The sequence below is a fragment of the Semicossyphus pulcher genome, unplaced genomic scaffold, assembly GCF_022749685.1.
Source record: "Semicossyphus pulcher isolate SPU_LCO1_2020_fin unplaced genomic scaffold, fSemPul1.0.p SCAF_4, whole genome shotgun sequence".
In the NCBI taxonomy this organism is placed as follows: domain Eukaryota; kingdom Metazoa; phylum Chordata; class Actinopteri; order Labriformes; family Labridae; genus Semicossyphus; species Semicossyphus pulcher.
In genome coordinates, this window is record NW_027211715.1 from 29,657,229 (window position 1) to 29,762,610 (window position 105,382).

The 105,382-nt window shown below is 42.7% G+C and overlaps 2 protein-coding genes across 5 annotated transcripts; one reads left to right on the top strand and one right to left on the bottom strand.

The window, feature by feature from the left end:
- Nucleotides 1-674: 674 nt before the first annotated feature.
- kank4 (KN motif and ankyrin repeat domains 4) lies at nt 675-91,833 on the bottom strand. The gene is made up of 11 exons (XM_069680322.1): nt 91,778-91,833; nt 26,570-26,643; nt 22,835-25,996; nt 22,295-22,660; nt 16,658-16,751; nt 13,659-13,931; nt 11,356-11,440; nt 10,253-10,472; nt 9,951-10,093; nt 8,167-8,367; nt 675-4,509 (listed from the first exon to the last, which is right to left on the bottom strand). The coding sequence occupies exons 2-11, from the start codon at nt 26,586-26,588 to the stop codon at nt 4,387-4,389; spliced, it is 4,686 nt and encodes a 1,561-aa protein (XP_069536423.1). The 5' UTR covers nt 26,589-26,643; nt 91,778-91,833; the 3' UTR covers nt 675-4,386.
- A 5,047-nt stretch (nt 91,834-96,880) lies between these two features.
- usp1 (ubiquitin specific peptidase 1) lies at nt 96,881-103,564 on the top strand. 4 transcript variants are annotated; one of them, XM_069680056.1, is made up of 9 exons: nt 96,881-96,975; nt 97,455-97,675; nt 98,623-98,767; nt 99,368-99,469; nt 99,644-99,813; nt 99,967-100,694; nt 100,963-101,121; nt 102,107-102,308; nt 102,490-103,564. In XM_069680056.1, the coding sequence occupies exons 2-9, from the start codon at nt 97,506-97,508 to the stop codon at nt 103,283-103,285; spliced, it is 2,472 nt and encodes an 823-aa protein (XP_069536157.1). In that variant the 5' UTR covers nt 96,881-96,975; nt 97,455-97,505; the 3' UTR covers nt 103,286-103,564. The 4 variants fall into 4 exon arrangements, with proteins under 4 accessions (XP_069536157.1, XP_069536159.1, XP_069536160.1 ...); XM_069680058.1 differs by having other exon boundaries at nt 99,647-99,813; XM_069680059.1 differs by having other exon boundaries at nt 98,626-98,767.
- Nucleotides 103,565-105,382: the final 1,818 nt, after the last annotated feature.

Sequence of the window (105,382 nt, forward strand, 5' to 3'; positions counted from 1 at the left end):
TTGTAACAGCTAGGTTAGCTCATTTTGATCTGAGTAATAACAGCTAGGTTAGCTCATTTTAATGTGAGTCGTAACAGCTAGGTTAGCTCATTTTGATCTGAGTAATAACAGCTAGGTTAGCTCATTTTGATGTGAGTGGTAACAGCTAGGTTAGCTCATTTTGATCTGAGTAATAACGACTAGGTTAGCTCATTTTAATGAGAGTTAAAACAGCTAGGTTAGCTCATTTTGATCTGAGTAATAACAGCTAGGTTAGCTCATTTTGATGTGAGTGGTAACAGCTAGGTTAGCTCATTTTGATCTGAGTAATAACAGCTAGGTTAGCTCATTTTAATGTGAGTGGTAACAGCTAGGTTAGCTCATTTTGATCTGAGTAATAACAGCTAGGTTAGCTCATTTTGATGTGAGTGGTAACAGCTAGGTTAGCTCATTTAGCTCATTTTAATGTGAGTTGTAACAGCTAGGTTAGCTCGTTTTAAGAAGGCTACAGAGTTTAAACGGAGATATATTTAAATGAATAAAATCATTTCCAAATCAATATTTAACTAAATGATAAAGACTAGTCTACAAACAATGCTGACGTAAATGAACATAATCTTATTTTTTGCAGAAGCCATTGTTTTCTATTTGAAATGAAACAGAATCAAAAGAGAATTTTAAATCTTCATATTTATTTATTTAGAAGTATTTCTCTGATTTGTTACATAGAAGCCCATTGTACAAGGATTATTTTAGAGGTACAGGTTTTTACATTTGACTCTGTCATGTACATACTCTTTCATTTTCAGATTAGTATTCAAACAATGGAGACATCACCCATATAGCTTTAGTCAGTGTTAAATCTGCTTCATATTTCCCCCACAAACATTAAAGGTCACATGACACATTCCACAACCTGTCAAATCACACATGTACTACACCGACCGACCAATCAAAGATGAGCCGAATGATCACATCATCAGGGAACTCTCAGCATAGTTTCCAATCATCCAATATATGTTGTCCATGCATACATAAGTATACTATATATGGTAAAAAATATAGCATTTGGAATAAATACTTAATATCATTTTTAGAGCAAACTGTCAGACAATACTTGTTATATATTCTTCACAATACTGTATTTACATTTAAATTGGATTTACAGGAACAAATAAAACTTAATTAACCCCGTGTGAATCAGATTTCAGTTCTTTGGTGTTGAGCCAGTTATGAAACCTTATTACATCTGGGTCACACTGGATTAAATATATGGATGTGAGTCACTTTAAAGACTTGATACACAGGCACGGAAGACCAGATAGACCAGAAATTACACGCAGCACCGACCATCATCCTTCAGCCGTCTGAAACGTGGCAAGCTACACAGGCCTCAATTTTTATGGACCTGTAGAATACAGCCTCATTGTTGAGAAAATCTGTGCTACTTTGTGACTGTGAACTGTGATAAGAATATTAAGCCACTGTTGAAAACATCCCATCTTTGTTGTGTAAATGCTGCCAATATATAACAAATATACTATATATAATATCATTATTTCATTACCCCCCGTATCAATAAAGTGTCTGGGAATAAAGGAGTACTGGCGCAGGATCAGTGGTAAGATCACGATGCATCTCAGAAAAGAAGCCGTTAAATTTAACTACGTAATATAGGCTTGGCAATATAAATGTAACACAAGTTAAGCCAACCAATGAATTGTGTGTTCAGCTTTGTAAAATCAACAACGGAAGCTGATTTGTCTGCAAGAATCAGAGTAAGTAAGAGTAAAATCTTGCCCCTGTAGAAAGCAGTTCATGGCTGTAAATGCACACTGGATCGTCACAGATTTGGCAGTTGTTTAAATGAGTGGTATTCCCCTTTAAGTTCCACCTTCAGTAACCACAGCAATCCCCATTCAGCATTTAAAGAGGCACTACATGTACTTTTACACCTTAAGGTTTGTTTGTTCACCATGATGATGTCATCAGGGTCAACTCGACTTGTCTTGAAACCTAAACATTTATATGGGAAAGCCTATGTTTCAAACTAGACTTTAAAAGATGTTTATATTTAAGGCTGCATTATGGGTAATTGAGTACCCAGAGTTTTTGGAATTTAACCATAGACTGTATTAAAGAAGTGGACGTAGGCTCTGTATGGTCACTGGTTTCGGCATCTGGCCATCACTAGACAGAGTGGATACTCATTAACACATCTCTATCCTGATTGACAGGTAAACTTGGTAATGACCTGTCAATCAGGTCACCTTTACTGCTGATTTTTTCTAACTTGGCCCATTATTTATCATGCTGTATTTATTAGGAACATGTTAACTGAGGTATAAATCAACTGAGAAGTAGGGAAGTATCTCCTGATCTGGTTTCATACAAGCAGATTTCTTTTATGCAACAAGTGGAGTCTCCCCCTGCTGGCCATTAGAAAGAATGCAGGTTTGAGGCATTGCTGCATTAGCTCCACTTAAAAAAAAATGGCTACAACCACTTGTAATACACAGTCTATGAGTCACACTAAGGGCTTTAAGTTAGGATATCTTTGCCTGTGCTTCTTGCATTTGGACTATTCTTGTTTATTTAAGTCTCTTTTGGGTTTCCTAATCTTTAAAAAATCTAAATATGATCCTTTCATGTCCAGTTGTCATGATAATTCTTCAGAGGAATGAAAACACTCCTCCATTTGTCTCCTGTAAAATGGTAACTTTCCCAACCTGCTGTGGATTTCTGCTGTGGCCACTGAAGATGAGTTAAGTTGTAAACGATTTTATCACACCAGTACTCCTGTTTTAAGAAACTTTAGGTATATGGGTGTGGGTTTGTGGAAAAGAAAGAAGAAAAAGACCACACTCAAAATGTAGGACGGTTACTTGATGAAGGCTCAACCAAAGCCACTCGTCCTAGCTAGCTTCTTATAGAAAAGGTCGTATTTTATTTATATTGCTTTTTTTAGAACCACAAGCCATAAATAACCAATTTCTCTCGGTTTTCATGTCTTGTGTGTTTACTATTTTAGAGTAAGAACGCCCTGAGGCGGGAACAAAATGTTAATATCAAGACAGGCAGAACAGATCTTTGTGATCAAGATTCTTTCAGTGATTAAATGTCATTAGTCGCACATTGTTAGAATATTCAAACTCATTCCTATGCCTGTCACATCCACTGACAGCCTCTGTCTCTGTTAGTCCCTTAATCCATGCCGGTATAGTGAGATTTGCTACATTATATTCTTGGAATGTATCACAGCCAGCCTGACATTCATTGTGCATTTTGTAGCAGTTGCATACATGATTGGAAACGAGCAGGCAAACAAGACGTACATTATAGTTGATCTGAGGGACAAAGAAACAGAGAGATTTTAGTCATGAGAACAGACAGTATTAGAACATACTGTTGTTTAGTACTGTAGGTCAGCCAGTAGGGGGAGTAACTGTGTATTGGCATGCAACACCTTTCATCACTTTTGTCTTTCTTCAATCTGGTTATGTTAAAGTTATAAAACAATCTTTTCTTGTCCATTTTATCTCCAACTAAAGCATTTGTTTTCTGATTATTCGAACATGATGATCAGCCATCTCCTGTTTGTGAATAACGTTGTCACTATGGCAAAAATAATGGATTAAATCAGGTCAAATATCCACTAACAGACGGGAGAGTTGACAATAAGTTTTATACAATTTTCTAATTTGCACTTTTGGAGATATACTTGTGGACACCGATATATTATTGAGGATTATAATTCACTGTACACAATCACAATAAAAAAAGTGCAGTAGAAAATACAGTTTCTGTGTTTGTATATGATTATAATAATATCTGTTAGAATAACATTCTATATATAATATGTTCTCAGTAATGGCTTATGTCCAAATATGAAAAGAATGATGGCAATGTCTTTAAAGAAAAAATAGAAATAATGTCATATTTAGTATTATATATATATTTGAAAGGTAGATCATGTGCTTAGTATTTTGCTTGAAGAGCTCGTTGATGATCGGAAGCAGCAGTATCTCTTCACTTATTCCATCCCTGGATTCTTCTTTATATCATCACCCTGTCCCCATTTCCTGTCAATCACACTTTTTAATATGGCAATTCCATATTATTCATCCAATCGGCTCCTTCGTTGTCTGTCCACTGAGTGGTTGATGCAGCATATCCATAAACACCCACAGGGCAGAGATGTGGAAGAAAGATGTGGGTGTTCATGCTGGACACTCCAGTCCCAGGAGGTTTTTATGTAGTCCCACGGTAAACAGAGAAAATCCACTTTTTCCACTCGTCATACAGAGACTTTTCCCCCTTTCTTGCTGGGAAAAAGGTCTTGGAAATCTAATGGTTGGGGCTCAGAAAGCTGGACTAGCTTGTAGGAGTAAACAGGGTCAACCCGGCTCAGAGGAGGCCCGTGGTAGACGAGGGCTCGGAGGAGGTTGGGGGCTCCGCGTAGGCCTTCAGAAGGTCGATTATGTCTTGGTGGGAGGCGGCCTCTGCCACCGACATCGCTGTCTGTCCATTCTGGGGAGAAAAATTCATAGTTTTAAATGACAGGCACTGCAGTGACTGCTTTTATCCTGATGGTGGCAGTGTTGTGTTGCTCTTTCTCTACTAATAGGACCTTGCAGCACTACCATACTTCTATACTGCACCTGCCCTGATACAGAAAATACTCCTCTGATTTTAACCATCATTAGAGGAGCAGTGAAATAAGTTGTAAAATTTTGTTGAGGTTATTATTTGTCACGTCTCTGTTAATCTTATCAACTAATTTGCTTCCTAAATTACACATCAAAATGTGTTAAAATGATCATGATGATATCCACTGATAAGCCTCCTCGCATCAAGCTGAAATCGCCTGTGTAATAAGCCGGGGCTAAATAACAAGCCTGCGGAGGTTAAAGGAAAAAAGGGGAATGTGGGGAAATGTTTCAAGGATACACGACATATCAGAAAGAGAAGTTTTGACACTTTCGTATAAAAGCTGTCTAAATCCTCTTCTCCTGCAGCAATAAAAAATACTGCAACACCACAAACAGAGATACCTGCACCTGTTGTTGGTTGTTTCTTTCATTATATGATGTATAAGATGAAAAAACAACTCTAATATAATGCACAAAACTGTCTATTGCTCATGTTAACTAACATGGATGATTTTTCCCCCCCTGTAGACTCACAAATATTCATTATGTCCGTCTTATTTCAATGACTTTGTTAATGTACAGCTCAGATATTTGTAGCTGTCTCTCATAAAACAGGGATTCTCATTACTTAAGGAAGAAGACTTAACTGGCAATGCTCTATATTGATGCTTTTAACTCTTTGCATGATTATCATAAAGTGTATTGCTGTTTCCCTTTGATTATAATAATGAAAGGGTACACATGAGATGTGAAGGCAAACTGTAGCAGACACGCCTGTGTTCTTACAGAGACCTCCTGTCTCGTGGGAGTGTCTCAGAAAAGTAAGAGTGCTCTGTATTAGACCTACGTTTTTGACTTTAATGTATACAGTTTAAAATCCAGAGCTGCTTATCTCTCAGATTCTAGATTATGTTTGTCTCCACATACCACTAAATATAGTTTCTGCGCATGTGTTGACATGTTGCACAGAAAATGACTCACACATGTTTGAGTTATAGGATGATTACAGGATTCGTCTGTGTAGATTCATCTTGGTAATCCATGTGGCACAGTCACATCCAGGTTAAACTAGAGTGAAAACTTAAACTGAGAATACACGTGTACCAGGGTCATGTGTACCTTTATCTCTGCCTGTCTTGTTACATAAAATATATCTGGTTATAGATTATGTTTGACTTGGAGGACTTCCAAACTCCCAAATGTACAAGTGTTGAAGTTCAGAGCCCTCCTCCTTCATTTCTTCTTCTGTGGTACCGTCTAATATTTGGGAGTGATTTCTTTTTGCTTATTCATTATCCTAATCCATTCCTAAAATGCAAAGTTCTCCATGAAATAGTTGCCAGGATACAGACTAAAAATCCGGAGGCACCTTTAATAACTTCAATCATGTGAAGAAGGAGGTTGAGGCCATTCTTAACAACACGGATCAACCACTTCATAACACCTTGATGGACCAAAGAGACAACGGTGGTGGACGGCTCCTCTCTCTTCGCTGCAGGACGGAGAGATATACAAGATCTTTTCCCACAGCCATCAGACTTTTTAATTCTTCAGTAAATGGTAGATGAGATGCCAGACAAGTGAATTTCCCTTTGGGGATCAATAAAGCTATTGTTATTGTTATTGTTATATCCATCCCAACATGTCAATATATTGATTTCAGTGAACTAGCCAAGTTGTGTTAAGAGTTATTGCTGCCAGCTTAAAGTAGCAGCTAAATTATGTTTTGTATATTTACTGTATTCAAGCCCGATCTGAGCTGCAGCGGGCTGCAGAACTAAAGTTGAGCTTCTGTTTCACTGTGTATATCTGCTACGCTATACTGTATATTTAATTTCATTTTATGGTACGTATTTGACAGCAGTCCCGATTCCCCTGTGGGCGAGAGGCAGGAGCAGTTTTTCAACAGTGTTTGCAGCATTGTTTGAGAGCAGGAAAGTGGACCAGCAAGGCGAGGCACAAGTCTTGATATGGCCATTCTTTGACGGTCACCTCAGACTGCAGAGGGGAATGAACAATCTAGAGAAATCAATAATGCACTAGGTTGAAAAATCAATCTTCTGTGTGTGTGGGCAAGGCACCAGTTACTGTTTGGTTTTACCCTTGCTGGGCATGTAATGCTGACCTCTGGGGCAGCATAACATTTGGTGACATATTCTACCGCAGGAGTGCATTAGGAGCTGTGTTACCATTCATGTGTCATAAGCAGCATTTAAATACCGGTAGGTGTTGATCCCAGCAACTCATTAAAGAATTAACTAGTCAAAATCAAGCCAAAGACAGGAAGTTTCAGGCTTCTGCATTGAGCTCTACCTCAGTGGTAGTTTCTTTCCACAGACTCTGTTTGTTTAAAGTGGCTTTTAGATTATCGTATGCCTTTGATCTCTGTATGTTTGAGTGGGTATATGAGTGCCGTTTCTGTATGTATTGGATCACTTTTTGGAATACATCTCCCTTCTTTGATATATTCGATTTCCTGTTGGGTTTTTTTTATTATTACAACTATTCTTGTTTTTTATTTGTGTTGTTTTTATCCATCTACACTGTTTCTAACTTGTTGTTGTTGTAAAGCAACTTGGGTTTAGAAAGGAGCTATATAAAGTGTTATTATTGCTACTATTTCTTGCCACTTGCTCTAAATATAAATAGGCTACTAGGGGGAAGAGGTGTCTGTGTTTCATTGTGTAGTGTTTAAGCAGTCTGCATAAATGAAGTGGAAGTAGCCACCATGCTGTAACCCGTTGGTTTGTGAACCCCACTTTTTAGGCCATCTTGGGTTTTGAGAACCAGAAGTGACCATATTTGGACAAGAAGGAGGATACACGTTGTTACATCTCCTGATTGACAGGCAGCCCTTCTCTAAATACTGTAACCCGCTTTATTAACATTTTTCCTCTACATTTGACGCCATTATACAAAATGAACATCATGCTGCAATAAAGACAACTTGAAACTAGTTATTGAGACCATTATATCATTAGGATAGTGTTGTCTGAAGTAATAATTTAACTGGGAAGGAGGCTCATTTTCTCATCTGGTTTCATACAATCTGACTCTATGCAACCAGTGGAGTCTCCCCCTGCTGGCCATTAGAAAGAATGCAGGTTTAACTTCAAACTAAGAGGCCACACAGACTTTCTAATATTCAGTCTGCGGTTTAAATACAGGCATGTCAGTGTGGATATTTGGTCTGGATTGAGATGCATTCTGTTGTTTAAAGCCAACAGTGTGATATGTTTTAATAAGAGCAGCACACTAAAGTAATATTTAATACTTTAGGTCCACACTGTTTATGCAGAAAACAAGGGACAGATTTGTGCAGTGGGGAAACCAAGAAATGCCTCCTAAAATGACAGTGACAAAAATGTACTAAACTTAGAGGGATGGATAATTAAATCTTAAATTAAAGATACCTGACTGGATTAGACACATTCTTAAGGCATCTCACCTTTGATACCTTCAACACCATATAAGATGAGACAGGAAACGTCTCCAGTAGACAGTGTAATTGTAACTTTGCAGTACAAAAGTTTACCTTATCAATGAGGCTGATGTCACAGCGACCCGTCTCCAGCAGCAGACGAACGATGTGTGTGTGTCCATGTTCGCTGGCACACATCAGGGCCGTGGAGCCCTCGCGGTCCTGAGCATTTACATCCGCGCTGCAGCTCAGGAGCAGCTTCACCATGGCAACGCGGCCGTGGCTCACCGCGAGCATGAGCGCCGTCTGGCCCGCCTGGGGAAAGAGTGAGAAATAGAGAGAATTAGAATTAAACAGTGAGAGGGCAGGTGTGAGGGTGGGGATTAAGGAATAATTGAAGAGAGACGCAGGGTCAGGATGAGGGAAAGAAAGAGGGATGGAAGAAAAAGAAGAGAAGTAAAGGTTTTAAGGTTAAAACTGCAACAAAGTCTCTGAGCAGATCATTTTTACAAAGTTCTGCATGAAGAATTATTTCTTAGACTGTGTTACTGTACTCAAGAATAAGTACAATTAGGGTTCACATGACTTCAGAATACTTTCCTTGCCAATACTTAACATGCTTCTCGTCCCATCAACTGTATAACAGAAGAGGATGTAGCCACACTGACGTCACACATTGTTTGTGAAACCCTCGTTTGTTCAAATCTAGCCCTCTTGTTTTTGTGGAGCCAGAAGTGACCATATTTGGACAACAGGGTGGATACATGTTACATGTCTTTCCTGGTTGGCCACTGTAGATAGAAGCGACCCCAATCACAAGTAGCAACACCCTTAAAGTAGTAATCTCGAAGCTCTCAGTTTTGTTCTCTTTGGCAGCATCTGTGGTGATAAACGGTAATAACGGGAGCACACTTCACAGATATCCAGACAGTGTTTCATGCGTGACGTCCACGATTGGCTCCGGTTGTAACTCTTGATTTTCCTCGCTGACGGTCGCTTTCTTTTCAGACTGTTTGCTTCATCTGAGTGACGAATTTGTTTCTTTTTCTTTGGATTTTCACTTATTTTTGAAGTTGTATCTGTAGTCATCCATCTTTGTTTGTTCAGCCATAGTAGATTACTGTTTACCCCCAACACTTGCAGAGAGCGGACAAGCAGCCGCTTAGCTCCGCCTACCCTCTCTGGCAGACCAACCGCTGCTGGCTGACGGATAACGCGTCACTAACTGGGCGCCACTTGTGATTTTTTCCGCGAAAGTCGCACCAGACAGCCAATCTGTAATACTGCAAATGCAAAGGCTTTCATCAGTGGGCCATAGGCTCAATCACCATTGTGTGACCTCATTCGGCGATAAATAATGACTTAACCTACATTAATTTAAAGAAAATCATTTATCACTTTTCACTCTTCGATTTAACTCCATTATTTAGAAAAATGAACATCATGCTGTATTGAAGAAGACTTGAAACTAACACTGAGACCATAAACTCATGAAGAAAGGGTTCACTAAGGTAAAAATTCACTCCTAAATTCAGTTCAAGTTTATTTTTGGCAACCGATTTCCATCAGAAAGAATGCAGCTTTAACACTGCAGCATTGGCTGGGAGCAGACTCTATGTCTCCCTCTTTTATACAGTCTGTGCTGCTTCCCATTCATAAATTCAGTTTGGTTTGCACTTTAGACGACCTTGCTGTCAAGACAAAAATAGATAAAGTCCTGTTGTAAATTGTACACTTGCCCTGATTTCCCCAGAGAGATGATTCAAATCTCAGACTTCCTCTGCCTGATACACAACCTGCTTTACAACAATAGCACCTCATACAAGCAAATCTATTAATATTCAGTAAATTCAAGAGGATTTACTGTGAATAAAATGTAAGCATATATTGTACATTACCTGTCTGGAGCATGCATTGACGTCTCCCAGTTTCAACAGTTGCTGTGCCACCTCCAGATCATCAGGGGTCTCAGCAGCCGTCAGAGCAGCGAGCATCACCGGAGTGTAGCCGGCCTTGTTCACATTGTCTGTCTCGCATAGACCTGAGCAAACAAACACAACAGTCTACTCAGTCAAAGAGATCATTTTGTGCAGTCTTGTGTTTTATCTCTTATTTAGCCACTTTCCTAAGTTCAAATTGTTTCTGTGTTTGTGCTCTTCAGTTCTGCGTTCAGCTGTGTGTGCTTGTGTTTGCATCTCACCCGTGTCCAGCAGCAGTTTGACCACGGGGAAGTTTGAGTGCGACACGCTGTAGTGGAGGGCCATATTCCCGTTGCCGTCAGTCAAGTTAACTACATATGGCAGGAGAGTGGGTGTGGTCAAGCCCACTTGACGCAGGTATAATCTGACAGTATCCGCCTGCGAGTCTTTCTGGCTGGAGACCTTGAACCACTCCTGGTAGAGCACCACTAAAACCTGACGCTACATGAAGAGAGGAAGGAGACAAAAGATATGAATGAAAAAGCACCCAGGGGAAGGATTTTTATTCTTCCCTGAACATAATCTTTATTGTTTGGGCTGTTGAGCAGCCTGCATTTTCAACCCGTAAAATTGCACTTTAAACCATATTATAAGACTTAAAGAGCTCGAACAGAAAATCAACAAGCAATCTAAAACATTTTCCTTTAACAGAATTCATTTGTATTATTGTTTACAAACTGAATTTGGGAAGTGAAGAGGTGCTTCATTTTGTCCACTAGAAGATACACACATGCATGCTACAGTTTTTTTGGAGGCAGAAGTGACCATATTTGGACGACGGGGTGGATATGCATGGTTACATCTCTTTCCTGGTTCGCCACTGTAGATAGAAGCGACCCCAGTCACTGGTAGCTACCCCCTTAATAATCGTCGTTTAACTCTTAATGGGACCATCATTTACAAAACAAACATTACGCTGAATTGAAGAAGACTTGAAACTTACATTGAGCCCATAAACTCATGAAGAAAATGTTTACTAAGTAATAATTCACTCCTTAATTCTGTTTAAATCTTTCTTTTTTGTCAACCTATTTCTATCAGAAAAAATGCAAGTGTAGGAATACAGTTGTCGTACGGTAAAAGGGCTTCCTGATGGTAAGGTGAAGCCTTCACTAAAACTTTTTTAAATGGGCTTAAGTGGCTAAAATGGCTTTTGATACATGTTACAAACAGGGGGCATGTAGACAGCCTCTACTGTAGGTGATACTATGACCCCACTTAAAAAAAATCTATACTTTGCAGCCAAATCAGATATTATATGGCACATAAAATCATTTTTTACAGCTTTGCAGATTTAAAAACAACAGCCAAAAGAAAGTCTTACCATTTCTTTATCTGGGGATGAAACCTCCTCCATGCGGTCTTTCACATAGATGCAGGCGTCAAGAAAACCTTTGTCAACTTTCTCCCTGGAAACAAAGACCACACGTCAAAATAAGGAGCAGTCTCTTTTGACTCATTCATTTTTTTGTATGAATAATTTCTGAGCAGACCAGGAGTACCTGTCAGTGAAAAAAACATTAAAATTTAACCCAGCACGCTCCACATCTGTGCTTTCCATTGTTTTCTTTCCTGCTTTTCCAGGTTTAATGGAAATACCATCAAGTCTGCCTAACATATGGCTGTGAGACGTCTACTTTGTTTTTGTCTAAATTCTGTCTGGGCTGAAAACAAAAGATAAAAGACGCCTGGCGGGCCTCTGCACAGCACACACACATCAGTCAGCAGTCTGACACACTGGTAGCACATGCAAACCTCGATGGTAACACTTTACACTGATTCACTGCCCAATAATATGCAGCAAGTACTCATTCTGATTGTGTATCATGCACAGTCATACTGCAGCCCTCCAGCAGCACGAAGCCTGAGTGGATCACTCTGTACTTCAGCCATAACACACAAACAGGTACAAGCACACACACACACACACACACACACACGCAGGGATGATCAGACAGGTGCTGACTGATGAGTTAATATACGTCCTGCCTTCTCAGGGCCCCATCCACTGTGTGGCCCCTGGGCCCCAAAGACCTGTCCACATACCTGACACACATAAGTCATCAGTCAGTGACAGTGACGACAGCACTGTCGGATATTTGCTCTTCGTCCCAGACCTCTGGGCCTCAGGGAATAATGCATCTGAGTGTGTGTCTGAAAACTCTATAAGATTTAGAGCAGCTTAAACTGAAGTGTGGAGGGGCAGACGTGTGCGTGAAGCTAACTGTACATTAAAGCAAAAGGAAAAAAGAGTGCATTTAGTGTGCGTGTGTAAGAACAGAGGCTTATAGTGTTTGACTGCAGGAGTGACTCTGTGCAAGGTATTAGAGTAAGCAGGGTTGTACGAAAGCGTAAGAAGGTATGAGGGTGTTTTAATTGGATTTCTATGTGTGTGTGTGTGTGTGTGTCTGAGGCTGACTGTATATTAAAGTGTCATTCAGCACCTGTGTCAGACAAAGTATGCCGGCTGAAGCTGGGCACAAAACAATGCACTCACTTGTGCTCACCGGTCATCACAAGACGCACATTATTTTTTTCACTTTATAATATGAGCGACAGTTAAACGTCCATCTTGTTTTGTTTCTGATTATGAAACATTTTTTTGCATTTTCCTTTTAAATGGATATCCTCATATTTTCATGGGCTTCACATTTTTGGGTGTTTATTGTTCACAGTGAAAAAGTGAAAACTGCATAACTGGGTCGTTCAGAACAGCTGCAAGTTTCTACGTAGAACCTTGCTTTCGCTGAAATCGACCAATCGTCAGTCACCTCAGGCTGCCTTCTTGCACTAGCTTGTAGTCAAGTCGTTGTCAAGATTTCAACTAATCATTCCGATACCTCCAGGCGACTCTGGCTCACACATATAAGTTTTGAGTAACTGTGCAGTGCGGCTGTTCCCCACGTGGGATCGCACACGTGGGGGCTACGCGGTCACTCCAAATACTGTCAGCCAGTCGTCTGAAGGTCTGACCTTTGAATGGCAAAGCGGCTTGTTCAGTTCAGGAGGAAGGAGAGGCTCAGAAAATTAATTAAATTAAAATATTTATACAATTTTTAAAACAAAATTAACGTTACCAACGTGATTCAAAAACACATAGAATAATAGAGAATTGTATGCACAGCTAAAATATGTCCCCTTTAAATTAAAAACAGAATATTTGATAACCCATTAGCTACTTTCAGACAACAGCTGATGTTAGCATACATTCACTTCAGCGCTAGTATTACCATAAGCTAGGCAATGGCTGAATGCTAATTGTACTGAAAACTTTTAATTCCTATGTTAGCTGGAAAGTGGTTGAATGCTAGCATTAGCTTTCTTCTGCCAGCAGCTAATGTGTTTTTGTTGTTCTAACTTGAAATATGGCCTGATTTATTGGAGTTTCACGTTCCATTTTCTTTTCAGACACTGATCAATCAGAAAGAAATTAAATGATAATGATTGAATGATTTCCTGATATACAATTGTACACACCAGTACAACACTGTAAGACTATTTGAGCCTCTTACACTGACCATAATGTTACGGGAAAATGGCTGCTGTGGGAATATGGTGTATATGCACATGCGCCAGAGCTATGGTGTAATCCCTAAAACATGAATGAAGCTTTACTTTCTGTCTCACCTCTCAGCTTGGTCTTCCAGTAGCTCATGGCTGACATCTGGATCCAGCAGGCCTCTTTCAGCCTCCTTCTCTGCAGCCACAGCACCTCCTCCCTCAGCTGAGGCCTCTGCCCCCGTCTGCTGGCTCTCTGCTCCCTCCTCAGGCTTCTCTGCCGGCTCAGGCTCTGTCTCCGTCTCCTTCTCTACCTCCGGTTCTGAGCTGTCTTCCTCCTCCACCTCAACCCCCTTGGACTTCTCATCTCCGCTGGACTCTTCGCTGGACGTCGTCTCATAACTGGAGGAGGACACGAACGAGTGGACATGTGCACAGTTTTCAAACCACAGACACAATCATCCACATTACACCGTCTTTATATAAAGCGCCAGCATGCTCTAGTCTGTGCTGAATAGGGCTGGGGGAAAATATGAAAACAGGATGGTGTAACAATATTTTGCATGGCAATATTGAGACAAGGCTGCAACAGTGGTGCAGTGGTTAGCGCCGTCGCCTCACAGCTAGAGAGTTCCTGGTTTGAATCCCGACTCGGACAAAGTGGGCCTTTCTTTGTGGACTTTGCATGTTCTCCCCCGGGCCCAATTTGCGACAGCGCTAACCACTGCACCACCGTGCAGCCCTAGGCGGCAGAATCTACCTTAAAATTGCTCAACTACACCCTAGCTCAAAATAAATCCTTCAGATCATGCAGGACAGACACCACATTGTCTGTCAGGGGCTTTAAAACATTTAACTCATGTTTCTTCTCTAAAAGTAAGAAATTAGACATATAAAGAAGAAGCCACATCAGTGAAACACCAAGGCAGGTTCAAATGTATATGTAAGCAGTAAAGTCAACATAGGCCAAGGCTGCATAAACACCAACAGGTCATTCCCCTCATGTGTGACAACAAAAAGATGCTTGTCTATTACAACCTTGGCCCATATATCCAAAACATCCTTCACACAGTTAAACATACACATAAAAATCTATAGGTATGTTTGCACACTCCCATATGGACAAACCCCAACCTTGTTCAGTGAGGAAAGGCTGATGATCTATTCAGAGCTGTGCAGGTTTCTGGTGTAGTGTCGGTGTGTGTGTGATCATTGGGTCGTATAATGAAGGAACCTCTGTGAGGCCGATGATCAGATAAGGCTTATATTGAATGCCTCTGATTCATGCTTATTTGTAGACACACACACACTGAGACACCACACCACAAGAGGCGTTCAGGGGCCACAGCATTCCCCGGATTCCAGAGGAGCTCAAGGGAGAGCAAAGATATGTTAGAGCATCCACAAAGAAGAAGAACAAACAGCAGCCCACTTCCTAGTGTGGGCAGAAGACTAAAGATAGCAAGAGAAAATATTGTTGTCTGACATGTTTGTCTCGTTATAAATAGAATCTGCTCAGTTGTGTTTTGGGTCGAGAGATTTATCGTGCTGGGGGCTAAAACTCAATAGTACTAAGAGGTATGGACCATTTCTTAAAGCACATTAATGGTTTTCCTCTGTTATAAAAAGGGATGTTTATAGTACAGCTGATAATTTATGATTTGTTTCGGGGAGTGGCTGTTTTTGTGGACCATTCTGAAATAGGGAGGAAGGAGTAGACAGCACCACAGCTCTGACAAAACATAGGAGAGCCAAGGGGGTCGAAAAACAGTGAAGCTGAGGAATGTAAGAAACAGGATCATATCTCCCAATTGCAGCCGTTTTTCTTCTTATATGCAGGAGGTAATACCACAGAGGTATTGTTAATGGAAGTATTGCATGGAGAAAACATAAAACACATGCACCAGTAGATGTGTGCATGGACCAATATATCATACCCTATTAATATGCATTTGATCATCTTTAGGATTTCACACATAATAAGACTGAGCACACATTAGAAGATTAAAGATCGCTTTGATAGGGGATTACTGTCAAGTCTCATGTGCACGTCTGGGGCAATTACTATGTTTAAGTTAATGTGCGTGTAGCAACAAAACAGTTTAATTTGAATGCAGACACATTCTGAGGACAGAAGTTTGTTTACATCCACTTCCTGTCTAAGGGCAAAATCTGGTCACGAAAAGGTTAACCAATATCTATTTTAGGATTACGCTTGGTTTTGATATTGCTCGTATGTTTGAGAGATGGTTTAGCATTTCATAAGTAGTACTTATGGTTCGGGTTAGGGGAAGAAAACAGGGCTCATCTCAGTCAAATTACCATAACGTGCATGTGCGAGAGTGTGTAAGTGCACAGATGTTTCATCTTATAACTGTAGCATCGGACAGCTAACACTCTGAAAAAGATTTTACCATAAGAAACACTTTTGTTCTTCCAGCCACTACCATCTGCTTACTTAAAATTCATTAGCTCTTACAGGCACCCTTAGACACACAAACACCAAACTCACACACACTTTCACACACTGCTCCCAGCATCAGCGAATGCTGGCATAAGCGCACTTGCACAAGGCACTGAGGTATCATCAATACTGCAGAAAATTTGCACACACATCACATACTGTGCAGTACATATTCATACGCACACACTTTCACACCCTCAGCAGCAGCACTGAGGTCACATTCAGGGCAGTGTGTCTGCCAGGGAGCCTTGATGACTAACAGCTTGAGGCAGATGTGTGAGACACAGCTGGACCTAGTTCACAGTCACTGTGGTCAAACTCCGAAGAACAATGAGAGAGCTGTCTCACTCACCGAACTGTGAAATGAGTAATAATGCACGCTGCATCAGTAACAAACAGACAGTTAAGATGATTAGACAATAACACAGGTGGAACCTTTAAACTGTGACCTTCTGGAGACACTTGCTAGGATTGATTAGAAGAAGAGTTTTGCTGATTTATTAGCAATTATGCAATAAAGTCTTCGAAGGATTCATAATTATACCGGTAGAAATAAAGCACTGACACAGCATGGACAAAGACACAAGTAAAAACACGCTGCAGCCTAGAACATAAAGACATGAATCACACAGAAGTGGGACACTGATTAAAAAGAAGATTTTACCCTCCATTCACCCCGACAAACTTCAAGTTTTTCTTGGCTCCCTTGTTCCCCTGCTTGTCAGCAACACCATTTTTCTTCATAATAGATTTGAGACCTGGAGAAGAAAAGGTGAGAGGGAGGCGGAGAAAGAGAGATGCAAAAGAAAAGGGAGAGTGGGAAACATTTGTTAGGCCTCTGTGGAATTTGAGCATGAGTGTACAATGCCAGATATTCTATAGTCTGTATCATTTTGTAGTCTGTAGCATTTCTCACATGTTTTCACATCAAAACATTTTCCTATTGTGACAGTTTTGCCATGTTTACACTTACTTTACTTATGGAGATATCATTTCATGGTTACTGACAAGTGTTAATCCTTGAGCCACTGCAAGATGCATGATTTGACACTCACTTCAGCCACACTTGCACTTGCTGTAGATAAGTTAATGACTACAACAAGTGACTTTGAGAAGGGGCCCAAAGCTTTTGATATGTACTGTATTCAAATTGTATAAAACCCATAAGGTCTTTGCATTTACTAAATCGATTGCAAACCAAAATGAACACCATATGGAGATGTTGGATCACATGTTCAACCTCAAGAGGAGACTAGAGATAGACTGATATGTTTTTTTCAGGGCCGATACCGATACCGATTATTAGTAGTCAAGGAGGCTGATAACCGATATTTGGAGCCGATATTCATTTGCAGTAAAAGTGAAAATATTGGCATCAAAATTTTCAATAATACAAACTCCAACACTTAACTTTGTTTAAATGCCTTTAAGCATATGTTTATTAAACAAACAAACAAAAAGCGCAGGGAGTTCCCAGGGTCAGCAGCATCTCTTATAAAGTTAACTGAAAATGTAAATAAATAAATAAATAAATAACTTCCTGAAGTTTTATAAAGTAAATAAAACAAAGTTAAATAAAATTTGCAAAGAAATGAACTTTTTCTCCTCTCCGCCGTGTGTGTGAGCATGCACAGCTTTCACTGCTGATTGGCTGTTATCCGTGCCATGGCTCTGCGTGTAACCAATCAGTGCTGTGGGTGGGACAATGCTGGAGACAGAGTAGTGACTGCAGACAGAGAGGCGCGGCTGCATCAGAGCCAAAATAACCCCGTTTTAAATTGATATCTTATCGGCTGCGGATTTTAAAAAAAGGCCGATAATCGGCCCGGCCAAATCGGTCTATCCCTAGAGGAGACCCAAAGACTTCTTTGTTAAATAGCTGAATAGCCTTTAGAAAAGCATGTCTCCCCATCATAGACTATATATAAGCAGGAGATGTAATCACTGTGAAGTCACCCATTGGTTTGTTACCGCCTGTTTGAAGCCATGAGTTGGTATTTAGCCGTCACTATGTTGGTCTTTTGGAACCAGAAGTGACTGCTTTTGGACAACAACGTGGCCAAGCATTGTTACACCGCTATCCTGTAACCACGCCCCAAAGCATACCCTGGTTTACTCTAAATGGGACAATTTTTTATAAAAAACTAACATCTTGATGTCTCGAAAAAGACTTGAAAAGAGCAATTAAGAGCATAAACACATGTTTACTGAAAATGTTTACAGAGGCAACAAATCAAGTGAGAAATTGGGTTTCATTTTTTCATCTGGTTTCATACAGTTGAACTCGTTATTGCAACATAGGGAGTCTTCACCGGCTGGCCATAAGAAAGAATGCAAATTAAAGGCACTTGCGCAAAGTGCACCTATATATTCCTCCAAATTTCCTTACATCAAATACAATTTAATTGCTCAATCACAGAAATATTAATGATTCCAAAAGATCCCGTTTACACATCAACATGTGTGAGCAAAGACAATCAGAACAACCTTTTCTACTCTTGTATAAGTTGTTTCGAAGTCAAAAGGCTGAGTAACAACAATGCATCAACCTGACACTGGGAGCTCATGGAACCACAGAAAATAAATGTTTGCACATGTTGGCTGTATTCCCTCATGCAAGTGTAAAGAGTCTGTCTGTTTGCATGTTCACGTGCGTCAGTGTTTGAATGTATGTAGATATTTTTAGCACTGAAGAGCCTCTGGATGCAATTACAAGCAAGTATAGCTCATCAAATAGAGTGGAATCCATGTGTTAGCAGAGAGCGGGGAGGCTTAGGGCCCCATCTGTATGTATACAAAGACAAGTATAAGACAAATGTGTGCAATCAAAACAACACTGTCAAGAAAAGTGATGTGTCTGAGGACTGCCTCACATACAGTATCAGTGTCTAAAGACTACAGTCAGATTCACGGGACAGTGAAGAACAAAAAGGGATCAAACTGAACTCAACTACTTATATTGCTTATTTTGTCCTGGCACAAGGACCACCAAGGTTTTTCCTGGGTGGTACACAAAGGTCAAGATGAAAGGCCTTAATGACAATATACAACCCTGACATTGTCAGGCCTTCTTATGTATGTTACTGCCCTATAATTGATTCTGCATGGGCTCCTTTGCTGACTCTCCTTGGCTCTGAGCCCGGTATTGCTGCCTTAGTTGTGCCTGACAGCAGACACAGTGCAGAGGCTCTGTAATGTTTTATGCAGGGACATAAGGATGTGGCTTTGAGCCAGGAAAAGATCCCAGCGACCACCATCTAAGAAGAAGAAAGCTTTAAGATCTAGTATCTCTCAGGAGACAGGAGGATGGAAAGGAGAAGTTTAGAACATATTTGGCATTTTAATACAACCTCAGGCCGTCTTCTAATAAATAAAACAGTGGTGTAATTTAACCTCTCCTCACCATGACAGGGAAACTCAAGTCGAGTCTCTGATGACTGAGATGATTGAGTGTTCTTGACGTAACACAGTTAAAAACTGGAGTAATTTGAGGTTAAAGAAGTCAGGCAGAGAATCTCAGAGGTCACAGACGTAGAAAGTAGAACCTAAACTTACAATCTTGCGAGAACACATTTATATCTTGGCACACACGCCGTCATAAATCACTTTTGTATATACTGTACTCCCAACACTGAACTCAGAATGAACTCTGAACATGAAATATGTGTGTGATAGTGAAGCGATCCTGTACTTCAGCTCCTGGGCCAAAAACAGAACAGCGTGACATCAAGGGAGGGAAGCGAGGAATCGTCTGTCTGATGTGTGTGTGTGTGTGTGTGTGTGTGTGTGTGTGTGTGTGTGTATTACTGTCTGTGCTCGAGTGTCCATTTGATTGTGCACTGTAACTAAGTGCTTGCACTTAGAGGGCTTCCCTGTATAAGTGTGTTTGTCTATACTGTGTGAATTAAAAAATACCTCCTTGATAAGCTCACCAGTGTTTCGTAATGTTAGTTTGTGCACCCTTTTATACGACAGGCAATACTTACTGTATCTTTGAAACATGGTTTTGCATGTAGACAATTCAATTTGCAACCACCATAGAGGTTTACAGTTTTTCATAGATTACTACTATTTTTTTGCCTTGCCTCTTTAACACTCATACTGTATTTCAGCAGCTGAAACATGATAATCTCATTATACAAAAATATTTCATCAAATAGAGCTATAAACTAGGGATGCATGACTTTATCTGCACGTTATCTGCAGATAATGGCTTGAAAATGACATATCGGCATCGGTAGATATTGGGCGACGCCTGCGAGCTAGTTCAGGCAGACAACTTGAGCTGCGCTGATTTAATAATTGCTATGCGTCACTTCCACAGTCACCTGACAACACTTCCTCCCAAGTGGCGGTCTATTTCAGCTGCATGATTTCTGGGCTCTCCCTCTGCTCTCTTACTGCCATCGCTGCCCTGAACCAGTACTGCGCTCTTACTTTCAGCCCCACTACCACCCCAGCAGCCACCTGCAGGCTCCGAATAGGAGGTTTAAGATATTATCTCATCGGCTCCTCGACGCCAAACACAAGCTGTGTTCTGCTGCTGCGATAAACATTTCAAACTGTAACAACGTGAGTTGTCTGACTGAAATGTCATTTATATGATATTTTCCGCCGATAAAACAACGCTTCAATTCTGCCTAAATGCTCGATGGTTCCCTAAAAAAGCTTGACGTAATGCTATGACATTAACTCGACGCGAGTGAGCGCGCGCACCACGCCTATTCCATCAAGTGTGAAGAAGGGTGCAAGATTTCTGCGGTATGGCAGTTTTTCAAAGTTTCCGAAAGGGACTGGTTGATTTCATTTCATGTAATTGTTCTGTGCAATAGGTAAAATTTGCACTAGTTGCGACTATTGTCAGGATTGTTTCAGGGAGAGCATCATCCAAGCCTGTCTGAGTTGTATGAACATTACAGTTTTATTTGAAAGAAAATGTTACATACAAATAAATATGGCATTCTGTACATAACCTTTAAGTTTAAGTAGTTTTCTTATATTGCCCAGTGAATGTGCACATTTTAAAAAGCACTGTTATTTCTGCATCTGCCAGTGGGCCGCTACAATAAGAGTAGGCATGATATCAATTTCACTACAGGGGAGACTTGATGTTCTCTGCAATTATGTGGAAAAAAACATGTGCCTGATATATCTGTATCGAAATCGGCAAAAAGGGTTGGGAAATATTGGCATATCGGATATCGTGCATCCCTACTATAAACTCTGCAATGAGAAGCTTTAGAGGAAGATGCTCCTGCGGGGTGGATTGCCAAAGATCAAAAAATGAAAATAGACCAGGCAGGGATATCATAACTATGAACTTCAAGGCAAGGTGGCTTTTTCCTTTTCAGATAGACCACTGAAAATGTGTATTAGTGTGAGAATGGGCACTAGATTATGAAGTTCATATCATTCAGAGTCATTAGACTACTGGCAAAGTATCAGATAATTAAGTACCTAGAGGAGTGAGAGAGGGAAATGAAGTCCTTTTCCCAGATGATTTTGTTAAACTGCAGAGTCAAACTGATAACTAGGCATAGGGACAGTCCAAAGTGTTTTTTTTGTGCTTCGCTGCATTATGTCGCAAGAAATTATCAATCAGGAAACACTTGTTAGCCTGGGATGCAAATGATTAAACATTTAGCTATGCAGTTACATTAAGCATTGGTGCCTGTGGTGTCCAGAGAGAAACACAAGGTAGGCTCCAAAAAGAAGTCCAGCCATACCCTTCATTCATACCCAAACCCAGGCCTGCACATCAAATACGTCAGGTAAGCAATAACGCTTTATTTGTCTGCACTTCTTTCTAAATAATAGATTCAGACTGGTGTGGTTTCAGTTTCCAGTGAAAAGAAAGTGAGGTCGCTATAAATACACCATCTTGTTGTCAGATAGATAGTTATAGTGTGTGTCTGACATTAGCTGAGAAGTGTGCCTTTTTGCGTTCTCTTCTTTGAGCTCTCTACAGGTGACACCACAGAAATCTGACAAACCACTCCGGCAATGTTCGGCTTGCTTCCTCAGTTTCTCTTGCTCAAGATAGAGAAGTAAGAAAGGGGAAGTTATATTCAAGGCTACTGGGTTGTAAATGTTCACATTCATTTTAAGATGTCTTGGCTGAGATAAGAAAGACATGCTGTGATAAAGTAGCACTAACAATTGGGTTCATTTCAATGAATAAGAGTAGAATTGATTCAGCCCATTGAGTCTTTAATAAACAGTTAAGCAGGTATGTGAATGCCAGATCAACAAATATGTTAACAGTGTAAACCATGGAGTCCTAACTGAACTACAGGCCTACCTTGTTCTTGCTGTTTGCTGGCAGCAGCAGCTTTCTGGGCCGGTGAGTAGAAGGCAGAGAGGACACTGAGGGAGCTGACCAGCTGACTTTGAATAGAGCTCATTTTGGAAGGACCAGGCTTCCCTGCTGGTTTCCCTGTTGTTGCTGCAGGGACTGCTTTCCCTGCAGGCTTGGCTGTTGCTCCTTTCCCAGCCTCTGCTCTTTTCCCTGCCGTCTGTTTCTGTGTGCTGGGAGTCTCCTGCTGGCTGGCCGTCTGTTGGGCTGCAGAGCTGCTCCCCAGCTGTGCCCACTGCTCCCCCAGAAGGCCTGTTAACCGGGTTACGACTTGGCCCAAAGCCGCAGGCGATGTTGGTGACTCACTGGAACCTCTGCGAGTAGGCTGGGCCTCAACGCTGTCTTTACGTGCGGCTTGAGCTTCACTTGAACCACGACATTGGGCCGCTTCTCCGGAGCCTCTACGGGATGCCTGGGCCTCAACAGAATCCCGACGCAAAGCTTGAGCCTCACTTGAACCTCGTCGCAGGGCTGCTTCACTAGAACCTCTGCGGGGTGGCTGGGACTCGCCAGAATCTCGACGCGAAGCTTGAGATTCGCTTGAACGACGCCGGGCTGTTTCACTGGAGCCCCGGCGAAGGGATTGTGTCTCGCTGGCTTCTTTGTGAGGGGGTGGAGTCTCACTTGAACTTTTACGAGAACCCTGAGGCTGAGGCTGGGTGTCACTTGAGCCCTGGCGAATTGTGCGGGTCTGGGTTTCTCCTGGTCCACGACTAGGAGGTTGTGATACATTGGATCCCTTTTGAGTGGCTTTAAGCTCTTTGGAGTCCCGTCGGGTTGCATTGGTTTGAGACTGAGACTGCGGCTGGATTGATTTGGGACGGGTTCGGACTTCACTGGGGCCTGGTGATGGGCCCTGAGTCTGAGTCTCAGGTTGTGATTGAGGCTGCTTCTCCCCAGACGGCTTCTTTGCAACGGTGTCCTGCTCAACCTGAGATGGCGCTGGGGCTGGTTGTTTAACCTGTGGTTCACAGACTTGTGTTGGGGTTTTGTCCTCGAGCTGAGGTTGACCCTGTACCTGCACCTGGGGCTGGGTTTTTGTTTGCGATTGGGGCTTCTGGGCTTGAGTTTCACTGGAACCCCTGCGAGGTCGCACGGGTGCAGCCTGAGGTTGAGGAGGTGGCGGCTGTACCTGCTCTGCTGAGGACTTTCGGCCTCTCTGGGGTCGTACAGGAGCTGCTGCCTTTTCTGCTTCTACTACAGCCCTGTCAGTGACCACGGTTTCTTTGACTATTGCACTCACAATCTCACCATCTGCTGTTTCTTTCTTCTCTACAGTCTCCTGTGGAATCGGCGGTGTTTCAACAATATCTGTTACTTCACTTTTTGGGGCCATCATTTCTTTTTTGTCTGAGTCATTCTTTGCCGTAACCTCTTCAATCTTAGATTCAGTACTTTCTGCTACCGCAACAGATGGACTAGCAAGGCCTTTATCCTGGCTTACAATATCTGAACTTACACTTTGTTCAACTTTGTTTCCTATTACTGAACTCTCAGGGACGACTTTTACAACCGCGCTTTCCCTGTCTCCAGTATCTCTTTGTACTCTTTCATTTGCCTCAGTCTCTTCCACTCTCTCATTGATCACATCTTCTAGCCTTTCACTTCCTGTATTTTCCCTCACTTCATTCTCTGCCTCTGCATGTCTGGCTGGATTGTTCATCGGCCGCCTGTCCATCTCCGTCCCAACCTGCTGGTCTATCCTTTGTGCTACCTCGGTCTCTGTTACCCTATCCACAGTGTCCACTCTTTCTGTCTCTGTACCCCGGTCTACACTGCTGGCCCTTGGTCTGTGGGGATGGTTTGTTGCTGTCTCTCCTTCTGTTTCTGTGACTTGGTTTACTCTTTCCGCTACGGGTGTCTCAGTCATCTGATCCTGAGTGGGGATCCTCTCAGTGACTGTGCCTCGTTCCATGCTGTTCGCTCTGGGTCTTGGTGGGCTCACAGTAGCAACTTCTGCCTCCATCTCTGTTACCTGCTCCTGAGTCTGAATTGTAATAGTCTCTGTTCCTTGATCTACACTTCCACTCCTGGGTTTTGGTACACACACTTCAATACAGATTCTATCTGTATCTGTTCCTTGATCTACTGTACCAGGCGATTCTGTCTCTGTCTCTTGGTGTGAAACATCCACTCTCTCTGTCTCTGTCCCTGTGTCAATGCTCTCTCTTCTTGATCTGCTGTCTGGCTCTGGAGTACACACCTCCACCCTCATTCCCTCACTCAGTTGTAGTATTTTCTCCTCTTTTACCTTGTTTTCCTCTAATTGTTCTTTCAAAAGAGAGTTAGTTCTCTCCAGTTCTTGGCTAGCTTGAGTAAGATTAGCCTCCAGTGCCATTAGCCTCTCCCGTAGCTTTTTCGTACTGTCTGACTCCTCAAGTTTTCCGTCTTCTGCTGCACTGCTGTCTTGAATGCTGCTAGTCTCTGAGTCTTTTAAAGCCACCACAAGGGATTTTAATTCCTGTCCTACAATGTCCTGTGATAGCTTTTGCACTGCATGCTCCAGTGGACTCTCTAATGTCTCTTTTTGTTTATCGACTTTTTCTGATGGCTGCGTTTGTTTCTCTGATTCCTTCTCTGATGACACACCCATTTCTCCTTCTGTTAGGGAACTCTTCACAGATTCCTGATTTGTTTCCTTCTCTTTTGGTAACACTCTACTTTTCATAGTCACAACTTGTTTCTCTGTCCCTGTTACTGGCTTTGCTAGCACACGGTCTGATGCTTCTACACTTCCAGTGGGTTGAGTCGTCAGAGCTAACTTGAGTCCTTCTGAAGGCCTATGTCCGTGTGGTCGAGCGTGTGTCCCAGAATCAGAACTTGGTACTGTTGTAGAAGATGATGTGGAAAGCTGGGCCTTGGTCTGTGCTTGGAGCTGAAGCAGTAACTTCTCCCTCTCCTCCCTCAGTGAGCTGATTTGAGCCTTTAGTTCTGGGATGGTTTTGACCTGCTCTTCAAGCTCTCTGACACGCTTCAGTGCCACTGTGATCTGCTGGTGAAGCCCGGTCCGATCCTGGGGAACACACCGTCTCTCTGTTACGTCAGGTGATGCACGGAACATGTTCTCAGTTGAACCACTTTCTGGTGTTCCAACAATACGGTCAGGACTGCTTGAATCGGACCCTTTCCGCTGCTGAAGGGTGATCGGCATGCTTGATGCTCGGAGCAGGTTCGGCCGACCTTGAATCCCTCCACTTTTCTCTTCAACATCCCGAGCCCCAGCTCCTGCTTCATCTCTGGGCTTAGGCAAAACATAGCCACTTCCCTGACTGGCTGTCACTCTGCTGCTCTGGCTGGAAGTTCCCCCTTCACTTGCCCTAAAGTCAAATATCTGTTGGACCTCTGTCACACGTGATTTAGGCTTGGGCCCCAGGGTGGAAGTCCCAGACCAGGCGATGTCTTTTTCCTTGAGGACAGGCCGGGCCCCATGCCCAGGAAGGCTAAAATTTCTGGGAAGAGTGCTGAATTTGGGTGGGCCCTTGATCCTGCGCTGAATGTGGACCCTTTTGATGGTATTGCCTTTTTCAATATCGTCAACATACTTTAGGAAGTCTAGGTCCAAGTGGAAGCCATAGGGAGTTTCCACTGAGTAGGGCAGCTGCTTCCTCTGAACACCGCCCTCAGTGGCCTTGGTCTGAAAGCCGTTGGCTGAAAGGATTAAACATTAAAAAATCAGTCAATCAATGAAAACCTCTTCTCTCACTTCTATGTATAATAACAATTACCATAATTATAGTAAAATTAAACAACTAAAATCTATTGATCTGCATAGTTTCTTGATAAAGTGAGCATGAACCAGATCGCAGATTTTCATCAGCATTATCTCAGCCTGTTGTACAGACAGGCTGTACTGTGCTGCACACATGGTGCTTCATTATGTAAAACCATATCACTTACTGGGAAGTAATTATCATGCAGTGATTGCGCCAAAACAAACTAATCAACATGCAAAATGCTGCTCATGCTGTGTCAACTTATGAGACAGAGGGCGGTTATCACCTGAAGGAAATGAATTATTTGGTGCTTTTGCCATATACACAAAGAAGGAGTTAAATGTTTAAACCTTAACAACAAATAACATGATTACAAAAAAAAAACTGACAGTGCAGAACATGACTAATAAATGTTCTTTAACAGTTGCGAAAATTCAGAAAAACACTTTTTTCTGACACAACAAGCCAGAAACAAAAGGGGACTGTTTAAATGCTTATTGACACTCACCACTTTTCTTGTCCATCATGGGAGGCAGAGTTCTCAGTCATCGACTTGTGTTTGCTACAGTGGGAGCTGGCAGCCTGGATAAAACAGAAATGAAAGAGCTTAGTGAGAAACTGAAATATTAACTATCACCTCCGCTGAACGGGACTGTTCTCGACATTCTGCCGTGTCTAATTCTCTTTCATGAGAATGACAGATCTGTGAAATCAAATGAAAGACGAAAAACACAAAATGCTTCTTCTCTGAGATGACAGGAGAAAAAACATTTGCCTTTCTGAGATAAGACATTCAATAAGTTATATAAGAACATACTCTAGGCTTGGCTAGGTTAAATGGCAGTATGGTGATGTATGTCCAACAGTGTTTAGGCGAGGTAAACAGTATATAGAAGGACAGCAGTTCTGAGGGTTACAGCGAGGTGAGGAAATACTTTTCAATTATCATGCTCATATTCAGCTTTAAATGTAAAGTAATAAGGTCACTATGCAGTTAATTAATGTGCAGTCTACTATACCAAGCAACAGCCAAAATGAAAGCACACTGAGAGGAAAGGCAGTGCCATTTCGCCCATTAACTTAATTTCATTTGCCTTGCTGAGCCAAACCTTTAGAAGCCACTTAAAGTCAACACAACCCTGGACAACACATTCCTTTTGGTACCACTTTGCATCATTTGTTCCAGCTGGAGAGGCCAAGAAACCAGCGCCTCATTTCTTTACAATGAGCTTACTTAGGAGTGGAGGTAAGTGAGATGGAAAACAATTCAGCAAGGGGGAGTCAAAACTTTTAAGGGCTTATATAAAGCTTCCTAATAAAATATCCTATAATGAAACCCAGGCAGGTCGCCGGGGCTTGAGTGGGCCGCACAGTTCAAATCCATATTAAATGAACATTCATGCCCTCGCAGCCAAATATCAACTTTAAGGCATTTTAACAAATAGGCGCGCATTATTCATGCAATTTCCATGCAAATCTGTGTCACTGGAGAACATATCTGCAATGTAGAAGACACAGCACGCAAGTGCCTGCAGCTCCGGTTCGATTGGAATTGTAGTTCAACTTCCCACATGTGAGGCAGTTCAGAGGTCTTATTTAGCATTTGTGTTATTTTTAGTAGCAGGATATGCAGAAGATTTATTGGAACAGATATTAAAGATGGAGGGGTGTCTTTTTTTTAACACTATACACTTATATAATGTATTTTATTATGCCCCTGGGTTAACAGTGAGTGTTGCGACTGACGCTATATTTTAATGCAAATAGCCTTAATAATGTGACAGTGCTGCCTATTTCATGGAGTTTTCCTCCGTCATTTTCTTTCCTATTTGATGCCATTTTCACTCTCAAAGGAGATAAAAGGTCTTGAGGGATTAAGGAAACACGGTCTCTAAAGAGGCAGTTTTCCATTTGAAATGGCTGCTTTGATGTGACAAAGAATGGGAACACGCACCTCCAAATCGTATCTTCCTTTCAGAAGTTTGTCTGAAAAAAAGTCATTTAAAATCTCAACAAATCACTTTTTTCTGCAGCAATTCAAACTAATCAAATGTTCAACTGACTGGTACCTGCTAAGTCTCTTACAGTCTGTTTGATGTGACGGAGCAACTACAATGATTGATTACAGTAAAATTGTTGTAGCAAAATTGAGGTTTGTGTGCCTGTACAAACAGTAGCTTATAGTTTGAGTGAGTGCATGCAGTAGTCCACAGGGTGAGCTGTGTTGTGCAGTGCTGAGTGGGGACATATTGCAAGGCAAGCATTACATGAGCTGGCAATGTAATCAATCAAAATGACAGCCAGTCCACCCAGGGACCTAAACAGGAAGTGTGACAAGCTGTGTTTGTCCCCTCTACTGTCTTCACAGATTGAGCCTCAGTAATGACAGAACTGGTGACCGGGAGCAGAATTGTTGTCTCTGTTACAGATGAACGGATATAAACACACACACAAATGGAGAGACAGACACACACACACACATCAGCTGACTGACAGCCTCTGAACAGGATCTGACACCGTGTGAGCGCTACCATGGCAACCATTCTTCAATCCACTACTTCTGCATGTCCCAGGAGTGATGAGAGCACAGGCACTCCTGACTCCTCCTGACGCTTGGTGCGGCTACGATAGGCTCGCTGTCCTTAAGGCCTAATTAGACGATTTGGGGAGCAGAAGAATGCTGCTCGTAATTGGGAAGTACAGGCAGACCCCCCCTGGCAATTATGCACAGTGGGCAGGCAACAAAACCCTCCCTAATTAGATCATTACTGGAACGGAGAAAAGTTGGAGAAAATGGAGAAGGGGACAGAAACATGGGAGGTCAAAAAAAGGGGTAAAAATAGACATAGGGTGGAGAGTAAGAGGGGAAAGATATGGAAAAAAGAACTACTATGGACTGTGAAAGAAAGAAATGAGAGGGGCAGAGGCGACAGAGAACACGATGCAGTGAAAATAATTTCCACTGTAGCAATGAGCGACTTCACAGAACTGTGAGGAATTTCCCTAATGAGACACCGTCTACCTGACCTTCGCTGCAGTTGTGATAATTTTTCTTTTTAAATTTTCCTCTTTTAATTAAAGTCCCTCTTAATCCTTGAGCGGCTAATGAAGGCCTCAGAGTCACAGAAGAATCGTGTTGAATTTGGTGAACTTCAGCAGAGTAATTTAGATGATTACCATGAATAATAACAGTGTGTAAACATCCATTTGCATGGGATTGCATAAATGTGTGTTATTGCTGCAGATTATCCAGTTATCCCGTTTAGGTTAGTGATTAAATATTTGAAGCCCTGGATGACACTGATGATGCACAATCCACACCGGATTACAGGCATATTGACTGTGCTAGGCTAATCCAAATTGATAGCGTTTGCTACAGGCTACACGAGGCTAAAAGAAGCCACGGGTCTGTGTCCAAAGCTCTGTTTACGTATGTCAACTCTAATTTAGTCACTCTCTTTGTCAGTGTTTGTTGTGTGTGCAGCTTAAATTGCTTACACTGTGGAGCTTTATATGTTGTCTGCTTTGAGTCACTGTGTTTGAACAGGAAACGCACTGCAAGTCTCACACATGCACACAACCCCTTAAAGGACACGCAGCTGTCTGTCGACACCAATGCAATAAGCATGACAGCTGGCCAAGAGGCGACGACATCGGTAATGTGGAGCCCGGAAGATAGGAATAATGGGAGTACATTAAATAAGCTCATGCTGACAGCCAGGCATTTAGATTTGTCATCAGCGCCGAAACCTTAACCTAAGTTACACATTCGTTTTGTGAGGCTAGTTTTGGATCAGAGACCCAGTGAAGCAGCCATGCTCAACGATGTATAGTAAAATTTCACAAAACACAGGGAGAAAACTGCTGTTTTAAACCTCTAAGAGTATCTGCAAGACCAGACTGACACTCCCAAGATGTCAAATATGGGAGCTTGGCCAGTGGCCCAGTGCCAAAAGATGAAAAGTCATTTCTGGATGAGATCAGGGTTGGATTCGCGCGTGAAACAAACAGTCTTTTAAGAATTTGACTTCTTTAGTTATAGAATATAAAAGAGTAACAAATACTTAAACAGAATCAGACTCAGAATCAAGTTTTGTACTGTTTCAGTGCAGAACAATTAACATATATGTAGAATAAAATAAGTAAAACGTTATTGCATCCTTTTTGCATGCAAAATGCAGAAATGTGTCTTTGGTAAGGTAACACAGTTACACAAGGTATTAATGGTGAATATTGAAGCGGCGGTTCAATTATAATATAAGGTGCTATGCGCAGAATTTTTTTAATGAATATTCCTCCACACAGGGACCTTTTTCTTCAAGGTAGATGCTGAAAGGGGCGGTTTAATGGATGGCTGTTGGCCTCTAAAATTTCCCACTTAGGCGTTGGGCTGCCTTTCCATGATGATGGGACAGATGAGTGTGTTTACAGCCGGTGATTATGTTGCAATATGCGATACATGTCATTTGGGTAACAAGCGCAAACCATTATCTTTTTTCCTAAACATTCACAAATAGTTTTGTTACCAAAGCCTAATCAAGTAGTTTTTATAAAAACCTGCGATCAGTGCGTCAACAACTGTAGCCTCTGTACATGGGGCGCTTGCTCGACCAACTGAGCCAAACCAGCAGCCCACCTGATCAAGTAGAATCTCCACCGTGCTAACAGGCTAACTGTAGTGTCGTACAAATGATGATACCTTCTTCTTCTCTGAGTTTTAATGGCGGTAGGCAAACCAGCTTAAAGGTGCATTACCGCCACCTACTGGACTGGCGGTATAGTGCAGTTACATCTCCATACATCATTGGCCTGATTTGCATAATCTTCCGCTGTGGAAACGCAGACAACAAAGGGCCACAGGAACCATTTAGTTCCTTGAAGAGAAGTTCCTGGAACGAAAGCACCTTATGACCAATATTCAATGTTAACCACATGTTTATGTTTACAAGCTTTATTGTGAAAACCAAACCGGGTCGATGCTTATTCATTATTGATAGCTTGACTTCTTTAACTTGAAAGTCTAACTGGACTTGACTGCAGACCCCTGTATTACCCCTGTACTTAGATCTTCATATTTTGAAGCTAAGGGCCACAGAGCTGCTGTGGTGCATTTTTCTGTCACTAAGATAAAGTAACGCAGATATTTCTTTCTGTGAGTTCTATTAAGCATTTGCAAACAGGCTCAAAGCATACAGAGATCAGAGGTCTCCATCCACTCAGAGTGTCACACGTACACACCACGCAAACAGAGATGTACAGAAAACGACTGCTGAGCAGACCTACCGAGGAGGAGGAAAAGCATTAATTGAATGTCATGGGTCATTACATTGGAGTGCCTGTATACTGGAGATTGAATTAGTCTCATAATATGACACAGAGCAGGCTTAGATAGGAGACAGGCCAGCAGGAAATAAGATTGGAGCGTGCGAGCAGGGGACAGGAGGTGGGCGAGAGAAAGTGGGTGAGAAAGTGGAAGAGAGGCAGAGATGGGAGTGGCAGCTGTACACACTCATATCTCAGACATGCAGGGCTGCTTTGCCGTTATGTTTCCCTCATTTTCAGCCCTCCTTCTGTCACTTTCTGTCTTGTACTCTATCTCAAAAAATTCCGCTTGAATACATTAGGGCTTCTTGTACACACTTTAAAGTACTGTACTGTGCAGCTGCGGCTGCAGCTCTGAACGTGAGTGCTCATCAGTTATACGAAAGCAGGAGTTAAGAGAGAAACACGCAAGACAGCAACAATAACAGGTCCCAAGTCCTTATCACAGCCCAGACATGGGACCTGCTATCTCTGTTTACCTTTACCCTGAGAATGGAGGCAGGACCATCCGGCTTCATAAGCCGACTCTCAGCCTAAGATAGACGCAAACAAATTCCAGCTAGAGCACAGGTGCAGACAAACACAGGGGCACAGATAAATCAACATGCAAAGTACCGAATGCTTCAGTTAAATGCCGACTGCAGCACAATCTTGAAGAAGTGCAATTTCAACAACCTAATTTAGGTGTTTCAAGGTAACATTTGTAGCCGTTCGAAGACATTTTTAAAGATAAAGTTATCGGATTAAAAAAAATCCAGCAGTTTAGAAGAACAGCAGTTTGTAACTTCAAGCGTTGCATCACCTACACTTGGTTTTGTTTGGCTTGCCTCACCAGGGAAATTAATTCAATCAGACACGTTTGCAGGATTTAAAAGCTTTCACTAAGCTGGTTTACCTCATTCGAATTAGAAGTTGTAAGCCAAGCAGGACCACAAACAGTAAATGTTCTGTGTGTGGAAAAAGCCTTTACACAGTGAACTGAATTATTTTGGTACTTTGGTATTGTTTTGTTTGTTTTGTTTTTGCCTTTTTGTTTTTTGGGTCACTTGCTATAAATGTGACTGCATTGAAATAGCAGAAGTGCAGCCTGTCCTGAGCTATTTTCAGACTATATTTCTTTGGAAAGAGGGAATAACAATATTTCTTCTGCACATAAGAGTTGGATTCATAAGAAATAAAATGCCCCGTTGCTGAATTCCATACACTCAGGACATTTGCTGCTATACAGACATACTTGGTCTAGTGTCACCAGTTGCTTATGGTAGCTAATGTTAGCAAACTTTAGTAGCATAACTTCCCAACTAATGCCTGGCCCACACTCAAAGATTTTTCAAATCTTAACAGATGTTGAAAATGTGAGAGAGCCCACACGATTACGCCAAAACAGCACACCACACACTAACAGATTCCATTCACCAACAACCAGAGCCCGACTCTCAAAACTGGAAATCTCGCAAAATCTCTCGCGTTCAAATGACACTTTAGACTAAACAAACATGGCGGACGACAGGCAGGAAGAATTGGTGATGATAGTTTTTGGACTTTTTACTGAAAGTTCAGCAAAAAAAAAAGAACAAACTGTGGATGAAGTGGTGCAGACGGTGCCAACATGGGCTGTACGTGTTACTTTATGCTCCCCGTTTGCTTTTGTCGCCATATTGTGCTTCCTTCTTCAGTCAGCTTGCGTCCTCATTGGCTATTGTTTCGTTCCAAATGACGATTCACAGACTGCGTGCTCGGGGTTCCCTCCCACACAACAGGATAACAGATCATTAATATTGAACATGTTTAGTATTTACGATTTAAAATCAGTGCAGCCACGACAGCCTTCCGAGCAGATCGGGGGAAGTAAGACCACTCTGAACAGACCTCACACCACATGAACATCATCTTTAGAACCATCAAAAAATCAGGACTTTGCTTACAATTGTCGGAAGGGCGGAGTCAGGCCCAAGATCTCCCCGATTATCTTGTAGTGTGTACCCCGCTTTAGTTTACGACTTTTATCACTTCTCTCTGTATTTTGTACCATTAGCAACTCCACTAATCCATGATCTATACTGCTTATCCTGCTCAGGGTTCAGGGCTGACACACAGAAACAGACAACCTTTCATGCTCACATTCACACCTACGGGCAATTCAGAGTCACCAATTAATCTAACTAACGAGCATGTCTTCTGGACTGTGGGAGGAGTGAACCCACGCATGCAAGGGGTGAATATGCAACCTCCACATCATAAAAAGACCCACTTCGTCCAAATTGGGATTCACACTAGGCACCTTCTAGCTGTGAGGCGACATCGCTAACCACTGCAGCCCACAATTAGCAGCCAAAATCTCACTCTAAGTATAACCTATGACATAATGTTACTATATTTACAAGGTTACATTAACTCTGTTGTAAGTTATCCATTTAATTCCCTCCCATTACAGCGACATTCCCTGTGATACAAGTGTTCAGTGTGCAGGACGCAGCTGACGGTGCAAATAGTTCAGTGCAGTGTGTTGCAGGTGTGGATGACAGTTTTGCATAATGACCCACTACAGCAGCACAGAGATGCTCCGACGCAGCGAGCTGGGAAAATTGAGGAAATTCACTGACAAGACAACTGGGAGCTGAAGAGTTTGTGATTGCTGATCCAGATTGAATAAAGGGCGCTTTAAGCATCCCGTTCATGAAGACAGAAAGCAGGAGACATTTATCTGAGATTTCAGAGCTCGGTGTGTGTGTGTGTCTGCTCTGCAGGAACAGATCAATCCCTCTGCTCCAAGAGCTATTTGAGAACAGTCTGGTCCAACTCCAGTCTAAGACTATCCCCGTCTATGAATAGTACATTACAAGAATACTGTACCATAGGATACATCTTCTGGGCCAATTTCCCTTTAATCTTCACTCCACTTCTGTCTGGAAGATTAGAGATCGTCCTGTCTCTAATCCAGCAGGATCTAGTCTAGTCCAGTTTGACAATGTCTGTATTCACAAGGGGGCAGATTGGTCCCTCTGTGCTAAACAACATCTGGCTTTCAACCCCAGAGAGAAAAGGAGAGGGGGAGCTTCTGTCTTTGGGCTTCATTAAACAGAGGCAAAGTCACTGTAAAGAGCTGCAGCGAGCAGGCTCTGTTATAGGAGAGGACACGCAGCCTGTTCTGTCAGAAACTGCAAATTAAGATTATGGGCTGTACTGGATACTCTTATAGAGAACCAATCTTTGAGGGGAACATGAATTGTAATCTTACTGAGATGAACAGATGTTGTCCTAAAGTACGGTTGGGAAAAATCGGGGGGGAAAAGAAGATAAAGAGTTAGTTACGTCCAGTTTTTGGCTGGTTATCAGTTATTTTTTAAGCCCACAGGAGACAAAATACAAACTGTCTGTCTGAGTAAAAATGTGTTATCACAGCTTTAGCTTACGCTAAACAGTATGTTCTGTTTCTTACTGCTAAATGGAATTTCTGTCTAAGCTCGGAGCAAACAATAGAGACTCATGCTTATACAAAAAACACAAAGACACCAAGAGGCACAAAGCAATGGCTTTAAAGCCTCTCTTTCTATTGTCTGGTGGTGAGTTTCCTTTGCCTCTGCATGAGGAAATTAGTTGTAAGAGCATCAAACACTACAAGGACGGAGGACACCACTAACATTCAGACAGATTCACAAGAATGAACAGGATGCATATGGAGGGTGACCTCCAATGTATCTGTCTGCTGCACAACTTGGAAAGTTCTGCAAATGTTGCAGCCAAATGTCAGTGTTGTGTTTCTTAGCAGCGTGAGAGAGCTATGCTGAGGGGAATTTAAAACATAAGGAGAACATCTGAATACGCCTGATCCTCTGATTTCCTGCATGTTAAAGACAAAAGTTTGGGAACACCCACAACTTCCAAGAGTTCACTGACAACATGTATGAGAGGTATAGCAATTCACCATAGGCAAACGGCTCTTTGATTGATCGGCAACTGACAAGACAACGCATAGTGAATAGCCTATACTTTACTGTAAGCTAGCTAACAACTGTTAGCTGGAAATTTTAGCCTTTCCTTTCATTTTCTGTGCCACTATCAAACATAAATATTAACAAGGAATTGAACCTCCTTGAATGCTAATGTTAGCTGTTGTTTAAAGTTACCAAATATTAAAGTAGCAATCTTGAGATCTCAGTTTCCTTCTCTTTGGCGGCACCTACTGTATGGCGATTAACAGTGATTAAATCATCTGAACATCTTTTCTGTGTTTGTTCAGCCATAGTAGATTACTGTTTACTTAACACTTGCAGAGACCGGAAAAGCAGCCGCTTAGCTCCGCCTACTCTCTCTGGCAGACCAACCACTGCTGGCTGATGGAAAACGCGTCACTAACTGGGCGCCGCTTGTGATACCCAGTCTGTAATGCTGCAAATGCAAAGGCTTAGGCTCAGTCACCGTTGTGTTACCTCATTCGACGATAGACAGTGACTTAACAGACATTTAGTTAAATGAAAATCTTCGAGATTATTACTTTAACTATTGTTTTAATGTTGTTTTAACTTTTAAAATGACCAGATGCCTGTCCAGATGTTCAGTTAGCAATTTCTTTTCATGTACTGATTACTAAGGAAGCCATTATGACAGCATGTTAGCTTCCCATACTAAGCAAAGGGGAAAAAATGGCTGCCGTGTGAATATGGTGAAAAGTCCACAAAGTTCATTTTTATTGTGTCTGCTTGACCTTTGCTATAGAATTTACATGCAGACCAAAATTGTGACTGTAAAAGTGTCATCATGTCTGCTTATATACATCAAAGTATAAACACTACTTTATACCCAGTCATATGAAATCTCTGCAATGTTAGCAGCTTTTTTAAGATACAAAATAAGTGACCAAAGTTATTGAGGGAGAAAGATTCTTTCAGCACAAGTGTTTCCTCCATGTTCCCTGTGTGACACTTTATCTGCATCAATGCGGACATGACCTTAACTTTACCCAACCCTGTCCTGCTTCTGCTTCATCTGACACAAGATAGATAACCTTTCTGCCATGCCCCCTCTGCAACTGTTCAACTGTCTATCGCCTCATCTCGTCATCCCTCCGTACCCAGAAAAAGAGCATCCTCCTGTTTCAGACTCCTCTTCTCACACCCTTTAGGGCTATTCCAGCACGAGGAACAGCTGCCTGCTTTCATTAGCAATAAAGGAAGTGACACACGCGTCTATTATTCAGTGGACCACACAGCCATCCCCTTCTAGCTAGAGCTACGTTAGCATTATGGCTACTTCCACTGATGGAAGTTAATGAGGGTAGGGAAGTAACTGGCACCACTAATTAGCATGTGGGCTATCTGACTATTCCTATGTCAACAGTAGCAGATGTTAAAAGGCGTGGAAAAGGATGGTGGCAAGAGATAAAATGAGCAGGGACAGTTGGAGATGGGTGGAAGAGTATGGCATGGCAGGAAGACAGAGAGATGGAAAAGAAGTGAAATGTAGGTCATGGAAAGTGCTGGAAAAAGAGACCGTTCTCACTCTCAAGACAGCTTGGTTGGCTGAACTTGAAAATATGATGCTGTACCATCATTTCCATTTATCTCCTCTAGCTTATTGTGACGATGGCGTTGAAGCTGGGTAACTATGAATCAAGAGCATGAACGCTGGCTTGGGGTACGCAGTTGGATCTAACGAACACAGAACTTTCAGCCAGGAGACCAGGGCCCGATTTCCATGTGAGACAATGTTAACTTCTGATTAAAGTCTATACTTTAAAGGAGCAATTTGCCCCTGGAAAAAGCCGCTGTCAGTCAAAGCTGGTGTTCTTTGTAGTCAATAGAAGCAATAATATTTGAAATTGGCGCCATAGCTGTGGAGAAAGTTCAAACAGCTTGTGGTTTCGCCCATTCTACATTCCTACAACACCCAGCATGCATTGCGCCCCTCCCTCTGAAAGGAACGGCCCAGCAACAGACGCTGGACTGAAATACTTCCATTTTCGCGGCAGGCAATGGCTCAGAGCGATACAGAAGCCAAAATACGACGAGAATATACCGGTGGATCGTCTAAAAAATCTTCAGGTCGGCAGTCTACATTTAAAACCTGACGATTCTGAACGAGAAGTGACAACGGAGGCAGCGTCCTAGATTGAGGAAGTGTAGTTTATCAAGCTCCCTGGCCCATTTCCAGGGCCCATTGGAGAAGTGGATAGCATCCAAATGCACAAAATTGCATTTTTTTCCCACCATAATGGCATCAGCTCCCCATTATAGTGATAGGACTGAGGTTGAAAATCGGCGAACTGGCCCTTTAAGACACATAACACATAAGTTACATAATGTAAGTAAGTTAAGTAGCGTACGCAAGTTGGTACTTAAAATTAAAACCCAAACTATGATCTTTCCCTAAACCTATCCAAGAAGTTTTACATAACCCAACTGTAGCCGTTTCACAACTTTAACCACATGCTAATGACTGTTTAATGTCCGGAGTCAAACGTTCGTTGGCAAGCTTTATTTTGAAAATCTACCCGATGATACTTATTTATTATTGCTTGCATAACAATTTTAATTTGAAAGTCTAACTGGGCGTTGCATGTTTATTAAAGATAACTTGTCCGTTGACCCCTGCACATTGGGCCACGGACCAAGCTGACGCATTTGATGAGTTGGGATTGAAGACATCTTGGAAAACAAGTGAGAAAAAGATGGGGTCAAAAGGAGATATGCAGTCATGGATAGAACAATGAGGGAACAAGGCAAAAGGAAGGAGAGATCTGTGAGGTGCAGGTGTGTTGTACCTTGCTGTAGAGCAGTAGATCACTTACACTTAGCCTACTCACGCTGACATGTCACATTACATCCCCATCCACACACTGAAACAACTCTCACACACACAAACGTCAAACATGCATAAAATATTCAAATACACAATATGAGCAAGTTTGAGCTCCTGTGTTAACACTCCAACGTAAACATGGATTATAAATAAATCTCTCCTTCCCCCTGCTCTGCTTATTAATTATCACTTTGAACGTACACAACCAAAGAGGGGAGTCAGACACACTCGCATGCAGTCAGGAAATTATAACACAGTCCATCAAACATGGAATTTGAGCGTGCAAGCACACAAACATGCATGCAGACAGAATACATCCCCACGCAGAGTCACACATATCGTGGTGATAAAGAGCCCGCCTGACACCAACTGAGTGTGAAGCCGTGCAGGCGATGGCGGTGCAGAACAGTCTGCAGAGCAGGCACAGCCACTCTGGGAAGAAATCAACACTTAGAAATTCACACTCTATTGATTTTAGCATGATGACAGCCCTGCAGCTCAGCTTCCGCTCGCACACACACACAGACAAACACACATACATGTTGAGAGAGCACACATTGGACATGTGGCATGCACATTCAAATACCACCTAGGAAAATATAGCTGGCTGATTTCCACACTGAGCAGCTCAATACTCATTTCACTGTGTTGCATGTGTGTGTGAGAGAAGGACTGAATGCACGCGTGTGTGTTGCCTGATTGTCGGCATGCTCGCTTGTTCCTCCCGCATTGTGTGAGGAGTGTAACATTCTGGGAACAGAAAAACACCACCCGGCCTCTCACACACAAATTCATACAAACACACCCACGCTATTTCTTTCGCGTTCACACTTTTTCCTCACACATCCCAGGCAAAAACCATGTGACCCCGTGTTCTACCCTGCAAAAAATAGACCGGGAGAAGAGGGAGGTGGGGAGTAGCAGAATGAAGAGGAGAAGATGAGCAATGAGAGGTAAACAAAATGGAATTAAGGCAGAAATAGAGGGAGAAAATTGTTAATGAGAGTGACAGAGAAAAAAAATAACGGGAGGTAGAGAGCAAACAAGACAAACATGGGAGGATGAGTCAGAAAAAGAGGAGTACATTCTCCTGGGGTGGTTGTCTCTCACCTTCCATGCAGCTCCTTTCACCTCCTGTCCTTCCTGTTTCTGTTTCTGTGAGTGCCACTGACCCTGTCTCTCTTCTAACCTCAGCACAGAAAGACAGAGAAAAAAAAAACAGGAGGGAGGAAGGGTGGGAAAGGGGTGGAGGTGTTGGCAGAGGTGGTGCTGAGGGGTGGAGGAAGGAGAGGAGAAAAAATAACACTCTAAAACATAAATGGACTCGAGGTAGAGCACACACACACATCAACAACCACGACACCTCTTTCAATACCACAGCAAAAAAAGTGCTAAGTGTACAAAACAGGGTCATTTTTTTTGTTACTTACTTATTTGCACTACTATTTAATTAAATGTAATGCTTATTGAACAATAATTAGCAGGATTTTCTCCTCATAGAACACAGCAGGCCACACGAAGAGTGCGCTGCTGTTGCATACAATAAATCTGGCACCTTCCCACAGGTGCGTGTGGAGGTGCTGAGATGTTAATTTGTTCTTTAAAATATAACTGCTTTCTAAAATTATATTTTATTCTTGATAAAACAGCTCACTCTCCTCACTCTTCTCCAGGTGCCCACTGCTGCTGTCTCTCTTTCGCCCGCGGCGGCTTCTGGTTGAAATCTGATAATAGATCTGTTTTTTTTTATTAACTTTTAACCAAGAATGTATGACTTAAAACACAAGGGATTGAAAAGTTTAAATGTGTCGATGAACTTAAAGTAAGTTTATTTCAAGTTTCTTAGAGTGGAAATAACCACAAGATTCATCATACATCTACTGCTGTGTGCATGTGTGTTTGTGGGATGTATGTACAGGACCTACCCTCCAGTGAACTTCATGCACCGATCTAATTATAACTGGAGGACTTAAAGTCAGCCCCTGCTGTGCTGCCACGGGGCCACACGAGGCCGGCTGTGACCAGGTCCACACTGGGTTAAAAATGCTTTTACAGACATCAGACCAGCCGTGCTGAGGTATCACGTCTGTGAAATGTAACGAGTAAACCCCCTAGTTAGCTCTATCCGTCTCAATAACAGAAAAAGTCTAATGAGTAAACCCGGGGTAGTCCAGCTGGCTCTGTAGTGTAAATGAGGTAAATAATTAACTGCCTTTAAATAGGCTAACTGCCCAGCCTAATGGCTCCTATCTCTTATCTCGCTCCTGCACCAATCCCTCAGACCACCAGCGCGAATTCCCCCTCTTAGCGAGCGTGTGGAACACATTTTAAAAGCAAACATTCGGCCTAAAACAACTCTGCAGTGAGCACGCAGCGTCTGTGAAATATAGCCTCCGCATGACGTGAGTGCACAGATATACGGAGCGCATGAAATATTCATATAAATATATGGCAGAGCTGCAGCAGTGCCTGGCCTCTAAGTCAAACAAGTCTGTATCTATGATTACTGAGTCCAAAGGGTTCATGCTCATTAAAAGTTGACACTCACATTACTTAAAGCCGAGATGCTCATTTACACTTTAATTGTTTCATAAATCACTTTGATGGATAAATTTATAAGTGTAGTTTGTTTGTAATGACTAAATAAGAGTAAGGGAAGCAGAACGTGTGAGGGTGTTAGTGAGTGTGTAGGAGAGGTATATTATGATGCTCATCAGCTAACAACAGGACGCCAGACTTAGAAAACATACAGCCCAGCACATAAACAATACGGCAACTTTGCTTTGTATGCAGATACACAGAACAGTTGATTCCAACACACAGCAACTGTTTGAACATCGCCTGACTGTCATGAGCGACAGGCATGCTGAAAGGTCCCTCGACTGAAGCAGCAACGATTTAAAAAGTACTGTAAAGTTCAGCGTATAAGACGCACTTTTAATGCTTTTTTTTTAAATCTAAAAAGTGGTCTGTGTCCGATATACTGGTGCGACCAGTATACCAATATAAAATGCAGAGAGGTATTGTATTGTGTTAAGGTATTTTACCCAGACGATAGCGCTATAATGTAGCTACAGTTGTTGGTTGTTAAGTGGTGACGTCACATCTCCGTGTTAAAATGTTTCCGGGTCCAAGCGGCTCCACTGTCTATTGACAATACACTGAAGTGCTGTTTTGTGTTTTATTCGCTGTTTTAAGAGAGTTAAACTAACTTGATTGTTGCTAACGCTTTGTCAAGGACATGTACCGTCATGATCGCCAGTGCAGCCGCCACCCTCACAACAATCAACGTTACCGTAGGCTGCCAGCTAATGCTAGTTGCAGCACCGGTAGCTAGCAGGATCGAAGTGGTGAAAACAGATGGTAGGCTGTAATTTGTGTGTTTTGAATGTGTTTCAAATGAGAATAAACTGAAATAGTGTTGAAATATGTTGTAAACCTTTCTCCCTCTGGTATACCCCCAAAAACAGACTGCGTCTTATATTCCGGTGCGACTTATATTCCTGATTTTACAGTAATTGATTCGTCAATCGCAAGAAAAATAATCAACTATTTTGAAAATAAATGTTAATTTCAGTCATTTTTCAAGCAGAAACGTCAAACATCTGTTAGCTCCTACTGCTTACATGTGAAGATTTGCTGCTTCTCTTTGTCTTTTATAACAGTAGATGAAGACTCTTTGGGTTTGGACTGTTGGTTTGACAAAAGGGAAATTTGAAGACGTCACTTTGGGCTCTGGGAAATTGTAATGAGCTTATTTTCCGATATATTTTTTTTGCACCTGATATCCGTTACACTGCATGTTCATCTTTTGTATCTTAAAACTGATAAAAGAAGATTTTCTGTCTTAACTTTCCGGATTCACACTGAGAATCTTTATCAAACACAAACTTAGAAAATCTTCTGCGGTTAAATCCTCCCCTCTCCCTGTATGTCCAACACACTGCATAAAATCAGCTCACATCCTTTCATCTAAAGCAGCCGACTGAAAGAGGGTGTAATTCGGCCTAGAGGGTTAAGCTTCCCTCTTGCCGATCACATGAACCGTCTCCTGTCAGGAGGGATCAGATCCCACCTCAGACCCCGAAGACTTTCAGAGTCTCACTCCTCTCTTGTCTTTTCTCTGCGTGCCGTGGTTAGACGTTGCTGTCCATCTTGCTTGTTCGTCTTTTAAAAGAATGAACATGCAATGTGAAAAGGGTGAGCGCTGAAACAAACAGCGGTTGGGAGTGAGCTGCTGTCTCTTTGTCTTGTTCACAGGCAAGGGTAAGATGGAGGATGAAACCGAAAGGAGGATTGAGCTAAATACAGGGTATTAGTCTGACCCTCTCAATTATGATGGAGGGATTCCCATACCCATGTGACCCCGAGGCCTGTGGGTTAATAGCTGCTGGAAGAGGATCCCGAGGCAAGGCAAAGACCCTTCAGTGAGGCTCCAAGACATTATTCTTTAAGTCGTGTCTACTGATCACATCAGAAGGTTTAAAATACGCTTTATAACTGGACTGAACAGCCACTTTGAAGGCCAGGTGAAAATGGCGCAACGAGCAGTTCAATTGAGGTTGCAGGAGAGTGATCAAAGACACTGTATGAATCAGCCGTACAGGGAAAAAGTGACTTTGCTTTGAGATTGATGCCAATCTTTTGCATCAAAGCCTGTAAGGAAAGCTTCAAGGTAATGCCTTGTGGCTGAGTTTGTACTCATTAGACCTGGTCAGCCCAGTCTAAAGAAACCCCACAGCGATGTACAAGAGCTCCAATGATTCACATGACAAAAGAGATTCTCAGTAACAACACATTAAAGCTCTAGAGATGTTTCAGCACCGTGTTTCTCCTCCCTGATGCAGATTTAACAGCTGTAAGCCTTGATGCTAACCCTGTATGGCAACACTAGTGCTGTTCCTTGAAATTGAAGCCTAACTGTACACTTTGTCATTTTAGTGGTAAGGTTTATAACTGGTAAAAATTGCCGTTTGCTGACATAAAGATTGGCCTTGTAATAAATAACCCTAAACATCATTTGTGTGCACTAGTTATCAACACTATGGTTAAGGTTTGGTTGGGTTTGAGCACAAAACCACTTGGTTAAACACCCCCTCCAGTTAGAATCAAGTGTTTAACCTTGTAAACATCTCCATGTGGTGTTTCTCATGTGCTACAAGACATATCAGGGACAACATCAGCAGTCAACTCCATGGCTAGGCCTGTCTGCTTTTAAACTGCAGTGTACCAAGGACAGGCTGAGCAACACGTTTTCAGATTGGCAGGTTTGAGACGTCACAAACCTAAGGAGCCAATCCCGTTAATGGACGGGGTGACGCTATGCATTTCATTATGTGTAACCTATGGCAACCACTTCGGCGATGCGCGAGCCAGCTGTAACCGTCATCGTAATTAAAAGCAAACTCACTGCTGACTACTAACGTTAATGTTGCTACTACTAATTACTACATTTCAAGCTAGCTAAGATTCAACTAACAAACTACTGACTAACAAAGTTGCAGAGAAGTGTTTTGTTTTCGGGAGGAAATGTAGGAAATGTAGAAAGTAATTAATTTTGCGGAAAATAACAAGACACAATTTATTATCAATATTTTAAGCAGAGCATTTTATATCTTATCTTTTATCTTATTTATATCTTACTGGAGCCGGTCTTTCAGTTTAGATAAAGATCATGTTTTGGGTCAAAAAGAAAGGTGTTGAGTTATGTTGAGAGGACATTTGTTCTCTAACCCTAACCCCCCTTAAAAAACAATGCAGATTGGCGGTATGAAACAGGAAACAAAACACTGCCTCCTGCCTTATTTCCACTGTTTTGTTGACCTGTCCATCCACCTAAACTTCCCCTGTACCTCGCCTTTGTAGCTCTGTTGTAACTTCCACTCCCATGTAACTATCACTGCCACTGGATGACTGTTGATGAATACAACAGGCTGTTATTTTAAATTTCGAGGAATTAAGAGCCTTTAACCCTCAATCCCCCCATCACCACCACCACCACCATCACCACCAACCAACAGGATAGTAATACCTACACAGGCAGAGCATTCTTATTTAGAAAGAAGATCCTTTAAGTTAGATCTCAAATTTGTCCATCTTAAAATTGTGTTCGGTTGAACATCATTGATTCTTGATGATGATAGTTTGAGGTAGAAAATGTCCAAAAAGCTCTGAAGCAGGTGAGTACTTGAAGACAGCCAGACTTTGCGTGTTTTGACAGTAAGTGAAAGGTGAGAGTCATTATTTGACTGTCATTAGCTTTATTCCTTTCCCTTTGGAGGACACCTTACTGTCACCAAGAGGGATCCAAAGCCTTGGTGCAATAGTACAGACTCTGGACAGGCAGGTGGAGCTGCAGACAGAACAATCCCTGGCCTCAAAGATCTCTTCGCTCCTTGTCTGAAATACTTTAATTCTTGCAGGCAAACATTCCTGCGTGGGACATACTGTATGTGACAAAATATATTGTTGTATATCAGCAGTCTCCCTAAAGCACACAGTGCAATGTTAAAATAACAACAGGCAGCGTTATGCAAAGTCTGCCACCCCAGGAGTCTGCAAATGTATGTGTTTGAATGTGTCTGGCTGTGTGCGTACATGTGTCGACGCCGCTGCTGCGCTCCACAGCTCATAAACATGTTCAGCACGACAGCTTGGAGTGTTTTTATAACTGTGGGAGGTAAAACACAACTCAAATCAGATATTTAGATTTTGCATGCAAATGTTTAAATGATCTCCGTTAAGGGAAAAGCAATTAATCAAATTTTCATTTGACACTTCTGCCAATCATCGAAACATAATTTCGCAGGCTATTGCTGTAGTTCTGGAATCGTGGCAGCTTGAGATTTATGCCGAGTCCTGCAACACACAATTATGTGTGCAAGTGCAGTATGGGTGCGCATGTGTCTGAGTGGGTACAAGTGCAGAAAACCAAAAACTGTTTTTACTGGCACAGCGAACTGTTTTTAGACAACATCATATCCAACAGCTTGAAGCCTTCTGGGGGAAAAAAATCCTCTTAAAATGAACTAAATACACAACGCACAACAACAAAATGCTGCAGGAGATGTCTGAAAGAATCTCAGGCACAGAAAATGTGCTGTGATTTTTACCTTAGAGACGTGCACCTATTTGCTAAATGCAACAGTGGTCGTGTTTTGAAGTTCAATGAAAGACCTGCGAGCTGGGGGAAGAGTTGAAAAAGCTCAAAGTCAGGAAGTGTGTTTAAGAAACTGGAGAAACACGTACAGTATGATAAGGGAAAATAAATTCTGAGACATTTTCTTGGAAACCGTCTCCGTCCAGTTCCAGTAAAAGATAATGGTTCATAAGCGAGGCCATATTTTTTCTTGTGGATACATACTGTAACATTTAAATCCTCGCTGGCGATACATCAACGTTCAATCTGCCGTTCTTGTCATAGTTTAACAGCGCGTCTCATTCATCACACAGAAAAACTGTAAATATTCTGCGCAGAGATTCTCTTCAAGATTTACAATATTTAGCAGATCTGTTGGCTCACCACATCCGTCAAGGAGATTTTGATTTATACTGGAACATTTCCCAAGTGTTTGAAATGTATGTTGTGTGTGTATGCATTATTAAAGCCATACATCATTGCTGGGATACACACACACACAAAGCCTCGGCTATCTCTTCATGGAGGCAAAAAATTCCATCTGAGGCCATATATAGTCTGGACTAACCTTGCACACACAGAGAGATATCATTGGCCATCACCTCCAACATAAAATATGTGCGCTCAGTTTTTCTTTGTTTCCATTGTTTCTCATTCCTTTGAGTAAAATGTGTATATAGACACAGTGAGTGTTTTTCTTTTGTCACATGCTGCCGTCACATTCTCCTCTGACTTCCCCCTGGGGTCCATTTTTCCGTTTTGTATGTAGGAGGGTAACATATGGCAGTAGCAGTGACGTTGTGAGGCATTATCAATAAACGCCTTCTGAAATTTGAATCTCAACAAAACTCAGTCAGGAGTGAAATCAAGCACAGCTTTTGACATTTTGGCTGTTGGCTCCAAACATGAAGACACTCACAAAGAAAATGAAAAACTACCCAACAGAAAATGATCTGTAATACCTCTAGAGCAGGGGTGCCCAACCCTGCTCCTGGAGAACTACCTTCCTGCATGTTTTAGGTTTCTCCGTTCTCTATCACACCTGATTTGAATGTTCTGCTCATTATCAGTCAACTGAAGCTTCTCAGGTGATTGATAATAAATCCAATCACTCTTAGGTTTTATCATCTCTTAAAACTAGAGTTAGCAATTTACTTGGCAGTGTTGTTTGCTCAATTAGTTGAGATTCTCTTTACATCCTGACACATGTACAGCGTGCGTATTGCGTCATTTCCTGTTTCTCTCCGCTGCTGTGTGGTCCTGTGTTGTCTGTACCTGTCGCTCCAGCTATATTGATTAATTTGCTTTAACTGTCATCACTGCAGTTATTTAGCCGCTGTACATTTAAACATACACTAGTTATCATGAAGCACTCTCGTTGTTACTTTAGCGACTTATCCGCTGAATCGTTTTAACTAAGTACTCTTAGCTTAGCAGTTAGCTTAATCTATCGAAATGGCTTCTCCCTCTGCCTCTCGCTCTCCTGCTCTGTCCTGTTCGCTGTGTCAGATGTTTAGTTTTACGTCAGCCTCCTTTACAGATTAGGGTTTTTGCATTTAATGTAGTATTTTTGTAGCGATGGAGGCGAGGCTCACGGAATTAGAGAGGCGGTTCCGCACCATGGAAACTAAAACTTCGCTAGCTGCAGTAGTTAGCCAGCCTCCGGTAGCCGTTGCAGGCCAATCTAGCGGTTGTTGGTGAATCATAACTTTGATTATGATTTGGTGCTATACATATTAAATTAGATTTGATATTAATAAATGAAATGCCTTCACTATACACTGTGTAAAACAAGTGACTCTGACGTTACCCTTTTGAAGCCTGTACAGCATTTTGGCCGTCACCATCTTTTTTTTTCTTGATCAGGAAGTGACCATATTTGGACAACAGGATGGATACACATTGTTACGCCTCTATCTTGATTGACAGGCCAGTCTACCTACCAACTCGTGTCCATTCTGACAATGCAATCATTGCACATTACTGAGGTTTCTTCAACAAGCTAAAGCTAGCCCACTTATCATACAAGAATTGCAGATAAAGGTAGATTAATAAGGTTCGCAATGACTGCAGTGCCCTGCGTTCCTCTACCCTTTGCTCTCTAATAGACTGGTCTTGCACCTTAAATGAGGCAGTGCACGTTCATGTGTTTAAGGTGAGCGGCTTCGACATTTTTTCTGGCTGAATATAATCAACATCTTGTCTACCTCTTGCTGGTTTTACAAAACTTTAGGACGTACTTTAAGCACAGCCTGAGCAAATTCTGTTCGTCCAAGTGTGACAACAAATATCTGCAAATCGAGCTGTGACCAGGATTTTCCAATGAGAACATATGTTGTGGTATATATGTGTGTGCGTGTGTGTGTGTGTGTGTGTGTGTGTCAGAGCTGACAGACATCCTGAGGAAGGCCAGTAACTGATAAGGCCTTCGGGCAGGGAAAGACTGTTTATACGTTGAAGCAGACGCCCACTGAACTGACCGCAGCACACACCTCGCTGCTCAAGTGGAAACGACCTGAACTGTGGCGAGCGCTCGGAGTGCAAGTGTGTGTGCATGAGTAACAAAGACATGAGGAGAAAGTGGAAGAGAGAGACAGTCTGACTGAAATCCATAACGTACGGCTTTTCTTGTTTGTTTGCCGCTTTGTAAGACTACACAAAAACCAATATGTTTCGCACTGCACGTCTTACTTCAATCATTTCTCATTCTTCATCTCTTTCTCTTCATGTAGGTGTGAACATGAAGCTGGCAGCGAGGCGAAATTAATGCAGGGAGCAAAGGCCTCCTTCTGGGCTTGCAAGACAAGCGGCTCGGACAGACAACAGAGGGAACACAATGACGACAGAGAGGCACAATTGTAGCTTCTGCAGCATTCCTCATCACGTCTTGCTGACTTTCCTTGATGCTTTCTTTTGTACTTCTTTCGCTCTCATTTCTCTGGCTTGTCCTGTCATTTCAGATTCTCATCAGAGTCCCAAAAGAGACACTGTAGCCCACAAATCCCACAAAACATGACAGTGTGTCTTTCTAGCTGCCACAGAGCGGCTTGTCTGAGGGGGAATGCATCCGTACTGTAGCTAATAGTGTGCAGAACAGCAGCTTCTGTGCAAATGTGTTGATGAAACTGAAACTGCAGACAGGCACTTGATATAATTTGCTTTTTGGATAAGATTTGTGGCCCTGAAAGCAATGCAGTCTGGCCTGTAAGTGAGCATGATGGCTTACTTGGATTTTCATTCATTATATTTGAGTCAATAAGCCATAAAGCAACCAAATTGATTGTATTCCTGGTTGATTCACTGCACCAGGAGGAGATTAAAATGTGCATCGGGCGCCATGAATTTAATCTGGGCAGTTTTTGAGTTTGCACGTCTCCATCAGGTGTGAAATAATGCATCCAATGCCCGAGCGCTACCTGATCAGATTTCATTGATTTTTGAGGGAGCACTTTCCAGTGGCTGATGGCAGCAGTGGAACTCCAGCATTAGCTTCTTATTGACTCCTTCCTAAATAAGATCTGCTTTTATTTACCAGCAGCGTCGCTCAATCTTATCTCAATCTCAGGCTCTGTCTTTCTCAGGCGGTGATCTGGTTTGGAAGGACAGAGACAAATTGTAGCATTAAAGGCCTGAGAAAAAAAGGGATTTCGAGGACGGACGGAGAAAGAGGAATGGAAACAAACAGGGAGAGTTTTATCATTACGTGTGGGTGAAGCTCGGCTGAGCAATAACCTGATTGTGGCTTTGGTCTGCTCTCTCCCACAGACAGCCTCTTCCTGCAGGGCTGAACTCTGCTGACCTGTGGGGGCGAGAGACTACACAGACTACAGGCTGGGCTCTAATATCACTAATAATCACTGCAGCCAACAAACCGCAGCAAGAGAGCACTGAGGGAGTAAAGCTAAGTAGAGAGATGCTGTTTATGGCTCTGTTATTTATCTATACTGTTGTTGCAGCAGAGAGCATCTCAAATTCCTCTCTTTGTTGCCAGATCTTGCTTGTGTTTATTCCTGCCCATGTATCAAAGCCTGTGAAGCCTAAACAATGACCGGAGCAGGCGGCCAATGTGTCTCAGCCTGCGGTCTATAAGGAGGTGAGCTGTAAGCTGCGCATGTAAACACATGCAATGATATACAGGCAACAATAGGAAGCAGAGGCCCTGTAGTGGACGTACAAACAGCCCTGCTGTAGACTACACTTCCATGTTTTACCTCAGAACATAAAACAAAACAAAGCTAACTCAGGGTTGATAGATAATCCATCTTAAGCAGGTTTCAAGTCTTTCTACATCGACTTTCATCACATTATGAGATGCACAGAGAGCAGCAGCTTTTAGGAAGATTGGAAATCAATAAAAACTTATTCTTAGGAAGGAAAAAGTTGTGCAATCTTGTTAACAGCCTAAAGCTGGAAAAGCACTGTACAATGTCAGAACCACATCCGACCACCACCTGAGTGCTGACGCTGTACGGGAAAAACAAACAATGAAAAGGCCAGTCAGCCCAGGCAGACTGTTCTGGCCAATGAGAATGGTTAAAAAGTCTGCAATGTTGCACCAACACAGTTTCATTACCAAGGAAGCATGCCCCCTTGATCATCTCTGTCACCATGTGTGCTGAAACGTTTAAATATGAAGTAAGAGGGCTGCAGTTTGTGCGTTGCTATCTTGTGTGATTACTTTACAGTCCACATGTTGTGTTATGTTGTGTTGACACTTTCAGAAGCTGACGTTGGGGAGACGACTTGTGGCTCTGCTTCAGCTTTGCGATGAGCTAACCAAAACTTCTGACATGTCAGAAATGTTAAAGAACTGTAGTCCTATGTTCGCTTGCTCTCGCTTTGTAAACTGCAGACAACCTGAAATTCTGTCCAACTCTTCGGCTGGAGATACACACGCTTTTTAACCTTGCTTTCGCTACCCAACTGGCTGCGTCATGAACCTAATTGTTCACATACTTGTCAATGCACTACGTGTTACTGGAGGATACCTCTAGAGGGCACACCAGAGAGCTCAGGCCGTATGCAACTACCGGATAAACGGGATGTAAACAACAGACAGTAAACTTAATGCAGTGCATGGATATAACGGTTGCTAATCTTCACCCTAGTCTACCACTATTATTGGCATTGTAACCATAAGTTTGTGTCTGTTGTTGTTCATATAACAAGGACATGTGTTGTTGTTGTAACAAGAACATATGTTGTTGTTGCTCTCTTAGCCTGTCTCTATCCTGCATCTCCTTCTATCCCATTTTCGGCCCATCCAGTCGAGGCAGATGTTCAACATGAGTCTGGTTCTGCTCGAGGTTTCTGCCTGTTAAAAGGAAGTTTTTCCTCGCCAATGTGCCGAATATTGCTAAGTGCTACTCATGGTGATTCATGTTGGGCCTCTCTTTAAATAACATAACAAAGAGTCGGTCTAGACCTGCTCTTTTTGTAAAGTGTCTCGAGATAACTCTGGTTATGATTTGGCGCTATACAAATAAAATTTGATTGATTGATTGATTGAACGATCCTGGACTTGTTTCCATTTGCAGGTTTCCATGTCGACTTCTACAGTGGAACTTATCCGTCGCCAACGACAGGCATGGCACTGACAGCGTAGAGATGTGGATAAATGTAGCTTGTCTTCAAAACTGCCTCTACTGTTAACGTGCATACTGCATCTTGCGTACGTGTAGTGTTCATTTTCGAGGACATGCACAGCCAACGCCCCAAACAGATGCAGCGAACGCGGGGCAACCATCATGCACATGCAAATGTGTAGTTAAAAGCAAGTATATCTCTCTGCTCTAAATGAGCTGTCAGCTCAAAAATCTGGCTCAAGTAGTGCAGTATCCGCCCAGCTTACAACACTCAGAATGCTGGTGCTACAGTTTAGTCACTCTACATGCTGTATGAGAGAGGGAAATTGGTGATGTTCACATGCTCTTGATACAAAAAATGGCAGCTTGGCACTATAAATACGTAGATTTAGTGGACTTCTATATATATTTACCCGCCCTCTCCGTGCACATGTGTGCTCACTCTGGCCTCACTGCGAGAGGAAAATGTCGTTAAGCAGGAGGCTGCCTCTGCTCTCTCAGCACAGACAATTTGTTGAGTCTGAAGTGAAGCTACACGGGGTCGCGACCTTGTCTGAACAATTCCCAGGAATCTCTCCTTACGTAAGTTACAGCAGGAGGGGGGAGTGATGCATTGGGGGTCAGAGGTGTGCTGATGCTAAAGGGGGTTACATCTATATGTTTGGTCTTTGTGCTGTAAGAGTAATGTATTATATTTTAGATGTGACAGAGTATACAACAAAATTTGAGGGGGAAATCCCCCACAGAATCGGATCTGAGGCTTAATCAGCGAGTAAAGGAGCTTATAGCTGATGGAGACAAACATTATTTTATACTAACATATACAGAGCCTGCAATACTCCAACTGGAGGCCGCTGTTCACACAAAGCAGAGCCTTCTTTATCTGCCCTCAGAGTTCTTTGTGCGAGTGTAATGTTTTTCTTTCTAGTTTAAAAAGACAAACTGCTCGATAGCATGCACATAAATCTTTATTATTCAAACTAAATGCTTTCAATTTCTTTTAAAAACTGGAGCCACATGTTGGGAGACGCTTCGGGGATTTGCATAATTACTGATAACAATAGAAATAATTTCTTTGGGTAAATAAACTGCCTTTTGTGGGAATTTGTTCCTGGTCTGGAGCCAGTTACATGTAAACAAAACACTGTAGACTCAGGCGTTTTACTCCTACTCAGAGGAGAGAAGACGAGCAGGGAGGAGATAAGAAGAGACGAGAGGAGAAATTTCCAGGAAAGATGAGACCAAACGAGAGACAAGAAGGAGACGAAGGGGACGCAGAAGGAGGCAGCGCTGGTGACTCAGCTGGCCGAGCTCCTACCGTGTGCTTGTGAGATCGAGGGTTCAAGTCTGGCTCTCAGCCCTTTTTTTAGTGTGTCACACCGGCTCTCTTATCTCTCCTGACACTCTCCATGGTTCCCTATCTTAAAAAGCCGGTGTGTCAAACTAATCTGGAAGATGTAGTGCAACCAAAGGGGAGAGCTTTGTTTATTGGCATTGTAGAGCAACAGTTGCCTGCAGCTATGAAGAAGTCAGAGAGTCAGGGCTGAACCCTTTCCTTTCTTTCTCCTTCCACCTGTATTTCACTCTGTGCTTTTCTGTCTCGCCACACTGGGACGCACACTAAATACACTCGGGCGCTGCAGGCGGGACGACCGCACAAAGAGCAGCGGTGGGATATTGGACAGGCGTGAGGAACGAGGCCCGCCGGCTTCACCGCGATAGATGTGGCGACAGAAGATGCTGATTGGCACTTCTTTATGTGTGGGGGATTTTTCCAGTGGTGCAAAAAAGAGAAATGAGAGGAGCTGAAGGAGCATCAGACAGAAGAAAGCGGCAGATAAAGAGAAAGGGATGGGGGCATGGTAAAATCCAGGAATATCAAACAGCTGGAATACAAAGAGAAATGGGAAACACAATGGCCTGCTCTCTGCAGGAGTGGAGAGGCAAATATGGAGGAGGCTATTGTAGCTTCTAAACTGTTTTCCACCACCTGCTTTTGTGTAAACTTCTCCACAATAGAGGGAGTGTTTGCAGACAGGTGGGTGACTGAGCAGCTATTAATAACTTGCAGCTTGAAAGTTGTTAGTTTTGCCAGCTACTGTTGCTCATCAATAGCATGTAATCTTTCAGGCGTTAGCTGAGAGGGAAAATCTATACACGCCGGCCTCCGACTTTTACTTCATAGTCAGAGATATTGTGCATTTCTGACGGCAACAATATCTTTAAACTGTACACGCAACACTGTGAGAATGTCAAGTAGGGCTTCACAATACGCTGCATTGTCATCGTCATCCCGATGAAACAACATTTTCAAAGTCAAAATTGAATGCACAAGCGGCATGCATTAGTCCCCTGACATTTGACCTATCAGATGCAGCCCCGGGCACATGGGCAATGCACTCACACCATTTGACCAATCAGATGAAGCCCAAGCTAGATGTCAACTACCCCAACATTAAGTTTGTCTAAATCACAGTTGTTTGTTTTGTGTTCACACGGCAGCTTTGAGCAGCGGGCCAAAAGTCTGATGGACGAGGAAACTGCTTTCTGATTGGTCGGAATTCCTCAATCACAATTGCAGACTTTAATGTAGCCTGTTGTTGTCTGAGTGTTTTACTTTTACTTCACTTCCCCTTCCACTCGTTTCACTGAAGGATTTGGATACCTCTGTTTTCTCGACAGCATTTGTGAAATTGTTTGGTCAGCCCATATTTCTATTTCTTCGTCGCACCCCCACGTCTGTCCTCTACTCATCTTGCTGCCTGGCTGCGTGGCTGTCTCTGCAAGTGTCAGCGCCCGTTAACAACCAAGAATGCACAGTTCTTTGGTTTACTTCCTGTATTAGATCCTACATTAAGTCTGATTATGTTCTCACCTGAATCGAGCCGCGTTCTTTTGGAAACGGACCGAGTCCCGTCTTTTCTGGCGGACCACGGTCTGGTGGTTTGGTCCGCACCAGAGGTCGAATGCGTGTCCTCACCTGTCCAAACGAACCAAACTTTTAGAGTAAAGTCTGAAAGTCCGGACCAAAGCTGTCAGGTGTGAAAGCACCCTAATTGTAGTCAACTCGGTGGCGACTTTGACAGTAGCGAGCTGACAGAGGAAGGAGAAATGAGTGAGGAAAATGTGCTTGATGAAGACCTGATGTGGTCGAAAGAACAGCACCTCTGCCTTTTGGAATTATCATGCATTTAGGAGAGACAGATGACGTGTTGAAGTCTTAGGAACTGTAACATTAAAGCTAGTATGCACACTCAATTTATATAATATATGTATATCTAACACAAGTCACGTCTTCTTCGCAATATTAAACTATGTTACTGCAGTCGTTGCCACTGATAACAAGTTATTTTTCCCCGAATATTCCCGTTCTGCTTATACTGCCTGTTTTGCAAAGACCTGCAGACATGACTTTCTCACGTGGCAAAGCCTTTAATCACAGCGAGAGAGGGGGAAGAAGGGAGACATAAGTGGGCAGGCAATTAGGAAATTTTGAGCAAAGAGAAACAGAGAATTGAAGAAAACAAAAGGAGCTTCAAGAGAAGTGACATGAATTCTGAGATATTTAAGTGAAATCTCTTCCTAATGCTGCCAGCCGACACAAATCATTAGCGGGAGTGTCAGCCTGCCGTATTTTGTATTTTAAGGAGGTTTTTGAAAACATAATTTCCCTTCATTTCTGTGAGGGGAGTTCTGCCTCCCTGTGCTTTTTTGTTTTCTGATCACGTCCGTGCAATCGCTTTAATTAACCAAAGTTTTTAAGTGCTTTTGATCTTGCGCTGTAAGCATTTTCAGAGGGTCCTGTTTACGGTCGATCAGCCCTGCTGCAAAATGTAGCTACTTCATTTTAATGTTGACAGCACTTTAGTTTGTTTGCCCCAGAGACACTGGGGAGCTGCTGCACATCCAACTGTCTGTCTGTCAGCTGCCGAGTGTGTGGGCAGATATTCATATCGAACACAGACACATACATGAGACACACGTAACTCACATTTACTGCAGCGTGAGCACGTACAGTTTGTGCAACAATGAACACACACACGTGCACTCACAGATGTTAAGGGTCTGGGACGTGCTCAGTGGAACAATGGTGACATAATTTCAGCCTCCCCATCCCCCCTTTTAACTGAATCCCAAAATCTCATCGACCCCGAATCTATCAGAACAATATGTCTTCTGGGTGGGTACCTGCTTCTTTGTAGCTAAACCCCCATTCAACTCACCTCATTCTGTCTCTCACTGTCTATTAGAAGCCATCTATCTCTGCAGGAACCATGGGGTGAGCTGGGAGTAAGAAAGTAAGTAACCTGAAATCCTACTAGAGAACAGACCAAAGGCTTTCTCCCTTTTTTAGACTCACAGAGAGAAAGAGAAGAAAGTAGTATAAAGGTTGAGTCGAGTCTGAAGTGAAGCATCAGCATGTTTATGTGGAAACCTCCCAGCGCTCCCACTTTCCCAATGACAAGGCAAATATTTCACAGCAGTAAGAAGGTGAGATAATGTTTTGTCGATTGAGTGGCCAGGAATACACAAGGCTGTCTTTGCCAGTGTTTTTTCTTGGAACCACAAGGGGCCATATTTGGATAAAAGGGTGGATACGCTTTCACATCACTATCCTTGTTCACAGGTCGCCCTGGTAGCGACTTTGTCTATAGGTAGCCCCAAGCATACCTTGCTTTACTATCAATGTGACTATAAATGGGACCATTATTTACAAAATTAACATCATGCTGTTTTTAAGAAGACTTCAAACTAGCGATTGAGACCATAAGCTCATTAGCAAAATGTTTGCTGAAGTATAAATTAACTGAGAAGTAGGGTCATTTTCCCATCTGATTTCATACAATCTGACTTCTTCTGCAACTAGTGGAGTCGCCCCCTGCTGGCTGTAAGAAAGGTTGCAGGTTTAAGTGACTTCACATTGGCATCTATTTTGTACTCAGAGGCTACGTCCACATCTATGTCATACATACATACAGTCTATGGTTGTAGACAGTGGACTTCAAGTAATATGCTACCAAAATGTTTGCTCTTGCAATATAAAAATCTTCCGGAAGGAGTTCAGAGTAGAGCTCTACTCCATCGCATCCAAAGAAGCCAGTTGAGGTGGTTTGGGTATCTGATCAGGATGCCCATTTTACTTTATAGTTGCATTGTTGGCGAGTTGTACATTAAATTTCGTTGTACCTGGTGCAATGACGATAAAGATATTCTATTCTATGCCTCCTGGGCGCCTCCCTGTGGAGGTTTTCCAGGCACGTCCAACTGGGAGGGGACACCGAGGCAGACCCACAGCCCACTAGAGGGATTATATATCCCACCTGGCCTTGGAACGCCTCGGGATCCTCCAGGAGGAGCTGGAAAATGTTGCAAGGGAGAGGGACATCTGGGCTAACTTGGTTAGCCTGCTGCCACCGCTACTCAACCCCAGACAAGCGGTGGAGGATGGATGGACTATATATTTGTAATAGATGCAAATGTTAGCTGTGGGGATATTGAGTCAATGTAGTGGAATAAAAAAAGTGACAAGCACATTGAGTTGGGAACTCAGAGGAGCTCCCTGTTCCAGTTTCCAACTGTGAAATGTGTTTTAATGATCACAACGTTCCTTCAGATCGTAAGAGAGACTGCTGATCATTTAACAATACTGTTTTGCATTACCGCCAACAGTTACGATTCCAACTTCTTCAGAAGTCTGCTGATCTCCTCAGACATTAATTATAATAGCTGATTGCCAGTAAATGAAGACCTTTGGAATGAGTCCATTGTCAGATATTGGCTTTAGGGGCACTGGTTCAGCTCAGTGAGTAGAGAAGGCGTCGCATGTATAGAGGCTACAGTCCTTGGCGCATCGGTTGCAGGTCCGGGGTTCCTTGGCATGCCATGCCTCACTCTCTTCTCCACATACTTCCTGTGTATCTCCAGCGTTCCTATCAATGAATGCAAAATGCCCAAAAAATGATCAAAAAAAAAAAAGATATTAACTTAGTGAGTAGCTGTCATCCTTGAAACAGGAAATCATAATGAGTGTGACTCGGACAGTCCAACAACAGTGTGTAGATATTTAACAGATATAGTTCCACATTATTGAAGAAAATCTTCTTTGACTTGTAGAGTCAAAGTTATAACCCCCTCCCCCAGGCAGATTCATTGTTTTCATTTTATCTTGATTTTTTTTTTATAGAAAGATTTACAAATATTCTGAGCCACACCTGTAAAACAGATTATATTTATCACCTGAGAGAAACCCCGAGAAAAACAAGGTTATTTGTGTATTTTGGCATTTATCCTCTCTGATTCAACAGAGACTCTCAGCCAATTTGTTTTCTCATTTTGGGCCAATTTATTTTCTGTTGCTGACACATTTTCTAAATCTGTTTCTGATATTTTGTATGCAAGCAGTGTTGTTCTAAAGCTGGTTTGTTTTGCTGGATTTTGATACCTTCACAGACTAATTCAGACCTGAGTGAATTTAGGAGAATAAATTTGGATCTCCGAAACATATCTGTTGAAATGTTAACAGATTTCAGACCAGCAGCTCTTTTGTAATCTCACATGCAGGTAGAAATCTCACCTCTGTGTGTCGTTTCAGTGTGAACAAACCTCCTCACGCGGTCTCTCCTAACGAGCAGAAAAAGCTGTTTGGGTTCAAACTCTTTCCGAACTCTGCACCGGCCGACCGAGGCTTTGAAGCGCTATTCCTCCTCACCTCGTTAACCAACTCCCACTTTTTTAATCAGCAGTCCGTTTCTGCTCTGCCGTAAGCCAGATCTAATATGTGGAAATAAAACATCTCGGTCTGTGTCATGTAGCGTGAAATATGATAATGTATGTAGGAGAACCGTTTTCTCAGGGTGAAATTGATTTTCCACTCGGTTGCTACTGTGGCGTAATCCATCACTTTTGCATCTTGCTGAACTGAGCTGAACAAAGTGTTGGTCAGAGGGCTGCAGATGCTTTCCTAACGCAGCATTAGCTTCACCTGGTAGTTACTAATGTGGAATATTTCTTTGTAGCCTAAACACATTTCCCTTCCCCTCTAATGTCTTGTATAAAAGGGAGGCAGTTAATAGTTGTAGCTTCTGACATGTAGGTGGGATTCGGACAAAAAGAGGATGATGGATGTGCACCGTAACTCCCTCAGTGACGAGAGGCAGGTGTCTGTGAGAGGCTGGAAAAATAACTCTGAAAAGATTTACATATGACAAGAACAGAGACTAAAATCTGTGCAGGATTGTTGAGGAACTTATCAGAAATTTAATTATCAAACAAGAGCTTTAAAAAGGTGCCTGAACACCTATCCATGCATGTGTGTGAGGGAGATAGTGTGCATCTATGTGAGACAAATCTAACATGACAGTGCCTACAGTGTCAGCTCAACGAGAGATATAAGGGAAACTTTTTCCTGAGGGTACGCACTCGTATATTTTTTCTTTCCAAAATCAGGTCTCTGATTATGAGACCATTTTATCCAGAAATAAAGAAGTATTACTGTTTTAAAACTCCATTTTGATGAGGAATAAGTAAACTCTGACAACCGTGACTGTACAGCAGATGGAACCGCTGAGAAATCTGGTATTACTTCAACTTTGAGCATGTGCTACAAGTCAACACATATGACATGGGCGCTGTCATCTCATCACAAGCATTTTGCAGATGGTACTGACTATAAACTTGTTTTTAAAGTAAAGAGAGAAAATAAATAAATATTTTTAAATAGAGCACATGGTTTATCCATCCATTATCTATACCGCTTATCCTGATCAGGGTTGCTGGGGTGCTGGAGCCTTTCCCAGCTGTCATTGGGCGAGAGGCGGGGTACTCCCTGGATTGATCGCCAGTCAATCACAGGGCTGACACACACAGACAGACAACCTTTCACTCTCACGTTCACACCAGGAATTTAGAGTCACCAATGAACTGAGCATGTCTGTGGACAGTGGGAGGAAGCCGGAGTACCCGGAGGGAACCCACGCATGAACGGGGAGAACATGCAAACTCCACACAGAAAGGCCTCCTACATCCGAACCGGGATTCAAACTAGGAACCTTCTAGCTGTGAGGCCACAGAGCTAACCACTGCAGTGTGAAAAAACAGAATCATTTAAGTACAAGTATCCTAACTGCTGATGGCTACTAATTAAAAAGCTCTGTCGCCGTCCTTGAATTCAGCTTCACCCTTTATATTAAGCAGTGGCGCTCTTTGACCACACACACCAGCCGAACTCTTCCTGGTCTCGACCTGAGCAGAAGTCTCATCAGTCAGGATAAATGAAAACACCTGTCTGCAGGGCCTTTAAGTGGGTCACACTCAGGGCCACAGATGTGCCTGTGCTAATTCTGCTTCAGACTAAAAAATGAATGAGTAAAGAAACAGCGAGATAACATTTTTTAAAAAGGGACTTTTGGCGTTGGTCAACAGCCTAGAAGATATAAATAATAAACGAGTCACTGACATCAGCCACTGGTTTGTTGACTGCATTTTTAAAGCCTGGAGTTCTGCATTTTGGCTTGGTTGGTGTTATGGAGCTACCATATTTGGCCGAGAGTGTGGTGCAGGAGAGGAGGGGGAGTTGGTTATCAAAGCTAAACAGCCTGTGCCTGTGGGCGCAATGAATAAATCAATATATGACACTGAAAAGCTAACAAGCCAGGTACGATGAGCGCAGACACTGATATCAGTACCTGCTAATTAGAACTAGTATTAGTATAATTTATAATACTGGATTTAGACATAACAAAAAAGCTGGAGCACAGACCTCTTGGACAGCCTGTTATTAAAATTAACCACATAGAAAGCCATATTATTTGTCTGATATTTGCATAAAGTAATCTCCTAAAGGCACCAACATTACAAACACTGCAGAAGGGTTAAACACCCCCTCCAGTGAAAATCAAGTGTTTAACCTTGCAAACATCTCCATGTGGTGTTCTTCATGTGCTACAAGACATATCAGGGACAACATGAGCTCTGCTTTTAAACTGCAGTGTACCAAGGACAGGCTGAACAACACGTTTTCAGATTGGCAGGTTTGAGACGTCACAAACCTAAGGAGCCAATCCCGTTGATGGACGGGGTGACGCTATGCATATCATTATGTGTAACCTATGGCAACCACTTCGGCGAGGAGCGAGCCAGCTGAAACCGTCATCGTAATTTTTGCAAACTCACTACTGACTATTAACGTTAATGTTACTACTACTAATTACTACATTTCAAGCTAGCTATGGTTCAACAAGTTGCGGCTAAACGATGGCAGAGACGTGTTTTGTTTTCATGATGGAGGGAGAAGGAGGAGATGCTTTGGGAGGATTTTTACAAGGTAATTAAACATACTTTGCAGAAAAAGCATATCAGACACAATTTATTATTTCATTTTATACGTCTTAAAACATGGCTGGAGCTGGTGTTTAAGTTAGCAGTTAAATAGCTGAGGCATCCACCTGTCACAGCCACGCACAATATTATGAAAACTTGAAGCCTTAATAAAATTCTATAGAGACCTAAACCATTGTCTGTACCAGGCTGTGAACGTCTTTAAATTTGCTGTAATTGGCATTTTAATATGGGGCCTAATGGGGATCAACTCGCTTTTGGAGCCAGCCTCAAGTGGCCATTTAAGGAACTGCAGTATTTGGCCCTTTCTGAGTTGGCCTCATTTTTCAGCCCCGGAGGTTGCCACTTGGTCAACGGACACACAGATACAAGACATGAAATATCTCATCTGATCCGCAGCTTGCAGGCGGCTGTCAACTCACTAACACCGCCGTCCAATACTATTTTCTTCTCTTTGTCTGACTGTCTCCCTCTGTGCCTCCTGCTCTCCTCTCCCTCTCATTTTTTATTTTTATCAAGACTCCTCATCTCTTCTTCTGTCTTGTTTAAGCTCACTGCCCAGTGCAAACTGTTTCTCATTCTGTATTTTTACATGCTGGCAGTTAAACCTTTCACAGCACCTACTTATTCTTATGATTATTGTTTGCATTTCTTAATCCTTTGATAGTACACAGGCGTTCTGCATTACTTGGCGTAGTTCTCTGCTGAGAGGCCCAATTTATCTGTGTCCAGGCTGCGTCCAGCTTTTAGCCAATTTATCTCCTACTCACAGCTACAAGAAGAGAAGGGGAAAGTATTGATCAGTGCTTTCTCAACACCAGCAAATGAGACAGCTGGTGGAGGTTCAGTCGAGCTGAACTCGGGCATTAGCATCAAGAAGTTTGGAAGATGTTCGTTTTTGTTTGTTGTGTGTGATCAAGGCAACTACACAAATTGAAAGCAGCTTTAACAAGCCAAACAAAGCATGGGAGTATAGCTCTATGTGTCATTATTTAGTGCATTAATCTCAGCTCAATGCTAATTTATGGTTTCATAGAGGTCAGACAGTTCGGCATTAATTCCCTTAAAACCCATCCGTGATCCCCGAGCAAATCACGTGTGAAGTCCACGTTAATGGAGACGAAGACCCGAGTCATTAATTCCAAGGGCGGCTTTGATTCTGCTGTAAACCGAAGAGAAAGACACGCAGATAGCCGGACTGAGAGAGGAAGGAGGGAGTATTCCCTGAGCAGGGGAGAGATATCAAATGAAATCCGGCTCCCACTCCTCTCCTTGCCGCCTCCTATTCCCTCCTTCAAGGAGAAAGAAGACAGAGAAAGAAAAGGTTGCCAAGGTCACTTTCCTTCTCTCCTTCTCTCCCCACACAATCCACAATCAACAGATAAATACAAATTCTCAGAGGACGGAGGAAAAAAATATCATTTCCACTGATGATGGGAGTCCTGGTTAATAATTCACAGCAGTGGTCATGTGACTCATCTCTGGGTTGCTGAAGATACCCATGAGGATACACAAGAAGAGCAACACGAAGGAGTTTAAACATCAGTCATGTCAGCGTCAAATGCAAAGTGACGCCTTGTGAAAACTCGAGTCAGAGAAATACTGTCAAAATGCATAATGGGCGACACAGTTCACATCATTAAAATATAAATGAGGCCATTTTTCAATACCAGTATGCATCACGATTTAAAAAATGTATTCAAGGGGACAAATCATCAAACAGATGTTTAAAGCAACATGTGTTGAACGGTGAGACCAAAAACTCCATAAGTTTATATTATTCCCAGTTGTTTTCAGTTGGGCTACACGGTGGTACAGTGGTTAGCGCTGTTGCCTCACAGCTAGAAGGTTCCTAGTTCGACAAAGTGGGTATGTTCTCCCAGTACATGTGTGTGTTCCCTCCAGGCTCTCCGGCTCCCACAGTCCAAAGACATGCTTGTTTGGTTCATTGGTGACTCTAAATTTATCAGTCCTCAAGGGGAAGTAACATTTTTTCACTCTGTTTGCACAAACACGCTACACACACAAAGGCCTGAAATAGAGACCTGCACAAACAGGACATGCATTAATGGAGAGACGTCAGAGGGAGGGGGCTGCACATGGACATGCGCCCCGAGCAGTTGGGGATTTGGTGCCTTGCTCAAAGGCACATCAGCAGTGCCCAGGAAAGGAACTAGCACCTCACTAGCTACCATCTCCAATCCATACTTAGTCCATAGTAGGACCACCCTCCAGTTCCCAAGCCAAGTCCCTACCGTCCACCGTCTAGCATGAAAGGCTGTCTGTCTCTGTGTGTCAGCCCTGCGATCGACTGGAGATCAGTCCAGGGTGTACCCCGCCTCTCGCCCAATGAACAGCATCAGCGGTATGATGGATCAATGGCTGGAGGTTTTCAGTTGAACATTAAATTGCTATTAGCAACCACTAGTGACACAGTTGAACAGAGACAGAGTAGAATTAAGCTCCGCCCACTGGGAAGGGGAAAACAATCCGTCAATCTCCATTGACTTTGTTCTGGGTGAAGGTGCCTCCTCGCCATTTACATCTGAATTGTCACGAAACAATAACCCTTATGAACCTCTGCCTGTTAACTCTTTGTCAACTTAAACTTGCATATAACCCCTAAAATGTTCATGCTTCAAAAGAAAGACCATCGGCGTCCTTTTTTGCAAAAACAGGAAAAATGGAACTATGTGCACATGAATAGAGAGAGAAAGGAAAGATAATGTCTCATTATCTGTCTCACTATAAGGATAAATATAGTTCACTGCTGGGGGAATACTAACACACCCATGGCTAAGTAATGAGCAGACACAACAGTCATGAATCATCTGGATCATACACAAAGTGGACTGTAAAATCAGTGTGCATTAATTTCATGTGTGAGGTTTAAAGGTCATGCATGTAAAGATGGCTGCAGGCGATGGATGTAAAACCCTGTGCACACTTATATTGTGAAGACATATTACAGTGGTGCCTTTTTAAGAACATATTAATAGTGATAAACTGGCTTACGCTGCTGCTTCAAAGCTTAACGAGTTTAATAAATCTCTCAGTGTTCCTCATACCCCAATTCTATCTCCATCTGAGGAAAAAAGAAAGACGCCTGCATGCGCCAGCCCCTCCTCCCTCACCTCAGCTGCTCAGATATGCATATCAGCCATTCTAAACTACACAGAGAGACAGAGAGAAAAGACTGCTCCTCCCGCATCATTTTGTTTCCAAAGCTTCCCAAATTACCGGCTTCTTGAAATAGGTCTCAACTGCTCTCTGGTGAGATGAAGCGGGTGTATTTAGGTTCACTGGAACAAAGAGGAAAGATTCAAAACTGACGCGCTCATTGTGTCTCTGTCTCCATCAAACACACATAATGTCACACTTGGCTAAACAAAAACACACAATTAAACAGACACACAGGCTTCTAGCTTCTGCTTTGTCACTGTGTGCTTTGTGAGATTATTATGGGCTGTCATGAGGAGCAAAATAACTTGTTTTGCTTCATTGCAGCTAAAGATATTAGTTGTGATAAATGGCCTCATTGCTGCTAAATCATGAGAGGGAATTCTGCAACACTGACTGTAAAAACATGGAGGTAGCCTCTTTGATGTCACTCACAGCTTCATGACTGGATGTTTTAAAGCCCTGAGTTAGATTTGTTGCCAATTCCCCATATTTAAATGGCAGCCATTTTCTTCTAACGTCTGGCTCAGGGTGGGAAGCTAGAATGCTGTTATAATGTTGTGCTGCTGTGTCCCAGGTTTCAAATCGCATAAAAGTCGACTATCAGACACATTTGTTATCATTTCACTGCTTTCAGTTTGATCAACAAGTCAAAAAAACAACGGAGAGAGAAACTCTGGAGGGCCATGGGGCAACATAAACTCACAAGCTACAATGAGATAACTGCTAATGTTAGCATTCAACCACTTCCATGCTAACATTACCGTTTGATAATGATACATGAGATGATAGAGTTAATTCCTAGCTACGGTTATGTTAGCTAGCTTAGGGTAATGTTAGCTAACTAACGGTTCTGTTAACTAGCCCACATTAATGTTAGCTAGAAATTGGTTGAATGCTAACGTTAGCTGTTGTGATTTAGCTAACCTAATGGGTGATAAAATGTGTTTAACAATGAAATATGGCCCAATGTCAGATTTTTACTCTTTTAAGTCTTTTCGGGAGCTAATTAATTAATTGAGAAGATGTAAAATTATGACTATTTTTCAGATTCATAACATTTACATGATTTGCATCCGGGGATACAGCAGCACAACAGCATGTGACCCCCTACCCTGAGCATGATGTCAGAGGAAAATCAACGACGTGTGAATATGATGATTTGTCATCTTGTCAGTTGTTTTGTGTGAAAAAAAATGTAAATGCCCCCAGCTGGTAGAAAACAAATTCATGGACTGAGGTTTCCCCTTCACTTCCAATGCTGTCAGAGTTTCCCCAGAGCCATGCAGCACATAGGGGCCAGTAGGGTAACTGCAGCTTACGGCACTTTGGCTTTGGCTTCCAAATTCAGCTCCGAGGTTATTATGAAAGGGACCACTAAGAGGGATATTGTATAAGACTCTGTTGAAGAACGCTTCAGTCAGATCAGGACACGGGCACTGGGTCAGTCAACTGCATACACAGGATGATGGGTAGAAAATGGAAAGAGCACGATATGGTTTGGCCTGAAGGGAGCTCATTTAAAAACACAGACTTTGTTTGGGCAGCAAAGAGGGACGCTAATACAAAAGGCTGGCCGGCTGAGCAGAGGCAGACACAACGCTGTGAGGCAGTTTTGATATCATTGCATTAAAGTAAATATAGAGCTAATAAAAAGATGTGATACAAATAAGGGTTGGATGCATAACACAGAGGGTAACATATGCTCCTGAAAGCGTAAAATCAGGAGTATATGTCGCACCGGAATATAAGACGCAGTCTGTTTTTGGGGGTGTCCCAGAGGGGAAAAGGTTTTCTATAGCTATTTATGAATAAAAACGTGTTTACAAGTTATTTCAACACTATTTCAACGTATTATCATTTAAAACACATTCAAAACACACAGCCTAACATCTGTTTTCTACCATGCTGAATTTACAATCCTGCTAGCTACCAGTGCTGTAGCTAGCGGTAGCTGCTAGCCTACGGTAACGTTGATAGTTGTGAGGGTGGCAGCTGCAATGGAGATCATGACGGAGCAAGTCTGTGAGCAACAATCAAGTTGCTTAAAACAGCAAGGAAGGGCGCTGGTTTGGCTTAGCGGTTAGATCGGCGACCACATACAGAGGCTACAGTCCTCGATGCGGCAGCCCCGGGTTCAACTCCCACCCTCCTTGCCATGCGTCATCCCCACTCACTCTTCCCCTGTTTCCGACACTATCCACCGTCCCCTCTCAAAGAAAGGCATAAAAAGCCCCCAAAAAATCATCTTAAGATTAAGACAGTTTAAGACTTAATGTCACCACTTAACAACCGGATACTCCATCGTCTGGGTAAAATACTCTAACACAATAACATACCTCTCTGCATTTTATATTGGCATATTGGTCGCACCGGTATATAGAACACAGCTCACTTTTTAGATGAAAAAAATGCATTAAAAGTCAGTCTTATACACCAAATGTATGGTAAATGCTTTAGCAGGGGTAGCCCAAACTACCAACCCAAACTCAAAATGTAGATCTTACATGTTCAAGGAAAGGCTAATTTTCATGATTTAAATGATAAGAGTCCTGGCAGCCAAGGAGAGAACCTGAAGTAATATTTCTTTCCAAAAAGAGGCAGTTGGTGAAAGCACTAAATTGGGAGATGAACCGGCCATGTCCATGAAAACTTGGCCGTGTTGAGGAAACTCTCTGTACTGGCTCGGAGCGTTTTGTTCATGCAAGTGCCTCCTGATTTAAATGTCACTTGCTCCACGATCAAAATTATTCAAATGAGCGTCTAAAATCTCTTTATTTTGTTGTGATAACTCTTGCTCGGATTAAATTGGACTTCAAGCGTCCAAGAGTTCAGGAGAAAATGTATGAAGTACGTGAATAAACAAGAGAAAATGATGCAGCGAAATAATGCAGGGAAGCTGAAGATGTATCTTGCACACTGGACACATAGCTGCAGCCCAGTAGCGCCAAAGCACTCAACAGGCAGCTTCAGTGGTATAAGTTCCTACCTTCCTTGAGGGAGGACAAAGCTTTATTTATTTCCTAACCTCGTACTTCTCTCCCACTGAGATGTAACCACAGAAGTTTATTCTGGAGGGTTTTCTTTTAGTCAAGCAGGGTACTTTAAGGTCATGAATATATGTTACAGGGAAGAGCAACCACAAACTGAAAACTGGCAGAGCAAGGGCTTCTGGGAGCTGGTCACCTCAGTGGGATTCCCCTGCTCTTCAAAGGAGCATAACTGTCCGTGTCTCTCTCTTCAGCAGATGAACTAAAGCCATGTTTGTTTTCTGCTTCTCTTATTTTAGCTCCTGGACTGAGTGCAAACTAGCCGGTCTCTGCTTCTCTCTCTTTCGCCGTCTGCTCCTCTCACTCATAGCTGTGGCCAAAACACCAAGACATCTTTATGCTGTTCCTCTCTCGCTTCCCTTTGGCAAAAGAGAAGTGACCTGGGGAATACATGGATTGGCTGTCAAGCTGCCAAACCTGAAATTACAGCTTTGCAAGCTAGTAACAAAAAAAAAGGATGCTTCCTGCAGCTGGGGGGGCTGCTGAGTGCCTTTTCTGGACCTTCACACTTGTCAAGATGAAGAGGATAAGTGGAGAGGACAGAGGAGTCAGCACAGGGATGAAAACTTGAATATCCCCATTTTCCATTATAGACAGAAATAGCTGATGGTTAATACGAGCTCACAGTGTGACTACATCAATCAACTTTTAATCAAGCTGCACAGCGAGGAATTAATTGATTAATCATTTAGCTTATAAAATGTCAAACAATGATAAGTGCCTATTTCAGCTCCCCATAGCCCAGAGTGATATCTTCCAATTAATTTGTGCAACCATGAAAAAAGCAGGTATTAATTTCCAATATGAAATAATGAGTGTAATAATAAGTTTGAGGAGCCTTAAAGAAATACTTTTTGGACATAAAAACTTCACATGTTAAAGTAATAATCTCTTTCCGTGTAAATAAATGTCTGTTTAGTCTCTATCTATCGCCCAATGAGGTAACACAATGGTGATTGAGCCTATGGCCCACTGATGAAAGCCTTTGCATTTGCAGTTTTACAGACTGGGTGTCTGTGGCGACTTTCGCGGAGAAATCACAAGCGGCGCCCAGTTAGTGACGCATTTTCCATCAGGCAGCAGTGGTTGGTCTCCCAGAGAGGGTAGGCGGAGCTAAGCAGCTGCTTTTCCACTCTCTGCAAGTGTTGCGAGTAAACAGTAATCTACTATGGCTGAACAAACAAAGAAAAGATGGATGACTACAGATACAACTTCAACAAGAAGTGAAAATCTTAAGACAAAGAAACAAATCCGACGCTCAGATGAAGGCAAACAGTCTAAAAAGGAAAGCGACCGTCAGCGAGGAAAATCAAGAGTTACAACCGGAGCCAACCATGGACGTGTACTCCCGCAATTACCATATATTGCCATTAGATGGCGCCCAAGGGAACAAAATTGAAATCTTCAAGATTGTCAGTTTAAAGACTCTCATGTCTGTGCATTAATCAGAACTAGAGATAGAAGATGATTAGCTTACATTAGCATAGAGGTTAGAAGCAGGGAGAGACAGCAACCTACTCACCGACCAGCTCTTCTTAAAGTTACTACTGACTTACCTCACCTTGCTTCTTGTTTGTGTACTCTGTACAAGTACAGTTGGGGGGTTACATAAGGTGTATCTATCCAAAGTAGAGACAGACCCTCATGAATTTGACAATTCAGTTGGACACGTTTTAATTGCGTATATCAGCTAGTATTGGTATGTTTCATTCTGTCCACAGAAGAAGATAAATGAATGCAATACTTCTAATGCAGGGTCAGCTGATCAGTCATGTGGTCCGTTTGTGTATTTTAAAACGCACATCGAAACGCCCCTATGTAATCACCTGTTCAACATAAGAGTGATTAATGATTCGTCCATCGAAGTGAATTAACAAAATGTTGAACTCTTCTGTAAGCTAAATTTAGCAAAACCATGCCAACCCCTTAAACCATGCACGACTGCAAGGGAATAATAGCTCGATTTCTGCAAGAAAAGAGGAAGACGAGAAGCCATAAATATGCGTCAACGCTGCTCTACATAACACACAGACAATTAAATGTTGTATATCCATAACTGTCTAATCTAGACGGTAAAAGGGCGCAGCAATGTGACACATCAATCGATCCATCCATCCATCCAAATCCCCTCACGTTGAACAGTGTGGAGGTGATTGTAGCGAGGATGCAAAGGATTAACATACCAAAAGAACCTGCGCTGTATATTTATTAGAAAATCACCTTGAGGGAGGTGCCCTTCATATCAAACTAACCCCTCCTTTGATGCTGCCGATGTGAGAGGCCCATCTGTTATTTACATTCGCTCGCTGCCACACACTCAAAAACTTTAATCTGCTCGCCTCTCCATCCAAAGCACTGAGTAACGTTTACACCACTGTCAGGAGGTTCAGAGAGCAGATGGCCAAAGACATACAGTACAGATGGCTTAAGATGAACCCTGTCTATGTGTGAGGCCCGGGTGTCTGATGGAGGGAAAAAGAGAGAGACATCAGATGATTCAGAGAAAGTGACAAGAGAAAAACCTGCGAAGCAATTATGTAGAAAGTGTTTGACAAATTTAAGGGAGGAAGATATCCGCCAAAAAAGAAAGAGAGAGCAAATGGACAGCTAAAACCTCATGGGACTACTTTATTTCCCTGTTTGTTAAAATAATAACATATGGGTGCATTATGTCACCAGTACACATGCCGATAGGCTCCATATGCTACCAAATCTTTGTCCAAAGAGGGCTTTTTTTTCTCCCTCATGAACAGAGAATAGCGGCTTCATTTCGACACGTACCAGCATGCATCTTCCCGTATCTCTGCTCTGTATTATTCTCGCCAAATTGATTTCCTTTCCTGTCCCCATCTTTGTCTGCCTGGATAAGACGTCGCCACTTGACTCTCTATTATGAAATCCTTGAGCGAAAAGAAAGCAGGGGGAGAAATGTACAGCTCGTGAAGGTGAGATAAACATAACTAATAGGTGATGTTGTGATGATTTACTCTGCTAAATTACCCAGAATGATTGATGCATTCTTGCTTTTCCTCCACTAATTTCCAGTACGCATTTCTCCCACTTACAACTTTATTATATCTTCTGTTGCCTTATCTTATATAACTTTAAATGCCAGAATAAACAGTTCAGAGAGCATGAGCCTTCATTTATAGACTGCTAACTGTGATCCCAAACCCAAAGCTAAACCACGGTCACCGCAAAACACCAACATAAACACATTTTAATCTCCCTTAGACCATGACGAATGCACTGTGGCTGAATTCACCCAGGCCTTGGACGTGCTGTGTGAATCTAAAATAAATAGCAGTCTTCCTCTTTTAGGCTGCAGGAAAGTTCCCATACTCCAGGCTATCACACAGAGACTCTGCAGAGCTCAGAGCTTTTCTTCCCATCATGATAATGCCTGAGTAACTACTGATAGCTGACCGCACTTCCTTGCAGTGGGTGCCCCTAATGCACAGTGTTCCCATGAATCACACATCTGGCAACGAAGCATGGAACACACAATTCTGTGTTTCTATGGATGTTAACCATAGACTGTATAAAAGAAGTCGACGTAGCCACCATGACATCACCAGCTGGTTTGGAAACCCCCCTTTTCAAGCCTCGAGTTTTGCATTTTGACAGTTGCAATCTTGTGTTTTTTGGAACCAGAAGTGACCATATTTTAACAACAGAGAGAAGACACATTGCTATGTTTGTGTCCGGGTTGGCAGGCAATTATGGTATCACTCTTGGAACCCATCAGCTATATTCTGGTGACGATATAGCCTCTGGAAGTGGCATCCAACCGGTGAGGCCAGCGGTTAGAGATACAGGACTTCCAACCGAGACTTACTTGTCTGTGCGCTGCATTGTTTACAGCCCGACTTGCAACCTGACAAGTGAGAATGGAGTTGAGATACGATATCTGTTTATAGAGATTAATAAAAAGCTAAATCGTCGTCAGATGAACAGCGATGTGAACCAGGATGGCATTATGGCTGTATGTGTTCCACCCCTTTAGCTCTCCACATGGACTGTTTTTCATGCACACAACCCAAGCCTGCTGATATGTGATTGTCAAAACTACTCAGACAACAAACGGAAACCAGAACACTTATGATAGCAAAATCCCGACCTGCATCTACATTTCTGTACCATGCACTACAGCATCTCCCGCTTCATTGTTTAATTTACTCTTATTGTATCATTTACAAATGATCATCATGCTAGATTGAAAAAGACTTGAAAGCAGATATTGAGACTATAAACTCATTGGGAAAATGTTTGGTCTTGTTTAATACAATCTGACATCTTTCTGCTGGCCATTTGAAATAATTCAGGTTGAAGGCATCGGCTTCCTCATCAAAAGGCAAAAGGACTGTATGGAGTCGTCTCGTAACAAAAATTAAGAGACCACTCCCAATGTTCCTTAAGTCAGCATCTGTCTCTACATGTCATGGTCAGCCCAATCCAGATCTGAACCTCACTGAAAACCTCCTGACTGTGGTCAGGAGGAAGATCACGGTCACAAGCTATCGAACAAAGCTGCTCCAAAAGTGGACCCAACAACACTGTGACAGACTGGTGGAGAGCATGCAGAGATGCATGAAAGCTGTAATTAAAAAACAGGTTATTCCACCAAATATTGATTTGTGAACTCTTCCTGAGTTAAAACATTAGTGCTCTGTTGTTTAAAAATGATTATGAACTTGTTTTCTTTGCTTTATTCGAGACCTGAAAACGTTGTTTGGTTTTCTTAACCAGTCGTCATTTTCTGCAAATAGAAGACCTCAATGAGAATATTTTATTTAGAAGTAGGAGAAATGTTGTATACAATAAAAAGTTCATTTTACAAATACATATAAAATTGTATAAATAGAAGAACCAGAGGAGAATGTTTTTTTCGCAGTGGTCTGCAGAGCTGTATATGTTACTACTTCTGTACTGTGAGACCACTGAACTAAGTCCTACTTTAAATTGACATCCATCATCTAAGGCTGAAATGTAGGATTCTATGTTTTATCTTTAAGTCTATGAAATGTCAGAAAATAGGAGAATCCAGATTGCATGTTTTGTCTGGCCAAGATATTACATTTACAAAGATATATGACAGCAGCTGCTGCTTTTTCAGGGCGTTGCTCATATATGAGAATAATAATAATATGCTTTTAGTACAGTAATAGTCATTTAGTGTTCATTGAGAGAACAAAGGTGATTTTAACCATGTTGCTCTCTGTGGCAGTAACATAGGATATAAAGAGGCAGAAAAACAGCAGCGCCTACTGAAGGAAACCTATTTTCTTCTGAGGCGTAAGCTCTCCACTCTCAAACCTTTCTAAGGCACCTTAGATGAGTGACAGATGACCCGACAGCTGGAGTGTTCATTTCCCATCTTTGTGATGTCTTCTCAGTTCCTCTTGACCTTTTCTAAGAAGCACCAGTCAAGCAGAGACATAATAAGAAATGGAAAGAGAGAATAAGATGGAGCGAGCACAAAGAGCCTCACTCAAGGCGGTTGTTTTTGTTTACGTGTGCGATACCGACATGGGGGCTGCTGTATGAGGGTCCCGGCCACACATGTCACATCAGGAGGCATGATTATCCTCTAGGATTACACTTTAATCAATCAAAAGCACTAGTCCCTGTCTGCCACTGTGTTAATCCCATCAAAGGAGGGCTCTTTCTGCCTGTCAGCTTATCCTCTTCCCATTCACCACCATGTTAAACACCCCACAAAGCTGTATGTCAAGAGTCAACCGGGCTTCGGCGTGAGACGTCGAGCCCCCTCTAAGCAGCGCTGCATCCAATCCTCCAACAATTCAATTTCAAGATGCTGCAGAGAAGATTTCCTCACAGACGAGGCAAATTAATTGTGGCGAGGCATTTTGACAGTAATAAGGAAGTAGAATTTACGTATTCAGTCATTATGAGTGGCTGATGTAGTGATTAGATTTGTACTTTAAAGGGCCAGTTCACCGATTTTCAAGATCAGTCCTATCATGCTAGCACGGGGAGCTAATGCCATTATGGTAGAAGAAAAATGCAATTTCACTCTGTGCCTTTGGAGGACGATATCTGCTTCTCTAATGGGCCCTGTAAAACCTCCACCAGGCTACGTAAAACACGTCATCTGGTGGAGACCAGGGAGCTCGCTAAACTACACTTCCTCAATCTAGGACGCCCGCCTCTGATGTCATGTCTCGTTCAAGATCGTCAGGTTTGAAATGTAGACTGCAGACCTGAACATTTTTTAGACGATCCACCGGTATATTCTTGTCGTATTTCAGATTCTGTCCCGCTCTGGGCCGTTGCCTGCAGCGAAACGGTAGTATTTCACTCCAGCGTCTCTCGCTGGGCCGTTCCTTTCAGAGGGAGGGGCGCAATGCACGCTGGGTGTTGTAGGAATGTAGAACGGGCGAAACCACGAGCTGTTTGTACAACTTTCTCCACAGCTATGGCGCCAATTTTAAATATTATTGCTTCTATCGATTACAGAGAACACCAGCTGTGACTGACAGTGGCTTTTTCCACGGGCGAATTGCTCCTTTAAATTCATGAAACTGCAGTTTAACTACAGAAAAGAAACATTTGAGTAAGTGTTAAACATGTCAAACACACATTAAAACCTCCCCTCGTGGAGCACAGATCATCCACAATCCCCTTTATCACCCCTGGTCCCCAATTAGCCAACTGATCAAACAGTTGATTACTAAATACACTAATAGACAGCACTTATAGATCAGCCATTTAGGTCATTTATAAGGCAGACGTGCCAAACATCCTGTGGTTTGTTGTTTGTGTGTGCCTGTATGTTTTTGAGTGTGAATGAAAGTGAGGACATGTGCTTTCAATGACATGCAAAATATTCCTGCTCTTATATGCAATAATATGCATGCAACAACCTACCCACCCACAGACACTCTTTGTAACATCTAAAACGCTCTTACGGTTTCTAGGTGAAAGACTTACCCTGGTTATTTTTAAGGCAGACGTGCACGCTCACATACACGCAACCCTGGGTTCTAAATCTGATGGATTACACATCTTTTATATTTAGAAAGATTCTTTCAATAGCTCATTAATCCTTTTATTTTCAGAATTTCATCATGAAGTAGAACATGTGAATTGCTTCACACACATGATGCAAGAATAACACGAACATGTGCATCCAGTTTAATACACACACTACATTAGGAGCTTGTACTGTATTTGTGTCTATGATGAAAAAACCCCACTCGGGCATCTTTCATCTCTTCCCTCCCAGCCTCACTCTCGCACAGCGCTCATGAATGGAGGGGTAGAAAGCGGCAGGGAGGGGTTAGAGAAAGCAAAAGATTTGAAAGGACGAGAGAGAGAGGGGGAAAAGGAGAAGTCACTGGGGGACAGAGGTGTGTGAAAGGGAAGACACGTAGCTCGAGCATGAGCATTCAGGATAAAAATAACCTAAGAGCCGGCGAGATTTTTTTTTTTTTTCTGCAGACCTCTCTCCATCCATCTGTGCATGCATGAGTGTGTCTGTGTGTTTATGTATGTGTGCCTGCATGGTATTAAGGCTCAGCGGGAGGATGAGGGAGAGAAGCATGTTTTCAGCATCGATAAAGAAGTGGGATGAAATATGCACACATGACACACACCCACTATAAATCTCATGGTAGATTAGAGTAACAGAGGTGCAGGTTATCTGGAAAACCTACATATTTTGACAGTAAACAAACACACTAAACACACACATCTGCTTGAAATTGGGTTAGCTACTCAGGCTAGTTATGTCTCTCTATATTTAACCACTGTTGGCACATCCGTCCTAACTGGTTTAGGACAAATCTGGGGCTCTGGGTCGCGGCCAAATTGCTGCATTTCATAGAGCAGTCCGAAATCGGCTTAGTCAGCTGCATACAATACACAGCAGTGGCATCGTGACACAGAAAAACAAAGCGTCAGTGGGTCACTATTGGTTTGTTATTGTGCCACGACGCAGGCTGGCAGAGCATGTGTTGGCTTTAGTCATCCGCTGGGAGACGGCGTGACCACACAGTAGGAGCAGAGTGTGATGTGTTCGGGCCTGATGGCGCTCGCAGGGTTTGTTTTTAACCCTTTGATTCAGTTTTTCTCCTGACAGGTGGAATATGCAGCACAGTCCGCAGTGTATTAATGGTTTTGAGAGCAGCCATTGTAGATGTTATAATGCATGGTTTGTGACAGCATTCTTCAAATATGACAGGAAACTAGGCCAGCATGATGTGCAATAAATTGTTCAATGTTGCCATGACTTTATAAACCAATATTTAAGTGTGCGTATTAGCTATAATGTTTAGCTCCTTTCTCTTTCTGCTGTTTGGTATCTTTTACACAGTACCCGTGTTTTGACAGTCACCTCCTCTGCATCTGCAAGTGATCTTCTTTTTCAACACAAGATCTTCGTTAATCACATTTTTCCACGCTCTCACCTCCTTCTTCAGTCACCATGCTAGCTAACCTAGCGGTTGCAAGCAAATTGGTACCAATTAAGCTGAGGGTAGTGTGACGCCCTGCCCTCTCCGTTTGACTTCCTGGCTCAGGAGCCAATGGGGCAGAGGACCTCAGGAAACTGCCTGCACCTGAGTTAATTGGGCCTCAGCTTATTTGTGCGGCTTCCACTCTAACTTCTGTCTCCTCTCTCAGGGCCCTTCCTTGTCACCGACTTTGAACCAGTTTGTGACAGAAGCTGACTAGTTTGGTTTTTCGATTTTTGATTGGCCAATAGGTTGAGTGCATGGCTCATGTTTCTAAGTCTCCATCAAATGTTCACATGCTGAATGTGAAGCATGGTGCATGGAAGTTAAATATTTTATTTAATCTATCTATTGTGATTCAGGCAATGGGTTTATAGTGTGTCTTTATAACAATGAAAAACATAGCTTACCCTGACATTGAAGCCAAAGTTGGACTTCACAGTAATAATTTCATTGAAATATGTGGACGTTCAGAACCAACACAGCAGAAATGTGTCACTATCCTATTTGAAACAAGGTTAGAGAAGCTAGAATCATGCTAATAAGATCAGTACTTCATAAAAAGCACACGTGATCGTCATAGAGGCAGAAAAAAAGATAACAGAGGATCGGGTTAGTCATTAGAATTCATCCTGGATAAACTTTCCAAGCAATCCATCCAGTAGTTGGTGAGGTGTTTCAGTCTGGACAATAATGAACCAACCAACACAGCCTCCTCTGAGTTAGCTCTGCTGGCTTAAATAATCAATGTGATAACACAAACAACCAAACAGATGTAAATGTATAACGACAGAAGCATACACGATTACATTCAGCCAAGACCAAAAGTATTAACTTTGCAATTATCTCGCTTGCAGTTGTTCGATTCAGTATCAATAACTCACAGTGCACTTGCTTGCATTTCACTAATTGCACTTTCCTCCAGAGCTGCACCCAAACTACATTCAGAGCTGATTGATTATATAAATGTGGCGTGCATGTTCTGCACCAGCTGCTCCTCCCTGTTGTGCTTCTACTGTATTCATCCGTATGCATTATGCAACTGCAAAGTGACAGTTTGTTTGCACCCCTGCCACAGCGATCTGAAACATTTATACCACCTGATGGTTAAAATAATTCACACTGACAGCTGACCACACCGGCTAATTCAAACAGGAAAGCCTCTCCTGTCCGATGTAAATGTGCGGTTCACCCAGAGACTGTAGCGGTGAGAAAACTAATTTGCTGTGAGGCCTGGTCTGAGCTCAGACGAGAGTTTCATTTAGACACTAATGTTGCTTTGGAAAATAGGACTGCAGTGCAATGACATCTATTCCAGAGAGTGAGTGTATCGGTGCAACTGAACCCTCGTTTAAGATGCCAAATTTATGCAGATACTCCTCTCTAACTCGCTCCCCTCTCACCCTGCTTGCCTATCTTCAATCTTCCTCTCCTCCTTCCTCTCCTCCATCTGATTTGAAAGAGATGCCTCAGTGTTTCAGGAACCCACTGCTGACTGATAGAAATGCCTGATTCGAGGCAGACATGCAGGCAGAAAGATGGATAGAGGGAAAAAGTGGCCTCAGGAATGCTTTGCTGACATTCTCTCTCTCCTTCTCCGACTCATTCATTCCTTTAATGTCTCTTTACTGGGCCTCACTATAGGTGACATGGGAAAGGTGAGCTGAAAGGAGGTTTCTGTCTTCCTACTCCCATCCTCCCTCCCTCCTTCTGACCTCTATTCATTCTTCTTCATCATCTTTCATGCACAGGATCATCCCTCGCTTTCTTCCTCCTCCTTACGTCCATTCCTTAGATGCTGCCTACAGTAAACACTCCGCAGGATCCTATCTGTCGAGCAAAATGCTTTCTAGCAGCAGGATGAAAGGCTTGCAGCACTGACTCGAAATTAGGGGCTATCTGTTATCTGATTGGCTGACATGGAGAGCTGTCTGTGGATTTTAGTTACCGGGGAGAACAGGGAGATAATGGCACCATGTCAGCAACTTCTGAGGCTGCAGGGGCCAGACGAAGACAGGCTGGAAGACTGGTCATGAAGAAGTGTGTCAGGCATGATTTCATTAAGAACATATAATTTTAGTCTTTATTCTTTCTAGTTAAACTCTGGGAATCATCAGTGCAGCCCCTGCAAACATCACCGGGAGGTGTGGAGAGAAAAATGTATTTCTGAAGGTAAAAACACATTTTGCTCCGGGGAAACTTTGCCTTCCATATAAGTTATGCTCGTTGTAATTGCACTGACCAACAACAATGAGGCTATGTTGGAGGCCAAAATAAAGTTGCAATTTTTTTTTTAAAACCAGCATTGTTTAAATTGTTGTGTGCTAAATTTGGTTTAGGTACTGCAGAGTAAAAGTTACAGGGGGCCACAGTGTTTACGCAAACAGTTACTTCACAGTTAAAGAAAAACTAAATTATTATATTAAAGTTATAAAGTTCATCATCTCAAGGTAGATTAAATAACACGGCTGAAAGTATTCCTTATGAAACAGATTTTCTGAACTTTTAGCATGGACTAGTTATGTCACATATCCTCGGATATTTAGCATTACATTCGGCATCCTCATTTATTTATAAAGGATCTTTATGTTCTACACTCCCTCCCGCCCACTACGCTCTGGCAATGAAAGGCGCCTGGTACTCCCATCACAACAGGGCCCTAAGTCTCTAACTAGACTCTTCTCCTCAGTCGTCCCCCGGTGGTGGAACGAGCTACCAAACTCCATTCGGTCCGCAGAGTCCCTTTCACCTTTAAGAAGAAGCTAAAGACCCAGCTCTTTAAGAACTCCTCTGACCTTAATGATATTGATACTATTGATGATGATGACATTGAGGATGTAGTTTATGCTGACTAGGATTCTCATGATGATGATGATGACTATACTGATCTTGTTGATGTTGCTGATGATGATTATTATTATTATTTAAAAAAAACCAAAACCCTACACACTGCCTGTCAGCACCAGTGTCCGATCTCTCTTGAAGCTGGTTTTTTTTTTGGCTCTTACTGACTTCGTTCCCTCCTGTCTTGATCGTTGCTTGTGTTGTATTAACTCTCAGATGTACGTCGCTTTGGACAAAAGCGTCTGCTAAATGAAATTGTAACTCTCTTTTTATACATTTGTTGTGTTGAAGACTAAAACAATATATTCAAAGGCATTTTTCGCGACATACATATTTGAGTTGAGGAGCTGGATCTGAAAAAAAGGCTTCAAACACCGGGGCCCTGACTGACAGCCAGAAGAGGCCTCCCTGATGATATAATCCTGCTGATTGGAGCCATTCATGGTGGGTGTGCCGGTTCAAGAGCTGCAATCTAGTCTGATTGTGTCACAGTGACACCTGCGCCTTCCCTCTCTCGCTCCACTCATGCCTCTGAATCTCTTTTTGGAGTCTCTGATGTTGAGTACTAAGTAGTCCTTCAAAAGATGCACTTTGGTTTTGAGTATACTGGAGGCTGCAAAGGGCGCATCGGAGGCCGCTATTTTCACATTCGCTTGGAAGAGGACGGCCTTTAGACGTCCTTTTGATCTATTAGTTCTTGAGTTGAACGCTGAAAATGAGGCAACTTCTGAATAAGGACACATTTTTCTTGGGTGTTTAATTTGCCTAATGTTGTTAAAGTGTCAGGTTTTTCTTTTCATGTAATGCTGTATCTCTTTCTTTGCCTGCCGCTTACCTGTTGCCTGCCAGCTGTGTGAGCTCTGTCTGCCAAGGCTGCTCTGTTTGTTTGCCGGATCGCGCCCGCCTGTCACATATTAAAGTGTGGCTCTGCATATGCTGGAGTATGACCAACATTTGGATCCTATTACTGCTCGTCAGTAAAACCCTGCTGTGAGCTAATGTGACACTGCCTTTATCCTGAAGCGAACGATATGTGAAAATGATGTTAAATATTTTTCATAAAAGCACTCATCCTGGTACGCTTGTGCAGGTGTAGCTGTGAACCGTTTTCAGAATGGAGCGATCGCAAAAACGCCTTGTGGCAGCCATAACAGAAAATGTGTTGATTGCATCACATCATCTATTAATAATAATATCATAAATGTTTAATAATTAGTGGTTTAACTGCATAATCAGCTTTTAAACTGTGTACAACAAGCTGGGAACAGAAATGAAGCTCAGCGTCACATCATTCATTCATTCTTTATATCACTCTTGGTCTCTCTTATTCTCCCTCTCTATCTCTTCCTGCTTCTCTGATCAGCTGATCGTGGGCGTTTACTCTTTTAAGTATCTATCTGCCACGATCTTAATCAGCAAATCATCCTGCAGCAGTCAGACTTTAAATCTGTTCTCCTCGTTAAATGTGGATCGTTGCGATGCTCCTCCGCCCTAGTCATCGCCAATCCAGTCTTCAGAGTCCAGGTTCAGCTCTTCAGAAGTCCACTCCTCATCACATCCTGCATCCATCCTTCCTTTACCAGGAAGGGGTAGGGGTATCCTATCCTGCTCTCGGCTTCACTTCCCCTTTCTGATTTGTGACGTAACATTCATTCAAGATGTAACGACGGGGTCTAATCGCCAAAGACATAAGACATTCTCATTCTTTTCTAATCTTATTAGAATTAGAAGACTATTAACTACAAACCTGACTGTTGATGATGGTGTATAAGTTATCATTTTAGTTCCTGACCTTCAAAACACACAGGGCGAGACAAAACCAAAAAACATATTAATTATTGCACCCAGAACACTGAAATATGTTAATGTTCTGAGTCTATACATAGCATAACCTATTACATAAACCTGTTGTTCTTTTATTTGTTGGCTCAACAAATGAGCATCCAGTCACACAGTGAACAGTATTGACCACAACTGTGTACGTATCCAGCAACAGAAAACAACAGAAGGGTCCGCCTGGTCCCCGGTGGGAAGCGAGTGTTTTAGCAGCTCCAACAAGACGCTGTGAGAAAGTGAAAAGCACAAACACACATTCACAGGTGGAGGAGCAGGCAGAGTTCAGGGCTCATTAAACCCCGGTCAGGCTGCAGCTCCGCTGAGGCCAAACACTCTGAGTCACACGAGAGACACACACACACACACACATACCTGAAAGCTCATAACCTGGAAACTTACAAGCAGCTGTGTGTGTACCAACACGGCATACTTGTGCACTCACTCTCACACACCACAAGCGCACACGCACACACACACATTATATGCAGCGGTGAAGCATTCATCTGTTGATCTACATTCCTGAGCTTCATGCAACCCATTAGTGCCAGCTATCTCACCGCCAGTTGGTCTGAAAGATGGGAAGAACATCAAACGAGCTTTGCAAACACACACTTACACACACACACACACACTTAGACAGACAAACACGTGCACTCTCTTACACTGAGAAAAAAGATCTTCACTCTGCCCTCTTCTCGCTCTGACACTTTTTTCCCTTTTCATCTTCGTTTCATCTCTGCCTTTCTTGTTCTCTTTACTTCCATCCCCTCAAATGTGTGTGTGCTTTCAACCTCCGAAAGCAGAGGAAACTAACTTAGAAGAAAATGCAGTGTGTGTGTGTGTTTGTGTGTAAGAGAGAGAGAGAGTGAAGAAGAGAGGCAGTGCACCAGAAAGCCAATTTTCTCCTTTGCTTGCAGATGGCAGACATAAAACTTTTATAAGACAAAAATGGGTTGTCATTGGATGGAGAAAGCATGAGTTGAGGTTGTCCTGAGAATGATGTTTGGGGATTTTGGAGTATGAGACCGACATAAAAACCATCACTCAGTTCTCGCAGAGGCCCGCACACCAAACCAGCGGGAGGAAAGCTAAAACGCTGAGTCAAAAAGACACCGAAAATAACTCCCCACATGAGAGGTAAAAATGTAGCTCGCAAATCATGAATGACCTTTAAATGAACGGTGTCAGAGCCTCAATATATTCTCAGAGAAAGAACAGAAAATTTAAGATGAGACGCAGCTCACGGAGGCGGCACATGGCTCATTCATGTCGACACACACACATATACGCATGCACGTCTACATCTGCAAATTTACTGATCGTCTGCTGTCGCTGCAGCTCTGCAACTGGAAGATTTTAGTAGTGCCAAGGTGGGAGCTCTGTTTGTTTTACATTACATAACTCACACACCTGAGAAATAAATCTCAAGACATCTGTGACAGGCGCCACCAGGCTCCTCAAGGGCAGCTGAAGAAAGCTTTAAAAAAAAGGCTACAGAAAAGATAGCAGCACTGTGATTTGTAAGGAGCCAAAAAAAGAAACTTATGTTCTATTTTCAACACCAGCCAACATTTTGCAAGAGTTAGATCCCTCAGAGAGGCCACTATTGTCCAGCAGCCACAGCACAGTGACAATCACAGACCTCTGAGCTCTCACATAGTTGAGGTTTACCCACAGTCTCTTCTCGTCACTCCGGCTGTCAGTAACAGCAGTAAATAGAGGGCCACAGTCACTAGAGTATGTGTAAGTTATGTGTAACTTTTTGTAGAATTCAGTCGGACAAGCTTAGTAGCATGGAACAGACTTATTATGTGGATCCTGTGTATGTATGGTACTGCTAATAAAGGTCTAAGCTCTGGTTTTGTCATCCTCCAAAGGTATACATTGATTTCAGCACAGCGGAAAGACTGGAGAAGTGAAGATGAAATACCTTTAAATAGAACCTGCAGGTGGATTCTTAGGCCAAGGTAGGTCTAGACCAAATTGTGTTCACATTGCAAGAGCTTTGATGTTCGAGGACTCTGCTTTCTGATTGGTTAGAATTTCCACGTGGCTCCCTGATGTAAACAAATAGAGAGAGAGAGAGAGAGCACACTCCTCAATCACACTCAACACGATCGTAGACCGACTCGGTCAGCCCGTATTTCTATTAGAGCCCTCACCTTGTCGCTCCACCACATTTGTCCTCTACTCATCTTGCTGCCTGGCTGCCTCTGCCAGTGTCAGCACCTGCTAACAACCCACCACGCTCAGTTTTATAGTTTGCTTTCTTTATTAGGTCCTACTTTACGAGCGATTAGGTTCTCCCCTGAGTCCAACCGGACGGTGGTTCATTTGGAAACGGACTGAGTCCTGTCTTTTCTGGCGGACCATGTTCTAGTGGTTTGGTCCGCACCAGAGTTCGAATGTTCTCATCGGTCTAACACTCAAATTCTACAGGATCCGTCTCCTGCGCATTCCATTGTGCGCCGCGACATCCCGAGTCGATCGTGCCCATTAAAGTCAATGCCCGTGATTCCACAGCACGCACCAGAGACGGACCATCTCTCTGCTCTGCTCCGCTAAAGATACGCGGCGGGTCTATTTTTGACGGAGGCCGCTTCAAACATGCATCAAGCTGAACAGAGCAGATCGTTCCAAACAGGAAGTCACACACGAAAATGGCAAAGAGCATCTGGTAATTTCAAAATAAAACACCATGTTCAGACCGGTTCAGACTCCCGTTTTTTCCGTTTTCACAACAACAACAAACTGAAATCTTGAAAAAAGAACACTTTTAATGAAGTAGTGTACTCAGCCATGGTAGAAGCACAAAAATCACAGAATGATCTCCAAATGAGCAGATAATCAACCTCGGAGGTGCAAACTGAACAGCTGTTTGTGTGTTGCTCTGTTTAACACTGATGTTATCGCATGATTTCGCAATTCTCGCGAATCCAGCTGCTTTGGTCAGCGCTCCGCTGTGCTGCGGATCAGACACGCTTCCTGTGGGCGAGGGGTCGCACCATGTGTCGGACCAGAACCACAGCGCAGACGGAACGCGCCGGACACGGATCCTGTGGGATCGAGGCGTAAATGAACGAGACTTTCAGAGTAAAGGCTGAAAGTTCGGACCAAAGCTGTCAGGTGTGAATGCAGCCTAAAAGTCAATGTTTTAAATCATCAGTCCAGAAAACCTGGAGTCTGCATTTTAATAGTGGATCCCTGCACTTCTTTGTTTTTTAGCTGCCTGATTGTACACACAGCAATGACAGAGCAACAGTTAGCAGGATGTGTACTTTACAGAGTAATTTTTATTTTAGAGTTATTTTGTAGGTAAAAAATGTTTTTAGGAGTTTAGAAACAGAAGAAGAAAACTGAACTCTCAAGACCTCCACAAGAACAACATCCCACTGTATCCACTTTATACATATTTATACCCACATCTTAAATATTCAAATATAAACTCAGATAGCCACAGGCAATCTCAAAGTCAGCCTCCTACACACACACACACACACACACACACACACACACACACGCGCGTGCGCTCAGTAAGCCTCTGACTTTTCGCAAGGAGTGGTCACTTCCAACAGCACTAAGACAGGAAGTTCCTGCCTCCTGCCGCCAGCCAATTACATCGCAGCATTTGACCATGCAGGTTCCATTTAGGAAGTCACATGTTCCGCTCTCGCTCCCCGCTCTGGACTCCTCTCACGGCAGGCTCTGTTTTTTCCTGCCTGTCAATGCCAGGAACCCATTAAGGAGCATTTGTGGGGATACATCTCAGGGAAACAATGCAAGGATGGACCCAGCCATTGTTCCTCAGCGCTGCTCCTTAAGAAATGTCCTGTTGTGCTGTTTTATTTCTGGCTGAGCTGCAGTTCAGTTCGGGGGCTTGCTTTAAATCTTACCTGAAAGCTTGGCTGAACTTCTCTTCTGTTCTGAAGTCACTGGGAAGTGCAGCCCAGCCTGAATCCTTTTGGTGCCCTAGTGAGGTTCAACAGGTTTAAGCTCATTGATTACAAATCCCAAATCAAGTTCAGGTGGTGTAGTACAGAAAGCAAGTAGATAATCTGTTACTGTGAATGTTTATTTATATTTTTATCATCTTATCAAAATGCAGTTTGTCAGATATTTTAAAGCCTCTGAAGAAAGTGAAATCCAGGCTGGTGTACCCCACCCAGCCAGAGCTCAAGGAACAAGGGAACAGAGTGCATTGTTCCTCTGATCTCCATACTTTCCTGATGAACTGCAGCCCACCTCAGTGACCCTTGTTCAGCTAAACTCACCCACTCACGCATACATCATGGAAACAGCACAAAAAACAACTCAATTGTAATGTTAAACTATTCACAGCAGAACAGACTGTATTTGGTGATGAACTGGACTGGTTTCCAAATAGCACCATGTCTTTGTGACACAGTACGAGCATAACTCATGTGTCAATAGTTGCAATAAAACCTTATTGATCCAGAGCACGTGCCTGCAGACGGTGGCAACTCAGCACAAATAAACTGGCCAGCAGCACTCCACGTTTCAAGCAAGCAGCAACCTCTGGGGCTGAAAAGCAGAAGTGCTAAAAGCTGCAGCTCCTTATGAGGCTCGCTCCAAAAGCGTGCCGATCCCCACCAGTGTTAAAATGCCCAGCAAATTTATATTAATCACCAATTCAAATTATATTGCAACTTTTAGATATGAATGATTAACGGTGTGTCTACTTTGTCTGACAGATGGATGTCACAACAAGTCTGCTAACCATCACCTTAGCTAATTAAGCGTAGCCCTTTGGCTGTGTTTGTGGTGTTGGCGCCTTTTTGGGGAATTTTTTGGACACATAAATAAAATGTCTTCGCTGGTAGACTTGCTAATTGGCCAGCTAGTTAATTGGCCTTGAGCACAGAGCATTTGCAAACCCCTCGCTCCTCTCTAGTTTCACCCTCTCGTCCAAGTATGGGTAGAAAACAACGTGCCGACCGTCAGAATGCCAAACTCGAGGCTTCAAAAAGGTGGCCAACAAATCAATGGGAGACATCATGGCTGTTCTCATAACAAACAACATGCTCTGTTTGGTTTATTGTTCTGCTTAAAAGCTTCATAATTCAGTGCTTTAAGAGGTGATCATGATCAACAGGAGCCCAACCAAACAAAACCTGCCTGATGAGAGGCGTCACTCAAAAGCAGAGGAGTCATTGACAGATCAGCTGTGTTGTTTTTGATCACCACTCAACTATTCTGTAGTTTAAGAGAGGAAACTGCCACTGTTAGCAATCAGCTATATTTATTCTGCTCTTTAATTAAAACAGAAATGTGCAGGGTGCGACGACGCTAAGTGGACGTTCAGCTGACGAGACTGGCAGAACATCGATCTTATCCCTGACAGTAGAAGTTACTGATGGGGTGAATTTGAATGACACTGAGCTGAACGAGTCAAATTGGTTTACCAAACCAAAGTGATAGTTCATACAGGTTTAGAGTCTGTAGAGAGTCAGTGCTTTATACAGATCCAAACCAGCTGACATTCCTTTCAAAGCAAAATGTGCTTTCAGGGCAAAGAAAGAGAATCTGCCTACCTTGGCAATGACTTCAGTTCCTGCTGGCTACTCTCCAGAAATGGGCTGGATCAACATCAGCAACAACAAACTGATGAATTGTCAGGGGCCAAAGTGCTGATGTCTACAAAGTCTTCATTCTGTGAGACGTAAATAAAGACTCAGAGTTTTTCTTTTACTATATTTTATACTTTGTCTTTAAGCTTAGTCTTTCTTTTCTGTGGACAACATGTCGATGAAAATAATAACAACAGACTGAAACAAATGTGTCCTGAGTGTGTTCACAAGCAGAGGTTGGAATTAACAAATTACTTATAGGCCTTTTATGCCATTTTTATAGAGAGGACGGTGGATAGTGTCTGAAACAGGGGAAGAGAGGAGGGGATGATACGCAGCAAAGGGCTGAGGGTGGGAGCTGAACCTGGGGCCGCCGCACCGAGGACCGCTAAACCAACGGTACCTGTACTTTAACTATTTACTTCCCTGACAACTTTTAACTTTTGAAGCCTCCATTTTATACAAAAAGCTCTTCTTTCTTTTTTCATTCATTTCATTTGAGAGGAATGTCCAATTCTTTTTATTTCGCAGCACTGCACGCCACCTTCCCAACATCAAGATTTACACCTAAATGGATGGGACATTAACACTTAAAAGACTCTTCCTTGGCATATCAATTACAGCATCACATACGACAGACATAATACGACAACTTTAAAGACGCATCGAGAAAAAAAAAGGACAAGAGAGTCCTCAAATTGGAGCGATGTCTGTGACCGACATGGATGAACCAGCCAACATTGCCTACAACATCGGAGTAAGGTTAACGGCTGCAAGACATTCCCCATTCGAGTAACAGCAAAATGCATCTGTCCATTATTTTTGGCATAATATTATTTTCTAATTAAGGTTTAATAGTCTCCCAAAGAAAATGTGACAAGAGGTTGAGTTAGTTTTGCACAGACGCAGCTGGACTTATCCTCCATGTGGCTACTTTGTACTTTTATACTGTGAGTTCAAGAGTGAGGTCCCGATCAGACAGAGCGCGTTTAAGCAGCTGGGGGCGGGGAAACGCTCTGAGCGCCTCAAGTTAACTGTGGGGGTGACGACACCGAGTGATCGCCGTGATCTTGTACCCTATGTATTTGGGAACAGCCTCTCACCCTCCATCACAGCCAGAGCAAGTGCCCTCCGCCTGTCCATTTTTTACCGAGATATAACTAATCTACTGAACACAAAGTAAAGTATTTTAGCTAGCCAAAATAAATGGGAACAGTAACGGTTAGACTGACAGCATGATTCGGTGGTTGCCTTAACAACAGAAAAAACAGCCGCCCCCAGCTGCTAAAGCGCGCTCCGTCTGATCGGGCCCTGAAGAAGTTAAATCTGTACTTTTGCCACCTCTCTTCACCAGTGAGCGATTCTCTTCTGCCCTACAACCCAAACATCTGAGCCACTTCCTGTGAACTTCTGCAAAGCCCCACAGTTTTTATTTGCTTGTTGCAGGGAAGCAGTGTTTTGCAGGACAGATGTGCTGCGGGCACAAACTACACACACACACACACACACACACCTCGGGCTCGGTGTGAACTCACCCTTCTGCTGACACTGATAGGAGGGGAAACACCTCTAGCTTTAGGATACCAACGTGATGAGAGGGAGAGCTGTGAACGCATGGCACAGCTGAGGAAGAGTGTGTCAACAGAGAATGAGATTAGTAGTGCTATCCCTGGGCGTTCGCTCAGCTGGTGTGTGTGTGAGAGCACGCTGACTCCAGGCTCTCATGTATCTGTGTGTTCACAGCGAGGGGCTTTTGGCTTCTTTGACAGACACAGACAGCGAGTTTAGGGAGTCCCTCTCCCACCCACAGCAAAGCTAAGAAGCCCTAAAGCTCCTTAGCCCGGGCTCTACCACTTGTTGGATGAAAGAACATCTTTTTTTTGTTAACTAAAAATACTGCGGAGATAAAACAATAAAAAAAATCCAACACGGTGTCGCCCTGTGTGGCTCCGTCTCGACACACATGGAAGAAAGCGTTGCTGAAATCTGACACATCACAGGCTCTTTCTTTTTTTAGCTTTGTTTTGACTTTGTAGTGGATTATTTGGCTCTGTAAGAAGCTGAACACCTTTATCCCTTTAAGCAATCAACTTCGCACACACATTTGCGCACAAACACACTCCGGCTGTGTGGGCCAACAAAGGCATTTACAGGTTCAGAGAAGCCTTAGCAGGAGTCAGTGGACGTGAAAGTCTGGAGAATTTGAACCACATGGGAGCACCGGGCGCTCGGCCAGTCGAGATACAGCACAGACTGGCAACGACTGGCACCGGCCAACTTCACACACACACACACACACACGCGCGCGCGCGAGCAGGCACGCACACCATGCACATAACTGCCCATCTCAGCTCTGGCTTAGTGAGCAAACAACCTGCAGCATGCCGCCTCAGACCCGCCGCCAGACACACACACATCACTACGCTTGTGTGAAGACACCGTGTCCTGTGGTGTGTGCTTTGTGCTGTAATGTTTCTCAGCTGACAACTATCTTTAGAACAACACACACCAAAAAAATTATACCCATAGAGACCATCAGTCAAACTCAGAAAACACAACCAGAGCAGAGAGCGTGAAGAGAAACAGGTTTAGCATGTTTAGCTGCTCAGAGTGAAGCTTTGCTCTGCAGCAGGTCATCCAAAGATGCTCACTGGAGTGGCTGCAGATTCTGGGTGGGCCCAGTGTGTGTGTGTGTGTGTGTGTGTGTGTTTTTGTGAATGCGTTTGCGTGCCTGCCTCTGTGCTTCAATACACTTTCCATCAGATTAAGCTGCTAAGCCTTTCCTATAGAGTTCTACCTAAGGCTTGGTCCCTAATGGTCTGGTCTCCACTGCAGCACCAAACTGAGCTACTTTACTATTCATGATATTTAAGCCCCTTTTATACGACCTGTACAAGGCGGGACTGTCAGGCCTTTATTCCGACTCCCTGTTCTCTATAAATGGTATGAGGATGGTACGAGGAGGCAAAGTCTTTCCAGCATTAAGCCGACAGCGGACATAACAACAAATGAGGAGGAGGCCGTGTGTGGGCGTGTGTGACATTGGCGCATGTCGCACCTCTTTTGGTCCCCTAATGATGGCATCACACTCTGAAGCAGCTTGACGTGTGTACATACTGTGTGTGTAAAAACAAGTGGGCTACATAGCAGAAAATCTAGTGTTATTAGGGAATATCTTTATAAAAAGAGCTTTAGTTAAAAGCTCTGTTTTTATGTGTTTAACCTTCTGTAGGTTCTGTTTGAATTAAAGCTATATGCTAACATGAGCATTAGCGCAGTCATGTCTCTAGGAGGAGTTTCCCTGGAAACAGATGAGGTGAAAGCTCAATTCAACTAATGCAGATGCTGAAGCGTACAATGTGCGTCTGTATCAATGACTGTTCATATAGATGGACGATGCCTCTCCATCTGATCTCATTGTACGGAATTGATGGCAAAATAGCCCCCATGACAGGCGCTACTATCTTGTGATGGTGACGTTATTTGGAGCCAGAGCTGCGCAGTAGAGATCGGCGGGTAGAGCCGCAGTAGCACTTCCGCTAACCAAAACACACATTTAAATTATTGAAAAAAACTGCATGGATCCCGCACGCCGGCGTGTTTAACAGCAGAACAGCCTCTTTGTGTTGGTCTGAAGCAGACGCTCACAGATGTGAACTTCAATGACTGTAGTGATTGTTTTGTCTCCCCTCGCTGATCCTCCTCCACTCTGCTAATCCGGAACAGATCGGCTGCAGGAGCCGGATTTGTCAACAGAGCTGTCAATCATCCTTTTTTGCGGCATCAAATAACTAATTAAAAATAAACTTGTCAGAAAAATGAACACTTGGACATAAATCAGCATGATAAGAACGAACTATAATGACAGAAACCATGTTTGAGAAAAATATATTTGACGTGTTTTTTGATTTTATAGTTTGACTCATGTCCCATCTGTTAACATGGAGGAGGCGGGCTTTATGACCTATACTGCAGCCAGTCAGCAGGGGGCGTTCCAAATGTTTTGGCTTCACTTTTAGGGAGCTGTCATGTCGTCCAACTTTTTATACAGTCTATGGTCTGTCTGAGACACCGCGGACCGGTACAAAGCGACGGTTTTTGACGCATTTAGTCTGAAACATCCGAAGAGGGTGCAACGGAGATAGAAGAAAAAAAGGGACCCCCAGAGTTGTTACAAGTCTCCCTGATATGGACATGAATGTGTGTACCAAATTTCAGGGCTTTGCATCCAATAGTTTGCAATTTCCCTCAGGGCTGCAAAAAGGCGTAATGTAATGCAAGCTGTGAACCTCACCTTAAGCTTGTCTCATTTATCAAGAATTAAAGGACTTCATGCCGATCTGTGAGTTCAGAAAACAACATCAGACTTAAGGATGACATAACCTTCTTAGATAACACTCGATAACCTCATAAATGCATGTGTGGTGAGCTAAAAAAGGTCGTTTTCATTTCCTGAAAAGTTGACATTTAACAGATGCACAGTATAATCACAGCGTGTCTTTTCGCAGATCACACATCATGGCATCGTTAGAGTGAGAGCCACCAGCGTGTGAGCTGCTGTGACTCACCTCTTTGCACCTCCAGGGAAAATACACTCACACTTACACACATAAACACACACACAGCAGGGGACTGTAACCTAATGTGGGTCAGACATATCTCGGAGGACAGTGTGTGTGTTTGTGTGTTTGTGTGTGAATAACAATGTGCCCTTTAACCTCAGCATGGATGGCGAGTTCTTAATGTGAATGCAGCACAGAAATAACCATACACACACCCACAAACACACAGTGTGACACGGTGTAAACATGCCCTCTGTAACAAGAACACTTTGCCTTTTTAATGTTGTGTAGCTGCGGTTAGCCAGCCAACCATGGCCGATGCTCTGTGGCAGGCGAGCAGAGCAGTGACCAAGCCTTAACTGTGAATACATGCAGACCACATAAGAGCAGAGATAGAGAGGGACAGGGAGGTTTGGCATCAGAGAGAGAGAGAGAGAGAGGGGTAGGAAAGGAGGGATAGAAACGAAGCAAAGATGCAGAAGAGTGAATACATGCAGATCGCTCAGGAGCAATCATGCAAAAGCTGCATATATGACCACTCTGAACAACAACCCTCACATGCTATTGCTCCATCTGCTGCCTGCCACTGTATACGGTGTGTGTGTAGTGTATATGCATTGTATAACTGTGATCAGGCTCCAGTTAAAAGACATTTTTTCAGGAGGTAATTCAGCCGGAACCTGTCTCAGATAACAACACACTTCAGGGAAGGGATCAACCGCCATAAAGAAACGTGAAACACAAACAGCAGGGAGGAAAATAAAGATAAAGAGAGAGATTCCCTTTGTCGGTGTGTTTGTACACGTGTGCACAGATATGAAAGCGCACGCCTCGCTTCCAGCATCTGATTACAAAACAGATGCAGAAGATCCCAAAGCTCAGGGCAAAAGCAACATCAGCACACAGAGAGAGAGATGATAGAAGCTGGAGTCATTATTACAGCGAGGCTGGAATGTATTTAACTTAGGGCTGCATCTTACACGACTATCTTCACGATCGATCGATTAATCTTTTGGTGTACTTACTGGATAATCTGGAAGATGTCTGTTAAGTTACTGTTGTCGAATGAAGTAACACAATGGTGATTGAGCCTGTGGCCCACTGATGTCTGGTGCAACTACCGTGGAAAAAATCACAAGCTGCGCCCAGTTAGTGACGCGTTTTCCATCAACCAGCAGTGGTTGGACTGCCAGAGAGGGTGGGCGGAGCTAAGCGGCTGCTTTTCAGGTCTCTATACAACTTCAACAAGACTAGGTCAAAACGTAGCATGTGGCTGACCGCATCAGGTCAGTGTGCGCTTTTCTGGGCAATGCGTTACAAGGACTGTCCTTATGAGGCCGATGATGAGGAAGATCAAGAGTTACAACCGTAGACGTCTGGATATCTGGGAAGTGTGCTCCCGCAATTACCGTTTATGACCAGAAGGTGCCACCAAAGAGAATGAAACGGAAATCTTCAAGATTATATCTTTAATGTGAAAAAATTGCTATTCACAATTTCAGAGTGACTAAAGTCATGTCTTCAGATTGGTCTTTATGTCCTACCAACAATTCAAAATGATTTATTATTATCTTAATTTACCTTTTATCATAAATAACAAGGAAAAGCTGCCGCCCCTCTCCCTCGTTTAAGCAGCTGGAACGAGCAAATGTTTGACATTTCTGCTTGAAAAATGACTGAATTAATTCAGTGAATGTCAAAATAGTTGGTGATTAATTTACTTTTGCTGAATTACTTATCGCAGCCCAAATATTTATATGTGCTGTTTTGAAAATACAATTTCAGTTCAAAGTATGTCACAAAAATGAGCCACGTAGAGACGGAGAGAATAGAAAATAAAGAAACAGAGCACCAGATAGCAGCAATATGAGACGATATCATAAGAGAAAAGGGGAGAAGAGGAGAGGATGAACTAAATAAACAGCTGAGAAAGGAGGAATGAGAGCACAACAGTCAAATAAAGAGGGAAAAAGTGCAGACCACATCTATCCTGCACTTACCTCTGCAGCTGCGTGAGGTATCCTTTGGGACAAAAAACGTAGAGGGGGGAGAAAACTTCAGCTTCAGCAGCCCTGCTACAGATCCCCACTTTCTAGCTCTTTCCAAGCTAATGTGCATAAATCTGTATCTCTCAGCCAAACTCTTCAGTCCACTAGGAGAGTATTCTGTCTACCTGCGTGGGTTTGTGTAAATGTATCCTAGATGGTGATGAATAGCGGTGAGTGAAAGGAGAGTACTACGCTAGAGGGCAGACAGGCTGGCTGAAACAGGAGAGCAGAGCAGAGTAAGAGAGCAGACTGAGTAGGATGGAGGAGCTGCTGCTTCCTAACATCAGAGCGGCTGGGCTGGAAACACCCACCTCCTCAGCATGCACCGAATGGGAGACGCTCAGATGCTCCAACGTACGCAGAGAGAGAGAGAGAGAGAGAGAGAGAGAGAGAGAGAGAGACGGAGAGGGATGAAATCCTACATGCAGCCTGCGATCTGATCTCATCCGATGTGCACATATGCATGCGAGGTTATGCACACATGCATACACTCGTGAAGGATCTCATTAACCGGCTTCTACAGACACACACACACACACACACACACACACACACACACGAGTCGAGACTGAGCAGAGCGTGTGTGAGACGTCTGCTGGGGCTTTCGCTGAAAATAAATAAAGTCTCTGATGAGAGAGCAAAGCAAAAACTGCCCCTAATGAGCTCAATTTAATGCTCACAGTAAATCATATTTAAGTTAGCTTACAGAGCTGGGGAAAAAAATGACTTGAATAATGCAGTGGTTCCCAACCTGTGGGTCTGTTTCATGATAAATCTGGGGGGGTCACGTGTTGATTAAAAGCAAGAAAAACTGAATATAAAATATGACTGTCTCACTTTCACCACTTCAGGTCTCTAAAATCATCCAAACTGGCCACAACCTTTGATAAGGGCTCATATTTACACACTAATATCTGGCATTTTCCAGCATCTCAAATGTGATAGGTTTGTGCCGGTCTCTACCACCAACTATCTGTATGTGAAGCGAGCAGCGGGAGCAGCCAACAGCTAGCTAGCTTGTACCCCTTTCCCACCAAAATTAGAGCTAACTATTTGTATGTGAAGCGAGCAGCGGGAGCAGCCAGCAGCTAGCTAGCTTGTACCCCTTTCCCACCAAAATTAGAGCGTTGACACAGGTTTTTCAGACCCTGAAAGACCCGCTAATAAATGCTGATTGTCTCTTTTCCCATTGCCAGTGGAGTATACTCCTTTCGGACTCTTTTCTGCTGCGTCACTGTCTGACATCCCAAACATGGGCGAACAACAAACTTTGCCTGGGATCAGAAGAAACTCTCTCACCTCGCTGTCTCGCCAGTGTCGCTGCATCATGCACGAAACAAAGCCGTTGTGTGTTGTTCTTCTGTATTTATGCGAGAGCGGCCGGAACTTCAAGGCGCGTCACAGCATTACGCCGGAATGGGGGTGGAGATTAGCGGGTTTTATGTTCCTATCAATGCCGATCGGAGCAGAGGCGATAATTACCCGGGTCTACTGCAGAGTCATTTGACCTGGGTCTGAATGCTGATTGTAACCTTTCCCACTAAGCAAAATGGTGTTAGCGGGTTCTTTGACCAGTGGGAAAGGGGCTAGCTTAGCACAAAGACAGGAAACAGTTAGCCTAGCTTAGTCTTGTCTGCCAGCATTGCTAAAGCTTGTTAAATAGTATGTTGCATCAAGTTTGTTTCATCATAAGTAAGAAAAAAAGCAAAAAAAATTAATGTGACTTTTTTGTACAGATTAAACAAACAGGATATGACATATTAATAAGTGAGCTTTAGAGGTGCTAGCAGACGGATTATTTTACCTTTGGACAGAGCTAGGCTAGCAGTTTCCCAGTGTCGCTAGCAGTATTTCCGAACAATGTTAAACTTTTCTTTTACTTTATAAAGCAAAAAAAAATTCTTAGTGTGATTAAATGGTTAATAGTGTTACTATACTCTAGAAAAAAAACGTGGCCTTGTGTGTATACAGAGGGTTTTGTTGTTGAAGTCGACTCCAGGACATGCCTCTCATTCTTGGAGTGCACCGCTGCCTGTCCCTCAACATGCTTTCATTTTCCCTTCACTGTTGCTGTCTTTGGAGAGGAGGTGGGGGGAAACAGGAGGGGAGGGGAGGGTAGGGGTCGTTTTGCGTCATGGGCCAAGGCTTTGAGCTGCCACACCGCCAACCTCTGCTGCTCCGTGCCTCCTGGGACAAAGCCGGCCTTGATAAAGACCAATTCCAGTGCTCAGTGCATGGAGAATGGTCCTCATTACTGCTACAGGTTAGGGGTTAAATTCCTGTGATATCAGCCAGTAGGTGGCAATATCTCGGTCATGTTTGCATCCACAGCAGAGGGATGCAAACATTTCAGGGATAACTCAACAAAGTGGTTGTTTTTCTCCATGTTTTTTCCTTTAATCAGTTAATATCATGATTTATGAAAGTTTGAGCATATTTCGGCCATCTTTTCAATGCTCAAACATGTCCTGTGACCTTCTTCCGTCTCTTATAATCTTGTTGCATTCAGTGTCGTGCAATATCCAATCAAAAAAACAACATATATAAAAGGACTTGAGTGGATTTAACTGTGTTGAATATGCCTAAGGACATGGGTGGCAGGATCTTCCATGTTCAGAGTATAGGACAAAAAAATCCTCCCCTTGAGAAAATGATGTTATCAGCAGGTGATGATGGAGGTGAAACACAGTAATCCCCCTCTACATTGCATCTCCTGGCTATGGATAGGAGTATGAGAAAATAAGACCTCCCACCAGTCGTGCTTGTTAAATCTTGATTTAAAAAACTGCTGTTATTACATCTATAATGAAATCTATTCCATTACGGCAATTATGAAAAATTGCAAATGGGGTTGAAGTGAAGAAATGTACTGTTAAAGCCAACCCAGAGCTGGAGATTTCAAAGATAACACAGTCTGTTGATGGTGATGGTGATTACATGCAGTAGCTTCATCACTACCACAGCTGGGGAGGCTTCAGCCCCACAGGAAGTCATGTACCCCCAAACTACACCCATCCATTACTGTATCAGCCTCTTTTCTGCAGCATCACTTGATCATCAAGCCAGAAAATAAGTGGATTCTGGAAGCTGGGGCACAGTAGCTCCTGTCCATCGATACATCTTAGCTGCTGAGCAAGCAGCCACTCTGCAGCAGCAGCAGCAGCAGCAGCAGCAGAGGTTCGTCCTGCATACACCGCCGTATTGACAAATGCCTACACTAGCTGAACGCAGGGAGGAAACGGCACACCTGTCAATTCTTATGTTTTGCCCTCCATTCAGGTGCTGCCAACCTCACCGTGTTGTAAAAACGCACGCCAGCAATAACACTCTATAGCCGTATTCAAATCAACACGCTACAACTGACAGGAATACGCCGAAACACACACAAAATAGGCCAATCTCGCGATAAACCTTGCAACATGATGTTGGTTCATCTACTCAAGCAGAGACATGAAAAATCGTAAGTAGTATCTTACCGTTAAAATCGTGGAAGGATAGCCTCTGCTGACTGTCAGATGAAGAGATGCTCCAGTGGAAGTGGGAATGATGCTGGGCAGTTTAACATTAATTTCCGTGGACAATGTCGCCCCCTGTCGGTCGAAGACCGTGCCCGTTACAACCGTTTTTAACAGTTTACGATAATAAGCAGTTTAGTTTCGTGTATTTTTGTTAATAAATCGATTTCTTAAGTTGTTTGAACAGAAAAAGTTGCGACACGCGTTTCAATAATAGAAAAATAATGATGACAAAAATCTATGTTTTTATGTTGAATTTCGCAAAAGGTCTGTTTACAAGTCAGACGAAATACAACTATACTTCACTTCCGTCGACAATCTTCAAAATAAAAGACAAGAGGCCCAATGAAGGGCATTGAGCTCATGAGCTGCTATATTTAACTTACATCTGTGGTGAAAAGTAATCAAGTACATGAACTAAAATGTTGTCCTACATACAGTTTTGAAGTACTTAAACTTTGCTTAAGTTAGAACATTTTCTGCAGCTTCATACTATTAGTGCTGGACTTCAGAAACAATATTACACTTTTCACTCTACTGATTTATGTATGTGTATGTTTTGAAGCCAGATTCTGTGTTTATATTATCACATGCAAAGTATTTTGTGTATTTTTTTCGGCAAAAAAAGAAATCCACGATCCTCCAGACGGCATTAACGATTATATTCAATAAGTGATTGTTAAATTAGTAAATTACAAATAAAGCACACATTCCTTTTCCACATCCTGCTATGGTCATAACATCACACGAACGTTTAAAATAGTTCAGTTTAGTTCAGTATAACAACATATATCATGTTATTCATGATGATGACTATACTGATCTTGTCGATGTTGCTGATGATGATTATTATTATTTTATTTAAAAAAAAAAAAAAACGCCCTATACACTGCCTGTTGGCACCAGTGTCCGATCTGAAGCTGTTTTTTTTTGGCTCTTACTGACTTCGTTCCCTCCTTTCCTGATCGTTGCTTGTGTTGTATTGACTCTCAGATGTACTGTACGTCGCTTTGGACAAAAGCGTCTGCTAAATGAAATTGTAACATTGTAACATTATCAACGTACCTGCAATCGACTGCCTTGACAAAGAAAATATTTTTAAGTTGTAATTTGTTGTTAATTTGCACCTTTAAAGCCGAATTTGAGATAATGCTGTTTGTGGGATTCACTTTCACTCAACTCTTTACTTGTACTTTGAAAGACGAATCTAGAATGCTACTGTCGGTTTAATTCGATGCAACTTGACACAGCTTAACAAAGGACTACAATAATGGCTTCTGAAACTGGCCATTGGGGTCCTAAATGAAATAGGTGACTTCATCTAAGCCTGAGATCCTGAATGTAAATCTTTTCTGTTTATTTAATTTAACAGACGTCTTATCACACTTCAAGTTTGACGCACACGGCTGAATATTGTTATTATCAGAAGTTACCGTTATCCGGACCATTTTTTTTGCTGAATACTGTGATGTCGTGTTGGTGTTTCACCGGCGATGAAGCAGCCAGTAGGTCTTCCAGCAGGAAAAAGCGCCAACTTCTGCTGCACCGTGTGAACCGTCTAATACTGTGTAAATGGCTCTAAGGCTGGATATTTTCTGAAACACATCAACGTTGAATCTGGAATGACTTATTTAGGTAAGAGTTACAAGGCTATTAGACTTTATGGGGATTTCAAGGTTCGTTTTCGGTTGGTGAAATGTTTCAAGCGGCGTGCTGCTTGTTTTCTCCTCCCACTTCTTCACCGCACCGTTTTGACCCAGTTTAGTTGATGTGTTGTCTGTAAAGTACGGACTAACAGCAGCTTTATTTCTACGGTTATTGCGTATTGTTAACGGTTTTAAGATAACGGTTGCTGACGTCAACGGTCGGCCGAGTTGACGATGACAATGAATAAGAGACTAAACGGTAAGTTAGCGGTAATGTTAGCCGGCTAGTATGTTATATAATGCCTCTTTCAGTTGGGACGTGGGTTTGATTTAGTTACTTAGAGCTTTTTACTAGCTTTATCAGGCTGGTTTTGTTGTAGTTTCTTACGTGCGCAGTATTTACTTTAGTGCGTAGTTAAACTCTGATGGCGCCCTCTGAAATGAATCTGTCTTCTCCTCTCTTGCCAGTGAGAGGCGCTGTTGCATCGTAGTAGAAGAAACGCAGCCCCAAATAAGAAGATGCCAGGCCTGCAGGGTGAAAATGTTGTAGCGGCGCTTGGGAGCCCCATCAGGAGGAGTAAACTGTCTCTGAAGTTCCTCCAGAAGAAGGACACTAAACGGGCTCTTGATTTCTCTGAACCCCAAGCAGATGAGGCCAAAACAGCTGAACAAGAGGAGCCCGAGGCCAGGTGGGTGTGTGCTGTTAGTGAGAGGTTTATTTGGGGTCATAAAACGGTCAAATCACTGCTGTATTACCCTACCTTGTTAAGGAGTGGTGTGTTCGGTTTGCTTGTTTTGGGCGAGGAGTAACAGACAGCAGAACCATATAAAAACTGTTGGACATTTCAAACAATTTAGGTCATGCCTAAGTACAAACTTTTCAGCTATTGTGTGGTTACAATAGTGGGTATGTACACAGACAGAGCAATCATCTTAATCTAAATACATCCTCTTTTGTGTCTCCCTGCTCTTAAAAGCTAATGACAAAATAATAGTAAATATTTATTTACTTGGCCAAGGACGGTTATAAATGGGGTTATGCATGACAAGGCGAAAAAACCCTGAGTAATCTTTACTAGGGACCACACATTGAGGTCCCACAGTTCTACTTTTGGCCACATCAGCCTGTTAAAGCTTTAAATTTGAATTCAATCAATCAATTCTCTAATAAAATGTAAAGCTTTTTAATATACTTATGTCAGTAGACCAACAGAAGTTGTGACATGGGAGAATCAACCCTGAATATTTATGATTGGAAACGATCATGATACTGAATCTACTACAAACTCAATACTTAAATACTTTGGTTTTATAATTGATCACCCATGAGTGAAATAATACTGTGAGGATTTAATCATATGGTGTATCCATTTAAAAAAAACTTTGAAAACAGCTTTCAAAGTAATTTATTTTGTGCAAACTGATTCATATCTTGCCAATTAGCTAGTCAGATTTTGTTTTTATAAGTTTTAAGAGATTGGTGTTTATGTAATGTACAACAGTGGGTGATTGTGTCCCTCTTGTAAACCTGCAAGCAACCTGAAAGTAACACACATAACTATGAGCTCATGGTGAGATTTATGTGTTACTGATTTTTTAAATAAATGGAATCTCTGTTTTCCTCTGCACTGTTCAGCAGCGGTGACCAGGTGGTCCCTAATCCCTCTCCATGTCCAGCCTCACCTGGGCTCCTCCTGCCCTGTGAGAAGAGGGAGAACCTGGTGCCGTTTGTGGGTCTCAACAACTTGGGCAACACCTGCTATTTGAACAGTGTTTTACAGGTGGGTCATTAATATGTATGCTACACGTATGGACAAAGTAATGCTTTACAAAGTAACTGTAGTCATTTAACTAAAGAAATCAGAAAGAGAAACATTACTTGTGTTAAAAAGAGATCTAATGAAACATGGTTAGTAGTATACATGTTATCAAAACATTAACATTATAAGTTAATTACATTGGTAGGTGATAGACAACTTATAGTTTATAGAGGCGTGATACAGGCATTATTGAGCAACTATGACTATTATTAGCCTGTTCAAATGGTGTCACATTTCATCTTTTGTTTCGAGTTAAGAAGTCTTTTTGTTCTTGTAGGGGAAGTAGCATATAATGAGTGTTAGTGCAACACTTCCTGTGTGCCACTGGTTAGACAATAAGGCAACCTCTTATGCCGTGTGCAAGCAGGAAGCTTTCAGTCTTGTATTCATTTATTACTTTTGTGTTGTGTTCTGTACCGTTTATCTGCACTCATTAAAAACGCAATGTGGACACAGGCTCTTAGGAAGCCTTTTCATGCTTCTGTAAAGCTGAGCTTCCTGCAAAGGCGTCGAGGTTAAAATATGATGGCTAATCTTGTTGATGTCGGATTTCTCCTGCAGGTGCTGTACTACTGCCCAGGGCTGAGAGAGGGCATAAAGACAGTGTTCAACCAGTCAAAAAGACAAGAAAAATTAAAGGAAGAAGCTGATAAAAGCGAAGAGGTTGGTGCAATACAAATTAAGATTTTACTTTTAAGAATCATGCTCTAAGGGCCTGTTATTGTATGTGGACCTCTGTACCTTTTGCATCATATCTGTTACAATCAAATCAGCTTAAAATACCTTTTTATTTAATAGAAGTTTGTTTGTTTTTTATCTCTGCTAACATGATGTCAGCAGTCAGGAGCCGCAGCAGAAGCTTTGCCCGCTGAAATCGAGCTCCTCGGGAGCTTCAACAGTCTGATAGCATCAGTGGAGCAGCTGCAATCCAGCTTCCTGCTGGACCCTGACAGCTTCAGTGACGGAGAACTTGCCACTCCACCTCGGAAAATCCTCCACACACTCAGGTAATCATGAGGTTTTATTGAATTATAGATTGTTTGCACATGTTGAAAGAAAAACTAGTAACAAGAGGTCCACAGTGCACAACCAGAGTTTTAATCTCCATGTCTTTTGTTATCACATAGCCCATTCTAACTTGTGATGACTGTGTGTTGCAGGCAGCTGAACCCCATGTATGAAGGCTATCTTCAGCATGATGCCCAGGAGGTGCTGCAGTGCATTCTGGGATACATCCACGAGGCTTGTGACACCATCAGGAAGGAGCAGAAATCAGATAAGGAGGATGATGATGTGATTGAGGTTAAAGCTGAAAATGGCGTCCATTCGAGTTCCAGCAGCTCTGCAACAAAATCCACAACTCCCCCAGAAGAGGACGGGGACGGCCAAGTCAGCGGCAAGAGGAAGAGCGACACTGAGGTGGGGAACGCCAAAAAGAAGCCAAAATCAGTCAAGTCCAAGAAATCTGATGCTGCGGAAGAGGGCATCAGCAGAAATGCACCCCTCACTCGCTCTAAGAGGAAGTCCTCAAGTGACATCACGCTCGACAGCAACAAAGACAGAGAGGGAGAGGCAGAGGAGGAAGGGGTGAAGAAAGGGAACAAGGAGGAGGACGGAGGGAGTGATGGTGAGGGGAAAGGTGGGAAGAACTCCAAGGAGGCAGAGGGGAAAAGAAAGAAGAAGGCTAAGCTGAGCTGGCTGAGGCCTTCTGGGAAACAGCCGAGTATTTTCTCCAAGTTTCGCAGCGTCGGGAAGATCACCTCCATGAGTACGAAGAACCAAAACAAAGCAGAGCAGGAGAGCGGGACCACCGAGGACCAGAGTCTGAACAAGAAGAGCAGCGAGGAGAGGAACGTGGCTGATGAGAAGAAGCCAGTGAAACAACAAGGTATTTTCCTTTCACTATAAGAGGAACGGGACAGGGAAAAGAAATAATACGTTTTATAAATATCTGTTGTATTTCCCTTTTTTTAATGTTTTTCTTTATTTCAAACATTTAAATATAGAGTATAAAGTTAAGAGAGAGAGAGAAGATTACATCTAAATTTAACCTCTGCCTGTGAAAATCAGACTGCATCCGTTTTTTAAATGTGAGCGCAGACATTAAATGTGACAGACCACTCAGCCGCGTCTCTTTGGGTTTCTCTTCTGTTCAGATGGCCTGGACCTGATGGAGCGATTGTTCCAGGGTCAACTGGTGCTGAGGACTCGCTGTCTGGAGTGCGAGAGCTTCACTGAGAGGAGAGAAGACTTCCAGGACATCAGCGTCCCCGTGCTCGACGACGAACCCAGCAGCCCAGAGGACCTCTCTGAGAGTGAGGAGCTTTACTTTCTAACTTTTTGCTCCCTGCCAAAACAAAAGCCATCATTCTACTGTTAATTGAAAGCTGTTGGTCTGCATTGTGGCAAACAGTTTTCTGAAATATATGTTTTCATTTAACCCTCTAGATCCTGACAGAATTCTAAAATGTTTCTAAACTGTTAACCTTCACTACAGTCAGCATTTTTTTTTTACACAATCCAAAACAGAAAGAAATTGATGCAAAATTTAAAATGAATATGTAGCCCTTTTTACACTGCTGTTCCACCTCAGCGCTGTAACAAAGCTCCGCCGTCATGCAGCCTTTGCCATTTTACATTAGACCAAGCCACGCCAGCGTTAAGCCGCCCCCAGTGTGTGGTTTTACAGCGTTCTGGCCTGGTTCTTCTCCCCTGTTTACACAGACGCCTCTTCGCCTCTGTTACTAGCTCCAATGCTGGCTCAGAGGTGGAGCGACTTCGCCCCACCATTTGGCCTCGGTTTGTGTTACATAGAAGATGAAACGTAACGGAGGCGTAATAATCCCGCCTTGATCTGGCAGCGTAAAAGAGGCTTGTGATGCTAGACATTTCTCTGTGGTTGCTTCTTGATTCAACTATTAGTCTGACAACAAAACGGATCCTTTAAGAGTCTACCAACTCTTCTAAAATACCGTCTGTCTGGCAGTGACAGCCAGCAACTTATGACGATGATAATGTGAATATGAACAAAAAAACTTCAACTCATGTTTTGGTACAAAGCTATGACTTTATTTTCTGCGTCTGATACGCTGGAAAGGATTTAAAATGACTGCTCCTAGGGGCTATTGTAAAATATAGAACAGGCTCTCTGGGGTCTGGATGGTTACATAACTGCACCGTGCAAACACACACGAGAAGTTTCAAACTGTCTTCAGTAGTTTTAAATATAAAAGCAGCATGTCATGAATGTGAAAAGTAACAACCCTATTACCTCAATAACTCATGTCCCGTCTCTTTCAGTCTCTCCTGATCCCAAACCAGAACTGAAGACTCTGAAATGGGCCATCGGCCAGTTTGCTTCAGTGGAGCGCATCGTAGGCGAGGACAAATACTTCTGTGAGACCTGTCACCATTACACAGAGGCCGAGAGAAGTCTGCTGTTTGACAAAACTCCCGAAGTGATCACCATCCACCTGAAGCGCTTCTCTGCCAACGGCTTAGAGTGAGTAGATGAACTGTCAACACGCAGGACTTTTACTGTCCAGTTCTGTCTTCTAAAATTCTGCAGAGTCAGGACTGTTTTGTTGGTTTGTCCTCATGAAAACAGCAATGTGACTATGATAAAAATGCAGAGCCTATTCCTTTGACTGTTATTAACTCATCCCTTTTTCTTTTCCACGCAGACTGGACCCGTATGCCGGTCTGTCTAAAGTCAACACTCCCCTGCAGACCCCTCTGACCCTGTCTCTGGACGAGTGGTGCACCCAGCCCTCGTCCTCAAAGGGTCAACACTATCAGCTGTTTGCTGTGGTCATGCACAGCGGCGTCACCATCAGCAGCGGCCACTATACCGCCTACGTCCGCATGTCCGATCTGAGAGACGCGAAGCTCTTGCTGCGGGACAAAAAAGAAACTGAGGAAGAGGAGAAGGAAAGTAAAGAGGAAACACGGGTGAAAGAGGAAGCTTTGTACTACGACGATGGTGAGGTGTCGTTCAGCCTGAATGCAAGAGGACAGAGAGCTGCTGGTTTGGCTAGCAGCAAAACGGGAGGAAAGAAGCTATCGGAGGGCGGAGTCGGACTCTTGGGAGGTCAGAGGAGTTTGCCTAGTTATGATCTCGGGAACGGCAGCAACAAACACACGGAGAAAGCAGCCAGCGGTGGAGCTGCAGAGGGATCAAAACGGAGAAAAACCCTCAACAGCCTGGGTCAAAACACTGAAGCAGGAATTAAAAAGGAGCCGGAAGCTGCTGGGGGAGGAGAGGAGGCATCTGCAACTTCTTGTGGAGGAGCAGAGGCCACAGAGCAGCTGGCTCTGAACAGCCTCCTGGAATACGAGGGGAAATGGATGCTATTCGATGACTCTGAGGTGCGTTTGTTTGAGGAAGGCGATTTCCTGCAAGCGTGCTCTCCTGAGACGTGCTCCTCATCGACACCTTACCTGCTGTTCTACAGGAGGATGCCTGAATCGGGGCGCTAACGTCAAAAACAAATGGACTTCTTTTGACTCAGGGGGGGGGATTGTTCCTGTCGGGTGTTATGGCACCGAAGCGCTCAGACAGAAGACAGTTGTACTTTTTATTACTACAAATGGTGCCAAAAACGGTGGCTGCCATATTAGCACCTGAACTGTAGATACCTCCTTGTGAAGTTCAACGTCAGGAATCACCTCAGAGTTTTCCACCAGCCAGTTTGGGTTCAAAATCCTATTTTAGAAATACTCAGAAAAATGGGGATCTAATTTTCTACGTGCCAGGGATGACTTTTTTTATGCTACTTAAGCCTCTGTAAACTGAGCACACTGTCCTTTTTGCTGTCTGTGCTATTGTATCTGGGACACTTGCTTTGATACTTTTTCTGTCATTGTCTCTTAACATGTCCTGTTTTTGATGTTTTCTCAGTGACAAGTTTGTATGGAACCATTTTTTACGAATTGGAAAAGCACTTTGAACTAAAATTTATTAGTGAAAATGAAACGTTTTGGAGTAACAATTTCTTTTGCTGAATACTTTTCTATAATCCACTAATTTACATGAAAAACAAAATAAGAGCAAAAAAATAAAATCTTCAGAGCATTGCAGAAAATGCTTTGTGAGGTAACTTTTCTATTATTCTGTAGTTTTGAAGGAAAAGTTTTCCTACCTGAAATGAATTTCTTTTTCAAGTGTCTTTGCACTGAATATATAAAAACATTAAGCTTGAAGTATATACCGGAAAAACCCACAGTGACATTTGTACATTCAACTACTAGAAATATGTAGTGAGTTTCATACATATTGTTGATTGTGGTAACAACACAAAGTTCCTCCTTAGCCCAGACATGAGACGCTTTGCACGGTGCACAATTCAGAGTGATAATGAAATTTAAAACTTCTCTTCTGTAAGCGGTCATGTTTTAAAACCTTTGGCTAATTTTTTAAAACTGCTTCATTCATGTTTTCCAACTTCATTGTTGTGTTCGTCAGAATGTGCATGTGTTAGGCCCCGATCAGACTGAACGCGCTTTGCAGGCTGTAAAACGCAAGGTGCACCGCATTGCCTTTTTTGCTGACGCCTACTGGTTAAAAAAAGAGCCGCTCGCGGCGCCTTTTTTCCCCCCCCTGTTGTTAAGGCAACCACTGCATCATTAGCTGCCATTAAGCGGCGCTTTTCTGCTTTGAGTTTTTTCAACTCGAGGCGCTCAGAGCGTTTCCTCAAAAACGTGAGCTGCATAGAGCGGACAAACGTGAGGCGCTCAGCAACGCAAAAGCATCGCGCAAAGATCTTCCCTATCATTTGAACAATTTCAAAAAAAGCCGCCCCAGCTGCAAAAATGCGTTCTGTCTTGTCGGGCCCTTAATGTGCAAATCTGGTTATTTAAAGGCTCAGATCTTTAATTCCGAGAAGGGAGGTTTAAAACATTACAGGGAAATCTCTGCTTACTGAGACAGCATGTGACCTACCTCCAGTTCTGTTTTCCTACTTTCAAGGAAATGACCTCTGAGGGCTCTTAACATTACATTCTTTTAAACGAGCACAAAACATTTGAGCTGTAATCAGTAATGAGAGTGCATGTGGGCAGGCTTATCTGACGAAAAGAAGTTTGAAAGTAAGCAAGTGAACCCAGTTCAGAATCTTCATCCCTATGTTTCCAGTGTTGACAGTTTGTATTTATGGAGTGAAAGTCTTTTGCATTTAGACTTTCACAAATGTCAGGTTTATTCTAGGTGTAGTCATTTTCCAGCAAACTCAAAATAATGTAATACCAACGACTGTATTTGAGGCCTGGAAACTTATGGAAGTCTTTAATTCAACTCTTAACTCAAATAACTTCTGTGCTCATGCGTCCGTCTCTCTGATGGCCTAAATAATGCCGTTCCTATTGATCAGGGATTGCATTTGTTTTGTGCTTCAACAGTTTATTTTGTATTTAATAAGAATTCATAGCTTTGGGTTTGAAATGTAAGCAGTTGTCTGTGTAGTTTGAATTATTCTCATCTCAGGTTCTGCAGCTGTGTTTATAAGTCTAATCATTTTTTTGTCAGGAGTTTAATCAGTTAATGATCAACATAAATAATATGATCATGTTCAGTTAGTT

Coding starts and splice junctions, on each gene's coding strand:
- kank4 (XM_069680322.1), bottom strand. Junction 22,661..22,834: donor GTCCCAGCCACCCCGCAGAG/GTTCTAGTGAAG, acceptor CTACTCGCAGAG/GTTCCAGTGAGTCACCAACA. Junction 10,473..11,355: donor CATCCCCAGATAAAGAAATG/GTAAGACTTTCT, acceptor CTCTTCATGTAG/CGTCAGGTTTTAGTGGTGCT.
- usp1 (XM_069680056.1), top strand. CDS start 97,506: ATGCCAGGCCTGCAGGGTGAAAATGTTGTAGCGGCGCTTGGGAGCCCC. Junction 100,695..100,962: donor GAAGCCAGTGAAACAACAAG/GTATTTTCCTTT, acceptor TCTTCTGTTCAG/ATGGCCTGGACCTGATGGAG. Junction 101,122..102,106: donor CCCAGAGGACCTCTCTGAGA/GTGAGGAGCTTT, acceptor CGTCTCTTTCAG/TCTCTCCTGATCCCAAACCA.